The 139,676-nt window shown below is 44.5% G+C and overlaps 4 protein-coding genes across 9 annotated transcripts; 1 reads left to right on the top strand and 3 right to left on the bottom strand.

Moving 5' to 3' along the window:
• Nucleotides 1–29,643: 29,643 nt before the first annotated feature.
• Nucleotides 29,644–41,650, bottom strand: AMPD2 (adenosine monophosphate deaminase 2). Of its 5 annotated transcripts, none has more exons than XM_027536265.1 (18): nucleotides 41,179–41,650; nucleotides 36,230–36,360; nucleotides 35,875–36,005; nucleotides 35,310–35,378; nucleotides 35,109–35,220; nucleotides 34,686–34,872; nucleotides 34,328–34,469; nucleotides 34,115–34,204; nucleotides 33,734–33,863; nucleotides 33,400–33,594; nucleotides 33,182–33,313; nucleotides 32,852–33,015; nucleotides 32,489–32,615; nucleotides 32,237–32,400; nucleotides 31,775–31,895; nucleotides 31,331–31,504; nucleotides 31,037–31,147; nucleotides 29,644–30,713 (listed from the first exon to the last, which is right to left on the bottom strand). In XM_027536265.1, the coding sequence occupies exons 1-18, from the start codon at nucleotides 41,186–41,188 to the stop codon at nucleotides 30,504–30,506; spliced, it is 2,400 nt and encodes a 799-aa protein (XP_027392066.1). In that variant the 5' UTR covers nucleotides 41,189–41,650; the 3' UTR covers nucleotides 29,644–30,503. The 5 variants fall into 5 exon arrangements, 4 of the variants coding, with proteins under 4 accessions (XP_027392066.1, XP_027392064.1, XP_027392068.1 ...); XM_027536263.1 differs by lacking the exon at nucleotides 41,179–41,650 and adding an exon at nucleotides 40,222–40,434 and having other exon boundaries at nucleotides 29,650–30,713; XM_027536267.1 differs by lacking the exon at nucleotides 41,179–41,650 and adding an exon at nucleotides 37,536–37,631 and having other exon boundaries at nucleotides 30,504–30,713.
• A 7,121-nt stretch (nucleotides 41,651–48,771) lies between these two features.
• On the top strand, nucleotides 48,772–57,741 carry GNAT2 (G protein subunit alpha transducin 2). Its single transcript, XM_027536270.1, has 8 exons — nucleotides 48,772–49,054; nucleotides 50,780–50,822; nucleotides 51,116–51,257; nucleotides 52,205–52,362; nucleotides 54,335–54,463; nucleotides 54,695–54,824; nucleotides 56,866–57,019; nucleotides 57,551–57,741. The coding sequence occupies exons 1-8, from the start codon at nucleotides 48,937–48,939 to the stop codon at nucleotides 57,739–57,741; spliced, it is 1,065 nt and encodes a 354-aa protein (XP_027392071.1). The 5' UTR covers nucleotides 48,772–48,936.
• An 8,310-nt stretch (nucleotides 57,742–66,051) lies between these two features.
• GNAI3 (G protein subunit alpha i3) lies at nucleotides 66,052–110,686 on the bottom strand. Its single transcript, XM_027536269.1, has 9 exons — nucleotides 110,424–110,686; nucleotides 82,965–83,007; nucleotides 82,702–82,843; nucleotides 78,329–78,486; nucleotides 75,859–75,987; nucleotides 72,577–72,706; nucleotides 71,851–72,004; nucleotides 67,325–67,539; nucleotides 66,052–67,234 (listed from the first exon to the last, which is right to left on the bottom strand). Exons 1-8 carry the CDS (start codon nucleotides 110,539–110,541, stop codon nucleotides 67,349–67,351), a joined length of 1,065 nt encoding a protein of 354 aa, XP_027392070.1. The 5' UTR covers nucleotides 110,542–110,686; the 3' UTR covers nucleotides 66,052–67,234; nucleotides 67,325–67,348.
• A 1,748-nt stretch (nucleotides 110,687–112,434) lies between these two features.
• Nucleotides 112,435–120,291, bottom strand: GPR61 (G protein-coupled receptor 61). Of its 2 annotated transcripts, XR_003510276.1 has the most exons (5): nucleotides 120,141–120,291; nucleotides 116,960–117,077; nucleotides 116,405–116,719; nucleotides 114,541–115,061; nucleotides 112,435–113,852 (listed from the first exon to the last, which is right to left on the bottom strand). XR_003510276.1 is itself a non-coding variant. In XM_027536268.1 (2 exons), the coding sequence occupies exon 1, from the start codon at nucleotides 116,145–116,147 to the stop codon at nucleotides 114,792–114,794; it is 1,356 nt and encodes a 451-aa protein (XP_027392069.1). In that variant the 5' UTR covers nucleotides 116,148–116,616; the 3' UTR covers nucleotides 112,435–113,852; nucleotides 114,541–114,791. The 2 variants fall into 2 exon arrangements, 1 of the variants encoding a protein (XP_027392069.1); XM_027536268.1 differs by lacking the exons at nucleotides 116,960–117,077; nucleotides 120,141–120,291 and having other exon boundaries at nucleotides 114,541–116,616.
• Nucleotides 120,292–139,676: the final 19,385 nt, after the last annotated feature.

The raw sequence follows: 139,676 nt of genomic DNA on the forward strand, positions 1-139,676 counted from the left end.
AGATGCTCAACATCACTAATCATCAGGGAAATGCAAATCACAACCACAATGAGATATCACCTCACACCTGTTAGAATGGCTATCGTCAAAGAGATACAGCAATTACTGGTGAGGATACAGAGAAAAGGGAACCCTCGTATATTATTGGTGGGAATGTAAATTGGCATAGCTACTATGGAAAACAATATGATGGCTCCTCAACAAGTTAAAAATAGAACTAGCATATGATTCAGCAATCCCACTTCTGGGTGTTTATCCGAAGGAAATGAGATCACTATCTCAAAGAGATATCTGTGCTCCCATGTTGATTGCGGCATTACTTACAGTAACCAAGACAGACAAATACTGTATGATCCCACTGATATGTGCAATCTAAAAATGCCAGATTCATAGAAAGAGAATAGGTTGGTGGTTGCCAGGAGCCAGGAGGTAGGGGAGGTGAGGAGTTGTTGGTAGAAGGGTACAAACTTACAGCTGTTAGAGGAACAAGTTCTGGGGACCCAATGTACAGCATCATGGCCATAGTAAACAATACTGCATTGTACACTCGAAAATTGCTAGGAGTCAATCTCAGATGTTCTCAACACACACTGCATGAAAACAGTAACTATGTGAGGTGATGGATGTGTTAACTAACCTTGTTGTGGTAATCATTTCACAATATATACACATATCAATTCATCACACTGTCTGCCTTATACTTATGCAATGGTTTATTCAGTTCAGTTTAGTCACTCAGTCGTGTCCAACCCTTTGCGATCCCATGGACTGCAGCACACCAGGCTTCCCTGTCCATCACCAACTCCTGGAGCTTGCTCAAACTCAAATCCATTGAGTTGGTGATGCCATCCAACCATCTCATCCTCTGTCATCCCTTTCTCCTCCCGCCTTCAATCTTTCCCAACATCAGGGTCTTTTCCAATGATTCAGTTCTTCCTATCAGGTGGCCAAAGTATTGGAGTTTCAGCTTCAACATCAGTCCTTCCAATGAATATTCAGGACTGATCTCCTTTAGGATTGATTGATTGGATCTCCTTGCAGTTCAAGGTACTCTCAAGAGTCTTCTCCAACACCACAGTTCAAAAGCATCAATTCTTCAGCACTCAGCTTTCTTTATAGTCCAACTCTCACATCCAAACATGACTACTGGAAAAACCATAGCTTTGACTAGATGGACCTTTGTTGGCAAAGTAACGTCTCTGCTTTTTGATATGCTGTCTAGGTTGGTCATGGAGAAGGAAATGAGAACCCACTCCAGTGTTCTTGCCTGGAGAATCCCAGGGACGGCTGAGCCTGGTGGGCTGCCATCTGTAGGGCTGCACAGAGTCGGACATGACTGAAGCGACTTAGCAGCAGCAGGTTGGTCATAGCTTTCCTTTCAAGGAGCAAGTGTCTTTTAATTTCATGGCTGCAGTCACCATCTGTAGTGATTTTGGAGCCCAAAGAAATAAAGTCTGTGGCTGTTTCCACTGTTTCCCCATCTATTTCCCATGAAGTGATGGGACCGGATGCCATGATCTTTGTTTTCTGAATGTTGAGCTTTAAGCCAACTTTTTCACTCTCCTCTTTCACTTTCATCAAGAGGCTCTTTAGTTCTTCACTTTCTGCCACGAGGGTGGTGTCATCTGCATATCTGAGGTTACTGATATTTCTCCTGGCAATCTTGATTCCAGCTTCTGCTTCATCCAACCCAGCATTTTACATGATGTACTCTGCATTAAGTTAAATAAGGAGGGTGACAATATACAGCCTCAACGTACTCCTTTCCAGATTTGGAATCAGTCTGTTGTTCCATGTCCAGTTCTAACTGTTGCTTCTTGACTTGCATACAAATTTCTTAGGAGGCAGGTAAGGTGGTTTATGTCAGTTACATCTATTTTAATAAAGTTGGGGGGATATTCCAAGTAAACCTCCTGAGCACAATAGTTCTTTTCACAGAAACAGCACAGTAACTCAAATATATCCTTTCATTTCTTTTTCGTATCACCCCAAGTTAAGGAAACCTGGCAACATCAAAGGGCAATGTGTCAATCAAAGCCTGATGAGAATCATTGGTGGGCAGAGTCTGTGAACGCAGACCCCTCCACCCTCCACCAGACCTGTTGAATTCGAGTCTGGAGAGGGCGGTGGTACAGGGCACTTGCATATATTTATTCCAGACCCACAAGTGCTGCTGATGGGCAGGAAAGGTTGAGAGCCCCAGACCAGAGAGGACATCCTCAGGCTGGGCAGGACAAGACCCAAAGCCCTCCAGCTTCGGAACCAGAGTAAGAGCAGTTCTGGGGCTGAGGCAGGAGGGGAAATGGTGAAAAGAGGATGGAGGGGTGGGAAAGTCAAGGAGCAGAAGAGCTGCTGAACTGAGGCCAAGATCCAGACACCTCGAAGATGGCTGCTTTCTTTCCAGCTTGTTCTTGATTTCTTTCCAGGCTGGCCTGGAAGAAGGGCAGGTTCAGACATCATCCCTCCCATTTCTTACGTCTTCACTGAATGTGCAGAACATGCCTGGACAGTCCAGAAGGCTTTCTGATTTGGTGCAAATCACCAGCCTTCAACCTTGAAGATCTAATTCTCTGAATACCTTCATCATCAGGAAAAACTAGAGTTTGCAAACATGTAAACCAGACTCTTTTACTGAAGTATAGGGACATACGCTGTGAAAATGGGAAATCGAGTGTGGGTGAAAATAAGTGCCCCAAAGGTAATTTGTCCGAGTTTTCAAACATCTACAGATAGGCAAGGTAGGGAAAGCTCCAGGTAAGCAGATCACAAGAAAGAAAAGAAACTGGTCAGACACCCTATGAAAACAGGCAGAGGGGAAACGGGATCTGGACGCTTGCAGGCAGTTTCTCCCTGTGGCCTGGGTTCCATCCTGAGTTGGCCCTTTGCCAGCTGGGGAATCGGGCAAGTTACTTCATCTCCCTGCGTACTCGAACTTCTTCCTGATTCCAGCGCTGCTGACAAACCTCACAGGGTTTGTTCCTTCAGCAAATGTGTATCAGGCATCTACTGTGTGGCAGGAACTCTTGAGAAATTCTGCAGTAAACAAAACAGACAAATTTTGCAAAACGCATTCATGGGGGGTGGTTTGGGGCATTGAATCTGCTCACATGTGAAGAGCACCTTGAACAGTGCTCTACACAGGGCACAAGTTCCATGAGTGTGTGTGTGTGTGTGTGTCTGTGTCTGTGATCCTCAGGCCGGGCCTGGCTCACTGCCTGTGGAGCCTCAACTGCTCTGCTAAGGCTGGGGCCTGAGTTCTCACCCGAGGCTCCTGGAAGCTCTGCTGCTCCCTGAAATTGGATCCCACCTTTGGCTTCAGTCCTTTTACATAATTCCCCAGAACAACCTGCCTCTGCCTCACCTGCCCCAGGTGGAGGGCTCAGCTCCTTACACTGCAGAAGCTGGAAATGGCCCTTCTCCTGCTTTTTTGTCTGAGGCTGCAGATCCCTAGCACCACGGGGCAGCCCCTCTCCCCTGCTCCCTGAAATAACCCTTTCCCCAGCCTCTGCTCCTGGATGTCTGGGGGAACCACAACTTCTTGGAAAAGTGTTTAGTAAAGAGCTATGTTCCTTTTTAAAGGAGGAGCCTGTAATCCTAGTACTAATTACTAATTGACTAGTAACCCTAACCAATATTTTTCTGAGTGCCAATCACATCTACTACATATACTTTCTCACTGAATTCTCAAAACATTTCTTTGAAAAACATTTATTTAAATTTTGTACTGGGGTATCACCAATTGAGTATAGCCAATTGGATCATAGGAAAAGCAGTTCAGTTCAGTTCAGGCGCTCAGTCATGTTCAACTCTTTGTAACTCTGTGGACTACAGCATGCCAGGCTTTCTTGTCCATTACCAACTCCCAGAGCATGCTCAAACTCATGTCCATTGAGTCGGTGATGCCATCCAACCATCTCATCCTCTGTTGTCCCCTTCTCATCCCGCCTTCAATCTTTCCCAGCATCAGGGTCTTTTCCAATGACTCAGTTCTTTGTATCAGGTGGCCAGTGTATTGGAGCTTCAGCTTCAGCTTCAGCATCAGTCCTTCCAATGAATATTCAGGACTGATTTCCTTTAGAATGGACTGGTTGGATCTCCTTCCAGTCCAAGGGACTCTAAAGAGTCTTCTCCTACACCACAGTTCAAAAGCATCGATTCTTTGGTACTCAGCTTTCTTTATAGTCCAAGTCTCACATCCATACATGACTACTGGAAAAACCGTAGCCTTGACTAGATGGACCTTTGTTGGCAAAGTAATGTCTCTCCTTTTTAATATGCTGTCTAGGTTGGTCATAGCTTTCTTCCAAGGAGCATGCGTCTTTTTATTTCATGGCTGCAATTACCATCTGCAGTGATTTAGAAGCCCAAAAGAAATAAAGTCAGCCACTGTTTCCACTGTTTCTCCATCTATTTGTCATGAAGTGATGGGACCAGATGCCATGATCTTAGCTTTCTGAATGTTGAGTTTTAAGCCAACTTTTTCGCTCTTCTCTTTCACTTTCATCAAGAAGCTCTTTAGTTCTTCTCCACTCTCTGCCATAAGGGTGGTGTCATCTGCATATCTGAGGTTATTGATATTTCTCCCAGCAATCTTGATTCCAGCTTGTGCTTCATCCAGCCTGGCATTTTGCATGATGTACTCTGATGTAAGTTCAATAAGCAGGATGACAATATACAACCTTGACACACTCCTTTCCTGATTTGGATCCAGTCTGTTGTTCCAAGTCTGGTTCTAACGGTTGCTTCTTGATGTGCATACAGATTTCTCAGGAGGCAGGTAAGATGGTCTGGTATTCCCATCTCTTGAAGAATTTTTCACACTTTGCTGTGATCCACACCGTCAAAGGCTTTGGCGTAGTCAATAAAGCAGAAATAGATGTTTTTATGGAACTCTCTTGCTTTTTCAATGATCCAGCGGATGTTAGCAATTTGATCTCTGATTCCTCTGCCTTTTCTAAATTCAGCTTGAACATCTGGAAGTTCACAGTTCATGTACTATTGAAGCTTGGCTTAGAGAATTTTGAGCATTACTTTGCTAGTGTGTGAGATGAGTGCAACTGTGTGGTAGTTTGAACCTCCTTTGGCATTGCCTCTTTTTTTAAGGGAATTAAAAAAAAAAATCTACTCCTGCTTCATTGGGACTATGCTAAAGCCTTTGACTGTGTGGACCACAAAAAACTATGGAAAATTCTCAAAAAGATGTGTCGGGAGCTGTGTTAAACATTACTGACAAAATGGAGGCATGGTCCCCAGCCCCTTCTCCTCATTCCGCAGGCACAGATCCCAGGATGAAGGAGTTAGGCCTTGTAATTCTGACTTGTCTTTTCCTCTCCTCGGCTGAGTTGACTGAAAAGGAATATTAAGGTGCTTATTGGTCTTGAGAGGAGCATGAGAAGGCACAAAGCCTTCTGCAGCATTGCTCAGAAAATAATTCATAAAGTTAATCATTGACATTTGTTCAAGGACTTTTACAAAAGAGTGTTCCAGGATGAGCACATAGGCCATACCTTGAGGCCATGGGAGAAATTGATATCTGAAGCCTATTTGTGAGGAGAATGTTTATGGCAAAGGAGTTTACTGAATTTAGGGCTTAGAAATAATTAAAATATTTAGAAGTTAAAGATTTAAAGAATGTTGTAAAGTTAGCATATTTTACTATAGCTTATAGAAGTTAGGAATTTTTAGAGACACTATAGCTAGAAGCATTTTTTAAGAGATAGTGAGCTCAGGATGTTAGGGGCAAACAGGATTTAGGAAGATACGTAATAAACTGAGGAATGTAGCGTGAGTTACAATGTAATCACAAGTTAACTATAGGACACATTAGAAGAGGTAGATAATAGATGATATTATACCGAGAGAATCACTGAAGCAGGGACTCTGTTCGAAGAGCAACAATGATTTATGGGGATAATCAATCTGGGAGAGGGGGAACTGAAAATGTCAAACCTCTGGCCTAATGTTTTTGTAATATAAATATAAAAGAGAATCTTAAACTTGAAATAAGCAGGCAGTCCATAGAAAACTGAGGGGCTGTCTCATCACCAACACTGTTCACCTCTTCAGGTTGAATCCCTGGTTGCTGGAGGTGGACTCCAGCAGAGATGGGAATATCAATCCACCTTACCTGTCTCCTGAGAAGCCTATATGCAAGACAAGAAGTAACAGTTAAAACTGGACATGGAACAATGGACTGGTTCAAAATTGGAAAAGGAGTATGTCAAGGCTGTATATTGTCACTCTGCTTATTTAAATTATATGTAGAGTACATCATGCAAAATGCTGGGCTGGATGACTCACAAGCTGGAATAAAGACTTCGGGGAAAAATATCAACAACCTCAGATATGCAGATGATATCACTCTAACAGCAGAAAGTGAAGAGGAACTAAGGAGTTTCTTGATGAGGGTGAAAGAGAAGAGTGAAAAAGCTGGCTTAAAACTCAACGTTCAAAAAACTAAGATCATGGCATCCAGTCCCATCACTTCATGGCAAATAAATGGGGAAAAAGTGAAAGTAGTGACAGATTTTATTTTCTTGGGATCCAAAATAACTGCAGACTGTGACTGCAGCCACAAAATTAAAAGACGCATTCTCCCTGGAAGAAAAGCTATGACAAACCTAGACAGTGTGTTAAAAAGCAGCAGCATCACTTTGCTGACAAGGGTGCATATAGTCAAAGCTGTGGTTTTGCTAGTAATCATGCATGGATGTGAGAGATGGACCATGAAGAAGGCTGAGTGCTGAAGAATTGATGCTTTCGAATTGTGGGGCTGGAGAAGACTCTTAAGAGTCCCTTGGACAGCAAAATCAAATGAGTCAATCTTAAAGGAGATCAATCCCGAATATTCATTGGAAGGACTAATGCTAAAGTTGAAACTCCAATACTTTTGCCACCTGATGCAAAGAGCCGATTCATTGGAAAAGACCCTGGTGCTGGCAAAGACTGAGGACAAGAGGAGAAGGGGGTGACAGTGCATGAGACGGTTGGATGTCATCACTGACTCAATGGACATGAGTTTGAGCAAATTTCAGGAGATAGTGAAGGACAGGGAAGCCTGGCATGATGCAGTTCATGGGATCGCCACAAGTCAGACACAACTTAGTGACTGAACAGCATTAATAGCCGATTACCAATGCGGTGTAGTTTCACATGAACAGGAAAGGGACTCAGCCATACATGTACAGGTATCCATTCTCCCCCAAACTCTCCTATCCCGACTGCCATAGAACATTGAGCAGAGCTTCCTGCACTATATAGAGGTCCTGTGCTATCCATTTTAAAGAAGTTTGGAATGGACATGTACACACTGCTATATTTAAAATGGATAACCACCAAACATCTCTTTAAATTACATATTTCTTCTCCCATTCTATGGATGAGGAAACTAAGTCTCAGAGAAATTAACTAACTTACCCGAGGACACACAGCTAGTAAGTCACTGAAGTATATTTGGCTCAGTCCAGACCACCCCAACGCCTGCTTCTCCCCAAGACACCACCCTGCCCACAAAGGCTGTAAACTGAAACCACAGGACCAGAAGATCCAACAACAACTCAAGAGTGTTTCCAAACACCGTGGGAGCTGATACTAGACAAACTTGGCAGTAAGCAAAGGGCCCTCACACACCAAACATAGTGGGTGTTTCTTAGAATGCTTTATGTCTTTTGTATTCCTTATCGGCAAGAAATGCAACTTCACAAGGCCAGATTATGTGAAAGTTAGTAGATCTTATAAATACTTTGAGTGGTGTGAACAAGGTAACTGATATACCCGAGGGAGATCATAATAAGCCAGAAAGAATGTGCTAGAAAGATTCAAAACAGTGCTGCTACTGCTGCTAAGTCGCTTCAGTCGTGTCCAACTCTGTGCGACCCCATAGACGGCAGCCCACCAGGCTCCGCCATCCCTGGGATTCTCCCAGCAGGAACACTGCACAGGGGCACAAAAGCTTCATTGGGCTGCAGAAGACTCATTGTATCTAACCTTTGGGCTTTTGCACACAATAAGATTAGTGAACTTCTAAATACAAAGAAAATGTGAAAGAAAGGGTGTGACTGGGTGAGGTGGAAACAAAAAAACAGACAGCATTGCTCATCACCCAGTTCTGCAAGGATTAACCCACTGCAGGTGCTGGCTGGTAGCACTCTGTGCTCCAGACAGAAGAAATGACTATGATAACAGGATGCCCTGTGTGTTGGACAACCAGGCTTATTAGATGTATTAATATTGATTTATTATTTAATTAATCTCAGGAAGAATTTTAATGACCTCAGATTCTTTTACCTTCCCATACATGGAAAAGCACTTAAATCAGCAACTTGAGGTATCTATTTTTTGTGACTAGCAGTAGTGTTTTGCCAAAATGTATGCTTGACTGCACATCAGTCAGTTCAGTTCAGTCGCTCAGTCGTGTCCAACTTTTGCAACCCCATGGACTGCAGCACGCCAGGCCTCCCTGTCCATCACCAACTCTTGGAGTTTACTCAAACTCAGGTTCATTGAATCAGTGATGCCATCCAATCATCTCATCCTCTGCCTTCTCTTCCTGCCTTCAATCTTTCCAGCATGAGGGTCTTTTCAAATGAGTCAGCTCTTCACATTAGGTGACCAAAGTATTGGAGTTTCAGCTTCAACATCAGTCCTTCCAATGAATATTCAGGACTGATCTCCTTTAGGATGGACTGGTTGGATCTCCTTGCAGTCCAAGGGACTCTTCAAGAGTCTTCTCCAACACCACAATTCAAAAGCATCAACTTTTCAGTGCTCAGCTTTCTTTATAGTCCAAATCTCACATCCATACATGACTACTGGAAAAACCATAGCCTTGACTAGACAGACCTTTGTTGGCAAAGTAATGTCTCTGCTTTTTAATATGCTGTCTAGGTTGGTCACAGCTTTTCTTCCAAGGAGCAAGCATCTTTTAATTTTATGGCTGCAATCACCATCTGCAGTGATTTTGGAGCCCAGAAAAATAAAGTCTGTCACTGTTTCCACTGTTTCTCTTTCTATTTGCCATGAGGTGATTGGACTGGATGCCATGATCTTTGTTTTCTTAATGTTGAGCTTTAAGCCAACTTTTTCACTCTCCTCTTTCACTTTCATCAAGAGGCTCTTTAGTTCTTCTTCACTTTCTGCCTTAAGGGTGGTGTCATCTGCATATCTGAGGTTATTGATATTTCTCCCGGCAATCTTGATTCCAGCTTATGCTTCATCCAGCCCAGCGTTTCTCATCATGTACTCTGCATATAAGTTAAATAAGCAGGGTGATAATATACAGCCTTGACGTACTCCTTTTCCTATTTGGAACCAGTCTGTTGTTCCATGTTCAGTTCTTACTGTTGCTTTCTGACCTGCACACAGATTTCTCAAGAGGCAGGTCAGGTGGTCTGGTATTCCCATCTCTTGAAGAATTTTCCACAGTTTATTGTGATCCACACAGTCAAAGGCTTTGGCATAGTCAATAAAGCAGAAATAGATGTTTTTCTGGAACTCTCTTCCTTTTTCGATGATCCAGCAGATGTTGGCAATTTGATCTCTGGTTCCTCTGTTTTTTCTAAAACCAGCTTGAACATCTGGAAGTTCACAGTTCATGCATTGTTGAAGTCTGGTTTGGAGAATTTTGAGCATTACTTTACTAGCGTGTGAGATGAGTGCAATTGTGTGGTAGTTTGAGCATTCTTTGGCATTGCCTTTCTTTGGGATTGGAATGAAAACTGACCTTTTCCAGTCCTGTGACCACTACTGAGTTTTCCAAATTTGCTGGCATATTGAGTGTAGCATTTTCACAGCATCATCTTGTAGGATTTTAAGTAGCTCAACTGGAATTCCATCACCTCCACTAGCTTTGTTTGTAGTGATGCTTCCCAAGGGCCACTTGACTTCACATTCCAGGATGTCTGGCTTTAGGTGAGTGATCACACCATCATGATTATCTGGGTCATGAAGATCTTTTTTGTACAGTTCTTCTGTGTATTCTTGCCACCTCTTCTTAATATCTTCTGCTTCTGTTAGGTCCATACCATTTCTGTCCTTTATTGAGCCCATTTTTGCATGAAACAGGAGATGGCAAGAGTGAACATTGACATATTAGGAACCAGTGAAATAATATGGACTGGAATGGGTGAATTTAACTCAGATCACCATTATATCTACTACTGTGGGCAAGAATCCCTTAGAAGAAATGGAGTAGCCACCATAGTCAACAAAGGAGTTCAAAATGCAGTACTTGGGTGCAGTCTCAAAAATGACAGAATGATCTCTGTTCATTTCCAAGGCAAATCATTCAATATCATAGTAATCCAAGCCTACTCCCCAACCAGTAACGCTGAAGAAGCTGAAGTCGAACAGTTCTATGAAGACCTACAAAACCTTCTGGAACTGACACCCAAAAAAGATGTCCTTTTCATTATGAGAGACTGGAATGCAAAAGTAGGAAGTCAAGAAACACCTGGAGCAACAGGCAAATTTGGCCTTGGAGTACAGAATGAAGCAGGGCAAAGACTAATAGAGTTTTGCCAAGAGAACACACTGGTCACAGCAAACACCCTCTTCCAACAACATGAGAGAAAAGTCTACACATGGACATCACCAGACGGTCAACACCAAAATCAGGTTGATTATATTCTTTGCAGCCAAAGATGGAGAAGCTCTATGCTGCTGCTGCTGCTGCTAAGTCTCTTCAGTCGTGTCCGACTCTGTGCGACCCCATAGACGGCAGCCCACCAGGCTTCCCCATCCCTGGGATTCTCCAGGCAAGAACACTGGAGTGGGTTGCCATTTCCTTCTCCAATGCATGAAAGTGAAAAGTGAAAGTGAAGTCGCTCAGTCGTTCCCAACTCTTAGCAACCCCATGGACTGCAGCCTACCAGGCTCCTCTGTCCATGGATTTTCCAGGCAAGAGTACTGGAGTGGGGTGCCATTGCCTTCTCTGGGAGAAGCTCTATACATTCAGCAAAAACAAGACCGGAAGCTGATTGTCATTCAGATCATGAACTCCTTATTGCCAAATGCAGACTTAAATTGAATAAAGTAGGGAAAACCACATGACCTAAATCAAATCTCTAATGATTATACAGTGGAAGTGAGAAATAGATTTAATGGACTAGATTGGATAGACAGAGTGCCTGATGAACTATGGATGGAGGTTTGTGACATTGTACGGGAGACAGGGATCAAGACCATCCCCAAGGGAAAAAAAAATGCAAAAAAGCAAAATGGCTGTCTGAGGAGGCCTTACAAATAGCTGTGAAAAGAAGAGAAGCAAAAAGCAAAGGAGAAAAGGAAAGACATACCTATTTGAATGCAGAGTTCCAAAGAATAGCAAGGAGAGATAAGAAAGCCTTCCTCAGTGATTGACTGCACATAGCCTCTAGCTAAAATTACACATAAACTGGCCTCTCTGTGTACCTCTTTGGATTCATTTTCTCTGAGCTACTGAACGACTATCTGCGGGCTGTTGTCCTCAGTAAGATACTGAATAAAACATAAACTCACAGCTCTTATGTTAGGTGTCTTTCTTTTGGTTAACAGTTTTAGTGACCACAAAGGGACCCAGAGCAAATTCTCTTCTTCACCTGAATCTACAAGGATCCAGAGCGTTGGTACTAGTAAAGTCTCCTTGTGCCCTTCACCTCCTCACTGAGTCCCATAACTGGATGTCTCTCCCGGCCTCAGATCTCACATCTTGGTTGATGATCCTGAGTTTTATTCCATGATTGGTAAACTCCTCACTATGAGGAGAAAGTTTCTCTGAACTTAAATCAGTTCAGAAAGAGGTACCTGGACTTTCAGTTGAAAGACACTGGGAAGGAAGGTCACTTATTGGAAAGACACTGAGACGGTTTTTAGGTAGGGGGCTGACCTGGCTAAAAATGACCTGATGTTCTTTGTTAATTAGCTACTTTAACAGAGTTTATTTGAATAAAAGTGAAGATATCATATGAGAGCTTTCAGCTTCCAAGATAAGGGACAGAGTTCCTCCTGGCCAGGTACAGATTTTTCAGGCAACTGAGAAATTTACAGAAGTGGTGGAGGTGAGTCCTATACCTGTGCAGTGGTCCCTCAGGGAAAACCACTCACTCGTTTAAAAACTGCTTGTCTGAGGGACACACACAATTAAGATTGGCCTTGTAAGAACCATGTTGAGATCGGCTCTGAGAGCCCATGCTGGTTTTAGACTGCTGGAGGAGGAAGAAATGACTCTTGAGTGACACCTAGAGGAGTTCAGCTCAAAGCAGCACACCAGCCCCGCAGTTTTCTATAGTAATTCTGTCCTGACCAACCACCTTGAAATGGGAGCCAAAGGCTTCAGATTTTTTTTTTTTTAATATTTGTTTATTTATTTTGCCGCACCCTTGGGTCTTAGTTTCGGCAAGTGGGATCTTTAGTTGCGCCATGTGGGATCTAGTTCCCTAACCAGGGATTGAACCTGGGACCCCTGCATTGAGAGCACAGCATCTTAGCCACTGTACAACCAGGGAAGTCCCAAGGCTTCAGATTGAACGAAAAAGGGGTGACAGATAGATGGTCAAACTCTGACCACCCTAGCCAGGTTTATGCATGTACAGAGAATATACTTAGAAGTACTTACTTAAATGGGAACTAAAGAAGACCTGGCCTTGAAATGGTCAAGATGAGGCTCCAAATGGGTTTTTTGTGTACGCAGCCAGAGAAAGCCAACCTGAGAAAAACATCGTTTCCAAGTTCTGACCCTAGGGGAGCAAAAGTCCTTCTGGGAGGAAATTACACTTATCTTCCTGTGCCTGTGAGATGTGGATGTTTCTCCATGTCTTCTCAGGATGCTCTTATCTAGACCATCTCCAATTCCTGAGACTGAGAGGGAAAAAGGCCTCTCTAAACTCAAGTGAGAGACTTAATTTATTCCAGCTGTTAATCATAAACTAGTGGGCTTCCCTGGGGGCTCAGTGGTAAAGAATCCACCAGCCAATGCAGGAGATACAAGTTCGATTCCTGGTCCAGGAAGATCCCACATGCCTCAGAGCAACTAAGCCTGTGCCCCACAACTACTGAGGCCGTGCTCTAGAGCCTGGGAGCCGCAACTACTGAGTCCAAGCACTGCAACTACCGAAACGTGCGCACCCTAGAACTGGTGCTCCGCAAAGGGAGAAGTCACTGCAGTGAAAAGCCTGTGCAGTGCAACTAGAGAGCGGCCCTGGTCTCCGAAACTAGAGGAAAGCCCACACAGCAGCAAAGACCCAGCACAGCTATAAATTAACAATTATTTATAAACTAGTGAGTTTTGTTTTATACCTGATTCATAACTAAAGCCTTAAAATGAAAGCGATGTGATCTCTGGTTGTGTCTATCTATTATGTCTTATATATTTTATAGGTAAGTTATGTTTCTAACTCCTGACAGTATTGCCAATCTTAATTTGTAAAGGAGCTCTATTTAATTGGCTTAAAAGTAAATGCTTGTGAATTAACTATTTCTAAATGTAATAGAAACTAATGCATTGTTTTTAAGATTATGTGATCTACGATTGGGGCTTCCCAGGTGGCACCAGTGATAAAGCACCCACCTGCCAATTCAGGAGACATAAGAGATGCAGTTTTTATCCCTGGGTTGGGAAGACCCCCTGGAGGAAGGAATGGCAACCCACTCCAGTGTTCTTACCTGGAGAATCCCATGGACAGAGAAGCCTGGTGGGCTACAGTCCATGGGATCACAAAAGAGTCAGACACGACTGAAGCGACTGAGCCAGCCTGCACGCATGATCTAAGACTAATGCTTAGTAAATAAAAACAAGTTTGTTGCTTGGCTTAATTTATATAGGCCTATCTTGTCTACAGAGTTATCAGTATTAAAACCTTTATTCTACCTAGGTTTACCGAAAGTGAAATAAGTTCATGTTATCTCTAACAAAATTTGTCATCAAGAAAAATAACTTGGTATGATGGTATTTTCATAAGTAAACTAAATGTAAGTGAGATAAGAGTTTGATGTAAACTTTTGAGAATAATAACTTCCCTGGTGGCTCAGATGGTAAAGCATCTGCCTGCAGTGCGGGAGACCCAGGTTCGATCCCCGGGTCAGGAAGATCCCCTGGAGAAGGAAATGGCAACCCACTCCAGTATTCTTGCCTGGAGAATCCCATGGACAGAGGAGCCTGGTAGGCTAAAGTCCATGGGGTTGCAAAGAGTTAGATACGACTGAGCAATTTCACTTTTGAGAATAATTATGTCTTATGGTATATCTAGTGAAAAATAGTTTCTCCAGGGAATTCCCTGTTTGATGTTTTCACTGCCACAGGCTCAGGTTCAATCCCTGGTCAGGGAACTAAAATCCTGAAAGCCATGCAGAATGGCCAAAAAAAAGGAAAGAAAGATCTTGAATTTAAAAAAAAAGTTTCTCCAAATCTGTATGGTAACTTGAAACTTTGGAGTTTTGCTACATTAAATTAAATTATGGGAATTCATTGAATGTCTAGATTATTTTCCAAATAAGACAAAATACTTAGGCATTAATTGCTAAACAAGTCTAAGTTTACCTATTTTTATCTTCTTAGTAGATAAAAAAAAAAGAAAGATGTTTCGGTTTATCAGACACACATCTTGTACCACAATGAGGAAATAAATTATGCTGGGAGGACACGTGTGTTTCTAGAGGCTGTGGAATGTGTTCATAAGCTTGCCAGTCTCACACTGCTAATGTGAAAGTGAGTGAGAGCTTCCCCAGGGGCTCAGAGGTAAAGAATCTTCCTGCCAATGCAGGAGATGCAAAAGACAGGGGTTAGATCCCTGGGATGAGAAGATCCCCTGGAGAAAGAAATGGCAACCCACTCCAGTATTCTTCTCTGGGAAATCCCATGGACAGAGAAGCCTGACAGGCCAGTCTATGGGGTTGCAAAGGAGTCGGACACAACCTTAGCCACAAACAACAAATGTGAAAGTAAATTTACAGTTGTTTACTTCTTAGTTTTCACTAGAAATTAAGATTTTTAAAGGTTAAGAATTCCAATCAATATGTGTGACGAAAACTATTAAAATTAGTAAGGAAAAACATCTTGGTAAGCAAGGAATGAAAACATGTTTGTTAATGAAAAAAAGCAATTTTATCCTAAAGAAAGGTTAAAAAGAGTAAGAGAGAGAAAGGGAAAACATAGGACAAAATCTGAAGGTAAAAAAACTGTAAAAAGTTTGGGGAAGAAACCCTGAGAAAAGAGTTTTGTGCATGGTCAGGGCTGGTTAAGGTGAGAATAAATTTAGTTGAATGAATGACTTTTTAAATATTAAAAGTAAGATAGTGCAAAACTAGAAACTGGCTTTCTCTCTGTTAAAAGGACAAAGGTTTCTTGGAATATCAATCTGCTTTTGATAACAGATTGTACAGTTTCTTCATCTTTTAAGTAACCTGTTGTAACTTTCTGTATTTGCCTTTGAAATCTTTATTGTCACTTTGGTTAAGTGAATAAGCATTGTTTCACAGTGACAGTGATCCTATTTGGCCAAGTGTTTTAAAATCTTGTGATATCTTTGACAAACTTTCCCAAATCAAATTCTAAATGAAGCCCTTTTAACCTCTAACTAACTTTGAAACATTTTAGCAGGACTCTGAAACATCTCGAAGAAAAATATTAAACAAGGCTTATTTGATATATTAAATTATATGGGAAGCACTGTCAAATGAGTGATAATAAACCTTCTTAATTTATGTTTTATGGATATATGTTATTAATATAAATGCTGTAGGAATTATATGAAATTTGCATTTGCTCTGGCATAATGTTATCAATCACAGTGTTAGTGATTATCTTAAAATATGTCGTATGTCATAGAAATAACCAAATTTCTTTGTCAAACACATTGTAATCCAATCTTTAATCATGCCGTTTTGTTTTGACATTTATAAATAATTACTGTTTTACTTTGATGCTCTTACAAAATGCTTTGTCTTCAAGACAATTCATAGAAAGAACTTCTTGACAAGTAGAGGTTTCTGATAACTTTTAGATCAAACACTGAACAGGGTTGGAAATTATTGAACTCCAGCGGAGGACCTGATGGTTTCCTAAAACTGTTAACAGAAGGTTAATATCAACAAGAATTAGCTACATAGGGCTGAAGGTTTCCTTAAATCATACTAAGTTTAATACACACATCAGCTTAATAATAGTAGGAAACTGGACTGGGCACCTTATGAACAATTAGCTTAGTCACTCAGTCGTGTCCAACTCTTTGTGACCCCATGGACTGTAGCCCACCAGGCTCCTCTGTCCATGGGGATTCTCCAGGCAAGAAGACTAGAGTGAGTTGCCATGCCCTTCTCCAGGGGATCTTCCCAACCCAGGGATCGAACGCAGGTCTCCAGCATTGCAGGCAGATTCTTTACAGTCTGAGCCACCAGGGAAACCCAAAAATACTGGAGTGGGTAGCCTCTCTGTTCTCCAGGGGAACTTCCCAACCCAGGAATTGAAGCGGGGTCTCCTGCACTGCAGGCCGATTCTTTACCAGGTAAACTACCTAGCAAGCCCCACCTTATGAACCATATCAATATATAATTAGCCTTAAAGGTAGTAGTTGGTATAGAACAGACTGAGTCAGGTAACCAGGGATATACTAGGCTGGACCTAATGGGAGTTCTTGACTTAAATTTTCACTTATGACCTTATTAATGTTATAAGACTTGTATTCTGTTTTACAAGATGTTGTTTCTTTTTTTAAGATTTATTCATTTATGGCTGTGATGTGTCTTCATTGCTGTGCAGGCTACTTCCTAGCTGTGGTGTGCAGGCTTCTCACTGCAGTGGTTTCTCTTGTGGAGCACAGGCCCTAGAGCATGCAGGCTTCAGCAGTTGCAGATCACAGGCTCTAGAGCACTGGCTCAGTAGTTGTGGTGCACAGGTTTAGTTGTTCCACGGCACGTGGGATCTTCCCAGACCAGGAATTGAACCCATACCCCCTGTACTGGCAAATGGATTCTTTACCACTGAGCCACCAGGAAAACCCAAGATTATAGTTTCTTGTATTTCCCAATGTGTACGTGAGCCTCTGACAAAAACAATGATTACTAAGCTACTTGAAATCATCAATCAAATATATAGTTCTATATAAGATTAAAATTATTGTTGTACTGTAACTCTTGGTATGGGAAGAAGCAGCAAGGCGGAATCATGTCCTAGACCATAACAGTGAGACAAATGGTGCAGAGACCTTCATGGCTACCATTAGAAGGGCCCAGCCCAACCATAACACATCAGGTGGCCTGCCAACAAAATCCTCATTTGACCTAGGAATGAGCCTTCCTGGCACCATGGGACAAATTGGTCAGGAAATGTGTCTCAAACCTTGGTAGAATTTATGACCAAAAGGGGAGAAACTATAAGTAAACAGAGAGCCTTGCTCATCGCCCATTTCTACAAGGATTAACCCACTGCACTGATCAACAGGGCACTTTGGGCTTCAGACAGAGGAAACAAGAATAATAATAACAGGTTGTTCTGCACCGTGGAAAAGCAGGCCCATAGTTAGATGCACATCTCAGGAAGAATTTTAATGACTCCAGATTCTCGTACCCTTTCATGCATAGGAAAACACCACAGTCCTTAACTTGAGATGTGTCCTTGGTGACTAGCGTTAATCTTTCACCCAAATGTACGCCTGACTGCACATAGTCTCTAGCTAAAAATCGCAAAAAAACTGGCGGTTTACTCAGAGCTGAGTACGCGTTTACTGAGCAAATGTCTCCTGAGCCATAGTCCTCGGTCAGATGCAAAATAAACTTACACTCACAGCTCTAGCCTCATGCATTTTTCTTTCAGTCAGCAGTGGCAACGAGTGGGTCTGGCGGGAGCACAAAGCAGGCTGTAGGCTTGGCTCCAGCAGACTGGAACTGGGCCTTGTGTGCCTTCAGAAGGCCTGAGCTGACGTGGGAGAAGCAGGAATCTCTAAGTGGTGATGATGTAATAGTGGTGGTGGTCTCGTTCCAGGAATTCTGCCCTTGGTAGAGCATCAGGAGTTGGGGATAACCCCCAGAGGAGGGGCAATGAGAGCTGTGGTCTCAGTGGGCAATCTGGGACAGGTCAACTAAGCCTGGCTTGAGAACTAACCAATGAAACATGAAGCAGAGGTGATGCAGACTCACGCAGAAGTGGCTGGGAGAGAAGGAAAGGCTGTGGCTTCAGGACACAGAGGGGTCGGACACCCCTCGCATCCCCAGATCCCTGAACCTCCAGCAAGGAGACCAATTCCAACCCACCAGTTCCTGGGTCTGAACCTTCCCACACTGGTCCTGCCTCAGCACTGGCCAGGCCCTGGAGTCAGGGGCAAGGCCAGAAGTGCAATAACTGGATGGGGTGGATGGGGGGGTGGGCCTGGGCAGGGCCTGCCCTCCACTCCAAGCCCACCTCCCTCCCTGCCAAACACACAGCAACCTCTATTCTATTCAGGGTGCATGCAAGAGAAGGAGAGGAGAGGAGCCTAGAGAGATTGCCTGACCATGGGGGAGAAGGGTTTTCCCCTCTTTCCCCTCTCAGTTCTTCTGGCAGACATAAGGCAGATTAACAGGAGAAAATCAAGTTTATTATGTGCACACAGGCAATCCACATAAGTATGAAGAATTTCAAAGACAGCAAGTCAAGATGAGGTATATGGAGATGAGAGTGCTCAGTCACTTCAGTCTTGTCTGACTTTTTTGCAACCCTATGGACTGTAGCCCACCAGGATCCTCTGTCCATGGGGATTCTCCAGCCAAGAATACTGGAGTGGGTTGTCGTGCCTTCCTCCAGGGGAACTTCCTGACCCAGGGATTGAACCCACATCTCCTGAATTGCAGGTGGATTCTTGTACCACTGAGCCACCAGGGAAGCCCAGGTATATGGATATATACATTGATACTTGGTCCATCTCCTGGTGGTCACATTTGCAGTTCCCAGGCAGGGGAAAAGCCACTCCTTACCTCTTGCCCTGGGAATGCCCAGCTTCAGCCCCTCCAGACCTCCCACAGAACACTCGCTTGTTCTGCAGTGCCTCCACTACTCTTGCAAGGGGCATATCTTCATCCACATGAGAACAATAGCCCATTAGGTACCACCTCACACCTAGAGCTCTTCGGATTTTTGCCCAGGGAGGTCAGCCACAGCTCCCAGGGGCCGCAGGGAGACTGGGGCACCCCTGATGCAACCTTAGGAAGTGGCGTTCAGAGAACAACAGGCACCTTTTATTGAAGAGCTGAACAGGAGCCGCTTTGAACGTACTGTTTTATTCCTTACCACCTCCCATGAAGTAAGTAGTATTTTAGCCTCTTTTTGCCAGTAAGAAAACTGAGACTGGTTATTTCTTCTCACATTTGTTTTACATTGAGGTGAAATTCACCTAACATAAAATTTAACGTTTTAAGGTCAGCAATTCAATGGCAATTAAGTACATTTAAATTATTGTGAAACTGCCACCTCTATCTAGTTCCAAGGTTTTTATCACCCCAAAAGCAAGCCCCACACCTCTTATGCAGCTGCTCCCCACTGTCCCTCTTCCTCAGGCCCAGGCTGTCTCTATGGAGTCACCTGCTCTGGATATTCCGTATAAATGGAGTCATGCGGTATATGGCCTATTGTATCTGTCTTCTCTCACTTAGCGCAATGTTTTCAAGGTTCATCCATGTTGTCACATGGCTCAGGACTCCATTTCTTCTTTTTAAAATGTATTCATTTATTTTATTTTGGAGGATGGATATTTATTTTTATGGCTGGATAATATTCCATTGCATGGATTGCACTGTTGTTTATCCCTTCTTCTGTTGATGTTTCTTTGGGCTATTTTTACTTTTAGGTTATCATGAACAGTGCTGCTATGAACATAAATGTTCATGTATGTATTTAAATACCACTTTTCATTTCTTTCGAATATGTAGGTAGGACTGCAATTGCTGGGTCTGATGGTAATCCTGTGACTCACTTTTTGGGAAACCACGGAATTGTTTCCCACAGCGGCCGCACCATTTTAAACTCCCACCAGCAATGTATGAGGGTTTCAACCTCTCCACTAATTTTCTATTTCATCCTTCCAATTACAGCCATCCTCGTGGTTGTGAAGTTACTCTGAGACTGATTTTTTAAATTATTTTTATTTTTTTATTTTCATCAAATACAATGTTAACTTTTTCCCTCCTGCACAGCATGTGGGATCCCCAACCAGGGATCAAAGCTGTGCCCCCTGCGTGGGAAGCGCAGACTCTTAACCCCTGGAACACTAGTGAAGTCCTGAGATCGTTTTTGGTTTTTGTTTTTTTTACGTGAACTAACTTTAAATCAATTTTAAGAAAAGAGTAGCTCGGCTGTTGTGGACAGGGTAGGTACGGCTGGCAAACACAGAGCCTGCAGCCCGGAGGCGGGAAAGCAGACTTTCTGCCGGTTCGTCACTCCCCTGGCCAAAACGCTTCCCCTGCAGCACCCCCACTGCCAAACCCAGCCCTGACTCTGCAAGAAGCCTCCGGATCTTCTCTGTCCCCTGCATCGAGGTGAGCCCCAGGTTGAGGCAGATCTCCTCTGGGTAGAAGGGCCATCACTGTGTCTCCCACCTTAATACCAGGGACCTGACCACAGAGACCGTGTCTGCTTTGCAGGCTCTACCTGGTCCTGTGCCTGAGAACGCCCTGGCTCGGATCCCAGGGTTTCCCAGGGCAAGTCTGTGGGTTAGTCCCACTCGTCCCCATGATTTTGGTTTTTAACTTCTTATTTCCTATATGTATTAAATATGTCTAGGAAAAGTACACAAGTTACAAATATACAGTTCGATGTGTTTTCACAAAATCCAGACTCTGGCTAACAGCATCGAGAAAAAAATAGGACATCATTTATACCCCAAACAGCCCTAAAAGTCTGTACTGCCCCCAAGGGTTACCACTAGCCTGACCTTTAATACCATGGAGTGGTCTGGCCCGGTTTGAGGTTTTGGTAACTGGAGTCCCTTAGCATATGTGTCTGGTTTCTTCAGCAGCACTGCCTGTGTGGTGTTGCTCTGTGTGTGTGTGTGACTGTGGCTTGCTCATTTCCCTCACTGTCTGGCATCCCTTTGTGTGACTCAGCCACCTCCATTTCTTTATTCTGCAGTTGACCGGCACTGAGCTACCTGGATGGTGCTGCTCTGACAGTCTACCAAGGAGTGGGGTTCCTGGTCACAGGGCGTGCCTGTCCTGCTTTGCCAGATACCACCAAACAGCTTTCTGTATCCACACCCATTGACACTCCCCCCAATAATGCAGGACTGTTCCAGCGGCCCCACACCCTCATCAACACTCGGCACGCCACCAAGCTTTTTCCTTTGGGGCCAGTTTGGCAGGTGTCCAGCAGTAGCAATCTGAGGTCTTAGTTTAGATTTGCCTGATGGCAAATAAAGAGGAACACCTCATGTGTTTATTGGTCATTTAGATGTTCTCTTCTGTGAAATGCCTAAGGCCTCTGTTTATTTTCTATTGTTACCTTTCTATTATTGCTTTTTAGGAGTTCTTTATTCTAGATGCAAGCCCTTTATTTTATGTTCTCATCCTGTGGCTTTTGATAAATAGAATTTCTTAATATAAATTTCATTTATCATTTTTTCCTTCATGATTAGTACTTTTGGTCTCCTGTTTAAGACATATTTGCACTCCAGAGTCATCAAGATGTTCCTCTATATTTTCATATAAAAGCAGATCTTCAAGACACGTAGAATTGACTTCTGTACATAGCGTGAGGGTGGAGTTGGCCTCGTTTCTTTATGCATATCCAGTTATTGAAAAAGCCATCCTTTCCTGACCCCCAGTTTTCAAGTAATAACAGTGGTTTTTCTTTGACTCACAGGAGCAAGTGGAAGGCATCCTGTTTTCTCCAGGTTTTGGATAAGGGTTGCACTGAGAACTATATCTGTCATAGCCATACGAATGGTAAGTAGTCCCTAGGAGAAAAAAAATTCTCCCCAGGAGGCAGGAGGCAGTAAGGAAATCAAAGACCTAGGGGCCAGAAGAAGTATATAGGTGGGACATTCACAGGGAGTCCAGGGGATGGAGCTTTGGCTTGGTAGGTATGTGACAGAAAATGGGGACAAAGAGTTGACTCTAACTTTGGGTTACAGAGACAGGGCAACCCCCAATTGCCATCCCAGAGATCCCAGAGGGTAGAGGTTGTTGCTCAGGTCCAGGGCTGCAACCACATCTTACATTGAAAATTCATTCTGGGGGCCTGCCATGGCCACCCTTCTCTTACAGTCTAAAGGACCTGCCCCCACCTTAGCCATAATGGGCTCCTCGGCCACCTCATCCACAGAAGCCAAAGGAAGAAGATAGTGCGACACAAAAGATAGAGCCAGATATCCTGGGTTGGCATCCTGGGTCCACTACTTCCTAGCTGTGTGACCTTGGGAAAGTTACTTAACTACTCTGTGCTTTTTCCCCTCTGTAAATGGCAATAATAATAATGCCTAAAAAAAAAAATAATGCCTACTTCACAGGGCTGATTTGGACATAAATGAAATCGTATATGTAAAATTCCTAAAACAGTGACATATGGGAAGTGTTCAGTAAGTGTGAGCCATTGTTATAATTATCCTGGACAACTGAATTTAGGACCCCAAACTCCTGCCAGAGCTATATGCTGAGCACCCATGGGAAGCACCCACTGAGAACAAGCCTCCCATTCCAGCTGACTCAGTCCCTGTCTCCAAGAGCCTAGGAGACCCCTCCAGGCCCCACCCCAGGGAGGCACTGTCCATGTGGCCTTCAGGACACTGACCCCACACCAGAGGAGGAAGGGGAGATGCCCCCCAGACAGCCCTAGGATGCCTTCCTCCCTCTCCCTCCTCCATACAGGTTTTCCCTGTCCTTGCAGGGCCCAGTCAAAGCCCACCTCCCCCTTGGAGCCCAGAGCTTCCTCCTTGCTGACCACCACAGCCCACACCCGCCTCTGCCAGCGCTCTTAGCAAGAGCCTTGTCTCCTTGACTAGGACCAGGGTACAGCCAGCGCATGTCAGGGACATGGGCCTTCCTCAAGCTCTGAAGGCTACAGGCAAATCCACTCAGAGGAGATGAAATGAACTCCTGCAGTGCTCAGCTGACCAGTCAGGTCTGCCTCTTTGTGACCCTATGGACTGTAGCCCACCGGGCCCCTCTGTCCCAAGGATTTCCCAAGCAAGAATACTGGAGTGGGTAGCCATTTCCTCCTTTAGGGGATCTTTCTGACCCAGGGATCAAACCCACATTTCCTACGTCTCCTGCATTGCAGGTGAGCCTCTGGGGAAGCCTGAACTCCTATAGAAATCGTCTTAAAACTAAGAGGTGCTCCAGATGAGGAGCCTGGGCAGCCAGGAAAGCCAGTTAGGATCTGCTGACTGTAACAGGACAGGGGCCTGACTACTTGTGGCCCATAGACCTGAAAGAAGAATATGGTGACGAGGGAAGAGGGGTGGAATGGGGTCTGGAGCAGCAGAGCAAAAGGATTCAAATCCTCGTAGGGGAGACAAGAATGTCCACACCAGCTCACCCCGGGCAGCTCTTCTCCTGAGAGAGTCCTGCCTTAGCCTAAGCCACATCTCAGTGGGAGGATTCATATGTGAGCCAGCCTGCCTACTGGGCTAGTGGGGTGGGGCCCCATAGGTGCCAGCTTCATGAGACACTGATATGGGTGCCTGGAGAGGGTGCCCCAGCCCAGCCTCAGAGGCAGAAGCCGAAGCCCTTGTACGTCTCACACAGCTCTCACTAGCGCCACCGTGTGGATCTATTTGAAACCGCATAGGGCTATCAGTGGGGCAAGTGGAAGCTGAAATTCAGTCTACACTCTGCTCACCAAGAAACTTGCCCTGGTATGGCTGCCTGGGCTGCCTGGGCCAGCGAGGGGGGCGAGGGGACACGGTGGGGGGGAGGGGCAAAAACTCTTCTCTACCCCAAAACGCTATCAGGGCTACACCTGCCCAAAGGGCCCACATTTTCCTATCTCCCACAAAGGTGACACGTGGGTGAACATCAGCCCTGGGTTTGTGCGTGACCCAGTGTTCAAGCAGCCCGGCAAGGCCCCGGCTGCACAGCAATGGTATGTGGCAGAGGGGAAGGAAAAGAGCCACCCAATTCTTCACATCAGGGGCTCCAGCACCCAAGGCAGACTGCCCTGGGGGCACCGTGACATGAGTCTGTGTAACCCCACCGCGGCACTGAGGGCCCCGGGCAGCGCTGGAGGCACTGAGCTTTGTTCAGCTATAAGACAGGGGTGGATCAGAGGCGCCTGAAGCTTCATTTGACTTATAAGCTCAAGTAGGATGCTGCCAGGAACTCCCAGATCTGGCTGGGTGACACCTTCCAAGGGCAGATGCAAGAGCCAGTGGCATCAGTGACAATGTGGCTGTACACACACCCTCAGGTTGCAGGGGCCCAGGCACCAGTTCAGTCTACCACCTCCATCCAACAGGGTGTCCACTGATAAGAGCTCCTGGGTGATCAGGGACCAAAAGCCAGCCTACTGTCTGCTCACCAAGCTGTGTTCCCCAGCGTTGAGTCCTGAATCTTCAAAGAAGAAGCATCTTTTTCTAATTACACAAAGGCACTCTATGAGCTAGCATGGCTCTGCCTGGGGGCATATGGCTGTAGAGGAGAAGGGGGTCCAAGGCCAACAGAGGCTGTTCAAACCCCTGGTTCCATCTCACTACTCACCAAGCTCTTGCAGGTGGACTTCTGAGAAACCCTCTGCTGGTGTTTCGATTCCCTGTTATAAGTTGATGAGCAGTTTGCCTGGTCTGCTGCAGGCCTCCCATGAGCTGGGTCAGAGAGATTCAGGTACTGTGCTGCAGTCATCTCCAGACATTGTGACAGATTGAGGACCTGGCCTGCAGGGTCACTTCCTCCAGCAGCCTTTTGACTACCACACTACCATCTCCATCTTGACCTCTGCCAAGATGTTCACCCACCGAGGCCCTCAGCACGTACTCCCTCCCTTCTGCTCCCCTCCCCCACCTCTGCCCCAATACATGCCTTTCACCCAGCAAATAAATGTCTTTGCTGACTCTGGGATGTGAGCAAAAAGCATCGGCAGGAATCGGACTCCATGGTCTGCTGGGGAGAAGGAGGGGTGGATAGAAAGATAGAGACAGGAAGCATTAAGGTTTCATAAATTTCACATGAACACTCTGGCTTTTCAGGTGCTGATCACCCAGCTAAGAGCTTTATTTAATGTCCACGATAACCAGTGCAGGAGACCTTGGTATCCCCATCTTACAGGTAAGAGAACTGAAACTCATACAATTTGCCTAAGATCACAGGAATAAAGTGAAAGAGCTGTATACCACGAAACAGTAATTTTAACCAGGGGTCACAAAGTTAACTACCTCCCTGACAGTATATAGACTGAGCCAGGTGAAAGGCTCAGGGATGGGTGGGGCGCTTTTAGTCCTTTCCAAATGCTGCATCTGATTCTTAAGAGGCCCCACCGTTATTGAAACAAACATTAAAATTGCACGCACATCCCTCATTAAATAGAACCCTCTTTGCTTGAAATGTGAAAGGATGTTGATGAATTTCCTTTTGAAATGACTTGCCTCTGAGTAACTCATTCAATTTACTATTGGCTATGATTTCTCCTCAATCATCCTGCACAGTCTGGAACTCTTGCCAAAAATCCAACTTACAAATTGTTTTCAAATATAATGACATGTGTATGGATACCAAACTTAAATATTAAAGTTGATGTTACTTTCTGAAGGCACGTTGTTAAACATTCAGCAATTTTGACATTGTCTTTTTCATAGTTTGCAGCCCTCAAAGATTTTCTTTCAAATCTCCAACATTTCCTGGGCCTTTGGAAGTCCACCCTGGCCCCTAAACAGGAGGGTGCATGCTAAGTCGCTTCAGTCGTGTCCGACTCTTTGCGACCCTAAGGACCGTAGCCTGCCAGGCTCCTCTGTCCACAGGATTCTCCAGGCAGGAATACTGGAGTGGAGTGGGTTGCTGTGCCCCTCCTCCAGGGCATCTTCCCGACTCAGGGATGAAGCCCATGTTTTGTCTCCTGCATTGGCAGGCAGGTTCTTTACCTCTAATGCCACCTGGGAAGCCCTAGGGTTGCTCATAAAGCCAGGACACTTGGCTCCTCCCCATCTCCAGACATGCAGGCTGCCCCAGCAGGTCCAGCTGCAAGACCACCCACCCAAGATGGTCCAGGGCATCCTAATTTGGGCAACTTGGGCTTCCCTGGTGGCTCAGACAGTAAAGAATCTGCCCGCAATGCAGGAGACCTGGGTTAGATCCCTGGGTTGGGAAGATCTTCTGGAGAAGGGAATGGCTACCCACTCCAGTATTCCATGGACAGAGGAGCCTGGTGGGCTACAGTCCACGGGGCTGCAAAGAGTCAGACACAACTGAATGCCTAACACTTTCTTCATAGATTATTCTCATTTTGAAAGCAGAATGATTTGCCAAATGTTGGGTTAAATGTGATTTAATGCTTAAATCTCTATTGGAATTCCATATAAATACATTTACAAATGAGGCAATGCTTTGATGGAGTGAACATTCTTATAAAAGCTTTGGAAATTAGGATCACTGTCATCCTAACCAAGCCTTACCAGGCCCTCCCATCTAGGGGCACAACCAGTGGCCCCCCTGATCCCCTCAAGTCCCACAGGATAGGGCATGGGAAGGTGAAGTAGGGCAGGCCAGAGCGTGATGTGTCCTGGCACAACCCGCCCAACCACAGTGTTTTGTGACTGACAAGGGACAGTCCCCCAGTGCAGACTTTATTCATGGCTGGCCCCATTCAAGGCAGACTGGCCAAGGCAAGCTGACCTGCCTATTTTATTGCATTGTTTGGGGCCTTTCGGAGCAGACTAGTTTTTTAAATTCCCTCTGCCATCCACTATCACTCCACTCCCTTCTCCACGCAAGAGGCAGAAGCCCTAAGGAGGGAAGATGCAGCCTCTTCACAAAGCCTTCCATGCATGCCTCCCGAGCCGGTCACGGGGAGGGGCTCAACGTGATCCCATGAAAGGGAAGGAGGCAGGACTGCACAGGAGGCATGGGACAGGTAGAGGGCGGGAAAGAATTTTAACTGCAGTTTACACGCTTTGATTCATTCTATCAAGAAACAGTAAGACAGACAAATGATAGATACCTTGGACCTGGTCATTTTACTCATGGGTATCAAGATTAGGAATATTCTGTAAAACCTTATTTGCATGCTAAGTTGCTTCAGTCGTGTCCAACTCTTTGCGACCCTGTGGGCTGTAGCCCACCAGGCTCCTCTGTCCATAGGACTTTTCAGGCAAGGATACTGAAGTGGGTTGCCATGTCCTTCTCCAGGGGATCTTCTCGACCCAGGGATCAAACCCGGGCCTCCTGCATCTCTGGGATTGGCAGGTAGGTTTTTTACCATGATAGCCACCTGGGAAGCCCAAAGCCTTATATGCAGAGATAATAATATCTAATACTTATTGAGCACTTAGTGCTTTATATCCAGAGATTCAATGAATCCAGAGTCAACCTGTGAGGATTATTATTATTGATTGCTATTATTATTGCTGTTATTATCCCTATGAAAACAGTGAGGACATGGAGGCACAGAGAGGGGAAGTAACTTGTCCAAGGTCACAGAGCCAGTAAGCAGTGAAGCCAAAGTTCAAACCCCTGTGGTCTGGCACCACAGGAGACAGTGGTAGGTAGCCATGACATTAGGCCACAGTTATTCCTAACAAAGAAGAGCCCTGATGGTCAATTATGGTGAGGCTCACCATGGGACAGTGTACAGTAATTAAAATTTATAAAGAATATGAAAATATTAATGAAATGTGGAAAGACATTAAAATACTTTTAAAATACAAAATAATACACGTATGATTTCATGTTGATATAGGGCAGAAGCCAACACAGTATTGTAAAGCAATTATCTTCTAATTTAAAAAAATATTTTTTAATGTCTTTTAAAAAAGAGCTAAAAAATATGTAATATAAAATATATTTTAAACATATAAATGTATCTCAGAAGTTGACCAAATATCTGTTGAAACTGGTGGATTGTGAGTGGACTTTTTTCTTCTTCTTACTTTTCTGTATTTTCCAAATTTCTTTCATGAAAATTATTCTTTTCAGTTAGGAAAAAGTATTAAGGGCTGATTTAAAATTATTTGCTCTCAATAAGTGTTTAAAAGAGAAATTTCTGAGAAAAACTCCACAAGTTTTTAAAAAAAAAAATAGTAGGGGGGCGGGAGGAGTTGCTAAGAAACTTTTTAAACTGGTAATATACTTACAGCGAGGCCTCATAACACTGAGAAGAGTCTACAAGAGACGAAAAAACGGAATGAGGATTCTATAATAAAACAAGTTCATTTACTCATTTACAATGAGTAAATAAGGAGTCTTTGCTGTCCTAAGGCAGCTCTTGTCTTTAAGGAACCCTTCTAGAAATCCTTTTTTTAGCTTACAAATGAAGACATAGCATGTTTGTTATTAAATACATTCACTTCCTTGAAAAGTAAGTTCCCATCAGCCTGTTAAAGATCCTCCCGGAAAAAAAAAAAAAAGATCCTCCCGTGGGCAGATTTAGGCCCAGCGTGGGCCCCGAGCTCCCCTGGCTCCAGCCCAGACTCAGCCACTGGCTCATTCCATCCCCTGAGCCCATTCCATCCCCAACAGAAATCAGCCAGACTTGTACAATCTCTTGCTCATCATCCAGCTCTAACACTCTGCTCTCCACTGTATAAATGGCTAGAATGAATTGGCTAGAGATGGCTTCTGAAGACAGAAGGACCCTGGGTCTTGGCCAGGAGCGAGCCCGTAGCTCTCAGGTGGCAGTGGCATCAGGGAGCCTCTGCCCAGAGGTGCAAATGCAGGAAGAGAGATGGGGCTGGAGAGGGGCAGGCTGACGGAGAGTAGGGAAGCCAGCCTCCTGCTCCCTCACCAGGCCCTCAGTCACACAGGCTCATGCTGTTCCAGGGCTAATTGAGTCAGAAGAGAATGAACAACGCGTCTTTCTCCCCACTCAGCAGCAGCAGCAGGAAACAGCTTCTCTATCACCAACCCAAAACCCTACTCTCCTCCTTACATGAACAACAGACTCCAGCAACCTCTGTGCCCAAGGAGGTGGTCCCAAAAACCATGCATTAACCATGGGACTGAAGCCAAGTTGCTTTAAGTCTGCATTCAGAAAGCACAGGCTTGCTCCAACTCTTTGCAAGAGAATCTGCTGGGAACAGGCAGATTTCTGCACTATGCCTCCCACCTACTGACTCAGAGTCTCTGAGGGCAGGACCTGGAAATGGCATTTTAAACAAGCTCCCCAGAAGAACCTGATGTTCCTGGAGTTGCAGAACCACTGGCCTCAGGGTTGCATGTAAGCACATATTCCCACATCTACCAGAGGCTGAGAGGGAGGAGGATGGAGAAAGTGGAAAGGGGATGCTACTCCCCAAAATGATGTGATATGGATGTGCCCCAGACCTGGAGCCAACTGTCCACTTCCGAGGGGGTGGGCCGAGCTGGATGAGGGCCTAGGGGCAGCAGTTGGGTCCCTGGTGGGCCTCTCCTCCCACCTCGCTTCCTCTGTCAGTTTCCACATGCATAAACAGTCAAGTCCATTCGTTCCCCTCAGAACTTGCTGTCCCTCCATCCACAATGCTCCTGGATCTGACCTCAGCCACCGTCCAGCACGGCTCTCCCTCTCCCAACAGAGACTCCACCTGCCTCATTACTTAAATAATCTTTATTTCTCATGCACTAGGAAAGATGGGATTGTATGAAACACTGCATTTCACAGCAAAGACCTCAGTCCAGATCACAACACAGGGGACCAGGGGGGATCCAGGTGAGGTCAAAACTCTGGGGATCACAGTGGGGTTACTACCCTCAGGGCCGGTGGCAGATCCGGGACCCTCCTGCTACAAGGGCCCCGGACACAGCACAGGGCGGCTGCTCCCTCCCACAGAGGCACCAGAAGCTGACACCAGAGGAGCACACAGACCAGAAAAGGACAGAGAAAGCTGCTGGGCAGTGACTTGGCAGAGGCGGTGGTCCAGCACCTCCAGGGCCTGAGTCCAGGAAGCCAAGGCTGGGACTCAGCCAACCCTACCTGCCGAGGAGCTGGGGGAGCTCACAGATCCCAGGCAGCCCATGCCCACAACAACATACGTGTACAGGCCACACCTGACTGCCTCTCCGGCCACATAAACAAGACGGGGGCCTAAATTCAAGCTCCAGTCAAAGGCTGAATTTGCCCAAGCAGGACCCCAAGGGTTAGAGGGGCCAGCCCCCCACAACCATCCCGAGCTCTCAGATGCCCAAAGGACCGGTCAGGCTTCAGAGGATCCTGGGACAGAGCTTCCGGTGGGGCAGACCTCAAACCTGGGCCCTCAGGTGCCATATGAGCCAAGACGAGGGCAAAGCGGCTCCACTTGCCCCGGGGTGGCACAGGGACAGGCACAGGTAGAAACATGCAGGACAGAACAAGGAAGGACGACACATGCAGAGACCAGAACAGGCTGGGAGGGGTCTGCAGACAGAGCGTGGGCAAGGTGCCGAGATGAAGGGCACTGCAGGGGCCGGGCTCACTGAGGCCCAGGGCTCATGGTGATGCCCCCCTCCTCCGGGATGGTCTCCAGCATCTCGCTCTGCACGGCCTGCGTGATGAGCGCCAGCTCCTGGCACAGGGTCTCGTGGCGGTAGCCCACGCGGATGTCCGGCACGTTCGTGCGGCGGATGTCATTGCCCTCAGGGCCCTCCTTGGTATAGTTGGGTCCCAGCCAGTGGCTCTTCACCTGGAGGGGCAGGGTAAGGGGCAGGGCTGCAGCTTGCTCTGAGGGGCCAGCAGCCCTGCGTGTCTGTGTGTGTTAGTCACTTGGTCATGTCTGACTGTGTGATCCCATGGACTGTAGCCCGCTAGGCTCCTCTGTCCATGGGATTTCCCAAGCAAGAATCCTGGAGTGGGTTGCCATTTGCTCCTCCAGGTAATCTTCCCAACCCAGGGACTGAACTCGAGTCTCCTACATTGCGGGCAGATTCTTCACCTCCGAGCCCAGCACCCCCAGGACCTTCCCAAATGCAGAGCGGGGGAGGAGAGGGATGGCGAGGGGGTGGGTACCTTGTGGGAGAAGCCACTCATGAGCACACTGTTGCGTGCCAGCTCGCACATGTCACAGGAGCTGAGCTTCCACACCTGGGTGGCGATGCTATACTCCTCCATCAGCGGCTCCTGCAGGGGCCAGGTTCCCTCAGGCAGGTACACCGGGGCCTGCTGCCCACCCGTCCCGGGGGCTGACCACGAGGCACACGGCGCTCCACCAGCAGAGGGCAGCACCAGCCCCGAGGCCCCTCAGTTCAGGGGGCCTTTGTGCCCCAGGACACCCGCCTGCCTGGCTGCCTACCGGGCGCTGACCTTGGTGAAATGGAACTGCAGGGGATCGTCCGTGGACAGCGAGACCATGAGGCCGCGGGACAGGTACTCGGGGAGCGGGTTCCGGTGGTAGCTGAGGAAGAGGCTGTTGTTGCTGAGCGGGGACATGGCGATGCCAACCTGGGCCAGGTAATACAGGTACTGCAGGACCGGGGCCTGGGTGGGCGACAGGGAGGGTGGGCCTGTCAGGTTGGGGAGGACACCTGGTTCTGGGGGGTACAGGCCACAGTGCAGGTTGGAGGGCAGTCCAGGCTGGGCAGCAGTTGCAGAGGGTCGGTTACAGCCAGGTTCTGAACTGGGGCCTTGGTGTGGAGGCTGGGGTCCCAGCTGGGGGTGGGTGAGGAGAGGATCAGCTGCTGAAGAGGCCTGATAGACAGGGAGGAGGGGAGCCTCTGGGACGGGGGAGACAGGGGTGCAGAGCCTGACCTTGCGCAGAAGCAGCCCGTGTGAGATGTTCTCAGCCAGCATGAAGGCCGACACCAGGTGGTGGATGGGCCCCGCCTCCCCGCAGTGTGGCCTCAGCACGAACGTATGGAAGCCCCTCTGTCTGGGGGGCCAGAAGACAGCACTGGGTCCCAAGCCTGGTGCGCTCAGGCTCCTAAGCCCCAACCCAGTGACTCTGTGGGCCGAGGACCAGGGGTCAGCAGTAGGTTCTTGGCTGTGAGGGTTGAACTACAGAGCCCCAGGGGCAGAGAAACAACCCATCAGATCCAAGACTGGGGGTAAGAGGTGGGTCGGGTGGCCCCAGCAGGCCCCAGGGCAGGCCCGGAGCAAGGCCTGATGACTGAGAGCTAGCCATGCGGGTAGAGACGCCAGGCGGGTGCACCGGGGCCTGCTGCCCACCCCCTCCAAGGGGCTGGGAGCACCTGCGGAGCCCAGGGCAGGCACCTGCGAAGGTGGTTCAGCATGGCCATGTTGGCGAAGGTGTAGTACAGGTAGTAGGCGTAGGGTGGGTTGTCCTCCTCCACCCAAGCCTCAGGGAGCGGGCTCTCCAGGTTGAAGACATGGTTCTCGGGCTTGGACTCATCATCCACACTGTCAAAGCCGTCCACCTGGCCCAGGACGCTGGGTCAGGCCCAGAGCTACAGCCGGGCCTGAGGCAGTGTCTTCCCCACACCCAGACCCAGGCCACCCCCTCACATGCTCCAGGAAGAGATGCAGCTCCGGGTGGCTGGCAGGGTGGATGGTGGCCTCGAACAATGGCAGGAAGATGTTCTCCAGCATCTCCTGGAAGTTGGCCAGCTGGCCCTTGGTCCGGTACACATCGCTGCAGACAAGATGTAGGTACACGGATGTGCGCAGGTCAGGGCAGAACCACAGAAGCACTTCTGAGCCATACTGAGTGAGAGGAGCTGGAGAGACCGTGAGTGGAGCCAGGGCTCCCTCCTGTTCCAAGGGCTCGGCTGGGATGGGGGAGGCTCAGCCATCCCAGAGGGCAGGAGGCCAGCCCTGGCCCCATGACCTCTGCCCCCCACGTTCCCTCCCACGCCTAGGGACACTCACAAGAGGCGGGGCACCTGCACGAGCCAGCGCACGTTGGGGGAGTGGACACGGTGCGTGACGGCCCAGCGTGCTAGCTTGTCCCACTCGTCCCTTGAGCGCCCGTAGATGGAGAGCCGCAGCTCCGCGTTCTGGTATTTGCTCTCCTCCAGGTCGGACATCACCTCCTGAGCAGCATGTGTGGGCAACTGTCACCCTCAGGCTTCTCCCTCATCCCTGTCCCTGTGCCCACGAGGCACGCTCCGTCTGACCTCTTCACGCCTCTCACCCACCCCACAAACCCCCATCCACCCAGGCTCTCACTCAGTCAGGGAGGGCTGCCCTCCTCCTCACCTTGATGATGTGAGCAAAGTACTTCCCAGAAACCCTGTTGTCCGTCTTGATGAAGATCTCTCGGAGGACGGACTCCCCAATGGGGTTGTATTTGGCATTGAACTTGTCAAAGCGATGGAAGGTGTTTCTGTCCTGGGGGAGAAAGGCCAGCCCAGGTCACCCCTGAACCCCAGCCTGCACACCAGCCCAGCCTCTCAGCCCCCGTGCCGTGGACAGACCGCATGCACGTCGAGCGTGTCCACACTCAGGTCGTAGGCCGTGAGGTTCATGCTCTCGAAGACTTCCCGTAGCGTCTGCTCACGACCCTGCTCCACGTGCACGATCTCCTCCAGGTGCCGCTTCATCGCCCGTTTGATGAAGCGCAGCAGATGCTTCTGGTTCATGCAGGATGAGGCATGGATGTGTGTGTCCACCTGCGATGGAATGGGGACTGCTGGGGCCTGGGCGGTGGGATGCGGGAGGACTCTCCAAACTGGATGCTGGGGAGGCGGGCAGGCCGTGGAGGGGGAGGCTGGGCAGGGGCGCTGGGTCAGTTGGGTGGGGAGGGCCCACCTTGCGGATGTTGTAGAAATCTCGGTGTGGCACCTTCTTCTGCGCGGCCAGCTCCTTCATTTCGTTGAGCAGCACATGCATCTGGAACTTGGAGCTCAGGTACTGGAGCCGGCGGTAACAGAATGACTTTCTGGGCAGGAGAAGAACCAGGCAGGGGCTCAGGCATGCAGGGAGGCACCCGGGAGGGCCTGGGTGGCAGAGACGAGGGCGGGAGCCAGAGGGTCAGGAATGGGGCTGCCAAGGGGACAGCAGCCGAAGATGGAGGACGTCTAGGACTCAGGGACTATGAAAGGGTGAGACTGGGTGACAGGTGTCAGGGGCCAGACTGGAAAAATCTGAGCTGGGAGAGGAGCCGAGTGTCTGGGACAGGCGCGGACTCACATGGGTCCATTGATGATCAGAGCCATCAGCACATTGACATCTGCCACAAATTCCTGCAGGTCGGGATATGGCAGCTCCACCTCTGAGCAGCTGGTGTGTAAGGGGAGCTTCGGTGAGAGCAAGCCAGGAGCCCCTGTGGGCCCTCCTGAGCCAATGCCATCCCCTTAGTCTCTGCCCCTCCACGGCCCCCAGCACACCCCACACCCCTCTTACTGCTCATCAGGTTCCCTGCGGGTGTACACATGAACCACGCCCCGCACCATGCGCAGGCCCAAGCCCAGGTCCGCGGGCATGGTGCTCGGCTCACAGCGCTCATAGGGGTGCTGCTCCAGCACTGGTGGGTGCACCGGGGCATCTGCAGGGGTGAGGAGGGTGGAGTCAGGGCCAGGGCTCTTCCAGGCCACCTGCTTCCCGGCCCAGAGGCCCCAGCAGGACAGCTCCTGCCCCTGCCTCGCCGCCCTGTGTGCCAAGAGGCTGGGAAGAAGGAGGCAGGCTGAGGTTCCTGGGCACACGGCTCAGGGTGGCTGGGATGCCAGGGCACACGGAGTAGGACAGGGATGGGGGGTCCCACCAGCGGACACGGGGGTGTCGGGGCCCTGCTCGTAGGTGCGTGTCTCCAGGGGCTTCTCAGCCAGCTGCTGCAGGTACCGGCGGGTGGTAGGGCAGAAGCTCTGCAGCGACAGGGCCATGTACTTCTCCCGGATGAACAGCGCCCGCACCACGCTCTTGGCTGCATCCAGCAGGTCTGTGAAGGGCACCTAGAGACAGAGATGTGGACGCGCTCTCCTCGGTCCCAGACCCAGCCTGCTCTCACCTCCTTCCTGAGGCCCGTACCCCAGAAACACTCAGACCATTCTATGCTCAACAGGGTGACTAGCTCCCAACCACAGCCTCTGCCTCTCCAGCTTTTAGAAAGAGAAACAGCCCCTCTAGCCTCTATCCCCATAGCCCAGACTTGGGGAGCCCAGCAGGATGCAAGGACGGGGACACTCACCCCACACTTCTCCTCCCCAGAGATGGTCACCCGCTGAAACTCCCGCTCCAGCACCGCGTCGCGCTCCCACAGGCCCCGGTCACCCTGCCCCTCACCCTTCTCCTTGTAGAGCCTACAAGTGGGGAGGACAAGAGAGGGGCTGGAAGCAGCAGAGGGACAGGCCCCAGCCCCGCAGCCCCCGTGCCCCTCTGCCCTCCTCACTGGAAGTCTGAGTCACTGTCAGTCTTCAGGAAATCTTGCTTGGCCCGAAGCAGGATGTCCGGCTCCAGCCTGGAGGTGAGAGGAGAGGGCGGGCCCATGATGAGGCCCGTGTTCCTAGCCAGGGCCCTGCACCGTCTGAGGTGCCGTGCGCATGTTGTCATGTGTGGCCCTCACAGGGCTGAAGAACCCTGGGCCACGCAGGCTGCTCTCGCCCCACGTCAGAGATGAGAAAACACACCCAGAAGTTAAGCAACATGTTCCCGGATACACTGGTGGGCAGAAGGCTGAACCGGGCAGAGCCCAGCAGCCTGACCCCAAAGCCTATGTCTAAACACCACACTACTCTGTGCCACCTCCCAGGGGTGGCCCAGGGGCAGGACTGGTTGTAAGAGAACAACGACAGGGCTCTGCAAGTGCCCAGGAGCAAACAGAGGGATGCTGGGCGGACTGCCCTGTGCCCCTCCCCACAACCCCATAGCCACCGCCTGGCTGTGACCCCACACCCTGCAGCGGCTTGGCCAAGCCCCCGCCCTGTGGCCGCCTGGCTCTGCAGCTGGGGGCTCACTTGACATCCTGGCTGATCTGCCGCTCCAGGCGCTGCCTCCGCTCCTCCAGCTGCTCGATGGGGCTCTCCTCCGGGAACTCGTAAGGGGCGCTGCGGAGCTCACTTTCAGCCAGGGAGCGGCTGAACAGCTCCTGGTGGGAGGGAAGGCAGGGTCAGTGTGGCCGAGCCGTCAGGGTCCAGGGATGCAGGGAGGGGACAGGGGCTGGGGGTACCTGGGACCACCTAGGGATCAGGGCAGAGCCAAATATAAAGTAAGGGGACAGCTGAGGTGGAGGGGTGCAGGGAGCAGGGACCAGGCATGGAGGCAGCGACCGGGGTGAGTGGGGGAAACGCAGGGGGTGGTGCCAAGCGATACCTCGGCGATCTCCTTGCATTTGCCATCCATGGACGTGCGCAGGTCGAGCGGGAAGTGCTTGAGGCAGGGGGCAGGGCCTGGCAGGGATCGGGCAGACTGTAGCGGAGGGGCCCCCAGCCCACCCCGAGCCTCTGTGGAGACAGTGATGTGGGGTCAGAGGGTGAGGGCCAGGGCCTGAGTGCACTGGAAGCCCTGGGCCCTGGCATGACCCCAGGGCAGCCCCAGAGAGAGGCCAGCCCTGCTCAGAGGCTGAGGCGTGAGCCTACCCATGGACCTCACCTGCAGTCTGGCCCGGGGACCCCTCACCCATTCCAGGTTCAGGGGTGGGGCTAAGAGTCTGCCCCTACAACAAACGGACTCATTCACCCCAGGAATAAAACTCTGGATCCTGGACTAGGGGCCACTCCATCGGGCTGTGAGAGAACCTCCAGGTGAGTGCCTGCTACAGGCAGCACCCACGTATCCATGCACACATATGCACACTCTCACACTCTCTCTCTCTCCAGGCGCTCATCCACACCAGCGAAGCCCGGCGCACAGCTTCCATGGCAGACAGTCCAGGGTCAGACCTGCCTCTGGATGAGCAGACGGCCCCTCGAGGGCAGGCTGACCTAGACCTGCAGAGCCTGGGGGAGCACAACTGCCACTCGGCTCTGGCCTGGGGACCAGCCCCCGAGGGAAGAGGAGGAGAGGAAGTGGAGGACTTGCTTGGGAGCAGGACCCTGACCTCCTCCTGGGAGGCCTGCCCTCTCCCCCAGGACCCCAGGACTGCCAAGATGTGGCCTGGCCTCAGCCTGCCCCTCCCACTGCTGGCTGCCCCTCCAAAGGGAGCTGCCACAAACAGTCTGCGCCACTCAGAGGCCCCGGGATCTGGGCCGGAGGCCCTGGGGAGGGCCTGGGGAAGGGAGGATCGGCAGCCGGAGTCTCTCTCCACAGAGGGAAGGATTCCTCAGCTTCCACAGGAGGCTGGCACTAAAGACCTTGAAGCTGAAGAGTCTAGAGAGGCTGCCTGAGCTCCCAGCCCACTCCCAAGAACCCTCCCTGGGCTCCCCAAGCCACCCTCCCCAGCAGGAAGCTCTCCAGCCAGCTCTGGGGTGCTCCCCTTCAGCACCCTCCTTTCCCCTCCCCACTGTGGCTCAGGGATGGACTGGAAGCTCTACCCAGGTGGCACGCTTTGAAGTCTCCAGGCTGCTTCCCAAAAACCTGAGTCCTGTCCCACAGCTGGACAAAAAGAAGAGGGGGTATCTGTCTCAGATCTAGGATCTAGCCCCCCACACAGAAACCCTGCTGCCTGCCTGGGTCCTACCTGCAGAGTCAGGCAGCGCCGGCCAGCAGCCCTGTGCCCCTCGCCCGCCTGTTTGCTGAGTGGAGCTGCAGCCAGTCCCCCAGGACAGCTCAGGGGCCGGCACGGGCTGTACCAAGTGCAGCTGTGTGCAGGGGAGACCCTGGGATGCTGGCAAGCAGGGGGCTGGGGAAGCTCAGGGGAGCTCAGAAATCAAGGGAAGGAGTAGCACAGCTGGGAGATAAGAGAAACCCCCAAACTGAACAGGGCCTTAACCTCTACAGTGCCAGGGCCCAGCCCAAAGTGGGGCGCCCAAGGGGGAGGAGCAGAGCAGACTGATATGGGCAGGGTGGGCTGGCAGGGAAGGGACAAGCCCCCTTAAAATGCAGTGCCCTAGGGGACAGCATGCAGGGCCTGGCTGACCAAAGGGCAGGATAGGGTAGCAGCCCTCCTGGGCTCCACACCCCAACACCCCTAGGTCAGCTCCCTCTGCCCAGTGGCCTTGTTTTGCTCACCACTGTCCTCTGGGCCCCTGACTATAGGGTCCCTTGGGAGAGATGGGGCCTCTGCAGGGGAGATGTGCTGGCTGGCACCAGGGGTAGACACTTAGTCCAGGGAGCAACCAGTGTATGGAGCTTCCCTGCTGCCCCAGAGACCAGTTCACAGCCCCCTAGACCTCCAACTCTTCTCCAAGCCTATTGTCGGGGATAAAACGCCTGGGAAGAGAGGTTCAGACATAGGGCTAGAATTTGGAGGACTTAAGTTTGACTCTGTTCCCAATTACTGGTGAGTCTCTACCATCTGGAGGCTTCAAGTCTGCCTACAATGGGGTGATAAGGGGTCCTGCCCTGCCTAGCCACAGCTACCATAAGGCACACAGAGATACGGCTCTGCAAGCATTCTGGAAAGCCCCATCATCTGTGATTAGGAACTCCTGGGACCCTCCAAACACTTCCCACATGCAGTCCCACCCACTGGGGGTGGGTGGAGCTTCGAGTTCCAGATCAGAGAGGCACACAGGACTGGGCGTGAAGGGAACAGAATGGGTGGGGTGGGGACACTATCTCTGACTTGGAAGAGAGCAGAGCAGAAAAAGGAAGAAAAGATGGGCACTAGCTCGGCCCTCAGAGTTTAAGGCACAGCCTAAGGTTCTTGTATTCCGCCCAAGAACCCTGATCCTACCCAATCCTCCCCTTTTCTAACCCCTCCAGAGAGGCCAGCCACAGACCCCCAGGCCTGGTCTGTATCAAGTCAGCAGAACTGACACAGAGGCCCTGATCTCAACCACCTCCCCTAGCAGGGTGACCCAGGGCCTCCTCAGAAACGCTGGTCCGGACAGGTCCTAGCAAGCAGCACCATCCCCTCAGCCTGTTGGGCCACCATAAAGGACTGCCAGGGCTCACTAAAGGTGACACACAGGCAGTAACCACCACTCCCTGAGGACCAGTCACCTACTGGTCACTTTCTCCCAGGGTCTGTGCCACAGCACCACACACACACCACACACACACACACACACACAGCGTGGGAGAGGTGGCCAAAAGTCATAGGGGGCTATGCCCTAGCCATTCCCATTAACTCCAAGATTCTTGCCAACCTGTCTACGCGCTTGACCAGAGCCCCTCACTCACTACCAAGGCTGCCCCAGTAGGCAGAGACTACTCCAGGCTTTGACCTACAAGTATCAGCTGCTCCCACCATGCGACCACCCGAATGTGGACAAATCTAGCCTCAGGGGACACACGCTGTGGGGGCACAGACCTGGGCACAGAGAACAGAGCCCCTCGGGCCAATACAGAACTCAGGCCACCATCTTCAGGAGCATAAGAAAAACAGAAGGTAGTACAGACAGCTGCTGGAGGGATGGGGAACACCGGCTTGACCTGGTCATCAAAGTAGGGGTGGGCTTCCCTTAGCCACAGGCCTGAGACCAGCAGACAGCAGGTAGATTCCCTCAGCAAACACATATCTGGGCAGTGGAGCCCTCAGGAAGATGGGCAAAGCTGCACCATGCTGCCAGCTCCAAATGGTGCAGAGATGTCTACTGGAGTGGGAGCCGAACCAAAGGGTGCAGGAGCACATGCAGGCAGGCAGCAGCCCCAGCCTGAGCCCCAACACTGGCTCGGCCCAAGGGCACCCCACACTTCCGAGGAAGCTCGCAAGACAGACCAGAAACGAACAAACTGCAAACAATAGATACAGCTGAGCCCTCAGCTCCTGGATGCCCACAGCAGTTAAGTGTGCCCTAATGTCAGACGCCCAGTAAGAGGGTTCAAGATCTGGGATCCTGGAAAGAGAAACTAACCTCAGGAGGACAGCCCGAGTCTGCCTGGTAACCACACAGCCGCCAGCAGTGTGGCCAGTCCGCAAACCAGTCAGTCCCACACATCCCCCACTCCACACACACTCCACATGCAAACAATCTTAGCACAGCCACACACGGACACGTGTGCAAGTACACTCTCGCTGCACCCACACCCACGCCCACTCCTCATTACAGAGGACCGCATCCCTGACACGGAAACCAGTCACTCTGCACCCCACCTCCGTCCCCAAACCGCCTCCCAAGCCAGCTGTCCCTGGGAAGAGGACAAGGGGCATCACTGCCGAAAAGGCGTAAGAGAAGTCCCCCTCGTTAGGGGACCCGTGGCCCCCTAAGAGGTGAGGATGGGGAGCAGGGCCAGACTGAGGACAGGAGGCATACACTCACCTGGTACTGCAAAGGAAACCTGGAGGCTGGCCCGCTTCTTAAAGGGATATTTGGCCTTGGGATTGCTGGGGCCAGATGAATAAGATGCCATGGCTCAGGCTGCCGCGGAGCCCGCGGGGGTAGTCTGAGCTGCACCAGCTGGGCTTGGCTCTGCCACATCCAACCCCTTCCTCCGCCCCGCCCCCAGCGGGAGTGACTGATGCAGGAAGCAGAGGCCCCGCAGGCGGAAGAGGCCCTGGCCACGATTTCTGATGTTGTCTAGGCAACCTCAGGAAGGGGCGGCCTCCATCCCTGCCCCTTATCCCTCCCTTTCTCAATCCCTGGAGTGACTCGACTGATGGTAACTGGGCCTGAGGGGGTAGAGATGAGGAAACAGAATGGGGATGGGCCAGCCCCAAGCACCCTACTAACCCCGCTATGAGCCAGGGCTCTGGAGCAAGAAAGTCAAAGTTCAAGCTAACTGGTCCAGCCAGCCTGGGAGAAAAAAGATAATAATAGAGAGAGGGATCCAGCGCAGGTACCCCAGGCTCAGAACACATTTCTTTCAGGGTCAGCGGACTCCGTGAAAACACAGCCCCTCTGGGGCAGAATCCCCTTTTTTCCTTATCTGAACCTCCGGCCCAGGTGGTTCAGTTCTGGGAGGATGGGGTAGAACTGAGAATCCCAGTCCAATCCAGGGAGGAGCCTGTCTTGGGAAAATTCCACTGTCCACAGAAGCTGCCCTCTTAGAAGACAGGGAGGCAAGGAGGCAGGGGCTTTCTCTGGGGTCTGGGAAAGCAACCCCAATAGCTTCTGACCGTTCCTTGTCTTTCCACACTCAGGCTCTGCTCTCCCGGCCGCTCCCCAGGAGCCGGCCGCCTTCCCTAGGTCTGAAGGCAGTGCCCACCCTATTGTCACTCTGGCCACTGCACTTCTCTGTCCCAGAGACCCTGCCCCGCTTCACACGCACACACTCACCTGAGGCCATGCTGCCCGAGCCCTGTGGGGAACCAGGGAGTCTGTCCGCCAGGGTCTGCACCGCCTGGAAAGCCGGTCACGAGGGAGGGGAGGAGGGCTAGGGTCCAGACCCTGCCAAGTGGCTCCAAGGGCCCCTGCCCTGGCACTGAGATGGGAGAAGTAAGACAGTCTTTCAAAATTGCTGGCTGGTTGGAGGCGGGCCCCCTGCCGACCTGGGCCGCTGTACTGGCCTTGTAGACCCCGGAGCCCCGACCCCCAAGCCCGGCACTCGGTAGGCGGGCAGGCCACGTGCTCCCCAGAGCGGGACCCGGAACTCGTCTGGACTTCTCTCCACACTTTCACGGTATTCGGGGTCGGATTCCGGTAGCTGGACCGTGAGGAAGTCACGCAACAGGTGCGACCCCACCAAAGCCGCCCCAGCGACGGCGCTCTCCTCCGCAGCCCCAGGCCCCGCCAGGTCCGTGGCCCCGCCCCTGCCCGGGCCCGCCCCCGCTAAGCGGCCCCGCCCCCGCCATTTTCCCTCTCCCGGGCGCCACGTGGGCCGCCGCCACTTCGCATCCGTCCGGCAGCGTCTTGGGTAACTTCTGTGCGTCAGCTTCCTCACCAGTAAAGTGATGGGGTAATCGCAGTACCTCACTCAAAGGGGTTATTGTGAGAATTAAACGTTAAGCACCTTTGCACGATGCTGGGCAAAAAGCCAGTGCCCAATAAAAGACAGATAGCTATTATTATAGTCCCAGGATTCTCCTTTAGCTGAAGCCCTTCCCCGCATTCTTATTCTAGGTCGTCTGTTTTCTTACTCAGGCAGGCGTAGCTGGGCAGGGTGTGCCCTGCAATTCTGGCTCCCATTCCCACATTTATCTGTGTACTTGTTGGTCAAGAGCTCAGGCTCTGTAGCCAGAATGCCTAGGTTCAATTCCAGACTCCACCTACTTCCTGACTGCCCTTGGGAATATGGTTAACTTCTCTGTGCTTCTTCTACTTCCTCTATAAAATGAGTGTGAGACCCTACTTTATAAGCTGTTAGGATAAATGAAGTAACAGAAGTACCTGGCTTTAGTTACACTCAATGTTTCCTATTATTGCTGTGTCCTTGGCCTCGGTCCCCTGTACACACTCAGTTGATTCACCTGTAGCCTATAAAGGTGTGTTGGGCTATTTTGGGGACTGCAGATACCCCACCCAACAAGCACCCCTACTCCCAAGTGGCAGAGAATCCTATCACCAGGGTTAAAGGAAACCTATGAGGGAAAGGACCTAATGTATTAGCAGCTTAGTCTTTCTCCTATTCTCCACCTTGTGGGAGCCCTTTGTCCCCCAAACCCAGTTGTATTAATGCTGTTTGTCCAGCTTCTCCCAGTCCTCACCATCCCTGCAGCCAAATTCCTTCCCAAACTCTGCCTCCTCCTCCATCCGCCCAGACTGGATTGTGGACCCTGAACCCTATTCTCTACCCGAATCTGGTATTGCCTCCATTGATTCCTGCCTAATGCTCTTTACCCTGGACAACTTAAAAAAAAAAAAAAAAGGCCTCTGTAAACAAGGGGGGAAAAGTTCACCTCACAAAGAATCGATAAAACTAAAAAGAGAACAAGGAGAAACCATGCTAACCCATCAAACTGGCAAAGATTAATGGGAAAAGAGTCCTAAAGCAGGCAAGGGTGTAATAGTGAAATGGGACACACACATGTCCTACTGGTGGTTGTAAACACTGGTAGAATTTTTCTGAAAGCATTTGGCAACCTATAATCAAGAGTCTTAAAAAGGTTCATATTATTTGACACAGTAATTCCACTTCCAGGAATTTGTTCTTTAAAAAAAAGCTGCAAGAAAAATATGCACAGAATTGTTCATAACTGCAATGTTTATCACATAGAAAGGTTGGAAACTTAAAAGCCCAACAACAGGAAAATGTTTAAATTATGTCATATGCACACAATGAAATACAACCATTAAAAATTGTTCTGAAGAATTTCTTAATAAGGTGAAAATGTTTACAATGTAAAATTAGGGTGGAAAAAATGGGTGCAAAAATCTGTACAATACAGTATGGTCCTAATTAAGTGACACATATGCATAGAAAATAACCACATCAACAAATTTAACAAATGATTATCTGTGAGTGGTGGAATTATGGGTTATATTTATTTTCTTCTTTATGTTTACTTGCATTTTAAAAACTGTCTACCATGCATATCCATTATTTTTATAATCAAGGAAATGGAAAGCAACAGAAGTCTATGAAAATCTCTAATAGCCTCTACACCCCACTCACTTAATACTCTTCTGTGTTTTAACCCTAGACTAAACTGGTTTGGGAGCCTTTAAGAATTTTGAGGCTGCTGCACTCTCAACAATGAATAATAAAATAAATCTAAAAAAAAAAAAAATTTAAAAATCAAGGACCAGGTAAACCATGCAGAATGTCACCTATATTGTGCTTGCACTAAATCACTTCTGTTGTCTGACTCTTTGTGACCCCATGAACTTTAGCCCGCCAGGCTCCTCTGTCCATGGAATTCTCCAGGCAAGAATACTGGAGTGGGTTGCCATACCCTTCCGCAGGGGATCTTCCCAACCCAGGGATCAAACCCATGTCTCTTATATCTCCTGCATTGGTAGGCGGGTTCTTTACCACTAGCGCCACCTGGGAAGTCCCTGGGAAGTCATCTATATTGATATAATGCAAATTTTGACATAGTTTTATGGGGAGGTATCTTGCATTGAACCAGGTCTTTTTAGGACTCCCCCTTAATCCAGACCTACCTACCTAACCAGCCCGTAGGTGGCAAGGCTAACCAGTCCACTAGTCTCTTCCTTTCCCTCCCTAGTCCTATCTACAGCACACCCTTCACCCTGTAATCCTCCCTATTTCTAGGCCTTTTGGTATGCTGTCCCTGCTAGAAGTCTGCACTGATTACAGTTAAGCAGCATTCTCCCCACCTACACATTATCAGCAAGAATCTTGGTGGGATTTCACTGTCTATCTAGAACAGTTCGGGAAATGAAGGAGTGAGTCATTCTCTCCAACCTCTAGCTGTTTTCATGTTAGGGACCGAATGTTGTCTTTGAGCCTCTGAGATCTTCCTTAGCTTGAAACAAGCTTCCTTACCTCCTAGCCTGGAACCAAGATGGTTTCTTGAATGGCTCTCCCTGAGCCCCAGGCCTCACTGACAATGCACTCATCTCTGAAGAACTGCTTATCTTCTTGCCTGATGCTCACTTGTGATGTCAGCCTCCTACCGAGGCCAGACCACTCTCAGCAGATGGTAGGCCTGGGAGAGAACACCGGCAGCCTCAAAGAGATCATTGGCCATGACACTTTCCCAAACCATACCTTATGCCTAGATCCTTCTAGAATCAAGCTGTTCAGCTCTTTTTCTCAGCTTCTATCGGAAGCCAGCCCCCCACCCAGCCACCCAGCATTGTTTATGGCAACATGCAGCAGTATCCAACCATATTTGTTTGTAAGTCTTCAATGAGCTTTAGCCAAACCTTTGTCATTCAAGGCCCTTCACTGGCTAGCCTCACTTTTCCTTGTTTCATCTCCCAGCTCTTCCCTCCATGCACTTTTCACTTTTACTCCAGTCCCATCACATCAAACTTGCCAGTCTTCTCCAAGCACACTTTGTACCTCTTGTCTCCATGCTTTTTCTCATGCTCTTTTTTCCTCCTCCAAGTGCCTATCCTCCATTTCTGTTGTTTTGCTTTTCTGCTGAAAGTCTATTTTATAATTTTCCTCCCTTCTTCTACTATAGAATTTATCCATCTGCCAGTGAGATGTGTGTTTAATTGTCTTTCCTACCAGAAATGGAGGCTAGGTTTTAAACAGCTTTGAATTCTCCAGCATTAGCTGGAGTGTTCCTTTAACTATGTTGTTTCTCTGTGAATTTATACCATCTCTTCCTTTGGACTGTAAGGTCCTGAAGGAAGTTCCTCCTTCTTCATGGCCCTGCCCCCAAACTCCAGCTGGGTGATAAGGCTTTACCCACAATCCCTACCACTGGGTATAAGACAGATATTGAGATTTCCTCTTAACTCAGAAAGCAGGACTTAAGTGGAAAATGATGATTTTTTTTTCTTTCATTCAGAATAATTTGGTTATGCAAATATTCAAACAGTAAAGTTGTTGCTAAAGAAGATAAAAATTTTGTTTCAGTTATAAGGGCTATGAACTAGGACACCTGAGCTCTGGCTGATTCTAACTTGTTTATTAACATGAGGATCACCTTTCCATGCTTCAGTTCACTACCTCTAAAATGGGAATAGCACCTACATGCTTTACTGACTCCATCAGGACATTAAACCTAAATGCAATAATAAAGGAGAAGAGCCACAGGAAAGGCACAGGAGCTGAAGACAGGAGACAGGAAGCATCATGGTGGTCCATGTACAGCAGCAGGTCTACACAATTAAGAGGGCAGGCGAGGTACAGGAGTTCCCTTACTCAGGTTAGTAGTGGACATTGAGAGCCCAGCAAGCTAGGAAACAAGCAGAAGCAGCACAGAAGTTTGCAGAGGTGGTAGATGAGAAAGAAAGTGAAAGTGTTAAGTCATCCAGTCATGTCTGACCCTTTGCGACCCATAGACTGTATCCCCCAGGCTCCTCTGTCCATGGGATTTTCCAGGCAAGAATCCTGGAGTGGGTAACCTTTCCCTTCTCCAGGGGATTTTCCCAACCCAAGGACTGAACCCAGGTATCCTGCATTGCAGACAGATTGTTCACCGTCTGAGACACCAGGGAAATCCAGATGAAAAAGGAACAAGCATAAACATTTTTCCCATTTGTGAAACAAATTAGTGGTTCCTTTAACAATACAAGTGCGGCCGTTATTGAGCTCATGCATTTGCCTGTCTTTTTTGCCCAACATTCTTTCAGTGGCTGCTTTTGTGGGGCAGTGGAAATAAGGATCCCCTGGTCTGTTTACTAAGCTATATGACCTTGAACAAATTATTGATACTTAACCCTCAAGTCGCAGTTATATGGTCTGTAATTTGGGGACAAGAGCACTTACCTTGAAGTTAGCATGAGTTAACCAAGATGAACCATGTAAACTGTCTAGCCCAGCTCCCAGCGGTCCCTTGTTCTGAACAGTGCAGGCTGCAGCACAGCTCTGCCCTGGGTATAGGCTGTCGATACTGTGGGTAGGTTAGGCAGGGCTGGTGAGGTATAATTACTGAAACTTTATAGCCAAGATTCCAAGCCGGTAACAATTTCAAAGACTCTTCTGTTTTCCCTCAGTAAGCACTTGCCAATTTCTGATTGGGAAAAGATGATCACTGTGGAAGGCACCTTGACGGCTGCCTTCTTCTTCATCAGCCCCAAGAGTCTGGGCCCAAGGCCCAGGGCTTCTCAGATATGCAGGCAAGAAGCAGTAGAAAGATGATGATTAAGGATGGCTTAGAGTACCTGGCAGGCAAGGAGACCTAGGTTCTACCTCCCACTTTCTCAGTCTACCTGGCCACTGCTTCACAATTCCACTGTAAGAGGAATAAGCAAGTTAAATCCTTCAAGGTCAGTGGCTCTCCACATTGGCTGTATGTTAGAATCACCTGGGAAATTTTTAAACTCTTCATGCCTGGACTGCACTCTAGACTCATTAAATCAGTATTTTTTAAAAGGCTTTCTGGGTAAATTTCAATCTATACCAAACGCTGAGACCACTGTTCTAGATCAGGATTTTTCAAACTCTGTTAATTTAGAATACGGTTTCTCAGGCTCTGGGGTTGGCATTACTACTGGAACACAGGGCTTCCCTGGTGGTTCAGTGGCAAAGAACCCTCTCCACCAATGCAGGAGATGTGAGTTCAATCCCGAAATCAGGAAGATCTGCTGGAGAAGGAAATGGCAACCCACTCCAGTATTCTTGCCTGGGAAATTCCAAGAAGAGAGGAGCTGGCAGGCTACAGTCCATGGGGATGCAAGAGAGTCAGACACAACTTAGTAACTAAACAATAACAACAACTGGAACTTATTGATTCAAAAACACACTCTTTTAAAAACATGTACGTATTAACATCTTTGAAATCAGAATGATCTTTCAATCAGTGCCATCTAATATTTGATGAAATACAGAAACAAACACCTCAGGTAATACTTAGGATTTAGCCAGTCTGAGGGGGAAAAAATGGTTCTCTCGTACTCCCTAGGGCAGAGCTTTCCAATCTTTAGCATCCTTACAGTCTCCTGTGATCCTGTTAAAATTCAAGTTCTGAATCGGAAGGTCTGTGCTAAGCCCTAAGATTCTGCATTTCTAAGAAGCTCCCTGGTGATGTGTGCGGGGCCTTGCACAACACTTTGGGTAGCGATATTCTACAGTATGTCCCTCTAAGGAGCTTCCACAGCAACTCATTTAAGTAAACTTAAATTATTGGCCCAGAGAAAGATGACCAATGGAGAGTCTTCAATATGTCTGGGAGGCAACTTTAGGATGCCACACTCTCATTTCTCCCTAGGAAGGGGCAGCTGGGATGAGAGCCAGAGGAAGGGTTGCTCTGACGTTTGAGGAGACAGAGGCTAGAAGTCTAGTTTCCAAAGAAGCACTTTGTTATGTGAGGCAACACAAACCCTCCACAATAAATACCAAGTTCACGCACCAAGTGAAGATAGGCCTCAGGTGAGTTTAATGGGTAAGCAGCCCCATTCTTGGGCTTCCCTCATAGCTCAGGTGGTAAAGAATCTGCCTGCAATGCAGGAGACCCTGGTTTGATTCCTGGGTTGGGGAGCCCCTGGAGAAGGAAGTGGCAACCCACTCCAATATTCTTGCCTAGAGAATCCGGTGGACAGAGGACCCTGTCAGGCTACAGTCCATGAGGTCACAAGAGTCAGACACAACTTAGTGAATAAACCACCACCATCCCCATTCTCTCTACCATATACTCATTTTCCTTCCTTTTTTCATCCATCAAACCATCATGGAGGATCCACAAATAAACCACAAGATCTGAAGTATTCAAAGATGAATCAGATTTGGTACCTGACCTCCAAGGGGAGGAATTCGGTCTGGGGAAACCCATTTGTAAAACCGATAATAATGAAGTGATTAACCGGTAATAACAGGAGGATGTAAAAAGAGACACGCCAACATAAAGGAATGCTAATAGCTTCCTAGTGCAGCAGCCACTGGAGGAGCTGGAGGGAACATTTCTAATCTTTCCAAAAAAGGGCAAACCCTTAAACAGACTCCTTGCCAGGAACCGGCCTGCTATGATGGAAGCAGTGCTTTGATGCCTTGAAACCATGAACTCTGGAGTAACAACATGGGGAGAGCTTCCTCTGCACCTCTAATCTCTAGCTCTATGCAAGTGTATCTAGGAAAAGACTTTTAGGAGATCAGCCCTTCCAAAGTATGGAGCCAACCATTATCTTACTCCAGAGAGTTCCAGTATCTGCATCCCAACCTCCTGTGTCAGAATCCAGGACATAATTTCCCTAGTTACAGAAACACTTGAGTCTTTGCCCTTTGTCATACTGAGCTCTTAATTGGTTTAGCCCATCACACCACTAGATATAAAGGCTACAATCCCTAGACTTAAGTAGGTCTGCGGCTGGGATAGGGAGTCTCAGGCAAGGCAGGCAGGGTGCCACACAGCACCTGCTCTCTCACCCAGCTCCCTACAGACTGGCTTTTTAGAAGGACTAAGAAACTGATACTCGATCCCAATTTATTTTTCCTTATCTTCCCATCTCTCAGATAGGAAACCCTGGAGGAGAAGCTTAAAGGCTGGAGAAAGCTGCCGAGGAGGAGACGGATGAAAGATGGGGAGTGGAGCCAGTGCCGAGGACAAAGAACTGGCCAAGAGGTCCAAAGAGCTAGAAAAGAAGCTGCAGGAGGATGCTGACAAGGAAGCCAAGACTGTCAAGCTGCTATTGCTGGGTGAGCGAGATGGGACGATGAGCCAGAGGAGAAGGTACTGCTCCTTCCCGCTTATCCTGGATGGTAGGTGGGCTCTAGCCTGCCACGTGGGGAGGAGGGATGGAAGGTTATTTGTCCTTCCCCCATGCAGTCTCAGGCTAGGGGATCAGGAGCTCTAGGGCTGAGCACAGCCACCCCAAGATGTTCTACCAAAGTTGCTCTGGAATCATTTTGCTCTTCCTTGAACCAGGAACAGTGCAAGGGCCAGGGTGGACCCACCCATCTCCAAATCTACCAAACCTAACATCTAACAGCTTAGCAACTACCATGAACTCTGGGCTCGAAGACACTTAAATAAGTCTGCAGTCAGAGAACTCTGAGTCAATGAACTCAAAGGATAGAGAAGTTCTACCATATAGTTAGTGTCATGTAGACTCAGGAATATGATTTTTACTGGTTCCTTCTCCTTGCTTCCAGTAAAAAAAGAAATCTTTAAAAACATTAGAAGTGGGGAGCCCTGAGTGGGAAGGAATGGAGTCTTTACAGAAGTCCTTTCCTGGCTTTCTATTCCATGATTGCCTCTAAAGCCCCTGCCAGATGGGAGGCTCAGGAGCTTGATGAGCTCCTAAGCAGATCACAGGTTTGTGCTGAAAAAAGAAAAGCACCCCAGTCAGTCAGAAACTGATCATGGCTGTAAACAGAACTAAGACAACAGAGTTTGGGAAACCTGGCCTAGAAAAAGCCCCAGTGGTAGTAGATTCTAGGTAGGCAAGCTGGAGCAGCTAAGATCTTTATAGCAGAAGACTGGCTGGCTGGGTGTCCAAGCCCACGAGGTGCCTGGGAACTAGAGCCCCAAGCTAAGGCGCCTCCTTTTCCTCAGCTGATCTGTGGCACAGCACTAAGGACACAGTGAAAAGCACACCTCTCTAAGTAGACTCAAGGAGCCCAGGAGGCTACCAAGGGGAAAGAGACAGCAAGGCCACTGAGCGAGCTTTTAAGCCTAAGCAGCTTTCTTCTACATTCAGGATAAGAAGCTTAGAGAAACCAAGCACAGGATAAGTGGTGGAGTGGGGAAGGGGCGGGGGGGCGGGGGGGGGGGCGGGGGGGGGGGGCAGGGGCGGGTATTAAGGCATCAGGGATAGTATAGACTGGGGGAGAGGGTTGAAGGGTATGCAGTTTTTGATGGAGGGAGAGTGAAGCGTGAATGAGGATATAAGAACATTTTAATCAGTAAGGGAAATAGCAAGATAATAAAAAGTGTTTCAGTGAAGTGATTGAGTTCTCCACAATCCTGCTCCAAGATCACTCCTGAGAAAAAACAGGCAAAGCAAAACTGTGTGGAAGGAATTTGCCTGAATCTATCAGTGGTTCTCAACAAGGTTTTGCACACCTGCACCCCTACCGCAAGACATCTGGAAATGTCGAGAGCATTTCTGGTGGTTACAACTGGAAGAGTGGAATGCTACTGGGCTCTAGTGGGTATTGGCCAGGGGGCACGGGACAGCCCTCCACAGAAAACTCATCCACTCAAAATGTCAACAATGCAGACGCTAAGAAACTCTCCTCCAATCCCAGATCAAATGGCCTGAGCTCAAGGCTGGTACAAACTGAGGTAGTAAGCATCCCTGTATGTTCTCCCCTAAAAAGGCTCCCAAGTGAGCAGTGGCTTAGACTTCTCACAGGCCATCTACTGGAGGGTTGGGGAGAACTGGTGGAAATCTGAAGCATAAGCATTTCTCCCTGCAGGTGCTGGGGAGTCAGGAAAGAGCACTATCGTCAAACAGATGAAGTGAGTAGGAACAAAGCCCCACAGGACTGAGGTAGGGTGAAGTCAGTGGAATCAGTAGAGGTCGAGGATAAAGGGCTCTTTAAAGCCTTTAGGAACCCAGATGTAAAGAATATAAAGGACCTTATTCCCAATGTCCCTTATCTTCATGCCCCGTGTCCCTCACTCTCCACTCTGGGACAGCAGTATGAATAGAGAGATTGGGTTCTTATAATCCTTTAAATCCCCCCCAATTCACAATCCCTTAGGTCTGGTTATTTAGGTCCAACTAATGGCTGGGTGTCTTCCCCTTGCAGGATTATTCATCAGGATGGCTATTCGCCAGAAGAATGCCTGGAGTACAAGGCCATCATCTACGGCAACGTGCTGCAATCCATCTTGGCTATCATCCGGGCCATGCCCACACTGGGCATTGACTATGCTGAAGCGAGCTGTGTGGTACGTGGTTAATGGTATATGGTTAAGAGTGGAAAGAAAGGCTAATGAGGAGAAGAAACAGACCAGTGGCCAACAAGCTATGAGAAAACGTGCATCAGAAAAAGGTTTATGTCACAAAAATCCCACTTGAAAAATGTGAAAGTGCTAGTCCCTCAGTCGTGACCAACTCTTTGCAACCCCATGGACTATAGCCCACCAGGCTTCTCTCTCATGGGATTTTCCAGGCAAGAATACTGTAGTGGGCTGCCATTCCCTTTTCCAGATCTTCCCAACCCAGGGATTGAACCTCAGTCTCCTGCATTGGCAAGCAGATTCTCTACCATCTGAGCCACTAGGGAAGCTCATTTGCTGAGCTTCAAATCTTTACTTCAGACCTAGCAAGGCATGCAGTTCTTACCTTAGTAAGTGTTCATTAAAAAATCTGCTCTCAGCTTCCTCTGCCTTTTTGTCTTATTTTACCATTTAAATTGCTCCCCTCAGGTTCTATGCCTTGAGTGTGGAACTTTCATAAGCTAAATCCCTAGTTCAAGTATTATCGTTTTCCTAGATTTGAATAATTGAAGAAACAAAGAGGTTGAGTTCCTGTCTGCCATCTTGTCCACTTCATGGTCAGTCTGGTCTTTAAACCAATCTCCCTGAGGCAGAGGACCCACATTTCCTGGCAGGACCCCCACATTTGGACTAAGGATGGAAGATGAAAACACCTCAGAGGAAGCCTCTGGGATCTCTGCTATCCACCAGACATCCCAGGGCTGGATGAACTGCCACCCTCCACATCGCAGAAGCACCGTCAGAAACTCATCAGTGTGTTCACTTAGAATCTTTGTCGAAACCGCCTCCACCTGAGGCTTTGACAGAATGCAAAATGCTTTCCTTTCAGAATTCCCAAAAGCCTCCTGGAAAGTCATTACTCCCATGTAATTCTGATCCTGGTTTCTGCCTTACAGGATAATGGGCGACAGCTCAACAACCTGGCTGACTCCATTGAAGAGGGCACCATGCCTCCTGAGCTAGTGGAGGTTATCAGGAAGTTGTGGAAGGATGGTGGGGTGCAAGCCTGCTTTGACAGAGCTGCAGAGTACCAGCTCAATGACTCAGCATCTTAGTAAGACTCTGACTGGGGGCAGGGTGGGATGAAGTGTCAGCAACGTTCTGGGAGAAATCTCAGCCAGTTGAAATTTTCCGGCCCTGAAAAATGGAGACCCAAGGACTGAATTCAGCCTGTATACCTGTCTTGTTAGGCTTTGAACAGTGTTTTACTATGCTCTGAATTTAATGCCTTTGAGACCTCTGCCCCAGTTCCCTTCACTCTGTATTTATTGCTTTAACACTGGTCCACTGCAGCCTACAAAGCTGAAGACTCAAAATCCAAAACAGAGATGCTCTGTTAACAGCCTCAGTCCCTGTCTTAAGTCAAACACAGAGCCTCTTCTTTCAGAATCATGAATACTAATACAGTCCTCCAGTTCTGCCATATACTCCTTTAGGAGACATGATTCATGATGGCCCTTTTAGTGCAACACAGGCTCTACTTAAGTCACTAACCTAAACTCTCCTTCACCCCTAGTATCTTATGTCAAGGTGCCAAAGGACACAAACTGCCACGGCAAAGGTCAGGGGTTAGAGAGCACCAACTTTGCAAAGCTGCTTCCAAAATATAAGGTAGACAGAGTATCAATCCTACACAGACAGCACGGTCTCACAGATGGGCATAAGCTTCAGCATCAAAAAGATCCAGATTTAGCCACTGTTCTATCACCTGGTCTAATAATAAAGTTATCATTTACTGTCCCTCTAGCCCTCACTCAGGCCTAGACACTGCTCAGTGCATTAGGTACATCTTCTCATTTAATCTGCACAATATATCTTCATGGTAGATAGTAGTTTTTATCAGTCCCATTTATAGAGGAAAAAAACTGAGGTTCAGAGAAATAAATTAACTTACCCAAAGCCACACAGATAAATGGCAGAGGCTAGGATTTAAATCTAGGTCTATCTGACCACAGAGTTGAAGGTTTTTTACAATACACCCACAATGCCTCTTGTCCTGGACAAGTTATTTAACTTTTCTGGATCTTTCCTTCATCTGGAAAATGGGATATGAAACCTGAAGGTTTATGAGGTTAAATGAGAACTTAAATGTGAAAAGCCCTGGCATATAAAAAAAAACCTTTACTTTTCTTCTTTCTCTGTCATCGCACTTCATATATGTCTTTTTTTTTTTTAACTTTTAATGGTAACTGTCAAACATATACAAAAGAATACAATCAATCACTTGGCTTCAGCAGTCACCAACTGATGCCGACTCTTGTTTCATTTTATATCCATTCCCCACTAGATTATTTAGAAGTAAACTCAGATATACCATTTCATCCTAAAAATTTCATTATGTATCTCTAAAAATATATTCCTAAAAAAAAAGTCACATCATTATCACACCTAAATATTCAGTAAGTCCTTAATGTCATCAAATATCCAAGTCAATGTTCATTCAACTTTCTTCAGTTATCTCAAATGTTTTCCCTCCAACTTGATATACAACGTCTATGCATTGCACTGGTTCATGTCTCATATGTTTCTGAAATCCCTTTTAATCTACTCCTGCTTCCTAATAGAACTTTTGACACCCATTTAAACCAGCAGCTCCCAAGGACCAGTTTCATGGAAGTAATTTTTCCACGGACCCAGGGCACAGGGGGAGATGCTTTCAGGATGATTCAAGTGCATTACATTTATTATGTACTTTATTTCTATAATTATTACACCAGCTCCACCTCAGATCAGGCATTAGATCCCAGAGGTTGGGGACCCTTGATTTAAACCACCAAGTCTCATTCAAAAGTCTAGAAAACTTTGTAGTCAGATGAAACATAAGGAAAAGTTATCTGATGACCTAACTTCCTTTTGTAAGGATACATGAAAAGGGTTTGAAGTAAACACTCCTAGATTTAATAATACAGATTCTCGTGCTGGTTCTATCACCATATTACAGTTATATGCCTTTGGGTAACACTCTTCACCCTTCTTGACTTCGGCTGTGGAAAATTTAATATCAATTGACAATCCCTTTTCTCCAGCTACCTGAATCAATTAGACCGAATTACGGCCCCTGACTACCTCCCTAATGAGCAAGATGTGCTACGATCCAGAGTCAAAACCACAGGCATCATTGAGACTAAGTTTTCTGTCAAGGACTTAAACTTCAGGTGAGTACATTGTTCCCTCAGAACATGTCAGATACCCCAAAGGGGGAATAGGAATGCTTCTTGGCCTTCACTAAAGCCCAGTCTGAACTACTACTACTTCCCCCCCTTTCCTCTCCACTTCCCATCTTACTGCTAACTGGCCCCAAGATGGCCATCTCTCTGGGGTAAATACCAAGTGCATGTGGGTCATACGTTGGGTATACATTTAAGAACAGGTGTTTTTTCTCTCAGGATGTTTGATGTGGGAGGGCAGAGATCAGAGAGAAAGAAGTGGATCCACTGCTTTGAGGGAGTCACCTGCATCATTTTCTGTGCAGCCCTCAGCGCCTATGATATGGTGCTGGTGGAAGATGACGAAGTGGTGAGTGACTTTTGCACCAAGCAGCTTTGATAGATCGATCCCCCATGACCCTTCCTCTAAGCTTTGTGTCACTCCAATGGCCCAACCTGGGTGATCTCCGCTAACAATAATAGTTGAGCAGTTTTCTAGCAATCGATGTCTTAGGCAAATAATTCTAGAAATACTTCTTCTGCAGGTTCTAGGTTAGCACTTTAGAGTCCAGATTTACTGAGAGCTTGGTCTCAGATAAGACATCCAAGTACTACTTAGGACATCAAACAGTTCATCAAAGAAACTGAGTACTAGAGAGATAAGTGATCATTAACTTGGCAAAGCAAAAGAGTTACACTTAGTACTCTCGCAGGCTGCCTATGGAAGTGAAGGAGGTGAAAATGACAGAGCAGAACAGTGTATGATGTGCATCTTTATGCAACTTGATAGAAGGGTTGAACTAGTAAACTCACTTGGAAGCCTAAATATATACTCCGTGTCAACAGGACTACAGAGAGACTGGCAAACCAGGTTTCTCACATGCCACTTAAATTGGCAGCTGGAGAACTACCTGAGGGTGGTTCTCTTGAGCCTACCGAGTTTTACAAGACAGAAGCTCTGTAGAATACTGTCAGCCCATCCAGGTAGCATCCGAGTTTTAGACTGCTGCTGCTGCTGCTAAGTCGCTTCAGTCATGTCCGACTCTGTGCGACCCCACAGATGGCAGCCCACCAGGCTCCCCCGTCCTTGGGATTCTCCAGGCAAGACACTGGAGTGGGTTGCCATTTCCTTCTCCAATGCATGAAAGTGAAAAGTGAAAGTGAAGTCGCTCAGTCGTGTCCGACTCTTAGTGATCCCATGGACTGCAGCCCACCAGGCTCCTCGACAGAGATGTCAAAGGCATGGAAAACCCCAAATTCACATAAACATCTGCTCCACAAATGGAGGCCCATAGGGAACTGACAGAAGACAAAGCTTCTACCCTCCGACCCCCTGCTCCAGTTCTTCTGCCTTCTCCTTAGTGCCTCAGGTTCACATTACAGCACTCTGAATATCCTCTAGCCAAAATGTCTTAGAGAGCCATTCATTTTCCAAGAACTCTTCTGTCCTTAACCTTAAAGTTTACAAGGTCTTAAAGGATTTTGTAGGAGTGTTAGCAATGAGCGAAGGTTACAAATTATATTTGTTTTATCAGGTGAAAAGATTGAGCCCAAGTCAGCTAAGAGCACATTCCAAGACCCTAAAGTCCTGCTCCCTAAAAAAAAGGCTGCTTTGGGGGCACTGGGTAACCTCTGGACTCCGCAGGTAACAGCACTACTTCTCACTCATTCCAAGTGGCGATCAGAAAAGGAAACAAGGCAGAAGTGCTTGTGGTGTGGCACTGGAAAATTTTTTAGCCCTTACCATTTGGCACTAGGGCCAAATAATCCCTATTATATTCCTACCCAAACTGAGATCTAGGACTGTCTAACAGAAACCTATCAAAATCATCCTGGAGATGGAAGTGGACACATGTTAACTGGCACCCAGTTTCAACCCTGAATCAGCAGCCTTAAGGATATCAAAGTCCTTACCTGTGCCCTGGCTGCCAAAGATTTCCAAAACATTTATTGTACACCGATATGCCAGCTACTATCATGGACACTTGGAGAAAGAAATGGCAACCCACTCCAGTATTCTTACCTGGGAAATCCCATGGACAGAGGAGCCTGGAGGGCTACAGTCAATCGGGTTGCAAAGAGTCAGACATGACTTAGTGACTAAACAACATCATCACCATGGACACTACAAACACACGATCTCATTTAACTTTCATAATAATCCTATGAAATAGGGAAACAGAGACTCAGAAAAGCTCAGTAATTTCCTCCAAATCATACAGCTGATACAAAGATCAGAAGGAAGTCAGATCTCTTTGGATCTACTCTACCACACTAAATGGAGATAAGCTGTTCCCTATCTTTCCTTTTACATTTGGAATGCAGGTCTCTTCAAGGACAGCAACAACAGGAAGCACACAGGTATGCCATTAGCCCAATCTGATATTTCTGATGGTATTTCCTCTCACTAGAATCGTATGCATGAGTCACTGCACCTGTTCAACAGCATATGTAACCACAAGTTCTTTGCGGCCACTTCCATTGTCCTCTTTCTCAACAAGAAGGATCTCTTTGAGGAAAAAATCAAGAAAGTCCATCTCAGCATTTGTTTTCCAGAGTATGATGGTAAGTGCCAAAGGCTAGAGACAATTCTTTCATAGTAATGATAGGCAATTGCCTCATTTCCTATACCAAGAAGTTCCTATACTAAGGAACTTGTCTTTAAGGAGTAGTAACTCCTTTGCTTTGCTGAGTTGATGATCCCTTATCTCTTTAATATTGTCTTATGTGTTTTATGATGTCCAAGAGGTATTTGGATGTCTAACCTGAGAAACTGGAGTATTCAGTTAGAGGTTTAAATTCAGGTATCTCTGGAATACAGCAGACATTAAATGCAGATGAACTGCTGATTATTCAAATGATACCTGCCAGAAATCAAAGGTGTCTAAAGAGACAGAGACACCTCTCTCCTCAATTCCTTTGCTCAAGTGTGAAACACTGGAGTGCAAGAGAGGAGAGGACCCACCCTCCAAAACTAAACCCCCAACCACAACTGTCTAACACATTTTGAGGATCAAATCAGTCACTTAAAAAGTAAGTGAGCAACTAAGAAAGCCTAATTTATCCCACTTCTTCACTATTTTTCTGGAAAACCAGGGAACAACTCTTATGAGGATGCAGGGAATTATATCAAGAGTCAGTTCCTTGACCTCAACATGAGAAAAGATGTCAAAGAAATCTACAGTCACATGACCTGTGCTACAGATACACAGAATGTCAAATTTGTATTTGATGCAGTTACAGATATTATCATCAAAGAAAACCTCAAGGACTGCGGACTCTTCTAGTTCTCACCATTTCTCAAGTATGTTCTATAAACAGGCTCCGAATCTCGTTAATTTTAAGCAGAAAATTTAAGGTCAATATATTATTGAATCCATAAGAATGAATCCATCCTCCCTTGGAAATGGAGTATGTATGATTGCAACTGTGTCTCATTTGGTCTTTTAAAAGCGGGATAGTTAGCACAGTTTAAAGAATGCAGGACCAGGAAATCAGAAGACCCAGGATCCATTATTGGCTCTGCAACTTACTATTGATGCAAAAATGTAAATATTTCATTTGTCTGAGCCTTGAGTCCCTTATCTATAAAATGAAGGTAACTTCTCTACTACTTCACAAGGTTACTTTAATGATCACAAACATAACTGAAGGCAGGCACATAAAAACTGTGTGGTGACACAAAGAAATCCTATGTTAAAGCTCCCACTAATGAAATTCAACACCAAAGTTTAGATGAATTATCCCAAACAAAAAAGCAAACCTTCCCTGCAATCTGCAAAAAAACTTAAATTAGTTAAAAACAGAATTTCAATAAACCTACCACCCTTTTTTACTATAAGACCTTTATGTGCCTTAGCTAAGAGATCTGAATCACCAGATGGATTGTCAGTTTGTGAGCTCTAAGGCACACATCCAGTTTTTTTTTTTTTTTTCCTGTTTTTTTGGCCACATGGCTTGCCTTGCAGGATCTTAGTTCCCCAACCAAGGATTGAACCCAGGCCCTGGTCAGAGTCCTAACCGCTGGACCGTCAGGGAGTTCCCCAAAATGATTTTCATTAAATCATATTATCCCTCTGCTCCCAAACTGCCAAGCTGTGTTCCTATATCTCTGTAAGTACAGGGATACTTATCTAAGTAACTCTCTCAGCTATATAAGACACTTTCTGAATGAACCTGGAGGACAGAACACACTCCCACTTGGAGTATTAATGATTGTGTTGCTGCTACTTCTCTGTCACAGAATTTAGAACAAGTGAGCAATCCTAAAATCCTCATTTCAACTGCTACATGTTTCAGAACAAAAAAGGCAGCTGATTTTGCTTTAGGCACTGAAAATTTTTGCAGTTGGATCCATGTGATGCCTGGCTGAAAACAACATCTCCCCAAACAGGCCAACAATTAAATTATCCCTTGAACTCCTTTGAGGGGAAACAAAGCTTATATTTATCTTGACAGGAGGTGGTGAAGTCAAGTATAGATTTAGCATTTACAACTACTAGTGAGGAAAGCTCTTGGCATCCAAGATTTAGTATATAAGAGAAAGTGTCAATTAAAATGAAAATCTGCTCCTTGCCAGAAAAACACATTCACACTTAGGCTACTACTAGCAATATTGATACTAGAGAGCCATATGAGCTTGAAATACACTGAAGAATAAATTTGCAGGTGTTAAAATTGGATTCATTTAATAGTCTTTCTGATTCTTTGAAAAGAAACCAACTTGGGAAAATTACCAGGGAAATAAGGAAAACTACTGTCTACTGCCGATTAAAAAACTTAAACTGAAGGAAAAAAATCTGGGCAAGATTTCTTGTATCCAAGCACTGTTCAGGGACTATTCTAAAGGGCACGCTCTAATGCTCACTAACCTCTTTGCTTTAACTCAAGTTATAGGGGTTCCAAGGTGTTTTGTTTTTTTTTTTCCTTTTGGTATCATAAATCCCTCTAGCAGTCTGATGAAGCCTATGGGATCTCTTTCTCAGGATACTTCAAAATGCATAAAACAAAACTCAGAGAACTACAAAGGAAACCAACATACTGAACCAACAACAGTTGTATCTTTGGAGTTCTGAAGCCCCAGGTTAAAAATTTTGCTACAGCTATGATCTTAGCTATTCAAGGCCCAAATGTAGTTTTCCCATTTATTCCACCTTCAAGTAGGGTAACCCCACCTACCCTCAAATCACGGCAAATTGTTTGCTTTTCTAAATTATCTTTTCCTTGATCTTTGACTCTAGGCAGGAATTGGTTATAGGTCAAACTACAGAAGCCCAACACAGACTCCTTGGTTATTAATGTTCATATAGAACTTGCCCTACAGTACTAGCATGAAAACAGAGTCAGTGGGACAGGTCTTATGGTAGAACAATCTATAGCAGAATAAAACACAGTTATATTTTAGTTTTCTTCTGCTCTGGTAGACGTCTCAACTTTTAACTGGTTTATAAACAAATTCCCACAAGCCAAAAGATGCCCTATTATATTCACTTTGCAGAAAAGTTATCTTGGAGGCTGGATAGGGAAGTAGCAGTACTTAAAAGCAACACTTCTATAGCTGCTTTACTCAGGTTAGAATCTGGTTATTCATCTTATAATGCTTTCAAGCTAAAACTCTTCTGGTGAGTTTACACAGAATAAAAATTGGGGGCCTTGGTCATCCACTCATCTGTTCCTTAGAACAAAGTCAAAATAATTTCCTAAAGCTCTTAGCAAACACCAGGCTCTTCTCTGAATAAAGGTAAGAGGACGTGACTTCAAATGTTCTAGGTAGGCTTCCAAAAAGCCTATTAATCCTTACTGCGGCTTAACTGTTGGTCAGACCCAGAAATGATTCCTAAACCTTACACTATTAGAGACAACTACATTGGTACTTCTATCCAACTGGCTTATTTTTATCTCATGGACATTTTGATTGTGTCCATGAAAAGTTCTCTTTGCATAAAACAGCTGCTAGAAAGCTTAAAACCAAAATTGTGCCATATACTCACTCTGCTGTCTATATGTCTTCTTTTGATCCATTTTAAATTTACATTATACTGTTGAATTTTATGTCTTCACAAATTCTTTTCTGTAACAAGATAGGTTAGAAACTAATACTCAACCCTGTTTTCATATACTGCAACCTTAATGCTTAGGATGATAAAGCTAGAAGAAACTCAAAATATTCCAGGTCCATCACTAGCAATTTATAGATAAGAAACTGAGGTCAAGGGAGGTAGAGTGTCTTCAAGATCACACCGCTGGAAAGTAACAGAACTTGAACTCCGAAACAGGTCTTCTGAATCCAAAGCCAGTAGTTTTTCTATCTGCACAATACCAACAGTCCACCAAACACTGTAACATCAAAGTCAATTTTCTCATTCACCTAAGCTCCTTCTAGTCCCAAACAAGTCCTTGGTTATTTTTAAATTATGCCAGCTCTAAATCATAGCTATTTAACAAAACCATCTCCAAACTAAATACAAACTGGCCTCAAAATGGATGTGATATTAGTATAGAATAATAAAAATATAAATAGCTTTGTTTGCTGAAGGTATAATTTCCTGTCCTTATCTTAGAGGGCAGAGACCATGTTTTCCTTGACTTGCATGATTAGACATTGATGAAAGTAAGCCAAATGTAAATTAAGTTCCATTTCATATCAATCTGATGACAGTTGCTTTTTTTCTTACAAAAATATGACACATAAGGACAAACAATATGATTTCACTTATATCAAGAATCTAAAGTAGTCAAATTTATAAAGACAGAAAGTAGAATGGAAGTGAGGAGTTATTATTTAATGAGTACAGTTTCAGTTTGGGAAGATGAAAAAAGTTCTGGAGATGGATGGTGGTGATACTGCTAAAAACATGAATGTACCTAATACTACTGAACTATATACTTAAAAATAGTTAAAATGGCAAATTTTATGTTATGTACATTTTACAATAAAAATAATAGAAAAAATATAACTGGAAATGTGCTTTTATGTTTCTGTCAATTAAAGGATGGATAAAATGACCACAAAAATTCAGTATAAGAACCATATAAAAGACACATTTACTCAAAATAGTTCCTACTCTGATTTAAAAAAAAAAAAATTAACCTACATGTACCCCAAATAGTCAAAATCTGGGTGGCCCCATCCCCAAGGTGAAAAATAAGAACCTTCAAAAACCATGCTATACTTGGAGATATGCCGTAGACCAAAGTGTGCTGGCCCTGCTGGGTGGAGAAGGTGGTGAAGGGTGAAGAGCTCTTACCTCCCACTGCCCTCTCTACCCGGCACAGCCCCCGGAGCACAGATTCCAGCAGGACTTCAGTGTTGGGCCAGGGACTGCAAGTGTGCCAGAGCCTCTGGTGATCCTGCTAGGCAGAAGTGTGAAGACATCTCTGTGAGGTCAAACAGATAAACTGCAGATTGTAGGAACTTTTCTGCCCTTTGGTCATGGAAAAGCAAACACTGGTTTGAATCAGAAATAAAGAACTGGATTTAAATGCAAAATTTTTACAGACCTTTTCACCCTGCTTCACAAAATAAAATTTCTAGTTGAATTGGTAGTAATTTAGTTCATTTTAGGTTTTTGAAAGGAGTAGGGAAAAGTGATTCTGAGAAAAGACAACCGGCAACAATGAGCATTTGTAGGTATTGTCTCAAGACTTACTTTTTTTTTGGAGTAGAGTACAATTTCGAGTATCATAAAGAATATTTATGAAACATTTCTAATGTTATTTCTATTTGATCAGAACTATAGTATATCAGACCTGGAAGGAGTACTTTAGTCTGTCTTTAGATGAGGGATATAAGACTGAAAGATTTCATAGCTAGCTGGAAGCAGGGAAAAGACCAGAACCCAGCACATCAAGCAACTCTCCAATCTCGTAAGAGAACCCTTCATCCTATGTAAGCAAAGATGAACAGTTAGAAAAAACAGGTAATTTCTTATAATTTGTTATGTCCACTGGGATTCTCTTACAAATAAACAAGCCTCTTGGTAAAAATGTTTGGATAACCCAAAGGAATATGGCCGGGGGTGTGGGGGTAAGATAGGATATCTGTACAACAAGGTTGTACAGAATTTAATATTCCAGCTGTAAATGATCTTACAGCTAATGCTAACACACTGAGACGGTGTACTCTATAAGTATATTTACTAATATTTGATTATTTCTCCTACCATGTTGATTCCCACTAGATTTCAGGAAAGGAAAACATATACCACTGGGCATATGGAGATATATGTTTAACTCCTCAATCATTCATTCCCTTTACCTACCTCATCCTCAAAAGACTTTCATCCTATAGCTAGTTTTGTTCTTTGTCTACCGACTGTAAATGGATATTCATGTTATTATAGTTATCTTTGTTATAGGATTTTATCTTTACTTTTGTGTATCTATTTTCACTGAAAATAAATGGAGTGAAATAAATGAAATAAATGTTTAGAAACCCCAAGTTTCTTGTTTTGTCTAACTTTTGTATAAAAACTAAATACTCTTATCCAAAATGCAGTAATGTTCTTTGGCTAAACAGTCCTCAAACTAACTTTTTGGGTGAAAGGCACTTTAAGTTATGTACAAAAGGTGCTTTGTACTTACTGCAAATAAAAAATAACTCAAGTCTTTCACTAGTGATTTACAGGTTGTTTACTATTCATGTTGATCTTTAATATAAGGTCTATTCAGTTGTCCCCAGGATGTTGGCCCAGGTTAGTCACATCAGAACCACCTGAGGAATTTACTTAAAAAATACATATTCCCAGGACCTGGTTTGGACATTTTAATTCAGTTGAGGTTAGCCAAAGAATCTCTATGTTAATCGTGCACCACAGGTATCTGCTGCTGCATAATATTCCACATTATCTCTTATTCCTGAGAAGCCTTGAATAAAGCCAGGTGCAGGCCTGACAAAGTACCAGAAAATAACTGTCTTGCCCTGATTTGTTCTGAAATATGCTCTCCTCGGGAGAAGTAATTCATAAAAGATTGTGAGAAAACTGGAGGGTGGGTGGTGAGGGGTAATGGGAATTCAAAACCTAGACAAGGGTAAAGGAACAAGGATCCTGACCATCCTGGAAGTCTATTCTTCAGTATGCCTCACTTAAATTAAATCTTTTACTTTCTGATAGTTGATAGCAAGAGGTATCTAAGTTCCAGGTCTCTAAGCAGCTTGGTTTTCTTTTGTGTTTGGACAGTCATAAGTTTACAAGGAGACCTGTGGCTGGTTCAGGTCAGATCTCTGATTTGTACTTTGAAGCCTAAACTGGAAGAAGAAAATTACCTGGTAGTACTGGGAAACTGAGATAATTTTATTCTTAAAGTCAGTATCACATATGAAAGATTTCACAGGGAATCAGTAAAAGGAATTAGTACTATTAATATTTTAGGTTTGTATCAATGAGTAAGGGGCCACTGTTTTTTGAACATCTAAAAGGAAAAAAAAATCATTCAAAGGCAGCTTTTTGATTGACTGAGAGACTAACTTAACTTCCCCTTGTATGTAACTGCCAATGCAGCAAGGAGCTCTGCAACAGGAAATGCCAGAACTATGCTAAGCAAATGGATAAATATAAAAAAGTAACTAGTCAGATGAGGCCATCAAGGTCCAAACAAAGTTATAGCTACAAATCAGAGAGAACAGCCACAAATCAGAGAGAATTTAAGAATATAAGGTGAGCAAATAAATTCGAAGAACCACCAGTTATTTTTAAATACTCCAAAATGTGTATAAATAAAACACAAATAGAATACATAAGAGAATAAAAAATGAACAAGGCAAGGAACAGGTTTTTAAAATGTGGTCCATCTATTCTTAGAAAGCAGCACCTTGTGAAAAGTCACAACCCGTCAGGTACAACGCACTAAACTAGAGGTCTAGAGTCAAACCATCCAAGATGAAAATGGCACTTCAAGATCCACTTATGAATAACTCTAACAGTTCTTAGAATTTTCACGCCAGGAGGTGAAATCTGTTGAAAGGCTGAAATTGTAAGGTTATTTATTCCCTAAGACTGACCATTAAGGAGCAGAATACTTCCTCTTTACATAGGAGCCTAAAGATGGCAATTTTACACCCCAGAGTTTTAATCAAGTGGCTAAGATGTGACTGTCCACAAAATAAAGCTGCTGTTACAGTCCTTCCTGCCAATGGCTATTTACTGTTATTTAATTTTTTAACTTTCTTAGATGTGCTGATTTCTTAGATGGTCCAAAGCCTGGCCAACTAAATTCTGAAACATGATCCATCACAAATTTTCAGTATTTTCCACCAAAAAGATACAGGCAACTTTTCATTTCTTTGATTACAAATATCAATCCTTTTTCTCCAGGCTAGTAGATATGATGTGTCATCCCTACATTTTGGTTCTGCTATAAGAAAAGATCTTTTAATTCAAAACACAATAGTGGTTTGTAAGGCAGACCATCAGATTCATCAGATCAAAATCACCTTTTTAAAATTATAGACTGCTAGCCCGCCATCCAAGAGTCAGTCTCTGAGATGGATCCAGGTGATTTTGACTGAAGGCATATTTGAAAACCACTGACTGAAACTGTGTCCTCAACGAATGTGCATTTTGATAAATTATTTGGGATGGAGGGGTAAGAAGTGATCCTCACATAAATATAGGACAAATGTAAATGGTGTAAAGTCAAAAAAGTGGAGAATTACTATTTTTCATTAATGAAAAGGCTAAAAAATTAACACATCAGATAGACATATTCAAATGAAAATACAAAATGCATTTCAAGTTAAATTAACTTTTTTGGATTATCTCTTGTTTTGGGTTATCAACAACACGATCCCACTAGCCCAGACTATAGAAAAACTACAGTTAAAGTAACATTCTACCAGTTCTCATTTCCAAATGATTCTACATCACAGAATACAATAAGGAAAAGATATATTCAAAATGAACAAGAACTATCCCTTATTTACACTGTGGGCATAAGTCAATCACCAATTGAAGCTGATAATTTTCTTTCTTTTAGATCCAGTTTTGCCAATCCTAAAAAAAAAGTTGTTAGATAATAAGAGTTATACCACCTGCAGAGTTAAAATTTTCCCAAGAAAGCAAAAAGAAAAAAACCTACCAATAAAGGCACTGAAGTGCTGTGGCTTGCCTTCTGAACCAGCTTTGATGACCACCAACCTTACTTTTTTTAAACTACTGAAAGGTCACATCAAAAGATGAAACAGAATCCAATCCAAAAAGACTGGACCCCAAAAGGCACTGCTCAAATCACTGATTTGGAATGCTCAAACTGCATTCTCTTCCTTTGCCTTCCCCTAATGGACCATTCAATATTTAATGACATTTGCAGTACATTGCACAAAAGGACCTGCAGGCTGAGGTGAAAAGAGCTCTTCACAAAACCAAAATGTAAATCTGGAAAATGGGTTTTGACTGTGCATCACTTATACAGATATGACATAACAACCTCAATCAGGCCAAGACTCAACAATACTATTACATCAAAAGACTTAAGACCTTCAGAGAACCCTTCTACCTAAACCCATTCTCAGACAAAGGCCTAAGCACACTCAGCAGGGGCAAAAAACAGCAGAAGAAAATATTTCCAGAAAGGACTAATTACAAACAGGAACAAACCTGGACTCTTTACTCACCATTTTAATACTGCTGTCAATTGTAACAGATTAAAATCTGTACACACGACAAAGTAGAAAAAAGTCCCAAAATCAATAGTTTCAGCAAAACAAGGTACTAACTAAGGATTACTACAATCAACATTGCTACAGTAAAAACAATGGCAAACAGGGATTTGGCACCACATTTACAAAGTAAAAGCATGCACTTTTAATACACTTCAGATGTTTCTCAACAGAAAAGGCCAATGGAAGATGGAAAACATGGGGCATCTTTTACAGAACTCCCTATGACTAAGACAAACAAGCAGGAATCAAAGTGATCAATTTAGCAGATATGTAGCAGCAAAGTCATTGGTTCTGTTTGGAATTTAGCAATATACTTTTCTAACTGACAGCTGCCCTGGGTGTGTCTGTATCCAAGAAGCTGACTTTATCATACTACATCAGCATTTATTTAGTAATTTGGTGATTAGCATAAACTAGGTTAACCTTCAACCACAAGCTTAAAAAAAAAAAGAGAATCTTACTATAGACTTCTTCAATGTAATTGCCATTTAGAAACCATAATGGTACTCTGAGCAGGATAGTAACATAAATTTTATCCAAAAAACCTATAATCAGAGCCCAAATAACTGAAAAGAATTAAGTTATTATGGAAATATTATATTCTGATCATACCTAGAGTTATAAACAAAGAATTCCTACTAGGAGGAATATTTTCAAGATGATCTGGTCACATTATGTGCATAGTTAAGATTGTTTGTGTTTTAATAAAGGTTCTTTCACAAAAAAATAAAATTCAGTGAAGTTATTCTTCCCTTGATGGAAAAAAAAAGAAAACTTGAAAAAAATGAACTACTGGTGGTTTGTCAAGAGGGAAGAAGAAAAACAGTAAGCTACATATTGAAGTTCTGGAATGCAGCACCTCAACTTCACATCTGCCCTAAACGTTTGAGACTATGAAATCCAAGTCATGTCTCGATGATCAAACCATACTTTACAGTTGCTCCAATTCCAATGTCTGACTTTAGCATCTTGTGTCAATTAAGAGTTCCCTAATACAGAGGATTGTGCTAAAAGAGTGCTAGGATTCTGCATGCTGCTGCCATTCCCTGGTCCCGTTCATGCTTGCGCTGCCCAATGAGGCAGCAAAGGAAGTCTGGTCTCAACACTCCACACTGTAATAACTAGAAAAGAAAAACAGCTGTAATTAGAAAAAGTTTACAAAGTCAAGAGACATCACTACAGCACTATAACTAAACTGTTCAAAGTTTTACCTTTTATTAACATCCACACTCTATTCAATAAAGCCCACATTCCTTTAAGTTGTTTTTAATGATGACATCTGTTACAGCATCAAAAACAAACTGCACGTTCTTGGTGTCTGTGGCACAGGTGAAGTGGGTATAGATCTCCTTGGTATCTTTTCTTCTGTTCAGGTCTTCAAACTGGCACTGAATGTACGCAGCTGCTTCTTCATATGTGTTGGAACCTGAAGCAGACACCCAATATTCTCAGTTCAAATTATAACAGCTGCCTGAACTCAATTAAGTCAGGCCATCACCATTTACTTATGGAGAGAGGGACTATAACCCAACTGAAATAAACAGATTTCTATTTTTCTATAATGATTAGGTTTTTCTATAATCACATGTTTCTTGAGTGCACAATCTCATTGTCAATAAACTTATCAGAAAGATCCAGGAAAACAAAACTTTTTTCCTTTTTCCCTTTCATTTGCATTTTTTAGCTAAAAAATTTATAAAGTATAAAAAGAAACTAGGGAAATAGGAGGATGCATTTCTAGAAGAACACAATTGCTTAAAAAGTTAAGAGAACTTGTGTTCCTTGGATCAATGTTGAAATAAACAATTCAAAAGGGTAACTCCTGCTTCTTTTCAAAATCATCCACTTTTAACAGAGCGTAGCCTCAGAGCCTTACAGGAATAGTTTAAATAACCAAAGGTAATACAGTAGATGCAAATGGGAAGGGGTTTGAATTGCACACTTTTAAGTGGTGCATTTTATGGTACGTGAAGATCTCAGTAAATCTGTTATTTCTTCAAAGAGGGGGTTATCCAAAGTAACCCTATTTCAATAACATTTAAAATTAACACTCTTAATCACCTGCTTCAGAAACAATCTTGTCTACTTGTGAGTTTTTAGAATAGCCTTAGAAATTGGCTGCAGAGCCAGGGAAACTCAACAAAGACAACACACAGTTGCCTGAGAATTAGGGGCTATTTTCAGTGACATGAAGCATGACCAAAAAAATATCAACGACCAAGTATGTAAAGAAGACTAAATAACAAAGGAAAGCTTAAGAAAAAAATGACTATTATTTAAATAATATTTTAAAAGAGGAAGGAAGATAGCTTGGTAGGTGCTTGAATAAGATTTACTGAGATGTACAGAACCTCTGTAAAGTAAAGCAGCTGCTGTTGTTCAGTCACTAAGTCATGTCTGACTCTTTGCAACCCCATGGACTACAGCATGCCAGGCTCCTCTTTCCTCCACTATCTCCTAGAGTTTGCTCAAATTAATGTCCACTGAGTCACTGATGCCATCCAACCATCTCATCCCTCTGCTGCCCTCTTCTCTGCCCCATGAGGAATATGAAAAGGCAAAAATTAAGACAGATGACCAAAACATGATGTGAAAATTCTTAAGAAGAATGACAGCAATGGAAAACAGGCTTGGAAATTCACCCCACCCCCTACCGAAAAATAGATAAGATATTGACAACTCTTTGCTGTGTGTGAAGATTCCCAGCTGAAACATTAACATCAATCCTTTACTTAAGATTTTTCTCCCATTCTAAAATCTGGCTACCTTCTATGAACTTAACCAACTCTAATCTTCCTCCTCACTCTTAACAGAGGCTGCAGTTCTAAATTCCCTAAGAAAAGAGAGGGCACAGGGCTTTAAAACTATATCTCAACTTTTTAAGTTGAAATGAAACTCACATAACATGCAGTAAGTTTACAATACAGTGGTGTTCAGTGCAGCCACATGTTACACAATCACTACCTCTCTAGTTTCAAACTTTCCTACAACCTCAGAAAAATATCCCATTAAGTAACCATTCCTCATTTCCCCATGTCAATTTCCTGCCAACCAACTTGCTTTCTGTCTCTACGGATCTGCCTATTTGGGATATACCATATAGAAGGAGTCATACAAATGTGACCTTTTCTGTTTGGCTTCTTTCATTTAGTATAAAATTTATAGTATTCATCAAAATTGTAGCATTATCAATACTTTGTTCCTTTTTATAGCTAAATAGAAGCCTGGCAGGCTGTAGTCCATGGGGTCAAAAAGAGACAGATGCGATCGAGCACACACACACATACCTAAATAATATTCCATAGTACAGATATACTAATTTATTTATCCATTCATCCTATCTAGACTCTCGATTGCTTCTTTTCCCACCCGCTTACAAATTTTGCTCATTACATCCACTTTTAACAACTTCTCTTTTGCTTTAGGATCTCACCTCTAAGCCTATAAACATTTAAAGATCTCTCCTTCCCCTGTAATCTAAGCTGCTCAAGAGGAAGCTACACTTGTCTTTATTTCTTCACTTCCCACTCAGTAACTCACTGGTCCTGGCTCTGCTCTCATCATTCCACTGATAATGCTCTCCATTAACAGTCAATGATCTTCTAACTGCTAGCTCCACAAGACATTTTTTCAAAATGCATTTACTTATCTGCATATGACATTGTTGACCACTCCGCACTATTTAAACTCTCCTCTTAGTTTATGACACTTTAGCTTTCCAGATTCTTCTCTTTATCCAATATAAACCTTTATTATATTATATTATAAAGGTTTATCCAATATAAACCTTTCTTTCTCTCCTGCCAAGAGAGGCTGGTATTTGCTCCCATTCTATTCTTTTCTCTCCTCATTCTATATCATCACCCTAGGTCATCTCATCCATTTTCATGTTGTATTTACACATGATCCCAAATCATATCTGTTACTAACCTTTAACCTCTCCCCAAGCTCCAAGGTCATATATATAACTATCTATTAAATATCTCTATTAGGATGTTTCAGAAACTTCAAAATCAACATTCCAAAATATGAACTCATATTTAACGTTCCTAAATGTATTTATATTTAGGAACATACCAAGTACCAATCAAGAGTACCTCTGACTCTTTCCATTGTCTTACCCTAGCTACACCCTTTCACCTTATTATATAAAGCATTTACAGCATCTGCTCAGCTAACAAGAGGTCTACTTTCCCAGAAATACTTAATTCTGATCTGAAGGTCATAATGGTACAGCCCTAGCACTCACGTTTGTTGACCCTAACCTAAACTGACTGAGCTAAGGGTTTTTGCCTTACTTAACCTTGGCCAGTCAATATAAACCTTGGGCCAACAAATCTCAATCTAGCCTAGTTTTTTAAATGGAGGAGATATAGTAACCATGACAGGGCCAACTTTTATCATATACACTGAACAGGAGAGAGTTGGTAAGGAGAGAGAGAAGAATAGAGAAGACACAGGAGAGAAAAAAGATGGGGAAAGAAGGGCTTCCAGGACTTCTGACAATATTTCCTAATTCCAGCTGCATTCTTGAGAACCGTTTGCATTCTTGTCCCTGAATTCTGTATCTCTGAACCTTCACCAAAAGTTCCTATGTGCATACTGGAAGTCCTTACTAATTCAACTCCCCTACTATCTATCTTTATTGGCATCTGTTATGTAATTTTAAAAAATCAGTTTCCACTACATCATGTACCCCAAAGAATATCCTTCAATAGTTCCCCTCTGTCTCAGCATGGCATACAATGCCCTCCACGAGCATCCCTGCCCATTTCTCTAACCACTCCTCCCCACAGTCTAAGCTCCAGCAATATCAAATTCCTCCTAGGTTTCAGAACAAATCATGTCTTTTTCTTTTTTTGCACATGAAGTTAGTTTATTAATGACGACATTTTGAAGCCAACCATTTTGATCCAGTATTTAAATAACAAGCTGTTTAATATTAAAGCAGACGGTACTGTCACAATGCTGCAAAAATACAGCTTTACCCATAAACCTTTCACACAATTATACATTAAATGCTATTTTTATTTAAGCAAGGCACCCCTATTTGTTCTAAAATATGAGATGTGTTCTCCACTGAAATAGCAAATGAGGAGACTGAGATTTTTTTCCTATCTAGAGCTGGTTTAATTCAAGTGAAGCCATTGATGTCCTTACTAGTCATGGCAGTTATGACAAATCATGTCAATTTTAACTGCAGATTTTTATATATGCTATTTTCTTTTCCTAAAATGTTTTTCCTCCCCCACCTGCCTGATGATTTCTAGTTTATCCTCCTATTCTCTCACTCCAAGTGTCATTTCCTCTAGAAAAAGCTTACACTGATCCCACTGAGGTAACCACTTCTTTGGTTCTTCTATTAACGAACATGTCACACTAAAATGAAACTCTTTACAAGCGTCTCTCTCTCTCTTTCTATAACTAATGTCAGTTTCTTGAGTGCAAAACTCCATCTTATACTTGTTTTTTGTGAATATATTTATATCAAATTTTTATCTTTCTTTACCTCAAAAAATGAGGACAGAAATATAAACATCATAAATATGATTATATCTGGAATAGCACTTTAGACTTAAGGGGTCTTAAGCACATGCTTAATGTTGATACCACTACAAATGAGCACTCTCCACAAGGAGATACACACAACATTTAAAACGAATGACAGCTGTAGGAAGGTCATGAAAGTTTTGATTCAAGATGTATACCTCCAACAAAATCTTTCATGACCCTTTACCTGTGTATTCTGGATAACAGATAGTTAATGAACTCCTCTTTATTTTTTCCTCAAAAAGATCTTTCTTGTTGAGAAACAGAATGATCGAAGTGTCTGTAAACCATTTGTTGTTACAAATGCTGTCAAAGAGTTTCATGCTTTCATGCATTCGGTTCTGAGAAAGAAACAAAGGATGATATAGGTCAGTAGCAAAAACTAAAAGTAGATTAACTATTAATGAAAAAGAGACCAAAAAGAGTTTATTTCTTTTCTTTTCTTTGACTATGCCACACAGCATGCAGGATCTTAGTTCCTCGACCAGGGATTGAACCCATGCCTCCTGCGGTGGAAGTGTGGCATCCTAACCACTGGATCACAAAAGAAGTCCCACACCACAAAGTTTTAAAACGACTGATGGGCAATCATGGAAACTAGTCAGAAACTGATAATACAAAAGCTGAGTCGGTCCTTATTTTTATAATTCTTGAAGCTTGGGAAATGGGAATAAGAACTAGCTAATAAGAGACCTAATCCTGTCCTTATTCTCAGTGTGCTGTCATATCTCCTTACGGTTAATAGGGTATAGATAAATAATTTGAAATTTTAATCTCACTGACAAGGAGAAAAATTAAGACTATTAGGTTCTGGTTCAATGAGTAAATGGATGCCCAAAGTCTTCCTAAGAGTTATTTTCCATTTCCTGCTTGCATTAGACAGGTCTTTTATTTACCAGAAGCTCCAACATACCATCTCCTCATCTTCAGCCAGAACAAGGTCATAATCACTGAGGGCCACACAGAAGATAATTGCTGTCACTCCCTCAAAACAGTGAATCCACTTTTTTCGTTCTGATCTTTGGCCACCTACATCAAACATCCTGAACAAGGGGAAAGAATGCACAATTTTAGCAAGGTCACACACACACACACATTTCTAAACTGAAATGGTTAGGGAAGTTCCCACTACTGCATTTTCAAAACCCCATTTATAATAAAAAAAGACAAACCAGAAGCAGATAAAAATTATCTGTAGTTAAATGTAAGAGAACAATATGAGAAAATAAAGTTGAAGAACAATCAAGATTCTCATTTTAGAAAAAACAGTTGAGCCTCCTCTCTATTAAAGCTTGTGCCAGACATGCCGAAAGTCAGCAGAGTGAGCGGTGAAATAGATTAAAGGAAGGAGGGAAAAAAGACAGGAAAAATGAAGAGCTGAACAATACTGAACAATCTGAGATAGTAAAAATAATAACTAACATTTGCCAGACACTACCCTAAACATCTTTAAGTACATTAACTCATTTAACCCTTATAACACTCCTGTCAGTACTACTATTATCCCCGTTTTACAGATGAAGAAACTGAGGTGCAGATATGTTCATTTGCCCAAGGGAACACTACTAATAAATGGTGACTGGAGTTCTAATTCCTATACCCAAGCTGGTACTCACAACACCACTCTACCTCTCAAAACGATTTATCTCTTTAGTTAAAAGAGATAAAAAAAGAAAAAGAACAATGAAAAAACATAAATCCCCAACTTGCATCCTGCTTCCGTAACTCTACTGATTCAAAATTTTGTTTTCCTTACTTTTTTCTTTCTTTAAACTGAGTTATAACTGAGATGTGTTTTTCTTACTTTAAGGAAAATATTTTTGAGATTAATTGCAGACAAAAGTAAATCATATTTCATGGTAGAACTTTAAGAACCCAGTATCTAAACACAAAACTTAACCAGTATTTTCCAACTTGAAGTCTCATTCAACCTAATTAATAATAACAAAGCTTCAAAACCGTTCACACACCTTATGTTCCACTTCTGATTAGTTTTAGTCCACTAATCCCTTCCGGGAGACTTAACTTGATATTCTGAGTAAACTGCTGAACTTGTGTCAGCAGTGTCCTCCTTTGCCACCTACAGTAAAAGGAGGACCTGCACTGCTTTGTTTTTTAACTGGCACTAGGGTCTGAGGAGGTATGTACACAAATGGTTAGCTACTCTTAAGACGTATGCTTGATGACAACGATAAAATGTTTTAAGGTTAAACTCTGCCAAGCTGGTTCAGTGTGTCAGATCTACAGGGACTAGGTGTCTATTTTAAGAGAATATTTCCTATAGAGATTGAGAGAAATTTAAGACATAGTTGAATAATTTTTCAGTGTATGTTTTAAAAGAACAGTCATCTCATCTCTTCATGACCCACTTTCACTTTTGGCTGATCTTACGCAGTTTTCTGAAACTTTAGTCCTGACCCCCTAAATGAGGCAATCACAAGTTGGTGCTAATACAAGGTCATATTATAAGTTTTAGAAAAGTTAACATCACATATTTCACCATGGACCTTTCAAGGGCAGACATACACTGGTACACCAATAATTTCAGTATGCTCTACCATTTCTTTCTATAAAATCCGTAAAACTGGTAGAACACTGTGAAGTTCCCAAAGTGGGCTTTTCACACATATTAACATTTACAGTATCATTCACTAACATCAACATTTTATAAACATTACCTCATAACAGAGAGGCAAGTAAGCAATTACAGAATGCCTTGCATATACCAGATGCTCAATAAATGTTTGAATAAATGGATAGTGGTTTTTGCCTAGAGAGAAGAGGAAAAGGAAGAAGTGATAGTACTTCATAACAAGGTATCTACATGCCAACAATAGTGTGCAGAACCTTAATTAGATCAGGCTATTAATCCTGACATAAAGAGACCAATAGAATTTACCTAACTAAAGATCAACTATGACATCGACAAGTTTCCCACACTAAATAAGTAAAGGTCATGACATATAATTATAAATGGATTACTAATCTTATAACATATAGTCATCTCATTTTTTCGGTTTCATGACTTATAATCCATGGAGACTCTGCTATTCTTGTTAATAAATTCATCAGTACTATGATAAGCAGCTCTTCTACTCTAAAAATATTCAGCTGAACTGCTATTTTCCTCTATCAGGTTTCAAATCCATTTTGGTGTATTAAGACTTCAAGACCTCAACTAGTGTCTAGTAATAGGTAAACTCTATATGGATTTTGCATACTGTTTTGCATACAGAATTCTATGAAGCAATTTTTTTCAGAGAAAAGAAAACTAAGAGAATCTGAGCTAGAAGTTACATTTACATGCAATAATGCTGAATGTCACATTCTACATATAAGCATAACAAAGTAGCTAAAAAGTACATCATATATTCAAGAGGGAAAGTTTACTCCTAAGCTCAAAGGTCACAAAAGCAGAAAACAGGAACCAAAAAGACAGGTCTATTATTAACACAGAGACAAGCTGAAGCCTATTTTAGAATTACTAATAATGATGAGAAAATCCTCTGTATTAGAATACTAGAATTTTCTCTCTCTAAAATAGTAATTGTTTATAAATTATCTTACTTTCTGCAAATTAACTCTACCCCTAGATCAATATTCCACTCTGTACATAGTATTAAGAATTAAGCTGTGCATTATACTGTGCACTAATCAGTCAAAGGCCATGACAATATTAGCTTCATTCCATTAAACTTAAAGAGAAGTGAGATCCAGTAAGAAATGGTTGACACTGGTGAGAAAAGCATTTCTATTTTAATATCAAAATGCCAGAACAAAGCCACATAAACTAAACCAAAACACTACTTTCTATCCTTTTAGTATTGTTGCTACCCTTCTAAACAACAAACATTCAATACCTGTTTTGGTGATTCCAATAAAAAAGCAGCTGAAAAGAATAAAATTAAAGATAAAATAAATTGGTAACCACATGATTACTTTTATTGATACGTAAGTTCTAATTTAATTTTGAATTCAAATTGCTCCAAATAGAAAAAATATTTGACGCTATTTGGAGAAAGAAGAAACACTTGGACCCATTCACTTAAAACAGCCAAATACTAGCAGATGAATATAATTTATAAATTTCTGAATCAAAGAAAGTTGCCTAGATAAATTATACCCTGATTAACAGATACTAACTAAAGGAAAGATATTTGTGTTTGGCATATCTAGAAAAAGGCTAGTGACTTACTTGAAGTATAGGTCTTTGAAAGTGAAATGTGTTTCCACAATGCCTGTGGTCTTCACTCTCGTCCGCAAAACGTCTTGCTGAGTTGGAATGTAGTTGGTTTGGGATATTCTATCCAAATCATTTAGGTAACTAAGTAAGTAAAATACACATTTATTTTTACCTAATGAAGCCAACCATGTGCAGAGCAAGTCAACAGACTAAACTAGTTCCTTGCTGAAAGCAGAATCTGTACCTGTCACTAAAGTGGCAGAATAAATCAGATCTTCAGTATCTTAGAAATGATAATGAGGGGAAAAAAAGGGAATCTAGCACAGGACAATTAAAGTAGACTCTTTACACAAAAGTGGTATTAATTCTACCAAAATTTAACTGTGAAAGCCAATTAAAAAACATGAAAACACTATTCTTAATAAAGACTCCTGAAATTTAATACTAAATCAACTGTGCACTGCACAGTACAAAAATCCAACCAAACAAAAGCCCTCAGACATTTAAATTAATGGGTCATTTGTCTGTTTAAACATTTGCCAGGACATTAGAAATACTGTTTGAATTATTAAAATTAAAAAGAACTACTAAGCTCAGTAAGAATGAGTATTTATTTCCTCCTGTTTTCACTCATAAAACAGAAAAGTTAAAGATTTCTTTTTAATCTAAGCCAAAAACAAATAAATACCTCCAAAGAAACTTCACTTGTTCAGTGAAATAATTTAAAAACTGCTTCAAAGCTAAATTAAATTCTTCACAATTTCAGGTCCCCCCCCCCCAATTTTTTTTTAAAGAACAGCTGATACCATAGTAAGTGAATCATTAATGACCCTCTAAAACTTAGTAGGAAATGGCAACCAACTCCAGTATTCTTGCCTGGAAAATTCCAGGGATAGAGGAGCCTAACAGGCTATAGTCCATGGGGCTGCAAAGAGTCGGATACGACTCAGCATGCACACACACACAAAGCTAAGTACCATCATTAATGTTAGGGAATCAGTCAAGCTTAGATCAACGATTATGGAAAAAAAAAAAACACTCTATAAATCATGTGTCTTCAGGTATAGTTAGAGGATTCAGAGTTTACTGAATGCATGTTTTAAAAATTACAATCTAGCTTTGATGACTACAGAGAAAACTATAGAATCCTGACAGGAGGAGAAGGGGACAACAGAGGATGAGATGGCTGGATGGCATCACCGACTCGATGGACATGAGTTTGGGTTAACTCCGGGAGTTGGTGATGGACAGACAAGCCTGGCGTGCTGCGATTCATGGGGTCGCAAAGAGTCGGACACGACTGAGAGACTGAACTGAACTGACATGTTTCTAAAGTCAAGTTTTCATTTAAAAAATATGTTTCTCAAATATCATTTAATTTCTTCTTATAACAATTTAAAGCTAGAATGATAGGAAAAGGAGAATATAATATTGGGAAAAATACCTTAATGCTTAGAAATGCCTTCATTTGGTACAGAGATGAATACAGGTAACAAAAGCACACCAAGACCCCAAAACAACATTAAGAAAAAACCCACACATTCTGAACATAGGTCTTATAAACACACTGTAAAAGAAGCAATATAGGACAACATGTAATAGCTTAACAGAAGTATTAATTACAAATTTTCTAAAACTATGTAACACTCCAGAGAATTTTCTTAACAAACAGATGCTTCAACTTTGTCCAAAGACTCAACATTCTCCTTCTATACAAAGTCTATTATTGTGATCTAGATAAAAGATTTTTAAGTGGTAACTAGTACCAGAGAAAGCCATAGTGCAGCCCAGCCAGAGTTGTGTGCATAAAAGGGATATCACAATTTTAACTTCTTTTGTTAGCTGGCAATCAATGTAAAGCCCTTATGCAGAGAGAACTTACTGAGTTGAAAGAAATTCAGGACTCAGCTGCAATTGATTTCTCTCCTCTCACTCATTTACTATAAATGACCACTGCTACCGCTGCTGCTAAGTCACTTCAGTCGTGTCCGACTCTGTGTGACCCCATAGACAGCAGCCCACCAGGCTCCCCCGTCCCTGGGATTCTCCAGGCAAGAACACTGGAGTGGGATGCCATTTCTTTCTCCAATGCAGAAAAGTGAAAAGTGAAAGTGAAGTCGCTCAGTCGTGTCCGACCGTCAGTTTCCCCATGGACTGCAGCCTACCAGGCTCCTCCATCCATGGGATTTTCCAGGCAGGAGTACTGGAGTGGGGTGCCATCGCCTTCTCCAATAAGTGACCACAGAGCTACTCTAATGATGCCAAGTCTCCCATTTACATTCCAAGAGGAAATATTTTTCTCCAAGCCACACAAAATGACCAATGGCTCTATAACCCTAAACTGAAACAATTTTTATAAATATATCCTACAGAATTCTAAGGGTGTCTGTTCCTAAAATATTCCCTTAAGAATAGGCACTGAACTTTCGATAGGGTCACCAAGACACTTTCTGTTTTAGTTTCACAAGGAAAAATTACTTACTATGAAGCCGAATCATTGAGCTGATATTCCCTGGATCTGCTGAAGCAAGCTTGCACCCCACCATCTCGCCATAACCGTTTAATCACTCCTGCTAATTCTGGAGTCATGACTCCTTCTTCGGCACTGCCAGCTAAAACAAATAATTGCCGGGCATCGTCCTGAGGAAAGCATTTAAGGGAGAGAGACAGATGATTCTCTATTTCTTGAAGACTTAACAAGTGTCTCGTTAACACACACATGCAAATGGTACCACATACAATACACGGTAACTATTTCTAAAAAGAGACATGAAAGAGACCTTTCTTGGCAGTGTAGTTTGAGAGAATTTACAATGAAGCCTGTCTCCTCCCTTCTCACTGCACTATAGTCAGAAGTGCACTCCCACTCCTCACACCACCATTCCCTGAAATGATCTCTCCTGACTGTCCTACAAATCTCCATGCTGGTCACTCATGATTTCTTTGACAGAAAAAACTTGTCTGTGAGACAGGCACATGGAATACATCCCCATTCTGTTAAAGGAAGCCTACAATAAAAAATAGAAATGAAAAGACTAGCAGATAAGAGGTAAAGTCTAAATACATCAAAGGGAGTAAAACATTAATCAAGTTTAAGGCAACATTGTTCTGTTTCCCACCCCCTAAATCTTAGAAGAACAGGAAGAAGAACAGACTGAAGCATATACAGAGTCTGGATGTCTAGTGGGGGAAAAAAATCCCTAAAGGAAAAATTCAGAGTCTCCAGGTTTCCCTGAAGTATAATAATCTTCTAAATAAGAAAGAGGAAGAAAGGTAGAAGAAGAAAAAGAAAGTACCACAAAGAGATTTGATCAAAACTTCCTGAGTCGCAGGCACAGCTTTCTAAGTGGTTATAGTTTTAAAAACTAAGACATGTGAGAGATAAAGAGGACAGAAAGGGCTGTGAGAATTGTGACTGCTTTGTCCTAACAAGCCCTGCTTGTCAGATACTTTAAAAATAAACACAGATCTCATGGGATGATTTCCCTGCCTTGAATCTAATTATTTATCTGTCTCAGGAGATTTTTAATTAACTGTAAGAATGCAACTGCTAAACAAATTCATAAAGTAGTAGTAAAGGGGGAAGGGGGGCAATCAACTATATTACAAGTAATCAGGTAATATTCTCCTTTTGCGATTCTTTCCAGTATTTTTCCCAGTAGTATTTGAGACCCACCCCCCTTTAATAAACTTTATCTAATATCTATATTCCCCTCCTCTATTTTCAGAGATAATAATTTTATAAAAAAGGAACGAATGAGAAAAGCTCAAAAATTACACAAACTGGCAATGTACTCAACAGTGGGCATGTCCTTCTACGTATATGGTATAAACCCATGGACTGCAGCCTACCAGGCTCCTCTGTCCATGGGATTTTCCAGCCAAGAATACTGGAGTGGGTTGCCATTTCCTTCTCCCGGGGATCTTCCTGACCCAAGGATCGAACCTGGGTCTCCCGCACTGCAGGCAGATGTCTGAGCCACCAAGGAAGTTACATATGGTATACTGCCTTATTTAACATTTAAAGATTTTATAGGGATGTCCCTGGTGGCTCAGTGGTAAAGCATCTGCCTGCTAATGCAGGAGACACAGGTTTGATTCCTAATCCAGGAAGCCTTCACATACTGCCAGAGCAACTAAGCCCTTATGCCACAACCACTGAGCCTGTGCTCTAGAGCCTGGGAGCCACAACTACTGAAGCCCACACCCCCTAGAGTCCGTGCGCCCCAACAACAGAACCACAGCAATGAGAAGCCCATGCACCACAACTAGAGAGTACCCCTCACTCACAGCAACCAGAGAAATGCCTACGCAGCAACAAAGACCCAGCACAGCCAAAAATTAAACTAAATTTTTTTTTAATTAAAAAAAGTTTAAAAAAATAAAGACTTCATAGTCCCTTGGTTCTGAAATTTGACCTATACTCATGCAAGTATTCAAAAACCTTAATAAGTATTAGTTTTTTTAAATATCATGATTCTAATTTCAGAAACTTTAAAACAGAGATACTGCTACATATTTTTGCTGTCTTGACTTCGTTAAGCTTTAGGAGGAAACATCTTTCCCTTAACCCCTTCTAGAGACCTACTCCTGCTTGTCCACAATAAACCCTCTTTTATAGGTCCATAAAGAGGCTCCTCTTTTCAGTGAACATCATACCTCCACCTATAAAGCAAATATGAAAAAGCAACCTATCCCACACCAGTTCTATGCTTTTCCATTCACTCTCCTACCAACTACAAAAAAACTAGCAAAAGATAAGTGAGGAGCTATAAATATAAATCCTTACATACGAAAGGAAAAAAAAGAAAAACTTCAAAAAATTATATAGGGTTGTAGATTATGATGAGTAGATGCTGGAGAACTAGGTGATTCAGCAGGCATGAGAGGAATTAACAATGTCAACTGCTTCTGGTGACACAGGAGTGTTAGGACCTGGAAATTAATGGTACTGATTTGATCAAAAAAGAAATGAAAGGAAGAGGGATAGTATGGTGTGAATGTTTGTATCCGCCTCAAATTTCTATGTTGAAATCCTAATCTCCAAGTGATAGTTTTAGGAGGTAGGCCCTCTGGGAGATGCTTAGGTCATCAGGGTGGCACCCTCACGAATGGGTGAATGCCCTTATAAAAGAGATTCCAGAGATCCCTTCCCCTCCTGCCTAGTGAGAACACAGCAAGAAGTCTGCAACCTGGAAGAGAGCTCTAACCAGACCATGCTGGCACCCAGTTCTCAGGCTTCCAGCCTTCAGAAGTATGAGGAACAAATTTCAGTTATTTATAAGCTACTGAATCTGTGGCATTTTATTATAGCAGCCTGAACATTCTAAGACAGAATGTCAACTGCGTCTGGTGACAAAGGAATGATGGGACTCAAAGATTAATAACAACTAATTTGACAGAGGAAAGAAAGGAAGGAAGAAGGAATGGCCAGGATAGAAAGGAGGTCAGATAGAGAGTGAGAAATAAAAAAGGAGGAAACTAAGAAAGTAAGTAAATAACTGAGACGGAGAAAAAGCCAACAAAGAGAGGGAAGAGAGTATTACTAACCAGTTACTGGATATAGCAAATACGACAGATAAACAGAGTTGGGTGATAAGAAGGAATGAGAAAAGAGGAAGAAAGTAAGAAAACGAGAAAGAACTGGTAGATGGTGTGGGGAAGAAGAAGTCAGGCTGGTGAGAGAAAGGATAGAAAGGAATAAGACAAAAATAAAGACTTCATTTATTCTTGTCTCAGCTACCACATTTTTCCTGCTCAGAGGGTTAGAAAAACAGTCTCTAATTTCTGTGATATGGAATTTCTACAAAAACGTCAAAGTCATGCCCCACACATTCCTCTTCACTTTTTCTTTTGCTCTCTTCTCTCCAATCATTTTACAATCCTTATTACAGCTTCCCTTCCTTCATGGCACCTCTAGACTTCCTAGTCTAACATTATCAATTATAACCATCCTTTTACTATGATTCCCTCCAATATGTTTCCCACTTATTTACTGAATATTAATTTGCATATGAAAAGTTGACAGTTGCTTAGAAGAGTTCCTAAGCTACTTTACAGACATAGAGGCTTTGCCTTTCCAGGCAGTCTCCCAAAGTCACTTCCTTTTATTGACCATAGCACCTAAGTATGACAATGAACACAGCTGATGACTCCCTTAGTTCTAGGAAAGCATTCTATACATTCCCAGCCTTCTCTTGAAATTTAGCTAATGATGATATAAAAAATCCTGCACCTTCATTTTGGCCCTCTCCCCACTGTATCAAATATCTTAATTTACAAACTACACTTTCAGGGCCCAATAAGTATTATAATCAATCAACACAACTTCTGAATATCTGGCATTTCAAAAATTATACTAGGACATGGTAAAACTCAATTCTATAGCCTATAGTACAGTGTAGTATAAGGACACAGTATTCTTGAATACCAGAAAATCGCCTCTAAAATTGAGACTTAGTGTTCATGTCCTTATCAAGTTTATCCCAGAGACTGATATTTGTTTTTAATCTCTACACCTCAGAAAGCAGAGCTACTTATCATGACAACCTCTTTTAGATCATTTTAATTTATTATCATTTACTACTACAAACGTCAACAGTGCTGTAAAAGCAGCAAGTAAATAAAAGTTACCACAAAAACCTACAGTATATCCACAGAATCCGATTTCCTAGATTTATATTTGTGGCAGTAATCAAATATCTCTTAAAGTAGATAGTTAACACATCTCAAATGAGCATACAGTACTTTGCTACATCTTGTCACTTAAATTTATTTCCCTAAAACATGAAGCAGATTTTGCTTAACTGCATCTACTGAAAAAGGGCAAGTAAAGAGGAAATGAGAAGCACTTACTGCTCTGGCAGCTTCCCCAAAGTCAATCTTTAGCCGTCCCATGGCTCTTATGATTGCAATGATAGACTGTATAGTATTGCTGTAGACAACTACTTTATATTGTTTACATTCTTCCTCTGAATAGCCATCTTCATGAATGATTCTTTAAAAAAAAGAAAACCACAAATCATTACCATGGAACTTAAATGAAAGACACTATGGACTTTTACGCATTTTGAGGAAACGTATCGAACAGTTTTACAAAAGACCATGTTCCAACTTACTTCATCTGTTTCACAATAGTGCTTTTGCCAGATTCTCCAGCACCTGAAAGAAAAGAAAACCAGACTTTGAATTCATCTGTAATCCAGCTCAAAAGTATGAAGTCAACATGAGTGATAATTCTAGATTAACAGAAACCACAGGTCCCAGGGAAAACTTTGATGAGGTTTTTCTATCAGGAAAAACTACAAAGCTTCTCCATTAGAGATTTCACACACACCACACACACACACACACACACACATATTTTTTTACTTTCTTCACCAACCAAATATAATTCATTGAAAGTGTCCCAGTGCCATCTTGATATAACTTGTGTAAAGCAGGCACTCTAAAGGAGATATGGCAACATACACACCTCTACAAACTCATCATCTACATGAAACATTGTGCATGATACAGGTACTGAATACAGGCAAAAAGGAAATGATTATTTTTTGGCTTATTCACTTTCACTAATTCCTCTGTCTATATCCATGAACCTGAGAAGAAACTTCCATCTTAACAAATCCAATGGTCAATTCTAGGCCATGACTAAAGAGTTCAAAACAGAAGCAGAGGGGGCGTTGTCTCTACCACCTTTCCACTGTATATTCCCTCAAAATCACACTTCCCTCCTCAGCCACGGGGCCCCTGAATGCCCTGACATTCCACCTGCACTTCCCTAGTGAACTCTGTCTTACTTCCCAAGATGCCTATCCGATACCACCTCTTCTCTCTCAAACTTTACAAACCCCTTCCCACTCTGACTCTCAGCTAATGATTCTGCCTCCTTCTTATGGGCAAACGTAAAACACTCTGAAAAAATTATCTCATTTTCCCATAACCAAACCCTTCAATCTATCTAAGTTCAGTTCAGTCACTCAGTTATGTCCAACTCTTTACGACACCATGAACTGCAGCACACCAGGCTTCCCTGTCCATCAACTCCCAGAGCTTGCTCGAACTCAAGTCCATCGAGTTGGTGATGCCATCCAACCATTTCATCCTCTGTGGTCCCCTTCTCTTCCTGCCTTCAATCTTTGCCAGCATCAGGGTTTTTTCAAATGAATCAGTTCTTCCCATCAGGTGGTCAAAGTATTGGAGTTTCAGCTTTGGCATCAATCCTTCCAAAGAATATTCAGGACTGATTTCCTTTAGGATGGACTGGTTGGATCTCCTTTCAGTTCAAGGTACTCTCAAGAGTCTTCTTCAACACCACAGTTCAAAAGCACCAATTCTTCAGTGCGCAGCTTTCTCTGTAGTCCAATTCTCACATCCATACATGACTACTGGAAAAACCATAGCTTTGACTAGACAGACCTTTGTTGGCAAAGTAATGTTTCTGCTTTTTAATATGCTATCTATGTTGGTCATAGCTTTCTTCCAAGGAGAAAGTGCCTTTTAATTTCATGGCTGCACTTACCATCTGCACTGATTTTGGAGCCCACCAAAATAAAGTCTGCCACTGTTTCCATTGTTTCCCCATCTATTTGCCATGACATGATGGGACCAGATGCCATGATCTTAGTTTTCTGAATGTTGAGTTTTAAACCAACTTTTTACTCTCCTCTTTCACTTTCATTGAGAGGCTCTTTAGTTCTTCTTCACTTTCTGCCATAAGGGTGGTGTCATCTGCCTATCTGAGGTTATTGATATTTCTCCTGGCAATCCTGACTCCAACTTGTGCTTCATCCAGCCCAGCATTTCTCACGATGTACTCTGCATAGAAGTTAAATAAGCAGGGTGACAATATACACCCTTGATGTATTACTTTCCCAATGTGGAACCAGGCTGCTGTTCCATGTCCACTTCTAACTGTTGCTTCTTGACCCGCATACAGATTTCTCAGGAGGCAGGTCACATCGTCTGGTATTCCCATCTCTTGAAGAATTTTCCACAGTTTGTTTTGATCCACACAAAGGCTTTGGCGTAGTCAATAAAGCAAAAGTAGATGTTTTTCTGGAATGCTCTTGCTTTTTCGATGATGCAGTTTGATGTATGGCAATTTGAACTCTGGTTCCTCTGCCTTTTCTAAATCCAGCTTGAACATCAGGAAGTTCACGGTTCACATACTGTTGAAGCCTCCTGGCTTGGAGAATTTTGAGCAGTACTTTGCTAGTGTGTGAGATGAGTAAGGTTGTGCAGTAGTTTGAGCATTCTTTGGCATTGCCTTTCTATGGGATTGGAATGAAAACTCACCTTTTCCAGTCCTGTGGCCACTGCTGAGTTTTCCAAATTTGTTGGCATATTGAGTGCAGCACTTTCACAGCATCATCTTTTAGGATTTGAAATAGCTCAACTGGAATCCCATCACCTCCACTAGCTTTGTTCATAGTGATGCTTCCTAAGGCCCACTTGACTTCACATTTCAGGATGTATGTGAAGGATGTATGGCTCTAGGTGAGTGATCACACCACCGTGGTTATCTGGGTCATGAAGATCTTTTCGTATAGTTCTTTTGGGTTGGGAAGATCCCCTGGAGAAGGCAATGGCACCCCATTCCAGTACTCTTGCCTGGAGAATCCCATGGACAGAGGAGCCTGGTGGGCTACAGTCCACGGGGTCGCAAAGAGTCGGATACGACTGAGCCACTTCACTTTCACTTTTCTGTGTATTCTTGCCACCTCGTCTATCTGCACCTCCATTAATCTTCTCTACCTTCACCAGTGGATGAACTATCTTAAGACTAACCCCTCCAAACTTTGCACTTATCCACCTTATTTTACCTACTCAAGGTCTTGGCTGCTACAATTAGTCCATGTCACTCAAACATCATTGAGTTTTCTCTACCCACTGGTTCGCTCTCATCAGTATACAAACTTGCTATTTGACCTTCTATCTTATAATCAATACAAACACACCCCATGCATGCATGTGTACTAAGTCACTTCAGCTGCGTCTAACTCTTTGCGATCCCATGGACTATAGGCCACTAGGCTCCTCTGTCCATGGGATTCTCCAGGCAAGAATACTGGAGTGAGTTGCCGTGCCCTCTTCCAGGGGATCTTTCTCACCCAGGGATCAAACCCATGTCTTCTGCATTGGCAGGCAGGTTCTTTACCACTAGCGCCACCTGGGAAGTCCCTCAAACACACCCCACTTTCTACCTTTTCTTGACTCCACAAATCTTTCTCTAGCTACCGCTTCATTTTCTCTCTTCCTCTTATACCCAAACCCCTCTATGTTGTCCAATTCTGTACCCCCAATTCTCCTTAACCTATTCCAATCAGATGTTTATGCACTTCTCAACTGAAACCACTTCTCAATGTCTTCAGTAACTTCCATCTTAACAAACCCAATGGTCAATTCTCAGTCCTCATCTTACTCAAACCCTCAAAAGCAGAATTTGTCCAAGTTGATGACTCTTCCTGAAATATTTTCTTCACTAGGCAGCTACTAGAACCCACACCCTACTGGTCTGACTCCTACCCCACTCCTCAGTGTCTTCTGTCCTGTCTCTGAATTCTAAAGGTTGTATTGCTTCAGGGCTCCTTCCCTGGATGCTTTCTCTACCTACATTGACTCTCTAGGCCATTGCATCTAACCTCATAGTTTTAAACACCATTCATAAATTGGTAACAGTTAACATCCACTGGGGAGAAGGCAATGGCACCCCACTCCAGTACTCTTGCCTGGAAAATCCCATGGACGGAGGAGCCTGGTAGGCTGCAGTCCATGGGGTCGCTAGGAGTCGGACACAACTGAGCAACTTCACTTTCACTTTTCACTTTCATGGTTGGAGAGGGAAATGGCAACCCACTCCAGTGTTCTTGCCTGGAGAGTCCCAGGGACGGGGGAGCCTGTGGGCTGCCATGGGGTCGCACAGGGTCGGACACGACTGATGCGACTTAGCAGCAGCAGCAACAGCAACATCCACTGAATACATGCTAGACACTGTTCAAACACTCTGCTTGTGTTAATTCGTTTAACCCTCACAATAACCCAGTGACGCACATGTTATTACTATCTCCGTTTTATAGAGATGGTAAATTAACTTGTCCACCATTACACAGTGAATGCCAAAGTTGAAAACTGCATTTACACAGGATGGTTCCAAAGTTCTTGTACACTGCCTCTTTGCTAATGATTCTCAATCTCTAATCTAAATCCTGGCTTCTAACCTGGACTCCAGGGTCATAAATGTAAATCTCTTACCTGATAATCTCATATTTCTAGTAGACATCTCACAATGTCCAAAATGAGTTACTGCTTCCCCACCCTGATCCTCAAACCAACCTTGCTCTACCACGTCTTCTCAGTAAATGACATCAGCATTTACCCACCTGCTCAGGCCAAAACTGGTGACATGCAGCTAATATACAGAGGGACTGTGGGTGCCAGGACAGATATGTGTACTGAATTAGTAGAGCTTAACTTTTAAAAATAAATATAAATATACAGCTCTAACAGTTACTTCTTGCACCACAATGGATGGTCATGAGTATACTGGAAATCACAGACCTAGTCACTGCAAAAGACTCCAAATGGTCGAATGCTTCAGATCTCACCTTTCCTATGGTCACTTTTCCACTCACTAGCTGGAATGAATTTTGTAAAATGTAAATCAGACCTTGTCACAACTCTGTCCCCAAACTCTCCTATATTGTCCAATTACACTCAAAATAAAATTTACAGGCAATAAGGCCCAATATGCTTCAGCCCCTGCCTGCTCCCTCACCCTCAATTCCTATTATTCTACACTTTGTTCTCTGCACTTGTCAGACCAGCTTTCTTGCTTTTCCTCCAACATACCAAACTGGTTCTCAATGAGCTAGATCCTGACTCATGATTTTCACATTTACCATTCCTTCTGCCTGGAATAAATTTTTGCAATATCTTCTGCATCCAGGTTTCTGCTTCCCTCAAAACAGCCTTCCCTGACTCATCTATCAAAACAGCCTTCCCTGACTCATCTATCAAAACAGCCCCTACTTGATCACATTCTCTCCTTTTACTCTGTTATATTTTACAAACTACCAATCACTTCTTCACATTATTTATTTGTTCATTTCCTGTCTTCTCCACAAAATATAAGCTCCATGAATGTTTACTCATCCTTGTATTCCGAGGGTCTAGAACTGCACTTGATATAAATTGGTTACATAGGTAAGCAACGTTGAACAGATGAATAACTTTTGTTTTAAAAGCATAATCCTTTATAATCCGTTGTTAATATTTCTCAACTTTATCAACCAAAACTGGTTGAAATAACATTCAAATCATTTTAAAATTCCAGATATCTACATTTTTACAGAATCAAAAAGAACATTTATATATGGTTTTATCTCTGTTCTTACCACTTAATTGACAATCAGGGGTGGTACTAAAATAGTAACAATCAAGTAGCACACAAAGAACTTTCTTACGGTAGTGAAGAAACTCAAGTTGAACGGTTCTATGAAGACCTCACCTACAAGATCTTCTAGAACTATCACCCAAAAAAGATGTCCTTTTCATTATAGGGGGCTGGAACGCAAAAATCGGAAGTCAAGACATACCTGGAGTAACAGGCAAATTTGCCCTTGGATTACAAAATTAAGCAGGGCAAAGGCTAACAGAGTTTTGCCAAGAGAATACACTCATCATAGCAAACACCCTCTTCCAACAACACAAGAGAAGACTCTACACGTGGACATCACCAGATGGCCAGTACTGAAATCAAGTTGTTTATATTCTTTGCAGCCAAAAATGGAGAGGCAAAACAAGACTGGGAGCTGACTGTGGCTCAGATCATGGGCTCCTTATTGCAAAATTCAGACATAAATTGAAGTAGAGAAAACCACTACACCATTCAGGTATGACCTAAATCAAATCCCTTTTGATTATACAGTAGAATTGACAAATAGATTTAAGGGACTAGATCTGATAGAGTGCCTGAAGAACTATGGACAGAGGTTCTGACACTGTGCAGGAGGCAGTAATCAAGACCATCCCCAAGAAAAAGAAATGCAAAACGGCAAAATGGTTGTCTGAGGAGTCCTCACAAGTAGCTGTGAAAAGAGGAGAAGCAAAAGGCGAAGGAGAAAAGGAAAGATATACCCATCTAAATGCAGAGTTCCAAAGAACAGCAAGGAGAGATGAGAAAGCCTCCCTCGGTGATCAATGCAAAGAAATAGAGGAAAACAATAGAATGGGAAAGACTAGAGATCTCTTCAAGAAAATCAGAGATACCAAGATAACATTTCATGCAAAGATGGGCACAATAAAGGACAGAAATGGTATGTACCTAACAGAAGCAGAAGATATTAAGAAGAGGTGGCAAGAATACACAGAAGAACTATACAAAAAGATCTTCATGACCCAGATAACCACGGTGGTGTGATCACTCACCTAGAGCCAGACATCCTGGAATGTGAAGTCAAGTGGGCCTTAGGAAGCATCACTATGAACAAAGCTAGTGGAGGTAATGGAATTCCAGTTGAGCTATTTCAAATCCTTAAAGATGATGCTGTGAAAGTGCTGCACTCAATATGCCAACAAATTTGGAAAACTCAGCAGTGGCCACAGGACTGGAAAAGGTGAGTTTTCATTCCAATCCCATAGAAAGGCAATGCCAAAGAATGCTTAAACTACCGCACAACCTTACTCATCTCATACACTAGCAAAGTACTGCTCAAAATTCTCCAAGCCAGGAGGCTTCAACAGTATGTGAACCGTGAACTTCCTGATGTTCAAGCTGGATTTAGAAAAGGCAGAGGAACTAGAGTTCAAATTGCCATACATCAAACTGCATCATCGAAAAAGCAAGAGCATTCCAAAAAAACATCTACTTTTGCTTTATTGACTGCGCCAAAGCCTCTGGCTGTTATGGATCAAAACAAACTGTGGAAAATTCTTCAAGAAATGAAGATGACCTGACCTCCCTCCTGAGAAATCTGTATGTGGGACAAGAAGCAATAGTTAGAACTGGACATGGAACAACAGACTGGTTCCAAATTGGGAAAGTAGTACATCAAGGCTATATAATGTCACCCTGCTTATTTAACTTACATGCAGAGTACATCGTGAGAAATGCTGGGCTGGGTGAAGCAGAAGTTGGAATCAGGATTACCTGGAGAAATATCAATAACCTCAGATATGCAGATGACACCACCCTTATGGCAGAAAGTGAAGAAGAACTAAAGAGCCTCTTGATGAAAGTGAAAGAGGAGAGTGAAAAAGTTGGCTTAAAACTCAACATTCAGAAAACTAAGATCATGGCATCTGGTCCCATCACGTCATGGCAAATAGATGGGGAAACAATGGAAACAGTGGCAGACTTTATTTTAGGGGGCTCCAAAATCAGTGCAGATGGTAAGTGCAGCCACAAAATTAAAAGGCGCTTTTTCCTTGGAAGAAAAGCTATGACCAACATAGATAGCATATTAAAAAGCAGAAACATTACTTTGCCAACAAAGGTCTGTCTAGTCAAAGCTATGGTTTTTCCAGTAGTCATGTATGGATGTGAGAATTGGACTACAGAGAAAGCTGCGCACTGAAGAATTGGTGCTTTTGAACTGTGGTGTTGAAGAAGACTCTTGAGAGTACCTTGAACTGAAAGGAGATCCAAACAGTCCATCCTAAAGGAGATCAGCCCTGAATATTCATTGGAAGGACTGATGCTGAAGCTGAAACTCCAATACTTTGACCACCTGATGGGAAGAACTGATTCATTTGAAAAAACCCTGATGCTGGCAAAGATTGAAGGCAGGAAGAGAAGGGGATGAAAAAGGATGAAATGGTTGGATATCATCACCAACTCGATGGACATGAGTTTGAGTAAGTTCCAGGAGCTGGTGATGTAAAGGGAAGCCTGGCGTGCTGCATGCAGTCCATGGGATCACGAAGAGTCGGACACGACTGAGTGACTGAACTGAACTGAATAGCAGTGTTGGAAAGAAGTGATTTTGCCCATGCATATCTAAAAAAACCTTAATGATTTCATTCTGAGGAAGAGAATACAATAGCATACCAGTTACATTTTATACAGTCTCAGACACACAATTCCCAGATTATCCTATGTTAGCAATAACTACAAAATTAACTATGAAAAGTAGCGATTAATGAAGTAATGTGTACCAATCTTTTATATAATGAAAACAGCATTTCAATCACTGATGTTGGATTATTTTGAGTGAAATAAGTTTATTAATCTCAGAATCAATTTCTACTCATCCCACTAAGTTCTACTCTATGAAGGTGCTGATTTTTTTTAAATGTTGCTCTCTCTCATGTTTTTCCAAACCTACTCATAAAATGTCACTTTGTCTTCTCTTTATCATACAACATTATCACACAACATACAGGTTTTTACCAGGCATCCAGTTCTATCTCTTAAAAGAAAGCACCTCTTACCACAGAACTAAACACAGGATCTGTTTCAGGGGGCATTCCATGGCACTTCATACAAGAAAAGAAAAGAATCACTTTATACCAAGTCTTTGACCCATTCAGTTTCTAGATCATTATGAAAAGCACCACCATCTTATCTTTCTTCCAACACGAAATCTAAGAGTCATCTGGAAGCCACTCACCCTTCTTTCTTTACATCAGGCTGTAATAAAATCTTCTTCTTATGCATTTCTCAGATTAATCCTTTCTATTCTTCACATGCCTGAGCCTGACATTACATCTATTGTATGTTACTGCTATAATTTTCTCAAACTTCTAGCTTAAGGCCCCTCTTCCTTCTCATCATCTCCAAAAGGCTCTATTTTAGAAAAAAAAAAAATCAGTTTATCTAATAATTCTCCAAATTCTTAAAACATTTTCTATAAGCCTTTTTCTTATTAGTCTGAACTCTTTACTTTCACCTCAATCCTCTGTGCTCCACTGCTTCAAAAGTAAGTTCTCTAGTAACTTCTCATTCTTAGGTTTTCCCTAAACTGCTTTCCTTGTCTCACCTTCTTCCCCTAATATACATGTGGGGTTTGAAACTTCCTAATTTTACCTACATCTTTTTACATATCTTCCTTCAAAATTCATCAAGTTGAAGGAGAGATTCATTTAACTATGTCCAATCTTCAACAGTAAGGATATAAAGAATGGAGTAGACACAAAGGAATTGCAAAGACCGACTCTGGCTTGGAGCGGAAGGAACTGAAGATGACTTTGTAGGCAGAAGAGGCAGAACTGGGCAGGCGACAGGATATACAGGGGAAAAATCTGAAAGTTTCCAGAGACAGGAAGGAATGGGATAAGTTTGGCTTAAAAGATTTATCCTTATAACAATATTTATCTAAGGGACATCCTATATAAAAAGGAAAAAAGGAGAAAATGAAGACAAATAACTAAGTTAGATGCTGTTTTCAATAAAAGAAGCAAGGCAGTCTGCAGAGAATAAAGGAATAGAATTATTAATAATTTAAAAATCATGTTATAAACTGTCAAACAGAACAAGAAAGAAACATGTGTACAGCTTGGTGCACACAATCACCAACACTGTAAAACCAAAACCAATTTACCAGTACATAGTCTACTGTAAAATCACTGTAATTACCTAAATATATTCTAAATTTTACTTTTAAGGAGCTCCTTGAGAGCAGGTTTCATCATAGGCCCCCTCTATTTCTTCCCACTCTATTTCTTCCCACAACATATACTATATTATGGGTATGAAAAGAAGAGGTAGTGATGATTTCTTTGCAGATTTTCTTTTTAAGGTCAGTGAATTGCTAACATAAATAAATCATTATATATCAGGAAACACATTTAGCTTACATACACACTGATTTTAAAAACCCTGAAAGATGGCTGACGCTCAAAAACACCATGTCACCTGATACCTCCTCTTTTTCTCTTTCACTTTTGACTAAAAGAAAACTTTAAAGTCAACCCAAAGAAGGTACGTGAGTTTATTATGCTTTTTCATATTTATGTGCCATCAGGTATAATAAATTTCTTCATCTATAAAACAGGGGTCCATAGGAGGTTCTTAGAGCAGTGCCCAGTACATAGTAGGTATTCAATAAATTTTAACTAGCCATTACTTGTGAATGCTGTTTTCTCTGTTCTGAGTACCACCAAGTGATGTTAAGGCCCAAAGAGCTTAACTTAATAAAAACTTGTTGGATACTGGATATTGATGTTGGTTCAAAATCACAGTAGAAATGGTGTAATTACTTAGCTGCTCTCTCACAACAACAATACTATAGATAGAATCTGGATTCACACACTTAAACAGCAACTTACAACCTAAAAGCTGCAGCAAATACATCAAAGCATTAGTCATTTTCTCTGCCCCACCCTGAGGAACAAAGACACTTTCTTCCTTAAATCTATTTTCAGTTCTAGATTCTCCTGTCTGCTATCTCTGCTCCCACACTTCTCACCCATCTGCACCTCTGCAGCTGTTTCTTAAGCTCCCCCACAGGTCTCTGCACTACTACCTCCTTCTACCTCATATACTAGTAGTTACTCCAGTGGCACCTGAAAAATCTCTCTTCCTTTCAAATACTTGTTTCTGTGGAAAAATCATGAAACTTCTAAAAGCCCAGGATTATAGCTGCAGCATAACCCCTTTTCTAGAGGTCTGGAGAGCCCTCAGCATGTCACTATTTTTGGATAACCCTCTAGCCAGTGCTAGACCAAGATACAGCTCATGGACTCTCCATAGGCCTCCAAAATCAGACTATGGGAACACATGACTGGAACATATAGGTATAGACAGCATCTCTCCCACAGCAAATTGAAAGCTTGGTCAGTACATTTTATTTTTCTTTCTAAATTATTTTCACCTTTCATTTACAACTCAGGCACTTAAAAAGATTTTTTTAGTCAAATGCCTTTCTCCAGGTGATCTTCCCAACCCAGGGATTGAACCTGGGTCTCCCACACTGCAGGGAGATTCTTTACCGCCTGAGCCACCAGGGCAGCCACGTAGTAACACACTATGCAAGAGGAGACTTTGGTGCTAGCTCTGCCATGACTAGCTTGTGACGGTGGGCAAGTAACCTCATTTAATGCCGAGTTTCCTTATACATAAAAGGTGAAGGATTTTGGCCTCAATGTGCTTTATGGCTGTATGCTAATATTCAATGACTGTATTATAATACTAAAGGCAGACTAACTAATTCTGACACACAGAGGCTTCAAATCAAACCATGGAGCCACATCTTCCTATTAATTCAACAATCCACAGTACTACCATAATACAGTGATCAGCATGTTCTCCAATTATGTACTCTAGTCAAGAAGGAACAAAGAGCAGAAAGAATTAAAGAGCGCAACAACAGTGAGAAGGTAAGAGCTATTTAGCAGCCAAGCTCCTATAATCATGCTCAAGGATACTCTGTATTTATACAGTCTCAAACTAGAATAACATTCAAGTTGATTACTATTCATTAAAAAAAAATGTGAATATCTATAACTAAAGATCACAGATGCACAATTCATGCTATTTACAATAAGATTATCTATTGTGGGAGGGGTCTCATGTTGATGTTTGGCATAAATCAACACAATACTGTAAAGCAATTATCCTTCAATTAAAAATAAATGTTTCAAAAAAGATTATCTATTGTTCATACTGATTCCTTTCTATTAAGGCAAAAGTAGCTAACAGAATAAAAATTCAGATTAAGGTAAAAAACTGACATTTCATCCAACATGCTTTTCAAGGTACGACAGTGATAGTGATAGTGAAGTTGCTCCGTTGTGTCCGACTCTTTGCGACCCCATGGACAGTAGCCAACCAAGCTTCTCCGTCCATGGGATTTTCCAGACAAGAATACTGGAGTGGGTTGCCATCTCCTTCTCCAGGGGATCTTCCCGACCCAGGGATCGAACCCGGGTCTCCCGCATTGTAGGCAGACGCTTTACCGTCTGAGCCACCAGGGAAGGTCTCAAGGTACGATGCTTAACACAAAGACTAGTTTCCAGCTTTCTAACTCAGTAAAAGAAATGGTTAGCAAAATTACAGATGGGGAAAACATCACAGAACAAACAAAAATTGTTATTCAGCCTTTGAAACAAACAAACAAACAAAACACAAACATATCTTGCATTGCCTGGCACTGCTAGACACTGTGACTTCAAAGACAAATAAGTTTAGGAATTTATGGTCTTAAAGGAGAAGTTAGATCTATTTTTCTTGTGAAATTAACAAGTTTCCTTAACCTAAAATATAATTTTTTCACCTAGCTCACTGTCCCTCTAAGCATGCCAGTCTTCTGCATTTAAACATTCTTGAAAATACTATTCAATTCAATCTCAACTCTTTGCTGAAGCCTCCCCTATTCCCTCTGAACACAGTCAATTAATACTCCCTGCTCTGATGGCTGGCACAGATTATTTCCTTTCAGCATCAGCCCTAGAGGTTAATTTCCAAAATTAAGCCCCAAACTGTCCTTCCCAGTCACATCAACTCATTTTATCTCTAGCCAGCTCTGGATACTCAATAAGAAAAAAATTTTTGACTCTCTTTCCAGCTCCTAATCTCATAAACTGCTAATGGGTTTTTCTTGATTTTGATTAAAATGGTAATGAAACTTTTTGGTACAACCTGAAAATCCTTCCACATCTATGTAATTCTCCTTCAAAGTGACTCTGACCAGGTTCAATTTGATCCTACATAGGCTAATGTCAAACACCAAAACACTAATATTTGAACAAATTATTTTAAGTATTTGAGTTGGGGTCTGTTTAGTATTCCACTAGCCCTAAACTCAAAAGCTTGTTCCTCGAAAGCACAAAAACACTGCCTTCTTTTTGTGTCCCTATCCCCAATCTAGAGCACATTGTAGGACAGAGTAGACACATAATAACTATGGGGGAAATGGCTTGAGTTTCTATGAGATTCAGTGGTTGCCTAATCAACATTTTGCGAATGCCAGTTGCGATAGATGGAATTTTCAATGTTGGGCAGTTAACAGAAACAGGACATTTCCACTCCTCTGCTATCTTCAGTCAGCCCACACCCACTCGTGGTTACGTCTTCAACTCTCACCTCACAACTATATTTGACAATAAATTTGGACTCACTCACAAGTCTCCTATTTTCCCTGAGCTGTACTTAGGCCCTCAGTCATGACCGACTCTTTGCGACCCCATGGACTGTAGCCCACCAGGCTCCTCTGTCCATGGGATTCTCCAGGCAAGAATACTGGAGTGGGTTGCCATGCCCTCCTCCAGAGGATCTTCACAATCCACGGATCAAACCCAGGTCTCCTGCATTGCAGGCAGATTCTTTACCATCTGAGCCACCAGGGAAGCCCCCTATTCTCCCTATTCCCCTCTAAATTTTATTCTCAAACCCTGTTCCAGCTCTCTTATACCCATTATCTGCTTCAGTGAAATTAACTGCTATCAATCTGTCCTGTCCACTCTATATCCAATACCTGAAAGAGTGTAAGAAATGTTATGAGTGCTCATTACATATTTGTTCACTGAATGAATGAAAGAATGAATGAATATCTTAACAATAAAAGATGGCAGTGAGTTGTGACTAGGACAAAGATAAAGGGTCTCCTCTCTGAGAAAGATTTTTCCAGGAAGTAACTATATACCAATCACCAAAGAGACTAAAAGTACACTATTTTTATTAAACTTAATTGATACATTAAGAGTACCTGCCTACCCATAACCTCTTCTGGAGACATCCCTATTTCATTTGGGGGTTGGGGACTACAGGATCTGGGCCATGGCCCTCTCTATGACTGGATAATCAGTAAAAACCTCACACAGGACCCACCCAGTCACAGGCTGACAGAAGACCTACACCCTGTGTGACCTAGCTCCAAAAGATGAGTGTGTTAATGTTAGTCGCTCAGTCGTGCCTGACTCTTTGCGACCCCATGGACTGCAGCCCACTAGGCTCCTCTGTCCATGAGATTTTCCAGGCAAAGATACTGGAGTGGGTTGCCATTTCCTTCTCCAACTCAGGGATCGAACCCGGGTCTTCTGCACAGCAGGCAGATTCTTTACCGACTGAGCTACAAGGGAAGCCCTGTCTGAACCATAGCCACTCTATTTTGACTTTTTAACTGTAAAATTTTTCTTAATAGCCAAAGCAGATGTCACCATTAATGACGTCAGTGTTTCTCTAGGTATAAGAAGATGCAAGAATTGGAACTCATAAAATCTTTTCCTGAAAGGATCTAACTATCTGAAGGCCTGTTCTGCCAGTTTTTCCCAGAGCACAGAGTGCCTCATTTATGATTTTCACCCTGAACTCCTTTCGTGGGCCTTGAAAGTCAGCAGTGGCCATGATTGTATTTCATGACCATTTTATCCCATGGTGCTGAGAATGTCCATTCTCAGGTTTGGCAAAGATTTTGTTGATAGACCACTCAAAGTGCCTTACTGGAGTGAGTGAGTGAAGTCACTCAGTCGTATCTGACTCTTTGCAATCCCATGAACTGTATAGCCTACCAGGCTCCTCCGTCCATGGGATTTTCCAGCCAAGAATACTGGAGTGGGTTGCCATTTCAACCAATCAATTATTGGAGGACTCTGCACTAGAAGACACAGAAAAAGTCATCCTAAACTACAAGGTCACAATATGTGAAAACTAAGACTACCATTATAGCACATCAATACCATAAAGATATGTTAGTCGCTCAGTCGTGTCTGACTCTTTGCAACACCATGGACTGTAGCCTGCCAGGCTCCTCTGTCCATGGAATTTTCCAGGCAAGAAGACTGGAGTGCGTTGCCATTCCCTTCTCCGGGGGATTGTCCTGACCCAGGGATCAAACCCAGGTCTCCTGCACTGCAGGCAGATTCTTTACCGTCTGAGACATGAGGGAAGTCCCCCCATAAAGGAAAGGATTCAGAAAGCTGGTCTGGAGAGAAAACAGTATAAACAAATGCACACAGAGACTCAGAGATGTCATGTGAGAGAGACTGCACAAAAGAAGACACGAAAAATAACTGAGGGAAGAGAGAATGTATGGGACCAAGGAGACAAAGGAGAGAGGCAGACACAAAGGAGAATCAGTAAGGACAAAGTAAAAAGAGGCAGAAATGGTGAATAATGAAGACAGTGAGAAAGAAACAGAATAAAGGCAGACAACAGGTGGCCAATGCCAATACTGCTTCAGTTTCTGCAGCCTGATTCTTCAGCTCTTCCTGCACTTTCATAAATCTATCTCTAGTTTAACAGTAATTCCCCTCTTCAACTCTAAGCTAGTTTCAGTGAGTTTTCTATCCCTTGTGACCCAACAAAACAAAACCACCATGACCACCACTTTGAATGGAACTGGCTTAAACCCCTTTTCTGGCCTTTAAACCTTTTTAAGTTGCTTCAATTAAATACTGAATGTAAAAAGAGATATTTATGACATGTGCAAGACAAAACAAATATATGTGTACCTATTACTCAATATAAAAAGTTAAACATTACCAGTTATCTGAAGTTACCTATGTGTCTCCTCTCAGTATCAATTACTTTTTCATTAAATATTTCTAGAAGGTAAATACGCAATAAGGGATGGGGAGAATTTTTTTTTTAATCTCTAACAACCAAGATATGTCTGGCTTACACAGTGGTGTAGGGTTTGTTCAGCTTCACATCTTTCATGGACTTGATCCTATCATTTTACAAGCCACATTATAAACCATAAAGTAGAAAGTTAACATTCATAAACCACCTAAATGGGGACAAAATATTAAAAAAAAAAAAAAAAAAGATGCAGCTCACTTAGCCAAGTAGCTCTCCTCAAAATATTTTCACTTGAGAATATGAACAGTGTTACTAAAGATCATGTGTTTTCTTTGGACAACAAGTCAATTAAAAGGGGGAAGTAGGCTCTCTTCTTCACTTTTATGAAATATAACAAGTGTGCTTAAGGGATCAGTCATTTGAGAGCAAGAAGGGGGTTCATTTTCTGACTGCTGCAATGTTCTAATCCTGGCTTCTGGTGAGTAACTTTCCTTTTATTTCTTTGAAAGCAGAGCAACATAAAGTCACTGTAGTGCTAAGGCTAAATTACATGGTATATACATGTGACCTGACTGAAAACTATTTTTAAATAGGCACATTTCTTACCAGCTAGCTCTGCCTCAAAATTTTCTTGTGAAACAGAAATGTGAAATACACATTTAACCCATACAAATAATTCATAGCAGTGATGTCCTACAAAGTTAACTGTAATGTTACATCCATTCATCAAATTTTCACATTTAAAAATATTAGAATCATACTGCTACCTAAGTCTCAAACACTGATGGCAGCATACAGCACTTTTCTAAATGCCTATTTAATTGAATGCAAATGCCAACTTTAAAAATTCACCAGTAGCAAAATATAAATTCAGTTGTCTACAATTTCAGTTCAGTTTCAATTCAAATTCAGTTATACATCCCTATGGATGTCTACAATTTCAATTTCCTTTACCATATAAATGCTCACCAAGGCTATAAGTCAAAACCCCAAACAGTGGGTTCATACATGTATTTCTTTCTACTAACCTTTATTAGAGCATGAATTAGTAGCAGAATGGCAAAAAAGAGAGGTAATAAAAGGAAAGGAGAATGCAAAGTCTCTAGATGATTTCCCCAAAATTCTATCTATATTTACCTTTACCTAGGGGCTTCCTTGGTGGCTCAGTGGTAAAGAATCCACCCATAATGCAGGAGATGCATTTCGATCCCTGGGTCTGGAAGATCCCCTGGAGAAGGAAATGGCAACCCACTCCAGTATTCTTGCCCAGGAAATCCCATGGACAGAAGAGCCTGGCTGGCTACAGTCCACGGGGTCACAAAGTTGAACTAAACAACAACAAATCTTTATCTACTTAGCGACAGTAAAATGTAGCTTTTAAAAATACAGCTAGTAAAAATTCAAATCAATACTCTCCAAATGCCCTGTATACCTTTCCAGCCTTACCTCCTACACTCCTCCCATGCCAACCCTTTACTCCGGGGCAAATCTATTTGCTCATTCATATTTCTGAGTCTTTGTACATACTATTCCCTCTGCCTGGATGTGCTTCTCTCTACTCTCTGCCTTAAGAGTTTCTATTTATCCTTCAAAGTCTATCTCAAATGTCACCTCGGAGAGGACTTCCCTGATATGTCTCTCCCTCCTCCCAAAACTGGCTATTTTTTCTATAACAGCATTCCATTACCACTGTTTACTTGTGTATCTCCACAACTTGAACTGCTTAAGAGTTTTGTCTATTTCTCATTTATATCTCCAGGCTAGCAAAGTACCTGTGTACACATAAGACAATCAGATACCTAATCATAAATAAGTCAATAAACAAGCCTCCTTCTGAACACTGAAAACCAAAAAGCTTAATAAAAAGTAACCTTGACTAAATGCAATGCAGTGTCCTGAACTGGATTATGCAGCAGAAAAAGAACATTCATGGAAAAACTGCTGAACTTCAAATAAAGTGTGAAATTAACATTAATGCATCAACATTAATCTCTTAGTTCTGACAAATAAACCACAGCTATGTAACACATCAACACTAAAGAAGATCAAGCAAATACTACACAGGAACTCCCTGCATTATTTCTGCAGCTTTCCTACAAACCTAAAATTATTCCCAAACAAAAAGCTTACTAAATAAACTTTTAAGTAGTCTAGAAAAAGTTGAAAACTACAAAATCAATGAGAACATGAATGTGGACTTTAATTACAACTGTAATAAAAATAAAAGAGTAAGAAACACATGTGTCTTCTTAGATATAGACAAAGAAAGGAAATTATTTTCAATAATCTAAAACGAGCCTAAACATGAAGAATTATTAATGCTGCAAAATGGTAAAAAAAAAAAAAAAAAAAAAAAGGACTTACATCATTAAACTGAAGTAGTTCAATTTTTATTTTCAGAAATACATACATAACTCAATATTAAAATAACTTGCACAGAAAGGTCTTAACTGTGCCATCACGTCACATACATCAGAACTACAATATCTACATAAATCATTGTAGTATTTATATCATTACTTCAAACCAAGTCCTGTTCTGAAGTTAACAATTCCCATGTTCTAACTGCAGTAAATAGAGGGGGGAATGTTCTATTAAAGGTATCTCACTCTAAAACAATCCTTCTGTAATTTACAGTAATTTGTAAAACATAACTTCAAGGTACAGGGCAAAATTCATTTCCTCATTAGTTCAAAAGTAGTGACTAAAGAGGAGCTTTGCTGCTCCTCAACTGATTTTAAAATATTTTTAACCTAATGATTCTAAAATTATATTGGTAAGTTCCAAGGTCATATCTAAGTATAAACTACTATCCATTAAATAAACCTATAAAAACTAGAGATTTCAATACATGACTAAAACAGAAATCCAAATACAATGTTTAAAGATAACATGTTCCTAAGTTCTCAGAATTCAATGGAATACTATTTTACTTTTAAAATCCAACTTGAAAGGATAAAGGAAATTTTGAGTATTTAGCCAAATGTAGATAGGTTGCACGATCAATCACTACAGGAAGATTAATTACAATATGACAAGAATCAGGTTATACTGCTCATTTTTAAGAGGTCTGATTTAAATGGCCCCTGTTTTACAAGTGTAATAAGTGTTAACAGCAGGCCACGTGAATAAAAGCAGGAAATACAAGAACAATTTAAATATACAAATAGTATATGTTTCAATCCTGGTGAGACATGCCTGTCATGCCAGCTACAGATTTATACAAACAGCTAAAAAAATAGGACACCGTCCACTTTTAAGCAATGAAAATTTTTTGAGATGTAAAATACTAACAACACTCAAAAAACTTAAGACTTTTATATGATTATTAAAACATTTACCTATCTGAGATACAGACATGTGACTATAGCAAAAAAAAAGTAACAGGACAATGTATCTCAGCTAATCCTTAAAAGTCTTAAACTTTAAATATCTTCTAAGTTAAATTCAGAAATCAAAGGAAACTCATGTCTAAAGACTGTATCTGGGAACTCCCTGGCAGTCCAGTGGTTAGGACTCTGCGCTTTCAGTGCCATGGGCCCTGGTTCAATCCCTGGTTGGAAACGAAGATCCCATAAACTGTGCGGCATATCCAAAAGGAAAACACAAGACTGTATCCTCCTGAAAATTGTTTCAAAGATCACCTAGGCCATTATTCAGGTACAAGTCAAACAAATTTGGTCTTTCTGGTATCCTTTCTTTGCTTGGTTCTTATCAGATATATTCATTTCTGTTAGCACCTAATAGCAAGACATCAAAAATAGTGTATTCCATTTACATACAGTGCTGCATCAAAACTGGAACAATTAAACAGTGATCCTAACACTGTTATTCAGTTCAAGAAGCTTGAATTACAGAAATGACACGGATGATTGCTACGTAGGTAAAACAATAGCCTGGATAGATAAAAGTTTAAAGATAACTCTAACTTGCCCAACACTGATAAAGAATTAGACAAAATGAAGATAATTAAAATAGGTAGGAAAATCAAATACTAGAAGAATTTATTTATATCCTCTTGAATATTTACATACAAGTACTTCGTGAATTTATGTCTTTCAAGTTTTAAACTTGTCTTTAACTATCTTCCTAAACAGCTTTATTATGTTACACTACTTTCAATCAGACTCAAGAAAAAGAGAAATAACACAAATATAGCCTTGTTAATAACTTGCTAAAATATTCCATCTAGTTGACAATATTAATTTCACAGACAAGGGACCCCTGAAGTTGGACCTCACTGTACAGAAAAAGGAAAATGAAGCTCAGAGATGAGGACTGCTCTTCCAGTTTTCAGTCTCTGCCCTACATTACATGCTATCTCCTATTTCTCAATTGAGTTACTAGTCCAAATAGATGGATTTTATTAGTGCTAGTCTACTGTATTCTGTTTACTACAAAACAAATGTTTTTAATTTTTATTGGAGTATAGTTGCTTTACGATGTTGGGTTAGTTTCTCCTGTACAGCAAAGTGAATCAGCGGGACATATACATATCCCTTCTTTTGTGGATTCCTTTCTTTTCATTTAAGTCACCACAGAGCACTGAGTAGAGTTCTCTGAGTTACACAGCAGGCTCTCATTAGTTATCTATTTTATACATAATATCAATAGTGTATATATGTCAATCTCAATCTCCCAATTCATCCTACCCTATGGACTTCTCAGGTGGCTCAGTGATAAAGAATCTCCTGCCAAGCAGGAGGTGCCTGCTTCAATCTCTGGGTCAGGAAGATCCCCCAGACAAGGAAATGGCAACCCACTCCAGTATTCTTGCCTGGGAAATCCCATGGACAAAGGAGCCTGGTGGACTACAGTCCACGGGGTTGCAGAGAGTCAGACGGGACTTTCACAAAGAGTCAGACAGGACTTAGCAACTAAACAGCAACAACAACATACCACAAACTGGTAATCTGAACAAATTTAGTGTCCACTGCTCTAGACAATTCTTATAAGACCCACGTTTTAATTTTTTGGTCTTTACTGCTAATATTCTAGCTCGTGAATACTTAAAGCATATCTTCCTTCCCATTTCTCCTAACAAGCCCCACTTCCAAATAAAACCAAACAGAAGAAGACACGGCATGGATAACTAAAATCTAAGAGCAATCTCTTTACCAAATGTTTTTACCTACTCTCTAACAAAAACCTCTAAGCAAGGTTATTAACAAGGAGAAAAATGGTCCATTTTCCCTCTCCCTTAGCTCCGGACAATTTTCTGGTGCTCATAAAAATAATAGAGAGGGAAAAAATTAATAATAATAGAGGGAAAAGTTAGCCAGGAAAAAGTAGGGACAATGATGCATAGATTCTGAACTGATTATATGCATTTAAGAAAATTAATTCCTGAATTAAAAATCAAAGGTAGGACTTCTCTGGTGGTCCAGAGGTTAAGAATCTGCCTGCCAATGCAGGGGACACAGGTTTGATCCCTGGTCCAGGAAGATTGCACATATCATGGGGCAATTAAGCCTGTGTGCCACAGCTATTGAGCCTGCGCTCCACAGTGAGAAGCTTGTGAACTGCAACCAGAGAGTAGTCTCCACTCTCCACAACTAAAGAAAGCCCACGCTCAGCCATGAAAACCCAGCACAGCCAAAAATAAAAATATAAATTAAAAATAAATAAATAAATAAAAATAAAAGGTAATTAAATTCAAGTGATATTAACTACTCTGGTTGGATGTGTTGCTGTTTTGTTTGACCTTGCCATACACCATGTAGGATCTTAGTTCCTCTACCAGGGATTGAACTCAACCCCCTTGCAGCTGGAAAGAAAATCTCTGAGTTGGATATGTTGATAATGGGAGCTTAAAATCTTGCATCTACCTGAAGCTGAATTTAATTACATCTCCCAACTACACAAAATGACAACTTGATGTTGAAAATTAGCAGCCATGCTCTTGTGAATTAAAGAAAAACTAAATAATGATATGTTTAGCTCTTCAATTCATCTCATTCCATTAAGTTCAGCTTACATTTAATGAGTGTCTACTAGCTAGGCATTCAGTTCAGTTCAGTCGCTCAGTCGTGTCCGACTCTTTGCTAGGCATTATCATCTATTAAACATTAACTCTCTAGCCAAGCCTTTTTAATAGAGAACTTGGCCCACCTAGTCCCTGAAAGGGTCAGCCTTATGAAACTCATGATACCCCACAACCCTGCCATATTCCCACCACAGGTAGGCACCTGAAAGGGATGGGCCAATCTGATATTCTTTTCCAGGAACCCAGAATGAGAATCCTGGGAACCTGAGTCAGACGATATGAAGTACCTGAACTACCAGATTAGGCAGTGTGTGAGCCAGAGGTATCAAAGTAAGTCAAAATTGAAGACTTAGGGAAGGGAAGTAGGAGCAAAGAGGTCCTGAGTGAGCAGAGAAAGCTGATCTGAAGAGGTGACTTACCAACAAAGCAGAGCAAGTGACCAGTCTCTAGGAGAAATGGGGGGAGGGGACATGTATTACATTCCACATGCATTCAACCTGCTTGTATTTCCTTTCTTATCTATCCTTGGATGTCTGATGCCTATAAAGTTGCCTACTGTGTCTTTTCAACAAAGACCTCCTTGACTGGAACAAGTATGAATGAGTTTCTTACAGGCAAAACACCTTAGCATTATATTAGGTGCTGCAGCAGATATAAAGATATAAAAACACCAAGTTCACTCAGCCCTCAAAGGCCATACATAGTTAGGAGCTGCTAAGTTTACAAATAACCATAATATAAGGTAGATGATAGCATAAAAAGTACTATGAGGTTTCAAAAAGAGGGATACATCATATCCAACTCAGAACATCAAAAAGGTTTCATGGAGGAAAGGAAACTAAAATAGTAATCATAACAGATGGTGCTTGGAATAGTTAAAAAAATGTGTTTACTAAGAAAAATATAATGTTGGAGACATTAGTCAAGTCAATAACATAAAAAATCATTTTACTGGTTCAGGAAATACAAAAATCTGGTTAACAACTGAGTCACAGAATTTGGCAACTGACTGATTGTATGGATAAGAGCAAGCCAGGAGTTAAAAAAAAAAAAAGTTTAGTTTTCAGGGTAGGTGATTTTGAGAATGATAATCCCAGAACAGAAAGGTTCACAGGAGGTGGATTTGGGGAAGAGAAGTGAAGAGGGGAGGCAAGTTCTGTACTGGATATACTGACTTGAGGCAAGTGGCAGTGAGCAGTTCATTAACCACTGGGGAACTGTAGAAAGAGAAGCCCTCTAAAGCACAGAAAACGGTTTTCTCAAAATTCCAAGTAAAAAACCTTTAGAGAAAAGAGGTAAAAGATTTTTCAGTGCTAGGTTTTCCCTTTGCATTCTGAATGTCCCATTTTTGCCCAGCTACTGATGTTCCGGTCCAAAGGTGACAGACTTTAAGGAGGTTAGGCCGTATCATAGAAGAACTTGATGAAGATACGGTTCTTCTCTCCAGAAAACCCTATGTAACCACAAATATTGCTAACTATTTTATAAAGTTTATGGATCTTCTGAAGCCCTAAGGAGTACACACACCCCAGGTTTTTTGTTTTTTTAAAAAAGGCATGATGTGAAAGACCCTGTGGAAGGAGAGAGTGGGTTGGAAGAAAAAGAGGAAATATCTGCAGGGACTCATCCACTCCCTTTTCCCTTCCAAGCAACTAGAGCATGAAGCAGCACACCATGGCGGAGAGGCAGAGTGACAAGCACAGAGCTCAAGGTCCGCGGTTTTACCAACCATCTGTAAGAGAATGAACTACTTTTATCAGAGATATCTGCCCCCAAACTAAAAGATTTTTAGTAGTAGTCTAACGCTGGGCTGGAGGAAGCACAAGCTGGAATCAAGACTGCTGGGAGAAATATCAATAACCTCAGATATGCAGATGACACCACCCTTATGGCAGAAAGTGAAGAGGAACTAAAGAGCCTCTTGATGAAAGTGAAAGAGGAGAGTAAAAAGTTGGCTTAAAGCTCAACATTCAGAAAACAAAGATCATGGCATCTGGTCCTATCACTTCATGGCAAATAGATGGGGAAACAGTGGAAACAGTGGCTGACTTTATTTTTCTGGGCTCCAAAATCACTGCAGATGGTGACTTCAGCCATGAAATTAAAAGACACTTACTCCTTGGAAGGAAACTTATGACCAACCTAGATAGCATATTCAAAAGCAGAGACATTACTTTGTCAACAAAGGTCCATCTAGTCAAGGCTATGGTTTTTCCAGTGGTCATGTATGGATGTGAGAGTTGGACTGTGAAGAAAGCTGAGCACCGAAGAATTGATGCTTTTGAACTGTGGTGTTGGAGAAGACTCTTGAGAGTCCCTTGGACTGCAAGGAGATCCAACCAGTCCAACCTAAAGGAGATCAGTCCTGGGTGTTCATTGGAAGGACTGATGTTGAAGCTGAAGCTCCAATACTGGCCACCTGATGCGAAGAGCTGACTCATTTGAAAAGACCCTGATGCTGGGAAAGATTGAGGGCAGGAGGAGAGGGGACGACAGAGGATGAGATGGTTGGACGGCATCACCGACTCAATGGACATGGGTTTGGGTGGACTCCAAGAGTTGATGATGGACAGGGAGGCCTGGCGTGCTGTGGTTCATGGGGTCGCAGAGTCGGACACGACTGAGCGACTTTAACTAACTAACTAATACTCTGCATGCAACTTAATTTTTGCCCTGCCACTACCAGCAAAATCCTAAAGAAGAAAGCATTAACCTCTTTTTGTGTAACAATGCTTTCTCAAGGTCTGCTAAGGGGAACTATCAAGAAATGGATCGAGATAGCACAGGAGTAGATCATTCAATAACCCACAAAACTAAAAGATAATGTTTAATGCCTTCTACCACGAAAGAGTTGTATTAAAATTCTTTGAAGGTCTTTGAAAAGGGTTCATTAATATTTGAAAAAAAAAATTTGAAAAATAATCAAATATCTGTCTGAAACACCCTTGAAAAAAGCAACTAAAATGATGTTTTCCAATCATTGTAATAACAGAAGTCACCATTTAGTTAGTATTTATTTGCTAAACAGTTTACATATATTATCTCATTTGAACTTTAGAAATAAGTATCACATCCCCACTTTATATGTGAAAATAAGACTCCTAGGGCTAAGTTACATGCTTTGGGTCTCACAGCTAGTAAATGGAGGTGGGAATTGAATTCAGTTTTATGTGACTCCAAAAGCACTGCTCATATCCATTATACCAGCGATTCCCAACTTTAGTCACATCATGCTGCATGCTTAAAATTATAATACTTGTATAGATTACCAACGTAAACTGGAGAGACCTGGTGAAAATAACATACATTTTCTTTATATTATAAAATTATGGCATGAAAAATAAAGTACAAAATGTTACAGATGATATTAAACACTAATTGGTACAAATCTTCCAAATCAAATATTTTCGATTGCCAAATTCAGAAAGTGTACTGGTGGAATCATACCAAAAATGTTCAAATATCATTCTAACTGCTGTGAAATTTGAAAAGTTAGTTACAAAATGATTTAAAATCATAAAAATGATTTAAAAATTCAAAACCATAAAACATTTGCAAACAGCACACTGCAAGCCTTCCTATGCACTACACTCTGGTTAGGAAGCCCTGTATAACATAATTTTGTTTTTTTACAGAATATTATGATTAGACAGTATATCAAGAGCTTCTCAATAACACATCTAAAAGAAATTTAAACAAAAAGTAACAAAACAGGTACAATACTGCATTCCTCCTGAATTTCTATAGTAACTTTAATTGGTAACATTCATTTTATTAATAACAATGATTGCAACTTAGACCAAATTTGATAGTTTTACACAGAGGAAGTAAAAATGACTTGCATGTATATCAAAGGAGGTATTCAACAGCAAAATTATTTGTATACTGTGATAAGTGCATTTTGTTTATAGAAATAGCAAAGAAGATAATTTTAATTTCATATATGTGTTATGTCGGGAGAAGGCAATGGCAACCCACTCCAGTACTCTTGCCTGGAAAATCCCATGGATGGAGGAGCCTGGTAGGCTGCAGTCCATGGGGTCGCACAGAGTCGGACACGACTGAAGCGACTTGGCAGCATGTGTTATGTCATGACTCAAGCAAATGCATCTCTCTCTGCAACCTGCTTGAATCTGTTCATTTAACTTGCTCAAGAATATTAAAAAAAAAATTACTTAAAACAATGAAATTGATTAAAAAGTAAAATCAAATATTGTAGTACTTTGATTTTTACCTACTGCTTTTGAAATTTCCTAAGTGATCATATGTTTAATTTTGGTTTTAATTAAATGCACTGTTTATAAAGTCATGTATTACAACAGCCTAATATCCTGAGGGGATCTCTGATTATGAATGTAAACCAAAATAATCATAGAAGATAAAAACACACCTTTACTTTCATAACCAACTGATCAATAGAAACAATGCTAATGCCTTGAGTACTATAGTTCATATCAAACATCTGAAAGATCCCAAGGAGCTATGTCCAACAGTAGCTGGCACATGCTGGTTAACAGTTTATATTTAAGCATCTACTAAATACCAGGGACCATGCTCATTCACAAATGATACCTGTTCTATGGAAGAGTAGCAGTTTGAAACTTCAATTTTTTTTTTCATACATTCTGTAAGATCAAGAATTCAAACTGAAGGCTTAAACTCCAGTGCATAACTTCCTTTCTTTATTCAAAAAGCTGTTACCAGGCCTTCTGCAACCTACAAACTACCAAATACGTTAACATGAAAAGACTAGCATGGGCACCCTGAACACCCTAGAGTACAAAATAAACCCTGGGTTATGGTGGTACATTCTGTCCTCTGGAGCTTCACACCATAAAAATTTGGCACTTCTCCTAAAGCAACTTCTTTTTCCCAAAAATCAATTGTTTTAAAAAGCAAAGTTCTATTGCTTACAGAAACCATTACTTCCATTTACTCTTCCCTAACAGATCCCTAGAAAATACTAACAGTGAAGAAAAAATATGGCCTGATTTATTGGTAAGCTGACATCAGGGTATTTTATATGATTCACTGAGCTTCTAGAAAACAATCTCTCAAAAATTCTAAAACTAACTAGGCTGAGTAAAATGCATCTGACTGTACATAAAAACTACTTAAAACGAATGTCAAGTAAAATAAACAGTAATTCCTGAAGCCAATATTTTTCGTTTGAAGAAACAAAAAAGCCCAGCTCAAAAGAAGTCTGTCACAATCATCTTTTACAGTAAGTCCAATTCCATAATTTATCCTAAGATAACTGCATTCCCACTGCACATCATCCCTAGCAAATATTCATCAACTCCCACTGTGTAACCTATTGTCATCATCACATCCTATGCCACAAACCTCAAACAAGCCAGTCCTTAAATATCCTCAGCTCACACCAGCTCCCCCTTTATAAAAACAATGGAAGGAGTTATAAAAAACCTTAAGAAAATAAAAATAATACGAAATAGTGGATAAGTACACACAGCCTCTACACTCAAACTCTTTACCTTTACACCTGAGAACTTGTCAGTTATTTCAACCATACACTTTTATGTTCCTGGGTTCTTTTATGTTCTAGGGGTCCTCCACCTCAGCGAGAGCTCGAAATGTCCACTCTCTAATAAATGACAGGGTCCTATGTGACCACTCTGTCCAAGACCCCCTCTCTATTTATATTAATTATTCAAACCCCCACCCCAGCTCTAATCTGTCATAAAGTATCACCACGCTCCAAACTCACAGTCCATTATACAAGCCCAACACACTCTCCCGTCCTCAACACCAACTTACTCTAACCCTTCCCTTGAAAAACCTTCTCTAACATCAGCTCTTCCTTTATGAGCTTTTCCCATATTCCCAATACAGTCTCAATGTCCTATTGGACCACACTTCGAAGCTCCTTCGCTAAACACAATCCAGCATGGTGGCACACCCTCTTTTCAGCCTAATTCCTACAACCCCAAAACCCCACCCCCTCATCACGCCCTCCGGCATCAGCCACCAACCCCACACCCCGCCCCACGTCCGTCACGCCCTCCAGATTCTTCGGGGTCCTCTTCTCCCGCCCGGCCCGACCCCCCATTAGGACTCTCAAGTGCCTGGGTCCTCTAAACCACCCCGCCAGCCCCGCCCCCAGCCCCTCACCGAGTAGCAGCAGCTTCACTTCTTTGGCCGCTTTCTCCCCGTCCTCCCGCAAGTTGCGGTCGATCATCTTGCTTCGCTCCACCGCCGCCTTATCTTCGGCGCTCAACGTGCACCCCATGGCGGCGGCGGAAGAAGGGACCGGGCCGGGGCTCACTCAAAAACCGCGGAGACTGCGGCTTAGCAGGCGGAGAGAAGAGTCTACTGCTGGGCGGCGGCCCTCTCCGTCAGCTCCCAGAGCGCCCAGAGGAACCGGATATCCGGCGTTTTACGACACTTCCGGCAACGCCCGCGGCCGTTACTTCTTCGACCTCCCTAGCTGGGGTAAAGGAGGCGTGACCAAAAGCGGAAGTACGGAGAGAGAGAGACCAGGACGCCGAGTGTCGGTTCCGAGTTGTAGGGCGGCCCTGTCGAGTTTACCGGGCGCCGCTCGACTTTAGTCCCCTTTCACCTTTTTGGCTGTCTTATTTGGATGAATATAGAGATACCAGGGACTGGTTTCTCCGGTTCAAGGCACCCTCCCGAGGTCGCACGGCCGATTGGCGTGGGGAATGGGAATTCCCAAGAAAAGCCCGCAATCCGCACGGGAATTTCTGCTGGGAATTTTTCACTGGCCAGAAAACGCAGTTAAATTCTGGCTGTGGAGATCTGAGACCAAGTGTAGGATAGTTTGTCTGTTGGCGTCGTCCCAGCCAGAGCTGTGGGATGAGAATTACAGAGTCTGGGCCTCGCCGCGGTCACGCTCCACATCTGGAAAAAGTTAAGACCCACCATGCCTGGGACTTTGCAGTTCCTTTCTGCCCTCTCCTCTGGCTCACCTACTGGTACCCAGTGGGCTTGAGAGTTTCCCAGCTACTGTATCGGTAAAAGATCTCTTGAAATCGGTAACAGATCTTGCATAAGGTAAGAATGTGGTTTTTCCATGAAATTTCCATGCTGCCTTTCCCCCACACAAGCCAGGTTTAGCCCTGACATATTGTCGTGTGTTAAGGGCTTAGGACTTCTACCAAGATTAGTCAACCAAAGTTCCACACCCTAAAACAAACCAGTGCATCCTATTAAAATTTCCTGTTGGGGTAACACACGAAAAGAGAAGTCATAGTAAAATTTGTTTCTCAGCTATAGTATCACCTGGAAGTTGATAAATCCCCTATGAAAGCCCCACACTGATACTCTTTTTACTCATAATCCTGGATTCTATGGTGAAAGTAGCCCTACATTACCGTTACTTCCAAAGAGCCCCACAAAAACATTCACCGTACATTCTAGGGAGGGGAACTCGTGCAGCCTCCAAGACCTTACCCTATGATTAAATATTATTTCCCCAGTCGAACCTAGACCTTAGAATATAAGATCCCAACAGAAAGATATATACAGTGACTGATGATCATTAGAGGGATTTCTTGAAAACCACATTAAATAGCCTCATGCACCTTAATTTATCAATGCCAGTTCTTCAAAGTTCCAAGTCTCCTACTCTTCCTAGTGACTGTTAGAATATCAATACTTACGGGGAGAAAGGGCAAGAAGAAGGGAAGAAAAAACGATATTTATTGAGTACCTATTTGCCAGGTGTGACTAGGTACTTCGATGTGTCATCTCGTTTATTCCTCACAACAACCCTGTAATTGTGGGTTGTTATCCACATTTTTACAGGTAAACAAATAGGCTCAGAGAAATTAAGCATCTTTCCAAGTTCACACAGTGAATAAGTAGATCTGATTCCAAATTCACTCCTTTTCTACCATGCCATTATAAGATGTTACCTGGGAGTCTTGACAACAGCTTTTCATTTAGGATTGAGAGTTACTCCAACAACACTGGGGTGAGGGAAAAAATAACTTGAGAGCACAATTTTCTCAACCTGTTGATTTCTTCAGTGGATTTATAAGTCAAATTTTGCCTAGGAACTGCTTTCACAAGCTTAAGAATTACATATGGAACTTTACCAAGTGATCCTGGTGATTAGAATACTCCTGGAAGGTGGTCATGACAGAAATTGTTGGGAAAGTTCTCAGCAGAATAGAAGAGAAAATTTTATTTCCTTCATGATCAACTCAAGGAAAAATAAATGCAAATAAACCAGCATATGTCCAATTCTGTAATAAACGCCAGTGAGGTCACAGTGTCAAGAAATTTCAGCCTAAATTAGCAATATCCTTCCACTCAAGACTTTCTCCTTTGAAGTATGAAGTAGGGGTTGGAGGGCAAAGTCAAAGGAAAAGGCAAAATAAATTAACAAAATGGCTGCCAGGCAATGCTCCCCCTCCCCACCTACAGGCTTCTTTCCTATTTCCACTAGACTCACACTGCCACCTGCTGGCAACGCTCAGTCTGCTAGTTAATCAGTGATGTTTGGATGTTTTCCCCTATTTCTAAAATGCGATTCCTCATGAATTTATCTTAAAAGGGAGGAGAGGGTGGTGGAGAACATGCCTTCAATCGCAAAAGACTCTCTTCGACGTATAAATTATCTGAAGGAACTCCTCAGTGCAATAGGCCTTGCGCATAAGTCTAGCAGTAGGAAGACAGAAACCTGGAAAATTTCCTAGATCTGGAGGGAAAAAGCTGCCCTATTTCATTTAATAAATCATTTTGTTCAACTAGAGTTTCATCTGCAACCCCCACACTTTCCAGTCTGCAGAAAGCCTCCATGTAGACATCTTGCTGCAATGGGCTGAAGTCTCAAGTTAGAACCATGAACATATTTTTCAATATATTTCTCTAAAATTCTATAATGCTTTACTATATGTGAATGCTCTGTCAAAATATAAAACAAGGTACCTGATTCAAATTAAGACTGTGCACTCCTTGAAGGCAGTGACTATAAATCTGTGTGAGTCCCAGAGAGTGGGGTATTCAGCTATTATGCACTGGGTTGAACTGAAGGAGTCAATGTTGATATCAGCATAACTTTTTGTAATAAAAATTATTTATTAGCTGTTCAAAGGGGAAGCTATCCTACTCCCACCAACCCAACTTCCCCTTGAAGCTCAATAAACCAGGAATTTGTTCAAATACAGATCACATCACCATCTGGTCCTGCCTTGACTCTTTAATGTTACCTGATTGAAATGAGGGAAATGGATGAACAGGTAGTCCCAGATGGGTGTCCTGTCCAGTTTTGCAGTTATTCCCCCTCCCTTGAATATACCGCCATCAGTACCACCTAACAGTTTCTACAGTCTCAATCAGTGAACAGCTGAGCCCAGTTCCTGTGCCCCCTGTTCAACCCAGGGCTGCAGATAGGAGAGAGATTTAAGTCTTTGTCACTGAAGCTAATTTTGAGAGCGATGAATGGGAGTAAGGAAGCATTTAATGAACCATGGAAACCCCACCTTTCCCATTCCCAACCTTAGTCTCTTGTACCCGGTTGTCCAGGGGGCTGGCGATGGGTCACTGCCATGAGGAGAGAGATCAGGGAGGCCAGTTCTGGAAAATAAAGATTTACAGTGTTATTGGTCAGGGTTATTGTGAGCCTCTCTGTATCCAACCACCTTAGCAATTCAAATGCTAACCCCCACCTTCAGCAGTCCACCCCCAATCCCTCCACTTCATCCTAAAAGACAAAGAGAAAGAGCCATCCTGCTTTAATCTTCCCTCTGCTAAGATCAAGTCCCAAAATCAATCTCTCACGTCTAAGAGAGAGACAGAAGAAATACAACAGAACAGCTGTTCCTGGAAGGTGGGAGACAGAGCTGCAGTCATCTTTCCTCTCTTCTACTCTATGGGCCCTGATTACTACTTCCTCTTGCTCTGACCAAACTCAAGAAAGGAATAAAGCTGGTCCTCTCACTTCAAGGAAACCTCAGGTTTAAAACTAGAAAAAAAAAAAAAAAAATCTGTTAAATGGAAACACTTGGCTGCAATTTTGCCCTTTTTTTTTAAAGCCTAACAAGGAAATGAGAAGTCAGGGGTCATTTTCTTACCTTGCCTGGGTGCAGTTTCTACCATGGACTGTTACACTGAAAAATGAAAGATCCTAAAGAGTCCTCAGAATAACTCCACGCCTGGCCTGCTGCCCTATATCCTCCAACTCCTGCCCTTAGAATTTCCCTGCTTCCTGAGGCATGGAAATTTCACTGGTTGAAAAGCAACATCATCATCATCATCATCTCACCTTAGTGACCCTTGACTCTCGTCACCATCTCACCAGGTCCCCTCCCCCAGTAGTCAAGGATCATGGCCATGTCCAAGGCTTTTGCCACATATCCATCCAGTTGGCTCTGTTGCTGACCCAGAAAACATTAAGCAAAAGCTGTGTGCAGAGACCCCAGCCCCAGCTAGCCAGGAAAAGGTGATCCCACAAGGAGTTCCTTGCAGTTACAACTGGCCCCCAGCCCCATCACCCTCCAAGCGTCCACCAGCCCATCATGACTCCAGTCGTGGTGAGGGAGCGGGACGGAGGTAGCTGTCTGACATAATGATATCGCTGGTGAGTTGTTGTTCCAAGAACTCAGAGGTCTCCTCAGCTATCTGGCCAGGGATTCGAAAGTCAACTGCAGGTGGCTCCTGCTTGGGGCTGGGTACAGGTCGGGAAGCCCAGGACTCCGTGGGACAGCCAGTGCTCTGAAGAAACTGCAGGAAGTTCTCCTCAATGGAGCCCTCCCGGCTTGGCAGCCTCAGCTCCTCCTCTGGAGCCTGTTTGAAGAAGCAGACAAACTGCTTGCTGAGCTCCCCCCGGATCTGCCGATTAAGACATCCATAGAAGAAAGGGTTGGAAGTGAAGCAGAAGTAGCCAATCCAGGTCACCACATTCTCCACCTGCCCCGTCGAAACAGGCTGAGCACTCAGGGCGACGTAGAGGTGAAAAGAAAAGTAGGGCAACCAACAGAGCAGGAACTGTCCCCCCACAGCCAGGAGGACCACTGCTGCCTTCCCTCCCCCAAACGTCCGGTGTGGCGTGGTCTGGGGGGCCCCTGAGCTGGTGACCATAGTGGAGCGGCTGCTGAGAGACTCAGAGCGTTGCCGGGGGGTCTCCATCCACGTGGGCAGCGGTCCGTGCTGCATGGCAGCCACACGGGCTACTCGGAACATGCTGCAGTAGACCACTAGGATGAGGAGCAAGGGCAACAGGAAGTAAAGGACAGCAAAGACCACCACAAAAAGCTGGCAGTAGGCACTGTGGCTCCATTGGAGTGAGCAGCCTAGGGGGACGCCGGGAGCTCCCTCCTCCCGCGAGACCCTTCCCAACACTGGCACAGAAGCCATGGCCAAGGCCTTCACCCACACACCCACCAGAACAGAGGCCACCAGCCCCAGCGTCATTCGCACCTCATAACGCATGGGGTGGACCACGTAATAGTAGCGCTCCACGTTGATGGCCGACACTGAGAGAATGGCCAGGCTAACGAAGCATATGCTCAGGAACAAGTAGAGGCGGCAGGCGACCTCCCCGAAGAGATCATGGTCAAAGAGCGCGGAGCTGGAGAGCATGGCAAGGGGCATGAGGGTCAAGGCAGCCAGCAGGTCCACCAGGCAGAGGTGGAAGACAAAGACAAATTTTCGAAGGGCAGGTGTCTTGGCAATAACAGCCATCACAGCCGCATTGCCAGCCACAGCAGTCAAGTCCAGCAGAAGCATGAAGAAGAGGGCCACGGATTCTGAAGCCACGTCCCGCAGCCCTGCCTCCGGGACCCCGCTGGCAGTAGAGGGACCTGGGGTTTGAGGGGCCCTCCCCAGAGTGGAAGAGTTCCCTGATGACTGGGGGATGGGTGAGGACTCCATGGGGCCGAAAGAGGACACCCAGGGCACCTCCTGTCACAGGCCCATCCCCCATCCTAGTCCAGTGCCCCTGGGATGGCGAGCCCAGGCCCAGGCTTCCCAATTTTGTGTGTGCAGATCTTGGGTAGAGAGCGCCTCCTGCTGGAGCCTCTCTCACTGTTGCCAGCCTTCAAGGCCAGGGACTGAGGGCTCAGGAGGCAGCTCTGGTCCACCTTGGTGACTGCAAAGAAGCAAGAGAGGGAGCGATGCAGGAGCCTCACCAACTCAACACTCCATCTTCTGAGTGGTCTCCAGCTCCTTTTCCACTTCCTTTTCCTCTCTTTTCCACACCCTTCTCCCCTTTCAAGGACTGTTGTCCAGAGTCTAAATCCTCTGTCTCCCTTTCTCAGGGTCCCGCTGAGCTCTGGGATCGTGCCCCAGTTTTAAGGTTGCTTATGTAAATTTCCTGATTTCTTGTCTCCTCAGAATGGCAGGAGTCATTGTGGAGAATAACCACGAGATCCGGTTTCCAGTCCCAGGTCTGGGAATTACTAACTCTGTGGCTCTTCTCAGCTTCAGTTTCCTCATAAAGCCATCTGTAAAATGAAAGGAATAATACCTACTTCACAACTGTGTTTGGAAGATGATGCAGGATGTATTAATCAGATCCTAATAAGCAGTAATGTAAATATGGAGCTTTCCACACGCCAGGCCCTGTTCTCAACACTCCATATATATTAACTCATGTTAATCCTTATGCAACCCTATGAGGTAGATATCCTTTCCCTACTTTGCAATTGATAAAACTGGGGCCTACCGGAGATAAAGGAACTTACCGAAGGTCACATAGCTAGTAAGTGGCCAGGTCCAGTTACACGCCCAGGAGGCCTGGCTCCAGGGCTAGTACTCCAGCCCACCGTGCCATGCTTCGCCTGAAGGTGCCCTCCACAGTGGCTGCAACACAACAGACATTCAATAAATAATTGATGAATTTGAAACATCTCTAAAAATGTCTCTCGGGCTTCTCTGGTGGGTCAGTGGTAACGAGTTCCGCCTGCCAATGCAGGAGACACGGGTTCCATCCCTGGACCAGGAAGATCCTATATGCCGCAGAGCAACAACCGCAACTACTGAGGCCTGCAAGCCTTCCAGCCCATGCTCCACGGCGACAGAAACTACCCACGATGAGAAGCCCGGGCACCGCAATGATGAGTAGCCCCTGCTTGCTGCAACTAGAGAAAAACCCACACAGCAATGAAGACCCAATACAGCCAAAAATAAAAATTAATAAATTAATTAAAAACAAAAAAAATGTCTCCCACTGAACCGGGGCTACCACTGGGAAGAGATCACCTGAGAAGGGGAAAGACTGTGCTTGAGTTTGCTCTAACATCACCACCCCTGAGCCAAAGAGCTGCCCCTTTGGGAGTGTTTAGAAGGACCAGTGAAAACAAAACGTCCCACTGGCAGGAAACTGGGAAGTCAATTCATCCAGCCTCCATTGCTCCCAAAGCCAGAAGGGCATAAGTCATGTGATAGCTGCCCATCTCTACCCATTCATTAACTTCCCAAGGTCACTGTGCCCCCGGAGGTGGGAGAGGAGCTGCTCCTAAACTCCCACTGTCCAGGGTCCTGGATCCAGGGTCATTGCAGCTGACCATGGAGGGGCCTCTGGCCAAAACCCTCCTGTTCCTGGACTGTTACCATAGACCGAGAGCAAGAAGGGGGTGTAGGCATCTGTATAAAACGTATGGGGAGTGAAGGTGGGTGAGCATAAAGCAGAGAGGTAAACCGGAAGAAACTGGCAAAGGAAGAAGTCTCCGGGTTCAGCGTTTCTCATTTCTCTGATAAAATCTGTTTTATGTGTCTCATTATCCATGCTGAGTTTGCACAGAATTGAACTAAGTTGCCCAATGTACAGCTGACCCTTGAACAACATGAGTTTGAATTGCTGGAGTCTACTTACACGCAGATTTTTTTTTCAATAGTAAACTACAGCACTACAGGATTCCATCAGCAGTAAAGGATGCGGAACTGCGAGACAGAAGACCGACTATAGTTTATACCCGGATTTTTCACTGCTCAAAGGGGCAGCACTGCTAACCCTCACATGTTCAAGAGTCAGCTGTAATTTTAATTTTTTTTATTTCCATATGCCATTCTTTCAGTCCAGAGTCCCTCAGCATAGTGTACTAAGGTATAAAAATTAGAGGCAAACTGTGGCCATGCCAAGTCTGATGGGCTTTTTGCAGACAAGTCAGAAGTTTCCTGGGTCACTCTCCTCATGTGTTAAATGGGAGGATTGGACTAGAAAAACTTCAAGGTTTCCATATGTGATAGCATTGGATTGCTCAGTGAGTTCCTGGGCTATGGAGGGCCTGGTGGCTGCTCAATTAAAAACCCCATGATTTCTCTGACTGAAGTAAAGAGGCCCACATGGGGCAGATAGGTCCCTTGCCCCTCTATAAGCTACAGCCTTACAACCCTTGGTTTTTGGCATTACCATCAACTTTGCACTAATTTAACTTCTAGCATGCCATGCATGCAATAGGTGCTCAATACAACTTTGTGACCTGAATCAAACTCAGATTATTCAGTTGGATCCTTTCCTCCAGGATATACTCCAGGAACACTCAGTCCATCAGTTGTGTGCCAGCCAGGAGCCTCTTCTGAAATGAGTAAGTTGGGCTCCTGGACTTGAAGGAGTCCTAACTTTGGACTACCTACCTAGAGATGTGCCTCTCCCAGGGGATAAAAGACAGCTCATATCACATAGACTCAGAGTCTGTGGAGAAGGTGAAAGAGAGGGCTCAAGTAGAGACGCTTATCATAAGACAAGCTTCCAGAAAAAAATGTGGGAAGAAACACCAGGAGAGGCAAACTTGCCCTTTTCTTTCTATGCCATGACTCCCCCATCCCTTCTACCTGGGGTGGGGCCCAGAAGACATGACTCTGGGGCCCTGGAGCTAAAGGAGTCAAGGCCCACCACATCTGCCCAGATATCAAGAGTCTGCCAACAGGGCCTACCCAGGGTCCCCGACCACGGGAAGCAGATGCGTGTTCCACCTGGAGATGGAGAGGTGCTGTGCAGCCATAATGGAGCCCTAGGCAAGAAGGCATTGAACATTCCTCTTTTTCACAGCCCCTCTGAGCCTTATCAGTATCTCCGCACTGCTCCCTAAATTCCAGCATTCCCATTTACCTTCTAAAGAAAAGCCAGCATACCCACTCCCCAGCACTTCCTCACTGATGGACCAGGGTAAAGGCTGGGAGCGACATGGGGTAACAGTTTCACAGTGGAAGCCCAGGGAGCCTCGCTCCACTCCTCGCTTGGTTATCGTGGCTTCTCGGATGCTCTTATCCTCTCCCTGCTCCCTTATAGCAACCCTTCCCTCACCTCCAGGACATCTCAATACCTGGAAGGCTTTGCCATCCTAGAGGCTGAAGTCTGGGCCTCTAGCAGGGGTACGGTCAAGTTACACATAGCCTTGTCTCAGGAGGCAAGATGTACATAAGTGCCCAGCCCAAGGCCGCAGAGGTGTTGGGATTCACATGCACCTGTTTCTTGGTTACAGAGTTTCCATCCCGAGGACCCGAGCCTGGCCTTCCTTCAGACAGGAGCATGCCCCACCTAAGCCAGGAGAGATTTTCAGGGGGCTATGGCACCTCCCCCCGGCAGAGTTGCCCATGCCTAGGACACAGAGTTTCCCGTCGGCCTGCATGCCAAAGGACCTATTCCTAGGATGTAGGGGACCCATTTCTATGACATGGAGCAAGATAGATGGGGAACCCTGTCTGTCTGCAGGATGTGGATACTCCAGCTGTAGATCAACCCCCATCTCTAGACTTCAGAGATGCCCACACCCCAATATTTCCTTCAGGATACCTGGGGGCCCATCCCTGGACAGAACTGCCCACCGTAAGGGAGGGTGGGCTGTACCCTTCTGTGGGGTATCTCAGCACTCATCACCAGGCCTGGGTCTGGCCCCCATTTCTGGCCTAGTTGACAACTCCTACCTTTCCTGAGCAGCTCCCGGTTCCCATGTGATAGCGCCTCTCAGCTGATGCTTCTCCAAGGCTGCTGAAGCCTGAACCACTGCAGTGATCAGTGAGAGGCAGCCGGCAGAGCAGGATGCTCTGAGAGCTTCTGGGTCCTAATGGCCTCCTGCTTCCCACCCAGACCCTTGGAGCCACTTCTGGAGCCAGGAGCCAGGGACCAGTGCCCCCAGGCAAGGTACCCAGGAGTGGGCCCAGCCCCTCCCACTCCTCTCAAGCTGCTAGAGTGGTAGCTCAAAAGCCTGGTGAGGCCAGGTGATGGCAGACTGGAGAGACCGTCCCGGCTAACCTGATGACATAAAAAGAGCACTCAGAGTCAGAAGATCCAGGTTTAAGGCCTGACTCTGGCAGGTCCTAACTGTGTGACCTTAGGCAAGTCACTTGTCATTTCTGGCCTTAGTTTCTTATTTGTCCAAAGGGAATGAAAATGTAAGTGTTTGCTAGTCGTCTCCAACTTTTTGTGACCCCAGGGACTGTAGCCAGCCAGGCTCCTCTGTCATGGAATTCTCCAGGCAAGAATACTGGAGCAGGTTTTGCCATTTCCTACTCCAGAGGATCTTCCCCACCCAGGGATTGAACCTGGGTCTCCTGTATTGCGGGGAGGTTCTTTACCATCTGAGCCACCAGGGAGGCCCTCAAAGGGAATAGAAGGCAGATGATCCCTGAGGTTTCTGACAGCTGTGCCATTGCTTGGTTCTGAGACATCAGAACCAAGGCACTCCTGTAGTAGGCCAGCCAGCGCAGACACAGGGCCCAGGTCAGGTCTGACAGGGGCTGCGGCTCAAGAGCATGGCCCAAACTTGGGCTCCTTTGAAAGCTGCTTCCTGTATAGAGAGAACAGGTTTGGAGGAGAGCCAAGGGCCTTGTCCTAATCCTGCACTTGCCCCTCAAAAAGTGCTTTATTATTATCTTCTTAGATAGTATGTTTTTCTGGTATGGGGCTGCGAGAGCTTGTGGAGACAGGAGAATTGAACACCCTCATAAGCCACCCTGTGGTACCAACACAGCACTGCTCCCTCAAGGCAGGGTGGGAGGCAGGTGCTTGGGGAGGCTCTGATTGTTCCAGATCTGTGGGGCTGAACAGAGCTGAGAAACATCATTGGCAGAAGGGCGAAGAACAGGTGATGAGCCTTTGGAAGTGAGATGAAGGGGCATGACTTCCCACAAACAATGAAGAAAACAGCTCCCTCAGGATTGGGGCTGACACCCAAGGACAGGATCCTAAGACTGTAGAGTTGCAAGACATCCTACAGGCCAAGGCATCTGTGTTTCTGAGGCCCAGAGATTGCCTGGGCCTCAGAGATTGCCCAGAGTCACGTATGGCAGAGCCATGAGCCTAGACAAGGAATTCAGTCATGATATCTGCTCCAGAGCCCTCTTCCCTGAGACTCACCTGTATGGGAACTCCTTCTGTCTCGAAAAAGGAAGAAAGGGAATTCTGGAACTGTTTACCAGACCCCAGTCAAACAGTCATAAGAACAATGAATTTCCCAGGGAACACAAAGAGGGCAAGGTGGCTGTCCCAGGCCTTGGGTCGACAACAAAGAGTCCGGCGACCAGCCCAGACCCACACTGTGGTCTCCACTGTTCCCGTCCACCCTCTCCTGAGCTCTTATGAGTGCCAGCCCCTTTACATACGAGGCCTTCAATCCCCGCACCAGTTCTATGAGGCAGCCGTCATACACCTTACGTCACAGATGAGGAAATGGGTACCAGAGGTGAAGTGACTTTGTGCAGATCACATAGCTAGTAAAAACCAGAGCCAGTATTTGAACCCATGTCTGTCTGATGTCAAAGCATTTACTTCTTTCCCCTACCCCCATGGCTTCTCTAGAGATCTGACATGAGACTCTGGGGTGAGGCCCTAAAGCCAATTCCATAGAAATGGCTATTACCTTCCAGGAAACAGCCTAAAACAAAATTAGATGAACCTGAGTATAGGGAAATGTAATTAAAGTGTCAAATTAAACCTGAAGACAGCAAAGTGATTTTTATCTAACCTTGTGCTCTCATGTTGGCAGGATCATCCTGGCATCAGTCAGACCCTCTGGGATCAGGTAAAGCCTGTCCCTGATCAGGGCCCACATCATTCCTGCAGGGGCCTAGCTCAGACTGACATGGCCCCCGTCCAAGGATTCACAAAGAACCAGAGACTACACTTAGAATGGGATTATAGGAGGGTCTTCCCTGGAGTGTTCATGGCTGGAACCCAGATTCAATCCTTGGTTGGAGAACTCAGATCCCACAGGCCACACAGTGTGATCAGGAAAAAACAAAGAGCGAGCACTGGATTGGTCAGAAGTCCTTGGTTCTAACTGGGCTTTACTCTGTTGGTCAACAGCAGGAACTTAGCCTGAGCCTGAGTATTTCTATCTATAAAATGGATAAAATTCTTCACTTCCTACTTACCCAATAGGGATTTGTTGTTGTTGTTGTTTAGTCACTAAGTCATGTCCAACTCTTTGGGACCCAATGGACTGTACCCACCAGGCTCCTCTGTCCATAGGATTTCCCAGGCAGGAACACTGGAGTGGGTTGCCATTTCCTTCTCCAGGGGATCTTCCCAAGCCAGGGATTGAATCCACGTCTCCTGCTTGACAGGCCGATTCTTCACCACTGCGCCCCCTGGGAAGCCCATCTAATAGGAATAAGAAGCCTACAATACCTAGCCTGCTTCTCAGGCTTGGGGTAGCTAATACAGTTACCCTAGCTGGTCCAACAACTGGGGTGGGGGCCAGCAGGCCAAGTCTCCAGGTCCTGAAGTCCCTCCCAGGATCCTGGTGGGGTCCTTGGTACTGAAGTCTGATTTAGTACTGAGGTCTGGTTTCATCCCAGGCTTGCTCCTTGCCCTGCCTGACCCTTGCCCACCATCACCTCTTTTTTATTTTTGGCCATGCCATATGGCTTATGGGATCTCAATTCCCCAACCAGGGATTGAACCCAGACCCCAGCAGTGAAAGTGTTGAGTCCTAACTACTCGATCATGGGACAGTTCCCCACCAGCACCCCTTGATGGGGTTATGTCCACCCCTCCCACTCCTGCCTCCACAAGATGAGGCCTTGAAATGGACCAAGTTTATCTTTCATTCATCCACCCATGTGTTCAGAAGTCTCTCGAATGTTCCGTATGTTCCCACAGCCCCCTTCCCATAGGCCTTCGCCTGCTTAGTGGCACCCACTGCCCTCCTCCTCTCCTCTCTCTGGGTCTGTCAAAACCTGCTCTTGAGAAAGAGGTTGATAAATCCATTCACACTGATAGCAGCTTAATGTGTTCTCTCTCCAAGGAATATTAACAATTGAACAGGGAACAAAGGGAAGAAGCCGAATGTTGGGCTTCCGGCATCGACAAGGGGTGTCCCCGAGATCCCACAGCAAAGACTGGTGTTGCCCCCCAGGACGCCGACATGACGCCCTCCCAGCCCTCACCACACCCGCATGGACATGCAAGCCTCCCCATGTGGAGAGCAGGCTCACAACTGGGACCTCCCCACTGCAGCTCAGCTCCTGGCTGTCCAAAAACCCCCTGTGCCAGCACCAGCTGCACCCGCTCCCCAGGCAGCCAGCCCCCTGCCCACCATCTGTGGCCAAGCTGAGGGGCTGAAGAGGGAGTCGGAGGAAAGCAGAGGTGAAAGCCTTTCCATTCCCTTTATTCCCCCACAGTCTGGCCTACACCCCCTGCCAGGAGCCAAGATCCGACAGTATATTCAGCCTGCAGCTGCCACTGGTCATGTGAGCCCATTGCTAGGTTACAGGGACCCAAAAATAAATCCTTCCCAACCAGATTAGAAACTGAGGGCCTTGGATGAACCAGACTCACAAGAGTGACAGGAACACCCACAGTGCCTGCGCAGGCCAGGCCTGCTATGAGACCGCAGAACCTTTCCCTTGCTGCCTACCCACCCCCAACCCATCAGCTGGGGCTCAATGCTGGACCTCCAAAGAAAAATTCCCAGAGAGCTGCTGGGCCCTTGCTAATTGCACTATAAATAGGTATCCAGGCAGAGTGGCCCTTCCTCACTAGTATCAGGGGCTGGTTGGGCGATACCTCTCTGCCTCTTCTTCCCATCCAGCCTGCGCCTTCACATGCCCCGCCCCATCCCAATGTATCTGCAAAGCACCATTAATCATTTGCCCTGTGGCCAGAGGGCCGGTCTGTGCCAGTTGCCTTTTTCCAGACTCTGGGAGGGAGGGAGATCTAGCAGTCACCCCAGAACTAGGCACTTTGACAGGAGAAATGTCACAACAATCTTCTGAGTTAGTTTCAAAAACTCCATTTACACATGTGGAAACTGAGGCTCAGAGAGGTTAAGTGACTTTCTCAGAGCCACACAGCTAAGCAGCTAGAAATCCCAGATCTCTATTTACTGAGTCTGGAGATGGGACAAGGAAAAGGACAGGGAAGCAGAGGGAAGGGAGGTAGGGGTCCCTGAAATCCCTTCCCTGGAGCCTGATAGCTGGACACTTTACTTTGAGTTGGGAGTGCTGTCTCTCTCTGCTACTCACTTCCACATCCTGAGACCAGCCGCAGCTGACCCAGACCACCTGCCTCCTTCTTTATGGCTTTGGGCTCTGTCACCTTCTCTGGTCCAGGACCTAGATGGGGTCATTCCTGATGCTCAGGCCTGAGAAGAGTCATGTACAAATCCCTAGTAATCTTTACCCTTCTACTTCAGAACCTTGACCTGCAGTCAAAATAGCAGAGCTTTGAGGCTCATCATGGGTTCATGCTCAGTTGTGTCCGACTCTCTGCGACCCCATGAACTACAGCCCACCAGGCTCCTCTGTCCATGGAATTTTCCAGGCAAGAATACTGGAGTGGGTTGCCATGCTCTTCTCCAGGGGATCTCCCTGACCCAGGGGTCAAATCCACATCTCTTGCATCTCCTTCACTGGCAGGCAGGTTCTTTACCACCAGTGCCACCTGGAAAGCCCCTGGTGGCTCAAACAGTAAAGAATCTGCCTGCAATGCAGGAGACTGGGTTCGATCCCTGGGTCAGGAAGATCCCCTGGAGAAGGGAATGGCTACCTACTCCAGCTTCTTGCCTGGAAAATTCCATGGACAGAGGAGCCTGGCGGACTACAGCCCATGCAGTTACAAAGAGTCAGACATGACTGAGCGACTAACACATACTTGAGGGTCATAGGGGGCTTCCCTGATAGCTCAGTTGGTAAAGACTCCACCTGCAATGCAGGAGACCCCAGTGTGATTCCTGGGCTGGGAAGAGAGCGTCATAGGAGGTCAGACAGCAGTTTTACAGATGAATAGGCCCAGAGACAGGAAGTAAATTGCCCAAGGCTACACAGCTAGAGGGCAAAGGAGAAATGACCAGAATCTAAGCCTCTGGATTCCTATCCCCTTTTTTTGTGCCTGTCACTAAGGACAGCTGGGGGTCTGTCATACTTGGCGCTGGGGCAAACCCAAAGTTCCCCCAATACCAGGTTCCCTTCCTCGAACTGCCACATCTCCAAGGCCCTCCCACCTGCCTGTTCTCTTAAGGAAAGTGCTCCTCCCCAAGCAAGGGTCTAAGGAGGCCCAGACTCCCCACTCAGCTCCTTGTACGTGTCTTGTCTCCGCATTCTGATGACACTCCTATCATCGCCTAAAGCCTCGGAGCATCCCATTCTCCCCTCCTGCAACTCCCAGCAGCCCAAACTACAGGCTTCATGTTACTCAATTCATGAAATATTTCTTGAGCACCTTCTATATGCAAAGCTCTGTTTAGGAGGTAAGAAAGAGGGTACAAAGGTGAAACAAATACAAACATTGCCCTCTTGGTGCTTACAGTCTAGGACGGAGATGAAGCAGGTTATCACCTTCAAAGGAGAATCAAAATGCTGTGGAGGTTCAAAGGAAAAAGTGAACCCACTCGCTCAGGAAATCTGGGAAGGCTTCCTGAAGGAAGTGGCAGGGCTCTTAAAGGAGGAGTAGGATTTAAACTCCAAGTAAATCAAAAAATTGATGCTGTTGAACTGTAGTGCTGAGAGAAGACTCTTGAGAGTCCCTTGGAAAGCAAGGAGATCAAATCAGTCAATCCTAAAGGAAATCAACCCTCAGTATTCATTGGGAGGACTGATGCTGAAGCTCCAATACTATAGCCACATGATGTGAAGAGCCAACTCACTGGAGAAGATCCTGATGCTGGGAAAGATTGAGGACAGGAGGAGAAGGAGGTGACAGAGGATGAGACGGTTGGATGGCATCATTGACTCAATGGACATGAGTTTGAGCAAACTCCAAGAGATAGTGAAGGACAGGGAAGCCTGGGATGCTGCAGTCCATGATGTTGCAGAGAGTCAGATATGACTGAGTGACTGAACAACAATAATTGGAAGAGGAGAGTAGTTCAAGTGGAAGCAGCAGGTCTTGGAAAAACATGGAGACAGGCAGGTTTATGGAACATCAAGGCAAGAGAAGTTGTCCAGTTTGACTGAAAATAATACATATGTAGAGAAGAAGTGAGAATAGAGAAGTAGACTGGCTAGACTGAAGGCCTGGTAAGCCAGACTGAAAAGTTAGCACTGAAAAGTGTTTTGAGCAGGGAAGCACAGGGCCACAAATGTACCCCACCTCCAGTCTTTCAGTGAGTCAGTTGATAAGTATTTACTGAACCCACAAGTTCCAGAGTGAGGGGTTGAACTCAAAGCTGGAAATTTTCCTCATCATTCCAGCCTAGAGAGAGGCGCAAAAAAACACATAGATCATCATGGAGACAGTGTCTGTGAACGTACAAGGAAAGGGGTGAACTCAGAGGAAAGGGGCCATCAGCGATGAAGTGACGTAGAGATCAGATGATACCCCTGCATCCCGGGTGGGGCTCTCACAGGTGACCTGCATATCTATTCTGTGGGGGAGGTGAACAGCGGAGTGGTAATTCAAATGCCTGGAAACTCTCCCTTCTAGATTTACGTGTCATAAGATGCTGCCCAGCCTGATCTTCAGGGACAGGGCATCCTGGACCACCCAGCTGTTCATTCCAGGGCAGGTTGCCCAGCTGCCCACTCACTGCCAGGTCCTGGGCACTGACCTAAGAACAAAGAGCTGAGCTGGGTTTCCCAACTTGGGTTCCACAGAGTACTTTCAGCAGTGCCTGGTCTTGGACTGTAGGGGGCATCCTTGCTCTACATCTTTAGGACAGTGCCCCCTAAGTGACGTGTACTCAGCCCTTGGGGACAAACTGAGAGATAGGGTAACCTGACTCTTCCTTCTCCGGACTGGGCATAGCTGGGCACAAGGATACGAGCCCTAGGCTTCTTTCCCAATTTTCTTTCCTCCAAAGTCCTCTCCCTTCATTTCTGACCCACCTAAAACTAGGATCCCCATCCCCATTCAACTCTCATGCCCTTACGTCCGAGGAAGGGCCAGACTTCTAGAGCCAGAGCTCCTTAGGGATGGAGAGACAGCCTGTGCATAGTCCCTCTGGGCAAGGTGGAGAGGGACGGATTGTCAGCCCTGGCCCACCCACATGAGGACCCTATTGGAGAATTATGTGTGAAAGCTTGTTCTCTCAGATGGCCTAGCCTGGAAGGGTAGCCCCGGAGGATCTAAATCAGCCCCGGGAACGGGAGGATCGATCCTAGATAGTGAGGACCTGAAGGAGAGAAGACGCCAACTGCTTGCTACATTTCAGGGCCTCTAGGCTGCCCTGACAGTAAGTAGCCACAAGAGGGCAGTGTTGATCACAGAGCTGCAAATAGTCAACTGCTGTTTCCAGGTAGAGGCGCCTCACTTCCAAACCCTCATCAGCTGTATCCTTCCTGGGGGACTTGCTGTCTTGTGGGCCCCAATTTTCACCTTTTAGACTCCCACAATATATGCATGGAGGGCCAGATAAGCGGGCCAAGGATCCCAGGAGAAAAATCTCTCCTACTCCTAGGAGGTGGGTAGGAAGAAGTAGGCAGGCTAGCATCCTGGAAGGAGCACTGATTTCAGAGTTCAAAGGCTGCACCCGCGTGAGTGAACAGTGCACTTGTGGCTACTCTCCCCACTTCTCTGAGCCCCAGCTCCAAATGAGGGTTGGACTAGACCTGTAGGTGCTCTCTAAGGTCCTTTGCAGCTCTAGATTTTGAGTCTGAGTCTTAGCTGCTGTCGTCAAGTGGCTTCTCTCTCCAGGGCCCTGGCAGCTTGAGAGAATCAGGACCTGGGGGTAAGGGAGTGGATGCAGGAAATAGCAGTGGGCACTTCTACTCTCCACCAACCAGGTCATTCCTCTGGGAATTACAGCTGGAAAGAGATTCAGTCCTAAGACTGAGAAGGGACCCAGGAAGGGGTGAATGGCATCAGCCAGGCCCCAGAAAGACTCCTCTAAAGGGTTCCATTGGATTGGTTTGTGTATGATGGTGTGAATGGTAGGAGGGCTGGAGGATGGCTGAGCAGTGTTCCCTCCCAGGCCCAGGCTACCCAGAAAGCCACAAGGCCAGATTCGACAGACCCAAAATGGAGGCTACAGGAAGTTTAGACCCCTTCCCTTGGCCTTTGCTCTCCAAATCCCCTAACAATCACCTTGTCCCCTTCTCCCCACATTGCTCTGACCCCTGCCCTGCTTCCAGCCCACACCCTCATCCCCAGAAAGCAGAGTTCACAGCCTCGATTCTAGGGGAGGGTCCCTGCCTGACCAACCCATCTCTGTGGGCAGGGACTCCCTGCCCACCTGGCATCCCTCCAGACCAGCTCTGTTCCCTGTGCCTCTTTGTCCCCAAACAGTGTCTCCTGACTCCAGCCATTCCACACCAGGCCCCTGGACACACTCTGCCCAGCACCTCAGCTTCCCTGGTGGCCATCTGATCTGACACCTGGGGCCTGACCTTACCCAGTACAGGGTGTGTTCTGCTTCTTGCATCCCGTCTTCTCTTTCTTCCCTGCTGGCCTCATTTCTCACTGTTTTGTCTCTTATTTGGCTTCCCTCCTTCAATCTCTCTCCTGTGGCCTCCCTAGCCTGTTCTCAGAACTCTCTAAGTCTCAGAGCCTCTTTGCCCTGGGCCTTTGCTCCCCCGTCTCTGTTTCTTTGCCTCAGCGTACACCTTTCCTTTCTATCTCTCTCCTCCCTCACTTCCTCCTCTGCAGTGAATACATTGAGAATCCGATCCATTCCTCCCTGGACTGAAGGTATAAATAGCAGAGGGAGGCTGGGCTAGGAGCCAGACTTGCTACCAGCCTCTTCCTTGCAGCCCCAGGCTTGGGCATTTGGGACCAGTGGTGGGAAGGGTCCAGGGCACAGAGTTAGAGAATTGGGATTGAAAGCCCCTGTACAGGGTGGCAGACCCAGGCAGAGAGAGGATGTGACAGGAATCTGGGGGTGTGGATCTTCCGGTCCTCCCCACCAGCCTATCCACCTGCACTAACATGGTTACAGAGTTCCTTCTTTGCTGCCGGAGAAGGAGCTCTGGGTCAGAAGACTCCCCAGGGCCACTCAAAGGCCTTGCTACCTCCTGGCCACAGATGCATGGGCCCAGGTGGCAGCCAGCAGACAGCAGCTGGGGACTAGAGTGGAAGTGGTGGCCTCAGGAAACAGGCCACAGTCTCACCCCAGCCAGCTCCCCGGCCTAATTAGAGACCGGAACAGGCATTGATCGTCCCTGAGCTCATTATGTCACAGCTGGGGAACAGCTGGCCAGTTTTTTCCAGGCCATTAGCTGCGCCATGAAGTGGAGAGAGGGAGGGGGCGTGTGAGCAGGATCAATACCCTGTCTGTCTGCGGGGGAAGCGCCTCGTGGCTGCCTCCTTCTGCACTTAGGGCCAGCCTTCTCCTCTCTGGAGCGGCCTGCCTGTGTGCTGAGCTCCTTGGAATTCACACACCAGGCTCAGCTCCTTCCAGTCTAGAGGCAGGAGAGACAGACTCTGACCTGACCCTGATCCACGGGGACCCCCTGAGTATTCTCTCTCTGGGGATGAGAAGGGCAGGAAAGAGTTTCAGGTTACCCATGCTGGGCTCAGAGGAGACCTTTAAAGTCCAGCTTCTCTCCACCCCCTAGGCAAGATGACACCTATGGCAGCTGTTTCTGCTGGCCCAGGGCCCACCTCTCTGTGCCCCTGGGCTGAGCCAGGCTTGGTTTCCAGGGAGCGGGGGCGGGGGGAGATGGGTGGGGACGCTCCAAACTTTGGGGAATGGCAGGTGGTGGAGGAGGGAGGCAAGCAGGTCAGCTGAGCGGGACCCAAGATAGGAGGCAAACTGCCCACATGCCCTTACCCCCAGGAGGCCCGCTGTCAGAGGGGAGTTCAGCTTTATTCAATGAACTGGCTTTTTACTTACAGAGTTAGAAGGTGTCAAGACCTCTAAAATCCCCTAAACGATACTTCTCAATTTACAGAGAGAAAAAGCAAACTCTGCTGCTGCTAAGTGGCCTCAGTCATGTCCGACTCTTTGTGACCCTATGGGCGGGAACCCCCCAGGCTCATCTGTCTATGCAATTCTCCCGGCAAGAATACTGGAGTGGGTTGCCATGCCCTCCTTCAGGGGATTGAACCCTCATCTCATGTCTCCTGCATTGGCAGGCAGGTTCTTTACCACTAGCGCCACTCGGGAAGCCCAAGCAACTGCTAACATGTCTTAGGCTCTCTATTCCTGGCCAACTACTCTCAGCATTTTGCTTTAGTTCTCTCTGTCTTTTCCTACTGCTTCTGTATGAGTTCTAATGGAGCCCTGGGGACTTTCAGTCACATGTCCTTAGGCTACCAGTAGAGTTATGGGAACCACTGGGTTCCCCTCCATCCTGCCTCCACCCCACCCCATCCTGAGCACCACCCTGTGTCCAGCTGCTGCTTACTGGGCAGTTCCCCTATCCCATGAACAGAGGCCAGGATGAGCCACGCCCTCTGCTCCCCAGACGTCCCACCCTCGCCTCTGTTTCCAGAATCAGCAATGAATTGAGCCTGGGAGTCAGAAGGCCTGAACTCCAGACTTGAGTTCCTGCTAGGCTCGGCTCCAGTCATGCAGAGATGGTGGACTGGTTTGACTAGATGAGCACAGAGGACAGAGGACCCTTAGAATGCATTCCTTGTGTTATGGATGAGGAACCTGTGTCCCATTGAGCAGAAGCCGTTTGCCCAGCTGGTTAGAGCAGATCTGAGACTGAGTTTGCCAGCTCCCAGCTGGTCAGCGTTGGTTCTATTCCACCACAAGTGTTGGCTCTAAGTTCCCAAAGCCACAGATCGAAGTCTAGTGGATCTCCCTTGACCCATCCACTGTGCCTGTGTGTTCAGTTGTTAAGTCATGTCCAACTTTTTGTGACCCCATGGCTGTAACTCTATCCATGGGTCCAGGCTCCTCTCTCCATGGAATTCTCCAGGCAAGAATACTGGCGTAGTTGCCATTTCCTCCGCCAAGGGATCTTCCTGACACAGGGATCGAACTCATGTTTCCTACGTCTCTTACATTGCAGGTGGATTCTTTGCTGCTTGAGCCATCGGGGAAGCCCCTGACTGATCCAGCACATCCTGACAAATCCAACAAATTGATTCCTAACAAGCCCAGAGTGCACCCTCTTCCTCAGGCCTCTGAGAACCAAGCAGAATGCAGGTTGGTCACCGCTGCTGACAGAAACAGCTTCTTCTCCTGGAGTCTCTATCCAGTCAGGAGCAGCTGCTACCAAGGGAGCTGATGGAGCAGAGGCCAGCTGGGCACTGCGGTGTCTGATGTTCATCCATCTGTCTGTCCGGGTGCAGGAGGTGCCGAGAGCAGAGGGAGTCTGGTGGTAACCTGGCCTTGCTGAACTTCCTCCTGCCTGATTCACAGAGATAGAGCGGATTGGAAGAAATTAAGTATTGCTCCTTCTGCTGGCGTCGTGAGGAAAGAAATGTCTATGTGGACTTGAAGATGACACAGCAACTGGCCTCAGAATCAGGAAGAACACAGGAATGAGCTCCAGAGGCCAGCTTCCCGGGGCCATCAGCAGGATGGCCTCATCCTCGTCGTCTTCTCCTTTGACTCTGAAAGGAAGACTGACAGCCTTAAGCAGCAGGGGCTAAGATGCTGAACCCCATGGTTCTAGTCAGAACGTAGCGGGGCAGGGGTGGTTGGACAGCCTAGTGAGGGAACCCTAGCATAGGGTGCCTCAGATGGGGATCTTGTGGCAAAAGAGCTCTGAGAAGCCAGGGGCACAGGAATCAAACCCCCTGAGCCTGGAAAAGGGCAGAAAGGCACCAGCGCTAAACCATCTCCCATCAGAGGGTCCGTCAGAATGTCCATGATGAGGAGAGCCCTTGTCCTGGCTGGGCATCCTGCGGGGGCCATTTATTAGCCCTGTGGGCTGGGGCAAGGCCTGGTCTCTCTGACCGTCAGACTTTCCTGATCTGTGACAAGATGCAGAGAGCAATGTTTGCCTCACAGGTTGCTGCAGCTTTAAGGCTCATGGCGGGAATGTCTGTGAGAGGCTTCAGAAAACAGGAATGATGATTTTCATTACCCTAGCGCCTGTGTGTGGCACTAGGACTCCGATGCCCAAGTTGCCAGCAGTGGTTTGTATCACAACACTGTGTACACAAGGACTCGGTCAGGAGGGACAGAAGCAAAGGGCCTTTTCTCCAGGAAGGGACTACCCGGCCCCACCAGCAGATGTTTATGAATCTATAACAGCATTCATCAGTCCCCCCAGGGTCCATCTGCTCACAGAGAAGAGGCCTAAGATTGAAGCAGCCAGGATGTGAGTGCGTACACACACAGGCACACACAGGGACACAGGCACACGCATCACAGCAATCCATGGCTCTGCCATCAATTGTGCTTCCTCCCTAGGTGCTGGGCCTTCTCAGCTCACAGTCCATTAAAGGATCAGTCTCTTTGGGTATAACATGTTGTGATGGTAACTGGTTCAAGAATTAAGAGAAATGTCAGGACTGAAGGGACAATTTTGCATTTATTAGTTTTAGTTTTCTGGGAAAAAGATACTACTAATGATTTATATTTGGTATCATATTTAATGACTTAAAAAAAAGTGTCACATACATTACTATTTACGCCACATGGCACTCTTAGGAGGTGCATACTATTATCTGAGGCTCGGAGAGTTGAAGGGCTTTTCCTTGTCTTCATAGTTCATGACCTTGATATTTTCAAACACTACTGTCCAATTATTTTGTAGAACGTCCCTCAGTTTGGGTTTGGCTGATGTTGCCTAATGAGTGGATTCAGGTTAAGCATTTTTATCAGGAATGCTACAGCAATGATGCCGTATTGTCAATTCATCTCCAAAGAGACACAAATGTTGACTTGTTCTGTTTCCGTCATGCTAACTTTTTTTTATTTTTTATTTTTTATTTTTGGCTGCACACTAGCTTTTCTCTAGTTGAGGCACCTATGGGCTTCTCTTGCTGCAACCCACAGGCTGCTCGCTACTATTCGCGCGCTTCTCTAGTTGCAGTGTGCACGGGCTTAGTTGCCCCATGGCATTTGGAGTCTTAGTTCCCCAACCAGGGATCAAACCCATGTCCCCTGCATTGGAAGGCAGATTCCTAACCACTGGACCATGGTTCCCATGGCCAGGGAAGTCCCCAGGCATGCTAACTTTTATCAGTTGGTTAGGATCATGTCAGCCAAATTTCTCTACTGTAAATACAATTATAAGTAATGTGGTTATAGATTAATGAGCATTTGTGGGGAGATATGCTGAAATTGTGTAAATATCAGATTCCTCATCAAATTTTCACCCACAGGTTTTAGCAGCCATGTTCTTACCTAAGTAAGTCCTTTATTACGATGATGGTGACCAAATGGTGATTTTCTAATTTCCTCTCTTTTCTGTCTTTATCAGTTGGCATTCCAGTGTAAGTCAGTGCCTTCCCTTCTCACCGTGTATTTATTTGTACCTGTATTAACTCATCCATTCCTGTTTTAATCAGTGGGTTACTATACTGCATACTAATACTAACATTAGTTACTTTGATGCCTAAATTGTCCCAAACTTGACCTGCATGTATCCTTTCAATCTGGATTATGTATCCTTTTGTTTCCATCATTCTTTGAGCACTTCCATACTTTCTTAGCACAAGGAGATGCTCTAGATTCAACTATAAATTTTTAGGCTGATCAGTCTTGGTTCTTTTTAGTGGGAAATGGTCTTTGGAAATAAAGACCTGAGTGATTGGTGTGTTCACTGCTATTTGGGTATCATTGCTTATAAGGACCTCTCAGCAGACAGAAACAGAAATATGTATGCACACACACACACACACACACACCCCTACATCTATGTATCTATGTTTAAAACATGGGTTCAAACTAATTATGCCCATTCTGATGGCTTATTTCCTTTTTATAAATGTAACTCCTTTCACTAAGAAGCCATGAGAAATATGGCTCCCATTATCCTCAACATATTATTTTCTCAAGTCCTCTACTTGCAATCAATCTCCTAACTATACGGGCCATATTCTCTGCCCCAGCCTCACCAAACATTCTGGTTGCACTGGCCAAATTTTGACCCTAGTGTCACTGACCACATCAGCTGTGCTGGCTGAATCCTCCATCTATATCGAAGGGAAATAGGAGAGGAAGGGCACATTTTGTCATTTTTTTTAAGGATTGGATTTATTGAAGTTTGTCCTCATCACATAGTGAAATCAGTTACAGTCATTCAGACACATCACATAACCTAAAGATATTTGTTCCAGTAACAGAGCACCTTTAATGTTTCTAATAGAGCCAGTATTTATGAAATTATTTCTAGATGAATCTGAAAAACAGACTATAATATGTATGTATTCTTCATTCTATATTTTTAAAACTCTCATAATCTGTTTTCTTATTTTATATCGATTCTAACTTTGTAAAGATGACAAAGAAGAGAATCTTTGTTCTACTGGTAAGTTCAGGAACAAACTTTTTAAAAAGGTATGTCAGAGACTAGTTGTTTACAAACCATTTCTTTTGCCTCCTGGGTGCAAGCTGGACTACATTTCTCAGTCTCCCTTGCAATCAGGTGTGGTCATATGACTAAGTTCTAGCCAGTGGAATGTGGGCAGAAGTAATGAAAGCCACTTCTAGACCCATAAAACCTTCCACACAGTTCTGCAGGCTCTCAGCCTCTACTCCATCTGCTGACTGAATACAGAGGATTCAGTAGAGGATTCCAAAGCCTAAAACAGTTAGCAGAGCCACAAGATGGATAATTCTAGGTTCTTGAATCACCCTGTGGGAGGCCATCAACTGAACATCTGCATTCAACCCTTATGTGAATGTGATGTCCATTTGTATTGTGATAAGCCACTGAGACTTCAGGGTTATTAGTCAGGTCAGTTAGCTCACCCTAAGTAATACAGAAAGTAAACGAATTGCCCATGTTTACCCTTTAGAAGTGGTAAAGTATCATGTGGAACGTGACCTTCTGATCCCTACTTGAGGGTTCTTTCTATCAGATTGTGCATGTGTGTGTGTATGTGTGTGTGGGTGTGTGTGCTCACATGCTCTTTGCGACCCCATGGACTGTAGCCCACCAGGCTTCTCTGGAGTTTTCCAGGCAAGAATACTGGAGTGGGTTGCCATTTCTTCCTCCAGGGGATCCTCCTGACCTAGGGATCAGACACAAGTTTCCTGCATCTCCTGCATTGGCAGGTGGATTCTTTACCACTGAGCCACCTGGGAAGCCCCTTCCTATCAATCAGACCAAGTCAAAAGTAACATTTTCCTTTTGGCCCATGACACTAGCCCCCCTTTTAGCCCTTCCCCTTTCCCAAGGGAACCATGGCCCATATTTGCTGTTTCATGGATTCATCTTCACCAAATGAAAGCACCTCACTTGCCTAACACCTGACCTCTGACAGGAGACTTACTCACCCTGTAGAGGTCTCTGATGAAAGGGGACCGCCCTTTCCTGCAAGCAGACTCTGTGGTTGGTGTGGCAGTGGTAACACAGCCCAAAGTTGGGATGGTCCAAAGGGCTTGGGGGACAAGTTGATTTCCTCCTTTGACACAGGAGGTCAGCAGGGGTTCCTGGTCACTCCTACATCCTGGCTTATTCATAGGCTGATAGCTACTGGTTCAGTGTGTCAGCACAGTCCAGGCTGCTAAAACATATATCTTCTTGAACAGGATGTTCCTCACCTTCCTCTCTCCAGACAAGACAAGTTTTAGAGACTAAGAGAGCTAGAGAGATCAGGTCAAGTGGGTGGGGAGGGTGGGACACAATTCAATAATACAGGGGAAAGGAAACCTCTGACTGGAGATGTGGCCATGAAAGGCCTTGGGAGTTTTCTCAGTATCACAGTCTAAATTTTATAGTAATTCACAAACTCATATTTCCAGAGTTGGGCAAAACTCCAAGGTTTGCCTAGCCTTCATTTCATAGAGAAAAGCCTAACTGTCACTTCATAAAGAGGGAATTGATGACCTGAGTGATTAAGGAGCATGTTTAACATCACAGAGATAGTCAACGCTAGGACTAGACCCCAGAACAGTGCTCTTAGCGCTTTTCTGCTTTGCTTGCAGGTCTGATGGGAGCCACTCAGTTCAAGCAGTTGTAGCAGCAGATGTAATTAGGATACCAAGTGCTGGAGAGTGTGGTCCCTGAGGACACATCTGTCCATGACCTTGGCCAACCCCCAAGCCTCCCTGAAAGCCTTTCCTTTCTTATATGAGAAGCCAGCACCCATCACCCACCAGGGTCTGACACAAACATGTCTGGGGTGAGTTGCTCAATTCCAAGGTGAAGCAAGAGTGGGAACATCTCCAAGTTAAAACTCCAGAGCATCTGGGAGGGGAAAGAGTCTCCAGGCTGGAAAGGCATGGAAATTTCCCTGAACCCAGAAGCATGTTTGGAATAGTACCACTGCATCACCACCCCAGCCCGGCCTTGTTAGTGAGGCAAGCCGCAATCAGGAGATAATTAGCTTGCTGTTATTTATTCCCTGCTCTAATCAGCAGCCCACTGCTTGCACAGTAGAGAGGGCTCCCACCCCCAGAGCAGTGGGGGTTCTCAGGGACCTTTAGTTACCAGCCAGGAAACAAGTGGCAAAAGACAAAAGGCTGGGGAGACGAAAAGAGGGAGGGAGAGCCTTGACCACAGGACCCAGGCGCTGCTGGGCTCTGCACAGCAAACAAATCCCTGGGGAGAGGCAGCTGGGAATCACCAGGAGCCCCGGGCAGCATTACACTCTGCTTCATTTTGTTCCTGGAGTTGGGCTTTGGTCGATAAAGGGCGGCTGGCGTTCAGATCCCTGTTCTGCCTCACTGCAGTCAAATTGCCTTTTTCCAAGGCGACTTTCAGAAAAAAAGATGACATTTATCAAAGCCTGCTGAGTGGTGACCTTGGTGGGAGGGAGAGAGGGCGGGTGTACTGTCTGTGGAAGCAGGCAAAGAAAATGAGGAAAACCTAGAGGGAAGGAAATGCTTTCAAGCCTCAAAGTTGTTGGAACAAACACAGAGAGATGACTCAGGGTTGGAGGATGTGCTCAACCACACTCCCTCCTGGCCCCTTCTTCATCCTCAGTAGCTCATTCTCACGGGCAATACCTGCCTTTCCAGCCCAATAATAGACTGAGGATGCTCCATCAAACAACAACCTCTGGAAAGGGGTCAGGCTTATGACTTGATAACTGCAAGATACACAACCTTAGAATCAGTAGCAGTTCCAGAATTTCTGCATAGGGCAGGCTATGAGGCTGCTTTTTGATTGGAGCGGCAGGAAGTGAGGGAACCAGAAAACTTGTACTTTGCGTAGCAAAGACATTAGTGGGTTTTTTTTTTCCCTACATATGTCATACATCTGTAGGGCATGGAGGGCATGCATAAAGCCCTCCCAACCCACTTATTGGCCCCACTGCTACATTTGTTGTTGTTGTTTGTCAGTCGCTCAGTCATGTCGGACTCTTTGTGACCCCATGGACTGCAGCATGCCAGGCTTCCCTGTCCTTCAACCAACTCCTGGAGCTTGCTCAATCTCATGTCCTTTGAACTGGTGATGACATCCAACCATCTCATCCTCTGTCATCCCCTTCTCCTCCTGCCTTCAATCTTTCCTAGCATCAGGATCTTTTCCAATAAGTCAGTTCTTCACATCAGGTGGCCAAAGTATTGGAGCTTCAGCTTCAGCATCGGTCCTTCCAATGAATATTCAGGACTGATTTCCTTTAGGATTGACTGGTTTGATCTCCTTGCAGTCCAAGGAACTCTCTAGTCCCAAATACTACTTAGGATCCCAGAACTGGAAGAGAACTTAGGAGTCATCTGTAGGAGCTTGGGTCCTACACAGGATTCCGCTGTAAGTCTTCTCCCTTCTCTTCTCTGGCCTCGTAAGCCCTTTACACATAGGCTTTTATAGCACCTGTCACCATGCATTGTGAACATCGATGTCTCAGTTTCCTTAACCAAACAGTGATACTTGAGAACAGACAAGGCTTCTTGTGCCTTCACCTTTGTATTTCACTTTTCCATTCCTGAACACTCACAGGAGTTCTTGCTATATGTGAATCGGGGTATGTGTGATAGAATGAATGAACAAACAAACGAAGGGACATCTGAGCAAAACAGTCATCCAGCCCCTGCTTTAACACTTCCTGTGAGGAGGAGTTCATTACCTCAAGATGGGAAAGATCCGTTACGGGACAGGTGAAATGTCAGAAGATGTTTCTGGATGTGGAATGTAAATCTGCTCTTATGACACTTCTATAGAACAGTTCTTCCCTTTAGAGGCTCAGAAGCACAGAGGTCCTCAATCTAGGATTCCACATATAAGTCTTATGAGATCACTCCCCCCAAGAAATATGTGTAAAATTCTGTGTGTGTCTGCCCGTGTACTTAGGGGTAGGGGATCCATGGCTCCACAAAGGAGTCCTATTGCCACATTTTATTTATTTAAGTATTTATTTATTTGGCTGCACCTGATCTTTGTTGCAGCATGCAGGAATCTTTAGTTGTGACATGTGGGATCTAGTTCCCTGACCAGGGATCCAACCCGGGCCCCCTGCATTGGGAACACGAAGTCTTAAGCCACTGGATCACCAGGGAAATCCCTGTATTTCCAAATTTTAGAGCCACACTTCATTTGTTTACTCCCCCATGAAATGTATACTAGACAAATCAAAAGTCCTCAAAAATGCTTACTTTTTTATATTTTTTCCCTCCTACTTTTCCAAAGAAAGCAGCCTCCCAGGTTGCTATGTATCTTGAGCAAAACTAGCTCTGCTACTCTAACCACGGATGATTAGACAGGGATTAATTCACATACTGAAGTTAACCATGAGTGGGTGGGGCACACAGGAAGCTGAAGGAAAGAGTTTGATAGGAATTGTGATCAAAAGGGCGCACCATGTTGGATGGCAGCAATTTGACTCATTCAGAGGCTCTTCATGGGGAAATAAATATCTTTGGTGATACTCACAGAAAGTGGGTGACTTTGGAGTTGCAAGCCTCTTTTTGCCAATTCAAATCACTTTTTCAGTTCTCCAAATCTTGGAAGCACTGGGCTCATAGTGACTACAGCTAATAAGGCAACTCCCCAGTTACAATAAACCTCTGTTGGGTCCTGCAATAAACCTGTCTTCCTGAAACCTATTAGGTGTGACTCTTCTTT

The sequence above is a fragment of the Bos indicus x Bos taurus genome, chromosome 3, assembly GCF_003369695.1.
Source record: "Bos indicus x Bos taurus breed Angus x Brahman F1 hybrid chromosome 3, Bos_hybrid_MaternalHap_v2.0, whole genome shotgun sequence".
Classification (NCBI taxonomy): Eukaryota; Metazoa; Chordata; class Mammalia; order Artiodactyla; family Bovidae; genus Bos; species Bos indicus x Bos taurus.

What these genes read in the sequence shown, in the direction of transcription:
- GNAI3 (XM_027536269.1), bottom strand. Translation starts at nt 110,541, where the DNA reads ATGGGGTGCACGTTGAGCGCCGAAGATAAGGCGGCGGTGGAGCGAAGC. An exon ending in CTCAATGATTCGGCTTCATA is followed by an intron (nt 75,988 to 78,328) that starts GTAAGTAATTTT and finishes TTACTTACTTAG; the next exon opens with TTACCTAAATGATTTGGATA. An exon ending in CTGTTATCCAGAATACACAG is followed by an intron (nt 67,540 to 71,850) that starts GTAAAGGGTCAT and finishes TGTCTGCTTCAG; the next exon opens with GTTCCAACACATATGAAGAA.
- GNAT2 (XM_027536270.1), top strand. Translation starts at nt 48,937, where the DNA reads ATGGGGAGTGGAGCCAGTGCCGAGGACAAAGAACTGGCCAAGAGGTCC. An exon ending in CTCAATGACTCAGCATCTTA is followed by an intron (nt 52,363 to 54,334) that starts GTAAGACTCTGA and finishes CCTTTTCTCCAG; the next exon opens with CTACCTGAATCAATTAGACC. An exon ending in GTCAAGGACTTAAACTTCAG is followed by an intron (nt 54,464 to 54,694) that starts GTGAGTACATTG and finishes TTTTTCTCTCAG; the next exon opens with GATGTTTGATGTGGGAGGGC.
- GPR61 (XM_027536268.1), bottom strand. Translation starts at nt 116,147, where the DNA reads ATGGAGTCCTCACCCATCCCCCAGTCATCAGGGAACTCTTCCACTCTG.
- AMPD2 (XM_027536263.1), bottom strand. Translation starts at nt 40,312, where the DNA reads ATGGCATCTTATTCATCTGGCCCCAGCAATCCCAAGGCCAAATATCCC. An exon ending in AATGCAAGGAGATCGCCGAG is followed by an intron (nt 36,006 to 36,229) that starts GTATCGCTTGGC and finishes CCCTCCCACCAG; the next exon opens with GAGCTGTTCAGCCGCTCCCT. An exon ending in ACACGCTCGACGTGCATGCG is followed by an intron (nt 33,314 to 33,399) that starts GTCTGTCCACGG and finishes TTTCTCCCCCAG; the next exon opens with GACAGAAACACCTTCCATCG.